We start from the raw sequence: 144,179 nt of genomic DNA on the forward strand, positions 1-144,179 counted from the left end.
TAGACAGTGCGTTCAACCTTTTATCTACAATGTTTTGTGAACCTCACTGGTGTCCATGGATTACATGAAATTTTTCCACCTTTATCCACCTTTGTCATGGTAGGGAGAACACATCAATGTAAGGGTGGGGTCATCTAAGATAACACAAGGGTTAAAGACCCATGACTCATGACCCTTGACTCGAATTTGAGGTATGGGACTTAAAAGCAATGTTCGTATGTTTATTCCTATTACTAAGCTTGTTGTCAGGTCTAAAAATAAAAGCTCCAAGTTTTTGCATTAAACATGTTACAACATTGATGCCGTGTTTTTGGGTTCCCACAAGCTGTTTAACACTTGAGCTATCTTAGATGAACCAATCCTTACTTTGATGTGTTCTCCCTACCATGACAAAGGTGGATAAAGGTGGAAAGATTTCATGTAATCCATGGACACCAGTGAAGATCACAAATCATTGAAGAAAAAAGGTTCAGAGCACTGTCTAGTGGGTCTAGATGACCCAGCTCCCAATGTTAAAGTACCTAGGATTGCACAAGGGTTAAAAATATTTAAGTGACAAATAGTGACAGTGAAATGTTAATTTTAAGTATAAGTTTAAGACTTCAGACTTGACTTTTAAAATCCAAGAAATATCCTTCTGACTCAGCTGAAATGAACCATCCATCCATCCATTTTTAAATTTCTTACTTTTTAAATTTCTTTCTATTGAATGTATTGCGTATTTTGTGGAGCAATACATGAATATGCAAGTTCCCTCGGGATTAATAAAGTACTCCGTCGGTCCGTCCATCTTCCAAACTGGCTGAATCCCTTTTAGGGTCAAGGGGTTGCTGGGGCCTATCCCAGCCTACAGTTGGACAAAGACAGTGCACACCCTGGACAGGTCACCAGTATGCCATAGGGTCTCACAATCACAGACACTCACCTAGGGAAATTTTGAACAGTTAACTTATAAAGTATGTTTCTGGACTGTGGGAGGGAGCCAGAGCGCCAGGAGAAAACCTACACATGCACCAGAAGAACACACAAAAAGGAACCAGCTAGGATTTGAACCAAGCTCTTCTTGTACCAATCACTACCCCACTATGCAGCTGTGAAATTCCTACATAAAAATGCTAAATAGCTAACATTACCCCACCTTCTCTTTTTAGTAGTGGGAATAGGCTCCAGCATCCCTTCACCTTGCACGGGAGTAAACAGATACATGTATAATGACGGATAGACTGTGTCACACAATTATACACAGACTCACATGCACACTTACACCAATTTGAAAACACCAATTAATTAACCGGGGGGGGGGGGCGACGCTTTCTGGCTCCTCTCTCTCTGTGTGGGGTGGGTGGTGCCGGGCCTGGGGTGTCGGCGCCTCCGGGGGTGGGCCCCTGGGCTGGGTGGCCCTGGCCCCTTTGCTGGGGGTGGGCTGGGGGACGGCTGTTTGACCACCGGGGGACAGTCTACCAGCTGTCCCCAACTTACCCCCTTCCTTATATAACCTCATATTAGGGTGAGGGGGTGGGGGGTCTAGCCTGCGATGCGCCTTGGGGGGGGGCTACTTGGGAGTGGCCCCCCTCCTATGGTTGCCGTATGGAGTGGGCCCCCCCTCTTTCGGTTTTATTTGCACCTTAGACATGTAGGGTCCTTGGTAGGGGGGGTGCTTGGACATCACTGCAAGCAAGCAGCAGATGTCCTCCTGGCACCCTACCCGCCAATTTTAACCGCACCTTAGACATTTAGGGCCCCTTGGTGTGGAGGGTGAGGGGACATCACTGTGAGTAATCAGGAGATGTCCCCTTAGTGCCCTACTCGCCAATTTTAACTGCACCCCCCTTAGTACACACACCCCTCCCCCTTCAATATATACATTCAAACATAAACACACACACATGCACACAAACACCCTCTCAAACACCCATACACGCACACACATTTTACAAGGAAGGTGGGACCTGGGTCCATCTGTCCCCTACCCCTTCCCTGGTGGGGGGTGCGGGCCCCTTGGCGATGGCGGCCGTGTCCCTTGGGTGCCGGCTCCCTGGGCCCGGCGGTGCTCTCTCCGCACGGTGGGGGGGTTCATATTACACCTGAGCCGGGGGTGTTCGTGTCCCTGGGGGGTGGGTCCTGGTCCTTGCCCCTGGGCGCTGGGCCCCGCCAAACTTCCAACATGGCCGAGCCTGGTCGGGCCATATTTATAACATCCCTTGTGGGCCGCCCTTTTTTCCCCGGGGTTCCCCCCTCCTGGGCGGGGGCGGCGGGCCCCTGCCTTGCTCCTACCTGGACCAACCGTGGGCCGGGTGGGTGGCTGCCTGGAGTGCGGAGCGGGTCTCCCTTGGGGGGTCCTGGCTCGTACCTGGGGTCGGGGCGGGGGGATGCCCGGAACTCCTGGGTGGTGGTGGGGTGCTCGTCTGGGGCTGTGGGCGTCCCTCTCCGGTGGGGCCCTGCGTTGGTCTCTTCCGGCGCGGCGGGGGGCTGCTTTCCTGGCTGGGCTGGGGCGGCGCTCTCTTTCCCTCTGCGCCTCCCTGCTCTCTGGCTCTGGGGGCCTCGCGGCGGTCCGGCTGGCCCTGGCCTGGGTGGCGGTCTTGGTCGCCCGGGGGGCGGTTGTTCCCTGCCTGTTCCCGTGTGGCGTTGGGGGAATTCCGGCTGCCGCTGCTGCTGCGGCGGGGGTATGGGTGTGGGGGTGGCTGGGCGCTCCTCCTCCTTCTTTTCACATTCCACCATCCATTTTAGAAGAACATAAACACTCACCTGAGCACAGGTGTTAGCTCACCTTTGCACTAATAGTTTGCATGATTGAATGAATGAAAGATTTCACACTAGTTGGTTTAAAGGCATAGGTATGCGTTCGTGAACACTATCTGTTTTGTGTGCATGTTGACATGTGGACATTTTTGCGGCTAGCAGGTGTGTTGATAATATTTGAGTGTGTGTGAACAGGCCCCGCCCTTTTTGTACTACATTTGAACCGTACCGTAACGATAAACAACCAGTAAACCTGTCTGCTCTATGCTGCTTCATGGTCTTACCCCCCTTCCCCTCCTATTATCACCCTCCTACCCCCCCCTCTCTCTAACGTCCCTCTCTCTTCTTCCCCTCTTTCCTTTTCCGTCCGGTCCAACACCAAAGATTTTCAAACATGATTGAAATTAATAAATTTTGGCCTCAATTACAAAAGGGGTTTATTCAGACATACCTTTGGTTTGTCTGAAGATGAATAACCCCTCTTGTTAAAATAAAATATGTCCAACACAAGAGGCCCTCAGCTCTCATCTGTTTGCCTAGCTGTTGGACAGGACAAGTTAAAAAAAAAAAAAAAAAAAAAAAAAAAAATGAAAACACCAATTAACATAAGAAGCCTGTTTTTGGACTGTGGGAGGAAACCAGAACTCCTGGAGAAAAACCGAAAAAACATGGAGAACATGCAAACTCCACACAGAAAGGTCCCTGCTGGGATTTGAACCAGAGCATTCTTGCTGTGGGGGTCTTGGTGGTGGTGCTAACCCCACTGTGCCAGTGATGCAGCCCTCATCATCATTTTAAAATAGTTAGACATCCATCAGTCATCTGCAGGGGATCTGTGTCCAACAACTTTTGTTAACTGTAAAGGCTGTTTATTTGTTTCTCCTGCTACCACAGAAGACAATTTAAAACTGGATCTTCAATTTATGTGTCTTTATGCCTAAAACATCACAGCGTTTGGCAACAGGTGGTGTGGCGGCAGCAGAAGCTCGTAGTCCCATGTTGAGAAGGAAATTTGAGAACATGTGTGATGAAATCTCAGTCATTGAACATCTCCTGCAATCTTTATTAAGCACCCCGTCTGTGTCTTGATCAGCGAATCATAAATTTATAATTCTGTTAATCCGAGCAGTACTTACAATGCTAAATTTTCATGACTTCTGTGCAACAGCTGCCATCCTGCAGTGAAACTTTTATTTAAGCACCAATCAATGTGAGTGAGGGTTCTGGTTTTGTGGAGACGCCATGCTGTTACAGCACACTTAAGTAGTAGCATTTTTAGTGAGGATTGAGGTGGTTATTGATGCATAAATGTCAAGTTGACATTGTGCAGGATCTGGTGAAAACTTTAGTAACCTGACTTTTTTCTAACAGGAGATTTTGGGTAAACATTAAGTGAACCATGTCTTAAAGTTTAAATCAGATTGGACAAATCTTAATCTTGAAAATCATTTTAAGCTTTTTGCACTTCACCAAAGCCTCAGTAGCAATTTTAGGTTAGTTGCCATTACATTGAGTGTCGTTTTGCATTACTTTCTCACAGGAAGGGTCAGAAGTGGCGTACCTTCCTATGGGTACAAACTCCATCTGGATTGCCTTTTTTTGGCCGGCAATCTTGCAAAAATCTAAGTTAACTTTTGCAAAGATTAATATATGTAAATACCTTATGATTACATTTTTTTAGTACCACGAAGCAGTGAAGCACTTAGGATTAATATTTCTTAAAGATATTTGATAATTTTGGTTTGGTGTGACTGCAGGGTACAAACAATGTGGCCCTGTATTTTACACGGCGTTCAACACTCTGTATTTTGTTTAGAAACTGCTCTTCCACAGATTATTGTCATTTTAGTATTTCAGTCAGACAACTCATGCAGTAAAGAAAATATGTTCCATATTTCTTTTAGTTTGGCAGAAGATTTATTCCATATTTCTTTTAGTCTGGCATAAGGCTCCGTTCAGATACATAAAACGAAGATCTCCATAGAAAACTTTGGGTATAAACTACCCTTAACAGAGCTCACAGGTGGAAGCCGGGGAGGAGGGTGGGGCGACGAACACAGGGCTTGCGGAAATGGATGAAGATGATTTGAAGCACACACGTGGAACTTAAGTATGATGCTGAACAGGTGAATAAATTAGGCTGAACTGCCCGCAGGAAGGAGTTACCAGGTAAACGCAATGCTCGAGTTGCCTGCAGAGTTTCAGGTTTTGTTTGTGATCTTTATAAATGTAACTGTGTAAGCACATTGGACAGATGAAAATGCTGCTCTTTCTCTAAAAAGACTTTTTTTTTCTAAACTAGGTGACGAAATCAGAAGTGATGAAGACTCTGATGAGACGCATCATGTACATTATAACCCACTAATGCTGAAGCTGCAAGAAGGAAACCAGCAGCTCCGCCTATCTGTTGAAAATCAGTTTAGGAGGAAGAACCGCTGAGATGCCGCCAAGGTCATTCCTGCACAGGAAGTCCACTCAGATGCTGAGGGACACAAACCAGTAGAGGTAAATGAGCGTCAACGCGGAAGATTTTCCCAATGAAATAGTGGAGAGTGCAACATTCATCTGTGTCCACACAACAGCAATTGCTTTACTGCTTTTCACAGTTAGACTAAATTAATGCACACTTTCTGCATTGAAAGGACGTTTACACTGAGTTTTCGTTTTTTAGTTCATGGTTTATTAGTTTCGTCAGTCATTAGGGGTAAAAATAGAAATAAATGTGTTGCATTAATGAAACTCTCTTTATGCTGGTGTGTTTAATCATCCAGTAGATGCTTGTTTGCAGATTAGCGACAAACCTAAAATTATGTCTATTTCAGTCAGACAACTCATGCAATAAAGAAGATTTATTCCATATTTCTGTTAGTTTGGTATAAGGGTCCGTTTAGATACATAAAACGAAAATCTCCATAGAAAACTTTGGGTATAAAGTACCCTTAACAGAGCTCACAGGTGGAAGCCGTGGTGGAGGGTGGGGCGACGAACGCAGAGCTCGCGGAAAAGGATGAAGAGGGTTTTGACCGCCCATGTGGAACTTAAGTAGGAGGCTGAACAGGTGAATTAATTAGGCTGAACCGCCGGCAGGAAGGAGTAACCAGGTAAACGCAATGCTCGAGCTGCCTGCCTGTAATACTCCCAGGGTCGTTCATTTTTTGTGCTCTTGTCAAATTGACAATTTTACTGAAGACAAAAACTTTTTTTTCACAATATGAATTAAATTCAGGTGTCAAGGGGTTAAGAAATCATCAATACAAGCATCTTTAAGCATTCGAAAGAGCACCTTATCTAAAAGACCTGTTTTCTTATTAATGACGATAATAAAACTGTTTCAAATACGTGTTTTAGATCCTCTAATTCGTTATGGCCTTCCACTCTGATGTTTTCATTTGCCACCCCTCCAAAGGTTTCTGCCCCCCTCCCACCACCCCATATAAAATGTTCTAGCTCCGCCACTGAGTGCATTAGAGGCAAGAAGAGAGGCAGTGGTGTAGATTTTCAGTAGTTTTATTGAAAAATGCCTCTTCTGTTTTCAGAAATAAATAAGAAAATCAAGCCGTGGAATTCACAATCTGCAGTTCAAACAAAAGCACAGCAATACCACTCTTATAGTGTTGCACACAGGTTTTAACTGCATATGAGACTGAGAAGAAAGAGAAGAGTAAATGTAGCAAAAAAAAAAGTACTAAATTACACCATAGACATGCAATTCCACCTTTGGGAAAACTAGCTGGGACAGAATACAGGAAAACTGATAAATATCATGAGTAGAGATACACGATCAAAGCAGTTTTATAATGAATGTGAACCTCCTTAAGATAACAAGACTGAATAGAAAAAGTTACGATCTGATTGAAATAGATAAAAAGAAAAAAGACGTATCAATCCTTTTTTGATGTCCTGACACCAAACCTAAACTGCCCCATGCTACATTTGCTAAGTTTCTCATAAGGAGTGCATTGTTCCACAGATTTAGTCAAACACTTTAGAGGCAAATATGTTGAAGGCAAAGACCAAAAGTAGAAAAGTGTAAATCCCACAGTTTTTTTTTTTATTTTATTTTATGGATTCTTTTTTTCTCTCCCCATTTTCTACATTTTATCCCAACATTTCTTCCCTCCCACTGTGCATCCAAACCATTCACCTACAATTAATAGGAATATTCACATGTGCTTTGAGGCATTTAACAGGTTTTTTCAAACATTGTAAAAACTGTAATTCGTATAGTGTATAATTCCAACAACAAATGGATAAAAAAAGAGGCTTGTCCTATGATGCTAGCGTGTTTGATGTCTTTCTTGGTAGCGACCTCTTGCGGCGTTGGTTTTGCAGCAGCTGGTCTTGCTCGCTGGCTGGGACCACCCTGGTGCCTGCTCAGAGATAGTGTTTGGGCCATTTGAGAGCAAAGTGGCAAAAGTCCCGTCAGACTGTCTCAGCATGAATCAGAAGGGGTTAGCTAATAATTTGCCACTGACTGACACAAAGCATTGACACAGGTATTAGTATACTGCAGGGGTGTGGCCATGGAAACCGCAGTAAGAGGACAAAGATGATTGGATATAACAACTTCCTTTTTAATTTACGTTGAGTACACCTCCTCACCATACCTGCATTAAAATGTATGACAAACTAACACATTTTTGCCTTTAACTAAAATTAGCTTCCATATTGAAGCTTATTTAAAAATGGCACAAATGTTTAATGCAGTTCGTCAATTGACCACTGGGGGCTTTCTGCAATTGAAATCAAATGTTTATCATTTTAACTTTAAAGCTGATCAAACTTGTTCAAATTCTGCATTAAAACAGCTTTTTTTGATGTTTCAGACATGGTTGTTTTTATTTTATTTTTTTAATAATTTGTGAAATCCTGCTACTCAGGCAGAGGGAATATGTACTTCACTTAAGATCTAATACGATTGTTTCTTGTCCAGGTATTCCCAACATGTTAGAAAGTCACTAGTGCACACTGTAGTGTCACCTGGTCCGTCTTCAGACAGTCAAATGTGGATCTGTTGCACATTTATTTAAGTGAATCCATTTTTTTAAACGTATTTAGTTGCATGCATGCAACCTTCTTCAAGTTTAGTTCAAAAAAATCACTCATTCTTTCTTCTAAATGAACAATGTCTGTCTTTCTCATTTGTGTTTTTTTAATCCCATTCTGAGACATAATTTACGACCCAATCAGCTGTCATATCCAGTGAAACATGTTACATCTGGTAATTTAGGGCCTCCAATGGACACACCCCTTGATAGATATGCCAGTACATAGTCATATTCCTTTTTTTTGGCATTGGAAGTTCAGGTATTAGTCTGACAACAAAGTGAGGTGACGTCACCTCGCAAAAATTACCAACACTGTAATTTTTCACAGACACAATCACAAAATACAACAAGAGCACATTTCTGCATGAATGTATAGAGCTCGGCTGCTGGACTGGAGGCTTTTAGTACTTTAAAGCAAGCACATGCAGTTCAGAGGAAAGATGTCACACATGATGCTCTTGCGGTCAGAAGACACACGGTCGAACCAGGATTAGAATTTAAAAAGTGTCGTTTTTGTCAGCATTCATCAAGCAGCAGGTGTTACTTGCACAGCCTGAGCTTCAAAGCTAAAGATATTAATAAGTGCATATAGACTTGATTGACACAACAGGGCACACATTAGTTTATCTACATGTCCTTGGAGACCTGTTGTTGTTGTAGTACCACACTTTTTCTGTTAATCCACCTTGTGTTAGTATTTGTGTGGGCTATTTGTTGTTTGGCTCATCCTCCTTTGCTCGGTCTCTTGCTTCAAGATGCAAACACTGAACACGTCCGTGCTATCACAGCTGCTAATGTTGTGTTGCAGTGGTTGTGAGAAGTTGTTAGTACCAGTTCCCCCTGTTTTGTTGTTGTGTTGGTTTTCAGCACAGTTTGTTAATTGTTTCCTCTGGCAGTTATCCTTTATAACAGCTCTAAAGCATGTGAGCAGTGGTTTCAGTTATAGGCCCTTTTGTTTTTCAGGAAGTCAGTGAAAGCAGCACAGGCGGCATTAAAAGTCTACTATGGTCAACCTGAAACAGCCCAAACAAGATGGGAGTCAGTCAGGTCAAAGCATGACAAAGAATCAATAACTTCTACCATTTTCAGATAAATGAATTTCTGTAGGGTTCATACATGCATTATCACCCCCCTTATGGTTCTGTGCAGACATTTGGGAAATGCATTCATTCCTGTGTCAACCAGAGTCAGATGAGGTCTTTCTGAGGGTTTTGGGGATGGTTACCTACATATAAATATCCTCTGTCTGTTCAATGATCAAGTCATGGTGAAATTAAAGTGTTGACATGTTAAAATGACCTCTATGAGGTCAAATCAGGTCAGGATCAGCTTAAAGTGAACGAAAGACCATATTATTGTAAATTTGAGAGAAGTTTTCATCTCAAAAGTACACATTGTAAACTGAAAGATAATACTGAAAATGTAAAGAAAAAAATTTGAACAATGACATATAAAAGCTTTAAACCCAAAACTGTTACCAATTAAATAAATAGAAAATTGTAACATCTGCTCTTTTTTCTTTTCAACTTTCATTTTTTTGTTTCTCTCCTCAATTTACAGTTTCAATTCAGACTTTTTTGCTTTCACTACTGAGCCTAATTTTATTTTGGGGGGGCTTTGAAACACATTGGACATGATTGACATTGGGGGCTAGAGGTTATGGTAACATCATTTCTGCTTCAAAACAGCGTCTGTGTCATCACTCTTCTCATGTACAGTAGGGATAAAGCTTTCCCAAAGTTTTTTAAGTTCAAATTTGTCATCTGGTTTTTCATTTACTTTAAAATGATCCAAATTCGACCCGATAGACCTCCTCCTGTCTGAAGGTCATTTTTGATGCAGATGTAACTCTTTTTCCACCTGTAGCACAGATTTGCACTAAACTAATTTGAACTTAGTCATGGAGGAAGAGTCGATCACAGCAGCACACGCACATACAGGGACTTCGTCCCTTAGTGCTTTTGCATGCGTCCACTTTTTTTCCGTCTTAAAGTTTTGGCATTTGGCTTAATATTTTTAAACTAATTTAACAATCTGATGAACAACAGATTACAAACAGATACATGAACCACAAGTTAATAATTTTCTAACAAGTGACTATACGACACAAATGTTTCTAATCTTTGCTGACACCAATGCAGCATTTTTAATATATATGTGTATATATATATATATATATATATATATATATATATATATATATATATACATATATATACATATATTTATGCAATTATTAATTATTAACTTCTTCAATTATAATTGTTAACTTTTGGTTCATGTATCTGTTGGTAAAGTTCATAAAACTTGTGGATATCTTTAATTTGACCCTGATTTAACTCAATCAAGCTGATAAACAGTGTCTAAAACTCTGTTCAGGTGCCAACATGTGTTCTGGGTGATCTGATTACACTGAATCTCCTTCAGAAGAGTGTCAGACTTTTCAGCTGTGTTCCCCCCCCCCCACTTTGCAGAAATTGTACATCTTGTAAAAATCAGTATCCAAATTCACAGGATGCGTCAGTTACAGGAAACCTCCTGCTTGTCTTTTAAGTCTGTTGTTGCCACAACAGAAAGCTAAGCAGATGTTAGGTTAAAGATAAACTTCAAATCAGTCCTGAAAGACACCCTTTTAAGGAGTCTTTCTCCAGACGTTCAGTGTTCCATATCTCAGCTCCTTAATTCTGGGGATTTTAAATACCATAACAGAACTGAATTTAAATGTTTTAAAAAAGCAGGGAACTTTTTGTCGTAAAGTGCAAGAAACATGCACTGCATTGATACATTACATGCAGTACCATTTACTAAGTTGAAAACAAAGTCTTTCTCAACAGGCAGATATTTGAAAAAAACTTTGAAAACCTGAGTTTGCAGCATCACTAGTATTCACTGATGCTAAACAAGGATTTTTTGTCTGACTCCAGCGACGACAGAAAACATGCGCTTCCTTAAATGTCTGACTTGTAAGTATGAGTTTATCTCAGAAACAGTTGTGTTCGGAAGCTCTTTTACACACCTATGTAGCCCTGCCCGTTGTAAGGAATGCCAACACACTGAGAGGAGTCGCAGTATCCTGGGGGTCCTGGAGGCCCACGGACCCCAGCATAGCCTGGACGTCCAGGGGGTCCACGGGCTCCAGAAGAGCCTGGAGGTCCTGGAGGTCCCGTCCTGCTCTCTCCTGGGGGACCTGTGAAAGAAAACATGTTAACATTTGCAGTGTATTTTGTGTTTGAGTGAGGGGAAATTATCCTAGATTCATATATAACTTTAGATTTAAGCACATTTGAAATCCTATCCTTCTTTTCTAAAGACTCAAACTGTAAAATGTCCTTTTAAAAATTGATGTTAAAGGTTTATAGTTCGCTTTTATTAACTTTTCTTAAACTATATTCATTTTATTGTTCTTCATTGCTTGATATTTGAGGCAATAAAGGGTTTTCACTTTACTAATGTTTGTTTTTACATCTAATGAAGCTTAGTGATCCTCTTTATGGTTTGCTTTTTCCAGCTACAGAAAACTGCTAAGCCATTTTTCTTTCCTTGTGCAATTTGATGAATTTGTACAAATTTATTATAGAATGGTGCCTGAAGTACCAAAAAAAGGTCCAGACAGTGTTTTATGGTCTTTCAACTGAGATGATAATTATAGCTCTGTTATCATTACAGCTGCAGCTGGAAACATTCGTTTTTTAAAAGTCTTCTTGGTTGCTACTGACGATTTTGGGCATAATATTTGGAACACTGACATAAAAAAAAAGACTCTGAGGGGGGGGGGGGGGGGGGGGGGGGGGGAAGTAGGATTTCGCCTCCTCCGCACACCCTCATCCAACAACTCATTCTGTCTAGACTTGGTAAGAGCCAGCTTGATACTTTTTCTGGCCAACTGTCTTCCTCCTCGCTGTCACCATGTGTTGTGAATGAACCCCCCCCTTGACTGAGTCTTCACTTCCTTTGTTTCCAAAGTGACCTTTTACTTTCTCAGAGATTTGCGTGCATATTGGCTAAGGTTCACACAGCATCCTAATGTTTCAGCCCAAGACACTATAAATTGGTCACCGCAGTGAGAGCCAACACGGATACAGCTGCCAATATAAGAGATTTTAAATGGGATCTGATTGGACAGCTAAATGTTGAAATAACATTTTAAAAGATCTTTGATCCCCATGGATGGAGAGAACCCCTATATTATGTATGGATGTGGTTGTTTTCTCTCATGACAGTAGCAACCATCTGTAAAGACACCAAGTGCTTTCAGAAAAAGTTGAAGAATAAACCTTTTGGCCGATGAAAAAAGATGATGTGATGATCAATAGACCTGCACCATTAGGTGTGGAATAAATAATAAAAAAATTACCTGAGTTAGGCACGTTCATTTTTATGTTTGTCTTTTTTTTTTAAATCACCAAAATGGGATCTTCAGCATTAGAATACAATGATCTTTGAGTTCGTTTCAGATTTTAGACACACCTGGAGGCCCCCTCGATCCTTTCTGACCAACTCCTGAAAGTCCTCGTTCACCCTTCTCCCCAGAAGGTCCTAAAGGTTTGCAGAATGGGAATGATGTCATTGACAGAAACAAACATTTTTTTTCTTTTTTACAATGCATAAAAAATCTTGTTTTCTACCTGAACAACCCAAAGCTTTAAAGTGAGACATGGATCATCAGAGTTTGTTTGTGCTCTCAGTCAATTTCCCAACGTGCAGTAATTTATTAAGATTATATAAATACTTAAAAAATGTGTTTTATGTGTGTTTTTTTATAACATCAGCTTCTTTCTAAACTCAGAGACATGTTAGGATTGTACCTCTCTCTCCTTGCCGACCAGGTAAACCTGGGCTTCCTGGGAACCCGTTTCTTCCTGCTGAGCCTGGTTCTCCAGGGGCTCCTTGCCTTCCAGGAGGTCCAGCAGGCCCTGGGGGTCCTGGGTTGTTGCTGCGGTACGCTCCGTTGGGAATCTGGTTCAGTAACGTGTTGACACGACCCATTTGATCTAAAACAGCAGCGGAGAACATAAAACATCTACTAAAGGACACGTATGTAAATAGCAGGTAGAAGCAAAACGAAGCTGAGAAACATCCAGCTCTTACCACTGACAAGCTGTGAGCAAACTTGTCTGGCGATGGATCTCATCATGTTTTGAGGAGCAAAGTCGCCCTATGTGCAACAGGAAAATGTTAATCTTTGTTTCTGGACGTTTCTGAAAGAATGAGAGCGAACAGTTTCATATAATAAAGACAGTCAAATTTGGCGTTTAGGATTATTTTTTTCCTGCATTTTTTTATTTTAGACTTTCATCTCCTGGTTTGGAAGAAACTATTCTTCTATTCTTTATTGACACTAGCAACTCAACAGCAGCCATTAGCGTCTCATCGTTATGTGTCAGTACACTCAAGGCCACATCAGTGTGATATTTTGATTTATAGATCACAATTGGACATATACATCTTATAGTTCTGTGGCGTTTTGTTTTCCCCTCATAAATTTTAGACCCACTAAGATCATAGTTAGTTATATTTTCAAGTTAGTTAAGTAAGTTATTCAAGTTATATTTTATCGGTTTTGATCTTAAATAAATAATTACATCACTATGCTTTGAACAGCCAGTGGATAATCTTTAAACAAATCATCTGTGGATCAAAATTTGTGTTCAGGATCACTCACTCGCTCCCCTCTATCTCCCTTTTGACCAACGAGACCCTGAAACCAGAAAGAAACACAAAGTTCATAAATATCGCACAGGTCATGTCACCGCGTGGACATGCAAAGCTGCAAAGATGGCAATTACACTTACAGGAGGACCGGTGTCGCCTGGATTTCCAGGGTTTCCTGCTGGGCCTGGTATTCCTGGAGATCCTGGAGGTCCCTGTAATGAAACAAAAAAGGTAATTTCCAAGGATCCATGACTGTTTGATATTTACTGAAATATGAAAATGTTACCCTAAATCAACTAATTTAAAAGCTATGGTGCTTGGTTAAGTCTCTCTCCCTTCCAACTCCTTCATGATTCAGACCATGAAAGCCTTACCATGGGCCCCATGGGTCCTCTGGGTCCAGAAGGTCCTTCCTTTCCTGGGGGACCCTAGAAATACAAAATCAGATCTGAAGACACAGGATTGACGGTGTTCATGTTTAAAAGTCCAGGCTGCCTGGTTGTCATTAAAAGCAGCCTGTCTGCGCTTACCCTGACTCCAGGTGCTCCGACAGGGCCGACAGCACCGGGAGGGCCTTGAGGACCCTGCAAGTTTGAAAGAAAACACCTGAAGTCACCTCATGTGTAGCAGACTTAATTCTTTTTACAATAACAAACTTGAAATGCTTTCTTTAGTGCAGAATTTGCGCACACTGAACAACCAATCCCCCTTTTTTGTGCTCATTTGCACAGAATGTCTGCTCAGTCCTTTTTATTGTCAGTCCTTGTGGTCTTTGAAGCCTTGGCACAAGATTTACAAGGAAAATAATATATTCCAGATCTGTTTTATTGGCCATTACAAACCATGGTCTGCAAGTCATTAAATGCATGTTGCTATAGCATCTGCTTCAACATAGTCACCTGCATGTCCTGTAGTCCACATGGAGCTTTACTCAGCGGGTTTGTTTTCCCAAAATGAAGAGCTGATTAATCAGCCTTGTTATGAATGAGCAGCAGTGTGACACTGCGTGGATCCCGACGTCATGTCGGAGGAAAAACACTATAGTGAGGAGGGAGGTAAAATGTTCCAGGCTGTTAACGGACTGGTGTTTAACTCAAACATTTCCCGGAGATTAGATGAGTAAAATCTCAGTAGGTGGCATCGCTTTACTTTTATTTTTCCAGACAGCCTAACTGCTCTTCAGGAAGTTCTTCAAAAAACTGTTGAAATGACCTAGGGTTGTACTTTATCACTAGGCCAGGGTGAAACTCACTCAGGTTGCCTTGTTAAAGTGTGCAGCTGAGAGGGTCATAACAGCATTATTAGGCCCAAATAAATACATCAATAAAAACAATTTTAATCCACATTTTCTCTTTGTTTTGTGGAAACAATAATACGGTTTTTCCACACAGAAAAAAGGCAGATGTTGCGCACTATGTTAGAGATTAAGTTAGAATATTAAAAAATGGTGCAATTCTTTTTCGTTTTTTTCTGACATTCAGATTCAGCTGAAATGTGTGTTATTTTAGCACCCTCGTTAAAGTAATGTAAAAGTAATAACAAAATAGTTCCCCTAGAAAATCTGCCTTATAATGTAATGTGCCTTAATTCTGGTTCTGCTTACTGACCTCCAATTAATTTTCTGAGGAACATGGCACACAAAAATCGGTCAAAATTTTATAGTTTATCTTGTCATTCACTTTTTGCAAATGAGTTAAATATTCAATTTTAAAAATAAAACCCTTTTATTTTCCTTTAACCAGAGTAAAAGGGCGACATGTGGCTGCAGAGTCTCAGAAAAAGAAGAGGACTTCAAACATTGGATGCTACCATTCATCCTTCTGTCAGGTAATTTAAGTTTAAGTGCTCACCACACACTTAATTCATAAACTATCCAACTATTTGGTAATTAAATAGATAAGGCCGGTGCCATGTTGCGTAACGTTCAACAAACACAGTTCATGAATGTTTCCTTAGTATCTTCTTTTTTTTCCACTGTCTTTGCCATCCAGCTAATGAATCAGCACAAAATGTTTTCTTCCACCCAGACAGCAAAGCTTCTGTAAACAGATAAAATTCTGGCTGCCTGTCATTTCCACCTCTTATTTTACAGATAGACACTTGATTCCAGAGAAAAATATAAACACCACAGAATAATCACAACTCAATATTTCCTTCTGTTCCAGAAGGCACTCAGACTCTTCTTTCTTTTGTGCCAACAGAGTTAAGGTGTCACTCATTTCCTCAAGCTCCTCATATATTAAAAGATGGAAAAAAAGATTTCAACTAGGGGATTTACTATTGGCTGTTATTTGGAGAGTGCTGTTAATCAAAATGACTTATTCTTGGCTTTTTCTGCACAGAAATTTAAAAGAACTATTCAGAGGGTTGAGGCAGAGATAGATTGGGCTCTTTTTTTCTGAATTCTTTTGAGCATGAAAAGCATCTGGTTGATCTGGTGTTGTGGACAGAAGCCAGAATGGTAGTTGTGATTTGGACTATCCTCATTTCCTGCTTTAAATATGAATTTAGGATTTACCTTTTGTCCTGGCATACCGGAATCACCAGGGTCTCCTTTTGGTCCGGGACGCCCCTATAGGTGGAAACATAGCTTAGTTATACACATAACTAAGGGTGGAACGGAGTATAAAAAAAAAAACAACAACAAAAAAGACAAATGATAGTACAATTACATCTCAATAGATATTGGATCAAACAAACAAATAAGTAATTAGATACATGAATTATTGTGCATAATAATAATAATCGGCTCTTCATGCACCAGACTGAGGAGGGGAGTGGAAGAGTCTCTAACATTTGCAGATGATTTAATAACTATTGTTATTATAACTATGTAAAAAAAAAAGATTGAGTAAAGCTTAATAGGGGTGGGATTAGTTCACTTGTTTCCAATCCTTTTCAAGAAATTAATTAAACAGTTTGATAACCTTCACATTTAATGGATTCAAAGTGTCATATATTGTATCTATAAGGATAATATGTTTATTTTTAAATAAAGAGTAATTATAATGGCATCATTTACATGTGATCGAATATACTTGGATGTGCAGCTTTCTTTTATTTTGTCTTTTGTTCTGATCAAATCATGACTAATTATCCCATGTTTGATATATCTATGTATGTATGTGTGTGTGTATATATATATATATATATATATATATATATATATATATATATATATATATATATATATATATATATATATATATATATATATATATATATATATATATATATATATATCTTTTGTCTTCTATTGTGTTTTTGTTTTGAATGCTTGAAATTCAGATGGCTAACACTAAAGTTTTAACACTGAATGTAGTCGCCATTATCATGTTTGTTTGTAATTCCCTTTTTTGGTCACGTGATTAGTTAAGACGTCATTTAGGCGCACCTTTCACCTTTGTAAGTTTTGTTTGTTTGTTTGATACAGAGAGGGTGCACAGGGCCCAGTATTTTTTACTGGACCGCTTCTATACATGATTATGAACTCTGCTTTGATGGATCGTATCATAAGTGTCATCTGTGGCAACGATGAAGCGGAATAAATCACGACACACAAACAAAGTGGATTTCTTGGTCATAGTTTTTTGTGGAGCGCGTCGCAAACAGGACCTGCCGCAGCCTCTGTAGCGGCTCATAAGCCCAGAGCCGCTACACTGAAGTTTTACTATTGATGTCTAAAGGATTTCCTCCTTGATAAGACCCTTATGTGGTCCAGGCTGGTGGGAGGCTGTGGTAGTTATATAACTTTAGACTAGCACGTTCACATTTACAGCAGCAGTAAATGCTTTCTGGTACTTTTACATATCACTTAGCACTTCTTTGCTTGTCCCACTGAAACATTATTCAGAGGACATGGCCCCTTCACTTGCCTATAGTGCTGCCTTTTGTTCTACATGAAGTAAAAGTCAGGCTTTGGAGGTGTGAGTTAAAAATATTCATCCACATATTTATTTTTTCAGGTTGTTGTTCTGATCGCTTTTAAAAAGATGAGAAACTTTGGATTTTTGGAACCAAAGTAAAGTAATGAGAGCAGTTTCAATCTCTTCTCATACTTGTATTAAAACTTAATATACATTTATCAGGTAATAGTAGCAGAAAAAACATTCATTTGCTCAAGCTGTGATTGGTTTGAAAAACCTTTCAGCTCCAGTTCAAGTCAGTGATTAATGGCAGCCAGTAAAAGTAAGCTTTCAGGTCTTTGTGCTGTTATTTTTTTTCTTCCACTCGTACTTGAAAGAATGTGAGTCTCTGCCGGAATCACTCCCCAGTCTGTAAAATTCATCCATGATGAATTGCAAAATAATCCCCACTATGGTGTGTGGGTGTGTGTGTGTGTGTCTGTGTATGTTTACAGACGTACAGCCTCTCCTGGAATTGACATGCCGATGGGTCCTTGAGGCCCAGGCAGACCCATGGGCCCGGGTGGTCCGTTATCTCCCCGAGGACCTGTCGGCCCCTGTGAATCATTGACAGAATGTAAAATAAGGAGTATTTTTAGACATTGGGAGGTTGTTACTAATCTAAACTGTCTTGGCTTCTGCTACTGTAGCAATCTTGGAAAACAGAAAGAAAGGAGATGAGAACAATTTACATTAGGAAGATCAGATGTACCTTTTACAATCAAGTTCTTTAAATGATTATTATCAGGGGAAGATTTCACTGGTCTTTACACAGTAGTAGCAGATTTTAGAATGATAGATGGATAAATAGGCTTTCCTTAAAGCACTTACAGCAGTACCGGGCTCTCCTCTTTCCCCTCGGGGACCTTTGTTGCCAGGGGCGCCCTGAGGAGGGACCGATAGTTATATTAAAACAGGAAAAATGATAAATGTAAATACATATTAAAAAGAAAACATGAAATATATACAGCTAAAATCTCTAATGCCAGGTTTTTGTTTTCATATGAAACAGAAGGGGGGCACCATTTGTTATGGCTGTCATATGCGAGACAGACAGTTCCTTCCAGTAAGTAGCAGTTTTCTGGAAAGTAGGCATCACTGCCACACCACAGCAGAACACTTCAGTGACTGTGAGCATGACTATTGTGGAAATCGACAACTTCTGGACACTGTCTCTTGAACTTCAAAAGTCTAGGCATATCTCCCACCACTACAGACTGTGACGCTGAGACAGTGACTGGAAGACATTTGGCTTGTTAAAGCAGCTTTTCTGAGTTGTGTAATGCACTTTTGTTACCAATGAACAACTTTTCCATTGTGTCATCACTATCAATTGATGAGCTGACGCTTCCCTTCTCTCTCTGGGGTTATTTATACGCTCTGTGCTTCACAAGGTAGAGGTTTGCACAGGGAAGCACATTCACCTCATGAAACCTTTTCACAGGGCTTCATAAAAAACTCTAGCATAGAGAGGGGGGGGGGGGGGTGACTGTGGTACCAAAATGACAGCTGATGGATGAACCCACAGCCTCTCTGTGACCTTCTGACTGCACTGATGTTCTTTAGAGATAAGATGACATACTCCGTTGTTTATGCTTCTAAACTTTCTTCTATGAAGGTCTCAACTTCTAACTGTCCATCAAGACAAATTAACGTCCATACTGCTCAAAAAGAACACCAAGTACACAGTGTTCAGACTTTGCTTCCAGGAATTACTGAGGCCATTTGACTTAAAGGAAAAAACATAAGTATTAGGTATGAATGTTAAAGCCAATAATCCATGAGAGAGAAAATAACAGATTTAGCTTATTGTGCAGGGAAAGTCTATTAATTTTATGGGTTAATTGTGGTTGTGCTTACAGTTGTCGAAGCGATTTTGAGAGTTACACTGCACTCTGTCAAAATGTTTCCTTGGGTCTTATTGTGAATATGCTAACACGGATAACTTGCAGCAGTGTCGGAGTGCGTTTTTTTAAGTGTTACTAAAAAGGTTGGGAGTCAGTGTTGTCACATTAACGTTTGCTTTAGTGGTATCGGTCTGTTTTTTGTGTTACAGACAAGGTTGGGAGTTACAGGTTTTGTAGAGCTAACACTTTCAACATGCAGCGTGTTACAAAAAAGTTCTACAGTTAATGTGAATGCAGGAAAGTCTTGATAACTGATGGACTTTTGTTTTACTTTATGCGGCGTCTTATAGTTTGGTGCACCTCATATACAGCATGATATAAGTTGGAAAATTAATCATTCATTGACTGTTCGCCTTATAATCCAGTGCGCCCTATAGTGTAGAAAATACAGTACTCACATTTTCAATGAGTCTCCTGAAGAAGGAAAGACAATTAACGCTCAAATTAGATGTAGGCTATATAACTCACTACTCCCTTTTGGGGAAACTACATCCGTTGCTGGTCTGACTATTCGGTCAAATTTTAGAACCTTTTGAGGCCCACAAGCCAAAAAGTTTGCCACAAGAGTCATGCCCTAAAATACTGGAGTATCCAATACCCTGGATTTTACTGCAACTCCGACATTACGCTCACAATTTTGTTTTTTAGCAACAAATACGACATCAACCATTTGCCAAAGTAAAACTTGAATACATTTGAACCTTTTACCAAGACTATTTATGAATCCACCGTGTCCCTGTGATGAAAACTGGAATGATTTATAAAAAAGTACATTTAAAGAACTATTTTTTTAAATGTAAATTGTTCAAATGCAATGCATTTTGGTCTATTTTTTTTTGTGAAATTATAGATTCAGACTTTCCAATAGAAAATGGCGAACTCCATAGGGAACTAAGTAGTGAGAGAATTTGGACACGACCATACACAAAAATACTGAAGTGTTGTTGCATTGTATGGACTCTACACATAATATTCACCAAAAATTAGCCAATTTTTACAGTATAAGAAGCATCCGAAGTACAGTTTTGACTTTTCGACTTACCACTGGTCCCTGAGGACCCGGTTCCCCTTTAGCCTCAGAGGTGCAGGTGCAGGCATTGGGAAGGGAAGGACACTTTAGCTCATCCCTCTGCCAAAGAAAGAAGCATAAAGCTTGATCAAGGAAAAGACAGTGTGAACAAATCCAAAGGGTGGATGCTGAAATGGAAATAAAGTCATTTGAGGTAATTGAATCTCCCAAAGTTGTTTGCCACTGGACATTGCATACTGGTACAACTTTATTTGGGAGACAAAGAACAGAGTCCGGACCTGGAATTCCTTCAACTGACATTGACTGGAAACACTCCACCAACAGAGAGAACAATAAGAAACATGTGGACAGACTTACAACATCTACACTTACTTTATTGTGAGAGAAAGACTCCTTTATGCTTCCCTAATGTCTTCTAGCTTTTGTTCTTTTTTTATGTTTGTTTTTTTCCTTTTTTTCTTTTTAAATCGTGAAGAGTAAACTATAATCTGCCATATAGGTCTTTATAAAAAAAAATAAAAAGAAGATTTTAAACCTAAAACCTAAAGTTGAAAGCTGAGAGTTTCAAACCTGAACTTTTGTTGCCAAGTTTTCAAATATCATCTATGGAGCTGTAGTGTGCAGCACGCTTTTTTATTTCAATAACTTATGTGAGGAAAGCCTTGATATGTTTTTTATGCAGGATATGAGATAGTAATCCTCTGGAGCCAAACATTTTTCCACTGTGTTTCTTCATGCGTGCTCCGTGTAGCCTTAATTTGTTCTGCAGATTCTGTTAACAGGAAGTGAAAAACCTTCATACTGAAGCATGCCAGAATCCATGCTACCTTGTGTTTAAATGTTTGAAACTGATAAGCTGTGAGTAGTTTTAACATGATTCTAAGGATTTTTTAATACATAAATTAAAGGTTAATAAAACTTCACTAGTCTTCTATCAATGATCTGGTAATATGAACAGTTGCAGATTTCTAAGTTGGTCAAAAACACTCCCATATAGTTTACATAACAAAGTAAAGGTTTAAAGTCCTACTAACAGAATTTCTGACAAACTCCATCTCCTGCACTTCCTACTGTTGATTCTGTGAGGCACAGCAGAGACAAAGTCACAGATTAAAAACAGCTTTTAAAAAATATAAATGTCTATTAAATAGGACAGAAACTGCAGATAGTGAGTTCTGATTGTCACCTGTGCTTTGCATTATTACACTCTCTTCCTCTCTAACACTCTCTTCCTATCTGGCTCATTTTCAGGTCGAACACAATCTAAACTGTGTGTATTTTCTCTGCTTTGACACTGATTACAAATGCTGACTTTGATCTTCTGCTAGGGCTGAAAGTCGAGGACATACTGACAGAGAAAAACACACATCTGTGTTAGTATAGTTGGAGGATTACTTTTAAATGAAGCTATATGCTGTCAGTGGATATAATGTTTGCATCTTCACCTCATCTGATTTACCGTCTGTAGTTCAAACCCCAGATGAAAGTAATAGGCTTTTGGATCCCTATGAACAGATGAACGCTCATGCAGTATATATTGAAAGCACATTTCTAATCAGAGAAATCAAACTTATCCTGACTTTCTTCATTAGGACTCTTTGAACTCTTTTCAAGCTACAGATACGTTTTCCGTTTGTCATCTGTGCTGCTGTGAGCTGAGATCTACAAATGGTAAAGAGGATTTCGCAGTTTTGCGTTCAGTGGATTATGGAAACTAAGTGCCTCCCTACCATGGATGGGAGGTCACAACATCTGTCCCTGCTGGTCCAGGCTAAGCTGCATACAATGTCGAACATCTGAAGCTGGAACTGTGGAGGAGGGGAAAAGGAAAGCATGAAGACATGTTGGACAAATGTCTGTGATGTACTTCCTACTATTCCCAAAGCACAAACAGGAACCGCAGAAGAATTCAGCCCAGAAGACTGGAGTGGGAGGGAAAACAAAGCAGATGACAACCTCTCTACATGCAGACATAAATGACAAAGCATTGCTGATAACTTCAGTTATTTTAAACCTGCAAAGTCTCCTTGACTGTGTTTAGACTTAAATATTAATGCACAGCAGAGAAAAAAACAGCCACATCCACAAAACAAACAAAAAAAGACCTTAGCTGGCTCTTTAAAATGAACTAAACTTAATTCAAAGAGCATTTCCCATAGATTGGGAACAACATAAGATCTTAGCAAGTGACTCAAATAAAATAAAAATAAAAACATGCAAATCTAACAGGCTTTTATTGAAATGTAAAGCAAATGTTTCGGAAAAAAACTACCAGCTCTTTCCGAAGGAAAAGAAACCTGAAAGATCTGCTGCCCATTCTCATTATAACAATTCTGGAAACTATTACAAACCAAGCTTGAAGTCCAATAGCTGCAATCTCTTGTGTGGGGAAAAGGAACCATTGACCGTATACTTTCTTTGTATGCCTTACCCCACAAAATGAGTTTAAACAAATAATAATGAGTTGAATGAAAATGACGTTTGGGGGGTCATGGTTGACTTACAGTTGAAGATTCTCCCTTGGATCCAATTGTCTTGGACATTTTCCCCAGAACTTGGTAGCCGTCGCTGGACGTGTTCCCAGCAGCCTTGATCGTCTTCTCTGCCACCTCTTGGCAGTCAACGTTGAGTTTCACGCTTGTAGATGAAACCATGATGTGGAGCTGTGCAGAGGAAATTAAACAAGGAAGCACATCTTTAATTTGTACTTTCTCTGTTCTGAGTCCTGGATCTGTTTTCTGTTTTTTAAAGTCTGCGAATTATGAGTTTATGTTAAAAACACTGAAGGTTTGTTTGGAAAAACTGTAGTTCTGTTTGTTTAAACACTGCAAGAATGCAAGTGAGTTAAAACCAGAACAACTTCTTCATTCATTCTGAGGAGTTTAGTTGCAAAGGCCGTACTGCTGCAAAGAGCAGAGCATAACTGGATCCAACTGTGAACTGTATGGAAATTCTTGCTGCATTGCAAACCTGACACATCTGGAAATACTAAAAAATCTCCAGTCAGTTGGGTAGTATTGTTTCTTAGACATGGTGCATAAGATGAAAATCACAGCGGGGATGATCAGAGGATGTGAAAATGGTTGCTTCCCTGAAATCAGGTCAGATGTTTCAGATAATAAAATGATTAATCAAGGAAAAATTAAAGCAAACTTTATTTCCAATTGGAGTCCATGTTTTATTTCTACATAGAGTCAGCAGTTTGAGCTAGAAATGAATAGTAAAATTCTTATTTCCCTTCTAATGATTGGACATCTTTTGCCTCTTAAGAATAAAACTCTTCAAAATACTACACAGTGTATTACTATTGACTACTATTTTCCACATCGCCTTATGTCATGGTTTTGTGGTGAGGCACACAGAAACTGCCACTGCACACACTCCAAGTTTGAGGCCATGTCTCTCCTCCCGACAGCTGCAGCTCACTACATGGTCAGTCAGAAACACAGACAGATGTTTGACAGACCGCAGAGACACGGAAGCGTCCAGAACTCTGCAGGGAGGGAAGATCCACAGTGTTTCCATTCACACTTCTAAACGAATGCTATGCAGGTTTTATGAAGTCAGCAAGAATTTTTCAGACTGCAGTGTGTGGGTCTCACTTGATCTGAGCAACATGGAATCAGATCCTCTTTTTACTGTGAATGTTAATTATTTAGTTACTTCATTATACTCTTAGAAAACTTTAAAAGTCTTAAAAAAAAGTAAAAGGTTGTCAGTAAAACAGCATATTTAGCTTGTAACACCTAAGGTCTTAGGCACATGCACCCATTCTGAGGTTGACCTGCATGGGTGCTGCAGGTTTTTGGGTTGTCTGGGCCCATGTAGGGCCCATGTAGGACCCAGACAACAGACAGGAGCAGCTGCATCTTAAGGGGAGTGCAGGTGTGTCTTCCACTTCCCTTGAGGCTTGTGCGGCCACCTTAGGGGACACCATGAAAATGGAATGCACCATTGTCAAAAGTGTGGTAGGTTTATCGTTAAGTATTTGTATGGCTAATGTAAGTTACACAGACCCATGACGTATGGGAGGTGCTGTCATACGATGCCCTTATGCCACATTCTAGTCGTTAGTAAGCTACAGACCACACATAAATGCTGCATGCATGGGGTGTGTAGGAGATACTAAGGTGTCCATAGGATGGGCATATCATTCCCACACAAACTACACCGATTTCTTCATTTCTAACAGACAGATTGCACACAAGGAGCCAACACTTATCCCTTGAACAGCACTAAAGCGCTCCTTCCACAGTGCACAGGGTCTAAGGAAAAAATGAAAAATCCAAATGGCGCACCTGTGTTTCACCTATTTCACCTTTACTAGCCCCTCAACTTCAGGCACGAGCTTTCATAGTAACTGCCCTTTTTGCCTCGTAATAAAAAGTGCCCCAGTGCCCTCTGTTTTTTTTGTATTAACATCAATACATTCCTATTAGAGATACAAGAAAAACGCTGGTACAAAATCCCCCATTATTCTATCAAACCCATTTTCTTGTATTACGGGTTTTCTGAACTACCGCATCTGTCCTTGCGGCAAGTCCTAATGAGGACAAAAACCGCGGAGAAACCAAAAGTAGATAAATAGCAGATAAAGCAGATGACCTGACAAGGTAGAACTGAAAACCATACACCTTTACTCACTGAAGACAATTAACAGAAATGAAAACAGCTGTGAAGGATCAACATGAACCTGAAGTGACTGATAGGACAGATCATGACCAAAAACACCACTGAAAAGCTGAAATAGTTAATTTATTACCTATTTATTACTGGTAAAATAAGTTAGACTTTCTAAAATCCTTTCTATAGAACCTTAAAATTAAAAGGAGATTGGACCTGTCTCCTCTTAGACAGGACCTGTAGGGCATCTGATGTTCTACCGACAGCCTTTTGCACAGGAGGGTCAAACATGGCCTCAGCATAGATGGAGGGTTTTAACCCTCCCTGGGTTAGCAGGATACAGTTTTGTGTTTATGGATGGATAACAGAAGCTTAAACTGAACCTTTGCCATGCATACCGACATATGCAGAGAATGTACCTCTTCAAACTTCAAACTTCCTGGTTTAAACATCTGATCACAACTTTTCGTGGAGTTTGATCGATCAACTTTCCAATCCTTTAGCCAGAAAAAGTTAAAAGTCCAGGACTAAATTATAAGGGACAGTGTAAATAAAGAAAACGAATGTCTGAAAATGTCCAATGTCCATTTGCTTTGATCTATTTGCTTGGAATTTTTTTTATTTCATCTCACAGAACACATCTGACTGTTTTACTAAATGTTATATAATTGTGTTCTCTGTGACTTGGTTTAAATTAGTGGTAAAAAGTCTGATTTAAGATACTATTTTTTATTCAGACAAGACCTTTGTATTTTTTTGTTTTGATCAAAGAATGTTCCATCTGTAAGAAAAAAAAAAGGGATTTAAAATTCTTTTTTCTAGTTTTTGATGCTTTGAGTTACAGCTCCTGGCAGCACGGTTAATCCCGCACTCTGAGGCAGATGCAGAACCCTCGAATTAGCCGATTATAGAAGCACATCTTCGCTCACGTAAGCTTTGTTGGGTCCCATTGGACCACGGAGACGTTCCAAACGACTTCAGGTATCTACAGGAGAGCTGGCAGATTGATGTCTGCTGTGAAACTTATCTGTGGAAAAATGTTAGCGATCCAGCCAGAGCTGACGCAGCATAAGTGAGTGGAAAAGACTTGTGATGATAAAATCTACTTCATCCAGCTACTGCTGCTAGCTTTTACCTAACAGGAGCTTTTATTCCCATCTAAACTCATGCTACCATCAAGTCTTTATTCATTTTTAAAGAAAATAGAAGTGAGATGAACTGAGGAACTCTGTGAAGGTCTTCAAAAACTATTGAATTTCAATTATTAGTATTAGATTTTGTATTAAATAAGAAGTAATAAGTTCAGAAATGTACACAAGTTTTTAAATATGTAGCTTAATTGTTGCTGTTTTCTTAAGAACTATCCTCCTGCTGTTAAAAGCAACCATCCACCAGCCATAACATGCAGCTGCTTGGTCCATTTATTTTATCAGGAAAAAAAAGGAAAGAAAATCACACATGTTGACATGTGACAAAAGGGATTTGTATGCAAAGCAGCACACGGTATCAGCAAGTATATGTGGGTAGCTGTCAGTGCTATCTGCTAGTGGGTTCTTTGATGAAAGGGGTGTTAAAGTCCTCCTGGATTTTAAAAGTTAGCCTTTAAAGTCCTTCTCTAATCTTCTTTGGATCTATTTTAAAGCATTCCCTGTGTTCTTTTAATTATGTTTTTTGCCATTTTCAGCCAAAGCCAAGAAATCTATGTCAGACATAGTTTCTGCATAGCAGCAGGATTTCAGTAAACCAAGACCAAGCCCACCCCCACTTCCTATCACCAGATCTGTTTACACCCTCTCCCGCTAGCTTATAGCCTCTTCCATCCCCAACCTAGCACCTAACAAAAATGGCAAGCAATATTGGAGCTATTCAGCTTTTGGAGCCAGATACCAGCTCAGATGAGGAAAATGAAGACAGACATGAATCTAGTCATCTGGAAGTGGATGCATCAGATTGTGGCCTGTCGACTGTGGCCGGTCTCATCTACAAGCTTTTTCAAAAGGCTTTTTATTCGTCTGCTCATGATTCACTGTGATTTCAATCAAGAAATACTCAGAAATCCAGTTTGAGCCTAGTTCTCTTCACAAATGTCCTCCATCATGAGAAAAACAGCCCCTCCCAGGAAGAGTCTGTGCTGCCAGCATCACTCTTAGTTTAACACACACATGCCCACCTTCTCTGCAGAGCTTGAAGTGATTGGCAAAAACGCTTTCCTTTTATGTGCACAATTTGTACATCCATCTTTGCAAAAGTTTGTATGTTGTTTGTTTTCATAGGCTAAACGCTCGGGTGCTGACACCCCAAGCTGATTTTAGGTTGACGTCATGAAATGGGCGGCACCCACCATGAGTAAAAGCCAGTGGCTCTGAGATGGAGTCGTCTTACTAATAATAAAGTAATATATTATCATAAATATGGACATAGTTTACTCTGAAAGGGTTAAGAAAAGAAAATAGGCCCTTTAAAAAAAAGTTCTTAGATTTTAACTTATAAATGTTTGGTTTTCAAATAACTTTAAAATTTACCCGATTATGGGGTTCATCAACGGTCAAAATCTGGGATAAACGTGAAGGTTAAAACTAATTTGAAGATGGAAGCATCTCCATCAACACTGATACTCACATGTCCACCTTTTCTCCTGTCTCAACAGCAAAGCCATTTATCTATGGATTAACTGAGGTGTTTTGGACTGCACATGATCAATAAAAAGCAGTTCTTGTGGTGAGGCCTTTTACAACCTGCACATGACCATCTGTGTGAACTGCCATAACCCAAGCTCTGCCGTTGCATGTGAGATGTTTGGTCTCAAATATAAACCACATTTGGAATCTGAGGCATCTGCAGTGCCTGCATGATCTCAGGGATGTCAAAGAAGAACAAAGAACAGCGGTTTCTTTGATGTTTCACACCTCTGACCAAAAAAGTCAGCTACTAAAGGCACGTTTGATGTCTAACTTTGTTCTTTGTCTTCTCTGATTCTAAGCAGTACCACAGATTGGAGGATTGCGTTTGGAACCTTTCCTGTAGGGAAATCCACCTCTAAGCAAAATGATATATTAAGTCTTTGTGAAAACCCTTGACATTCAAAGTTGGCTTACCTTATGGAAGCTTCCATGGAAGATCATCTTCACTCGCTTATCGTCAAATGTGACCTTCTGGATCTCCCCAGTTTCATCTTTGTTGTAGAAGGACACAGTCTGAGCTGAAGCTGAGTGGAGACAAAATAATGAACATGAGTGTCTTTACCTGCAAAAGCACATGGGTCACGTTTAAAAATCATTTAAGATGTTTCTCTAAATCACAGGACATGGTTACTGCCATCAAGATAACATAGATTAAACAGTCCTTTAGTTATCTGCTGTTCATTTCAGATGAAAAGAGACCCACTCCAATGAAAATTGGGTTTTTGATGTTTTTTACTTGTTGTTGTGGCATTTTTCTTATGATTAGGGATATAAAGATATATAAAGAAAATAAGCTTAAAATTGCATTTCTGAGTATTTCTTTATGCTAATTGTGAATCCGGTGCAGAAGAAAAAAATACAGCATCTGTGTGGTGTAGAAAATACACTGTGAGCCACAAGCTCCCCGCTCTAGGCAAATAAGAGGGGAAGGGGGGTGGGGTTGCTCCACACCGCCCACAACTCAGAAGCAAATTTCTAATGAAGTCCTGCCTCTCGCAGAAACTATGTTCTAGGAAACAACACAGACTTTTTAAATTTTTGGCTAAGAACCATAATTAAGAGACCGCTGGGAACACATTGACAATAGATTATAAGATGAATGGAGTGAGACTTTAAGGCCCGGCATTTGAGTGTATACATAATATGTTTTCTGGACTTTAGATATAGAAAGATGAAAAAAAGAAGATGGATGGATGGATGGATGGATGGATGGATGGATGGATGGATGGATGGATGGATGGATGGATGGATGGAATGTAATGCAATATCTTTCTTTTATGGAGCTGTATTAACACATGCATTTTATATATGTATTGTATTTTCTTGACAAAAAATGTAAATCCATTTAAAGAAACATGTTAGTGACTTAAATAGCTAATTTCTATAACTGACAATTGACCACAAAAGTAACTAAAGTAAAAATAAAATAAGACTACATTTTTGTGAATTCACGTTGATTATTTTTTTTCTAATTCTGCATCTTTATCCAAACAGTGAACATTATTTTGTTTGTGGGTGGGTGGGTGGGGGTGGGGGGTATTACTTTTCTTTGTAAAGATGATATTTTACTTTTATTTCCTTTAAAAGTGGAACACTACAGTGGCCTGAATTTTCCAGCTGTGCCCTTGAGCACACAAATTAACAAAAAGACTAGTTAGATGATAAATTAACTGCTGTTGGATGATGTAACTTCAGCATAAAAATGTTTGAAAAGGATCAAAGTCTTGCTGCTTAAACATTAAAACCCAAAACCTTTTTTTATGGAGATTATCTTACAAGGTGTCGCTTTCCAAATAAATTTTTGAAAAGAAACAGCTTCAGAGCTCCGTAACTATATACTCTCATGAATCATCTGGGTTATCAGCTGAAATAAAAACAGCCGTGGGGCCCAGCCGGTTCCTTCCATCCCACTCGGCTAAGGCTCATGAACACACAGCTGCTCTCCATCACACAAGCTGTGGTGGTATTCTTCAAACCAATTAGGTTGTTTTCACAACACACACATCAGAGGATACAGAGAGGGGATATTTACGGTCAATAGTGACGCCGGTCTCAGGCTTGTGATCTTTGGTCGCCACCTGCCAGATGTCAAAAGCCTCTTTTGGTGTGTCAGGCAACAGGCGGAACATGAGGATGATGGTGTAGGAGGGAGGAAGTCCATCAGGATGGATGTCTCTATCAGGGTTGAATAAAACAAAACAGGAACAACCAGTTACATTTATTCAGTTTTGATGCACTTGTGGATTCTTTTGATTATTACATTTTTATTAGATAACTGTAAAACCAAATTATTCTCATTCATTCATTCATTCATTCATTCATTCATTCATTCATCTAAACCTGTTTTGTCCCTTTTGGGGTCACAGGGAGATCTTAATCATGATGCAATTCTATCACTACAGGTTTATAAGGAATGAATACTAGCTTTGCCTTTTTTACATCAAAGACTTAACAAAGAGAGACTTCTGAGCTTCTAAGTTGTGGAAAAGCTATTATCGTGTATATATATATATATATATATATATATATATATATATATATATATATATATATATATATATATATATATATATATAATGTAGCTTTATACTTAACTAGTCATTAACATGCATACATTTATGTGAGAAATATGTAGCAAGTCAACTTTTGATGTGGACATGAGTAAAAGTATTGATAATGTCTGACTTAAAGGCTCAATCAGTCTGGAACATTTAACCACCAAAACAGACAGTGAAACAGCTTTTGAAAATAACCTTAAATGAGTAAACTCCACAGTAAAGCCATTGTTCATGTTTCTTGTGAAACCGCCTTTCTTTGTCTACTGCCTAGTGGTATGAGATCACAAAACTGTTTCCTTTGTGGCTTATTGTCTTGTGTAAGAGTAGATTTGTGGTGTCATACAACATTTTTGGGAGTCAAAAAAAACTCAGAATCTAATCCCTTTTCTATTCTCGACCGTTCTATGTAACTATCTAGAAATGGCATATTGGTTTTGGTTAGTGTTGAGTCTTTGGTAACAGTTGCATGTTGGGATTTGAACTCGCAGGCTCAATGGAGGCTCTCTATACGTAACATTGTCAGAATCCGCTAAAAAAAAGGATGTTTTAATGGCAGATTGCCCTTCGTTGTGACCTGTGCCTCAGTCCGACTTCACAGAGCCTCATAAATCCACCACAACAGTTGGGAAAAAAAGAGCTGCAACAGCTGGTTTCAAAACTTCACGTTCCTGCCGACAATATTTCACAGTGTCAACTTTCACATGTGAGTGACCTTGACTTAGAATGAATGTTCCAAACTGGGCTCTAAATGCAACTTGCAAATCACTATTTAACATTTTGACTGGGATGTTGTCTGGAAGTGTGACTTTAAGTCAAAGTTGGTTTGGCGCCACATGGACCAGCTGAAGACCCACTCTTTAATTTTTGGAACAAACTGTGGATATCAGACGTATTTAAAGTAATGAAATTGATGGTTTGGCTGGATTACGGTTAGAAACCCCCCCAATTTTATACAGCATTACAATAAACTTGTTGTTGCTGGTTGACAGATTTTCACCAAGCAAGGTCAATACAACAATTTAAGGGGTTTTAACTTTAATAAAATAAATTTTTGTCTGAAATGTATACAATGTGAAACCCATAATTTAAGTTTAAACAAATTAAATTGAAAGACTTTTACAAAAACTATTGGTGTTAGTCTGCTTTTAAATTGAGATTTCATTCATTTGGAGCCCAGAATATTTAATTTTCTACTCTAAGCATCTAAAAGAAATAAAGGATTACACTTATTATGCTCATCTAAACATTTTTGCTTCTTTTTAAAGGCTTTTTGGAACTGTATCACCTATGCAGTAGTTTACATAAGCTGCTACAGTCAATGGGTGGTGCTATTTCATACAAAGATATTGTGATCAAAATGTCGTCACATTCTTTACTCACAGCTTTGAAAAAACAATTTCCAGATATGGATAAAAGAATAGATGGATCACTGTTAACATTTTTGAGAACAGATTCCCGATGGAAATTCATTATAGAGTTAAAATACCCGCAGAGTGCAAAATTTAAGTGATAATTTCACATTTTCTGTTCAGTTCAAACAAGTTACTGTAGTTTTCCATTTTGATATCGATAGGTCAATTGGTTTTTCCCAGAAGACACGCCCCCGGTATCCCAGAGCAACAACTGAGCCTCATTTTCCCACAATTTGAATTATGCCGTTCTGTAACTTTTTTCTTTGCAAAGGATGCAGGATCTTACCCCCCCTCCCCACTGCTGGTTTTAGCCAAAAACAACAGTCCTCACATCCACAGGTCCTGTTTGTGACACTCACGTGCTTGGCTGATTCAGGAAGGCATTCTTGTGCAGCCTGTAGGCAGTGTAGCTGTTAAAGGAGCCTGGCTCCATGGAGACACCCTGAGTGTAACTGTAGGTCTTCTCTGTCAGGTTAAAAGCTTCAAGCATTCTGAAGCCTGCAACAGAAAAAGTCAATAAACTGAAGGTCACAATGAGGCTTTATAATGTACAGCCGGGAGTGGATTCAAGTTTCAACACTCACCAGGTGACGAAAATCCATTGAGGAAAATCAGTGGACATGCTGTGGAACAGAAAAAAAAGGGATTTCTACATTTGTTCTGTTTGCCTCATTTGTCTATGTCTGCCCAGCCAGATTAAGTTTAATCTCACATGAACTTGCGGTTTCACAGATAAAGGTTATGAGGTTTTCCTTAATGGTGTCGAAAGCGTCAAAATCATCCACAACAAAGACGTGTCTGTCTGTGGGTTTGCTGCCGATCACTTGCAGCTCATTGAAGTCCACATCAGCGATGCCAACCGCAAAAACACTATAACCTGCAGACAACATTTTCCAAGACATGGTGATGAGGTCATAGTTTTCAAGCCTTTAATGTTAAAAAACACTGGCATTGTAACCATGATGATTTGTGCTGGTGGAGCATTACCTGCTTGCTGCAGTTTAGCAGCATTCTGCTTCACCTCGTCCTGCGAGCGTCCGTCAGTGATCACCACGACCACTTTGGGGACGTTCCTCCTCATTCCATTTTCAATAGAAAAGGCTTTCTCATACGTGTGTTTTAGAGCCATTCCTATTCATAAAAAGAAATTGGTGTAAAAGAGGCGATTTTATGTAACCATCCTACAGTTTAGCTTGTGCGATCAAACCTGTCTTGGTGTTTCCTCCTCTGTAACCAATGAGAGGCAGTGCAGCCATGGCAATGCCTTTATCTCGGTAAGCATTCAGCTTAAACTCTGTTTTTGCACCATCGCTAAATTGCACAAAAGACACCTATGGGTGCAAACAAAGAAAAAAGTAAAAACATTTGTAAATATCAGATAAAATTCTTGATTTAAAATTGAAACAATGCATGACTTATTTTTGTCCTTGCATGTGTGCAATGTGGAAAAACGTGGGGAAAAAATGAAATATTGATAGACTGGCAGAGCTATAAAGTACTCCTAAGAAAGAACTCTACAGACTGACATTTTCTTCTCTACATATACCCTTTTTTTGTCCACAATTTTGCAGTAGACAGCTACTTGGATGCTGTGTCTGTGCATGCTGTCAAAAGCACATCTGTCTGCACAAACCTGCATTCCTGAGGGTCCAACAACATCAAAAGCGGCGATTACAGCGGAAACAAAGTTCACAACTTTGGTAAAACTATCCTCGCCGATACTCCAGGACCCGTCGATGACGAACACCACATCTGCTTTGGCACCTTTACAAACTGAGGTAAAAAAAAACAAAAGCCTTTGAGACACTTTAACAGCCTTAACTGCAACACCACCAGAGGAATTTGCATTAACACACAACATCATTGTCTTTAGGCTTGACTTTAATAACAGTCAGCTGGGAGTGTATAACAAAATGATGTTTTAGGACCCTGCTCCATTTTAAAAGAATGAACATTTGCTCAAAAGATGCTCCTTCAATGGATAAACACGTTTTAAAAGAAAAGAAACCCAGACAAACAAAAGTTTTCATCTAGCTTGATTGCTGTACTTCAACACCTGAGTAGTAAGTGAATACTGTCTTGTATTTTTGGAGCCCGCTGAGCTGGCATTACATTTGACAATCATTGTTTCCTTCTGGCCGCTTTCGTTTAAAGCTGGCTTTCAATTGGAGGTCTCAGAACAGCGCAACAGCATCACTTCCATACTTCTGTTAAAACTAAATCCCAGGAAATGCTTCATTGGCATTTCACTTTTGTTGTTTTTCAAATGTTACAAATACATTTGCTGATATGGTCTCATCGGAGGCTGATTGGTAAAATATCTATACTGAAGTCCAACTGAAATCTTGCTTTGATGAGCATATCCACCTAAAATACCCTGGGAAAACCTGCTAAAATAAGTTTAAACAAAGCAACATAAAGGGATTGACCTCCGGATAGAAATGTTCAATTTTACATGCACACCCACATAGCAAAAACTTAAATTAAATGTTTGGAAAGGGGTGGTTTACCATTAGTGATCTGAAAACCCCCACAGCTCCAGTTTCAATTCATTAGCTGTGAGGATCTGTACCCATTTGTTTATTTTTCTTTGAATACTTTAGGTTTTGTTCCTTTGGGTTGAGGTTTTAACAGACTGACCTGATTTGTCCAAAACTGTTTACTGGTAATCTATTACCCTCAGTATACTTAATTTTTGGTTATTTAATCAGTTGTTTGTCACTGTTCCAGTTCTCCCAGTGGTTTTAAGCTTTAGTCATGTTAGTCCTGGGGTTCTTTCTTTAATTTACATCACATCTTTTGCATTTGTCTCTTCCACTATCTTTCCTGGCAGTAACATTTTATTCAGTACATCATTTCTGACCCTTTAAGATAGTCAACGTTTCATCACTCCAGAGGAAAACAACCCCGACAAGTACCCATAACAGACTTACCTGCCCATGCAGGGGGGATGGTGGGTGGAGCCGTCGGGGTGGGCGGCATAGTTGGAACTGGAGTTGGCTTCACCACTGTGTGGACAGTTGAAATAGTCAACAAATCACTGGTTTTGATTATTCAGATTATTTTGGTTTGTTTTAAACTAAATTGATCTGTGCTTAAAAGCAGATCTTCAGCCTCAAAAAAATTCACTGATTTATTAATTGTTCATTGTTCATGCCAACTTCACTACGCATACAAGATATTTCAAAATAAAACAAGCTATGAGCAACAGGAGTCACACTGAAGAAAGTCATTACTATATACACTCCTATGTTAGGACATCAACACAACATGACAACAACAACAAATGATGATACATAAGCATAGTTCTTTCCAAAATCCTAACCTCTGTCTGAACCTAATTGCTAATTGCATTCCATTACTGTATAGTATCTATCTAATATTTAAAACAAACTTTTCTTTGTAATTAACTGGGTTTTGCATTGTTTTAATGTTATATCCACTGAGTTAAAAAAAAGTAACACCATAAACTGATCTATCTGCCTGTCTTAAGCTACAATCACACCACCCTCAGCAACACATGTTCTTTCAATGTAAAGTCTAGTAAACGCCTGTGTTTTCACGTTTCAGGCTTCCGCGTTTAGAACTCGTTCATACATAGCTTTGCAGGTTTCTACAGCTCTTTCCGGCTCCATGTACAAAATGCGCGGCCATTTAATGTACGTTGAAAAATAAAACAAATCAAACTCAGGGGCTCAGATTTGGTAGTGGGGTATGGATGATATCCCTTTTTAATTTACGGAAGTACTAAGCATTTGAAAATTGATCATGAAGGAGAAATTAATAATTGTGGTTTGCGCCCGGCTGGAATTCTATGACTCTAAGTCTTTCATATATCAGAATGGAGCTGTGAAAAAAAAAGCCTGAAGCAATATTCATGAGATTTACACCACTTTGACATTGCACCAAGACTTTTCCAACTGTTGGGAGACATGCGCTAGTATCAGGTAGCAACAGTCCAGTGGGAACACCATGGACTAAATGAGCATTTAAGAATGCATGTTTTGTGAGAACATAGCTTCAGAGTTGTACATGCATAAGGAATATGGCAACACTCACAGGTCTTCTCATCGGCGCTAACTCCAGGACCTTCCAGATATGGAGTCTGAACGAAAACAGTGGCGGTGTAAAGAGCATCTGGGGACAAACCCTCAAAGCAGTACTGAGGCAAGCCAGCGGGAATGGTCGTCTCCTGTTGACCTTTGCTGAAGGCTGAAAAGGCAAAAAATGTGTATTTAATCATGTGTATACACAGTTAATAATGAAATGGTGTGTAACTTATACAATCGGAAATCATTAACCTAAAGGTAACATAATCACTGCTTACTTTGTTATAGACAAACATAAGTGAAGCAGTACTACTGAACCTTATATGTTCTAGTGTTTTCTTGTTTCATTGCTAAATGAGGAAAGGTGAGTGACACAACGAGTGGGCCGATAGATGAACGTGTTTACTTCTCTGCATGGCTGAGCAGTGATGTATTACTAATAAGGCTCCATGTTTACACAGAGTGCTGCAGTAAGCAAAAGCAAACAAAATCCGTTTCTTGCAGAAACAGCTGCCAGAGATGACGACTGCGACTTTTCACAGAGACAGACTGAGTGACGTTCGGTAACCATCTCCTTTGTCTCCTCGCAGATCATTCCATATTTTCAGAATGAGATCAACAAGCTGCCACTGCAGTCACTTTGTATAAATCACTCTGTAAGGTTGACTCGGGATCAGTGGCTTCCTTTTGGATCAAAAAGAAACTGCAGCAAAATGTTCTCATCACGTCTCTGGTTGTGTTTTTGTTTGATATAAAGAACTGTTGACTTATCGGTTGAATTGTGTGTTTGTTGGACCCTCCACCGAACAGCTCAACCCAGGAAGCATGTTTCATACCAATATTTGTTCTAGCCAAACATCATAACGATCCAAATGGTTAACCCCAAGCACAAAGATGTTCCAATACCACTGCTTCATCTTCTCTGCCTTTTAACTCCTAACCCATGTAGATGTGTAAATAGAAACCAGATGAATCTCCTAGACCGAGACGTAACGGAGAATGACATAGTCTTTAAAAAAAAAAGAACGATAATTACGGCTTTAAGGTCACATGATTTCAGTTGTAGTCTCAATCTGCACATTTTTGTTTAATTAAAAAAAGAATTCTGTGTAAAATCAAAAACATCAGAAGCTCAAAGATGACCTCATTTGTAGAAACGCCTTCACACATCTGCTCAGAGTATTCCTGCATACATTAAAACATTCAAACAAGTCACCCTTAATTAGAGTCAGACAGAGGAGTTGACCACACCAGCTGCAATTATGGTTCGGATGTCTCAAATACAGTACAGTTTACAGTATGAACACAATTAACTGACAAGCTGATATGGTATATAAAATAAAAAAATGTGATGGATTTCCATCAGATGATATTACTGCTGTCAGTAGTAAACATAATCTTAAGAGCAGGTGACCACAGCAGGAGACCTGAAGAAGACATATCAAATCCAATAAATATGCTAATGCTAAAGCATATTAATTTGGAAAACAAAAAGTAAAAACATTTTGGGGATACTTACAGTCCTTGGGGTTGAGTTTGATGCGGTATGACGTCGCTGCGCGGTGTGGTTTCCACCTGATGCAGAATCTGTCGTGGCCGACGTCGTAAGTCTCGATGTTGGTGACGTTCAAATAGACTTTGGGGGAAAAAAACATGAAGAGATTTTTTTTTTCTTTATGACGTAGCTGCAGTTTTACTATAATCCGGGTGAATACTCGAATCGTATTGGCTGCTTGGTGTGGATTAAAAAGTCATAATCTACAGTGATGATGCACACCTAAAGAAGAAGTTCCGGTCACTTAGCTTAAATGTTCTGTTTCACTGCGCTGGCTTCTTTAAAACAAATTTAGCTTCGTCGTCTGGACAAAAACAAGCAGTAAGAGGGGAAATTTCTCTATGAACTGAGGGTTTATTTAACCCATTGTGAGGCTCAGCAAATATATCGCTTTCTTTTGCCGCTACAGTCAAGGTCGGTACCGGAACAAATAGTCCGCTTTTTGTTTTAAAAACAATCAAAACTGAAAAAGTAACAAGAATGAACAACTAAAAACGTATTGAAAATACGGCTGCAGAGCTCCAATATTGCTTGCCATTTTAATGTCACCGCTAATGTTAGGTATGGCTGTAAGCAAGAAGGAGAGAGTGCAAACAGATGGATGACGGGAAATGGGGCAGGCTTACTCCGAGCCGACAGTGCTGCTCACAATTCAGAGGTAAATTTCTAATGAACTCCTGCCACTCTGCAGAAACTATGTCCCTAGAAAACAGTTTTGGTTCAAAGTGGCATAATCATAATTAGAAGAGCACTAGGAACATTTTTACAATAGATCACAATATGATCAGAGTGGGACTTAGAAGAAGCTAAATAATATGAAACCATCATTTAGTACATTTTTAAAATGTACAATTATGGAGCACAGATATTGGTAACTATTTAAACATAAAAAAACATCAAATTAACCAACAGAACACAATGTTAATTTTGAGACTATAATTTTAAAAAGTAAAATTAGATTTTCTTGATAAATCTTGTTATCACTTTCTGGAATACTGTTAAGAAACTCTGTTAGCCCTTTTGTGGCTAAGAAACATTCAAAACAGATCTGCTTTGGATGATGCAGCTTCCTTAAACGTGCTATTTTCTTTTTCTGTCACCAGTTTCCACTATTTTTCCAGTGTGAATCCGCTCTTGCAGCTCTTCGCTTTGTGAAGATGAATTACCTTTCATACAAATGCCTTTTTTGTCAACAATCTATTTTTTTACAAGATGAATAAGAAAATCCAGGTTGATATATTCATATTCCTTATAAGGTTCGACAATAGGGACATCTTTAAACCTAGCATCATTTATTTACCATGTAAAAAAGTGGATATAGTATATAGTTATCATAAAAACATATCTGAAATCCTCTTTTGTGTTCATACCAACTGTTTTTTGTTACTTTTATCAGTTCATTGTCGGTTAACAGATATTTAAATTAATTTTAAAAGAAATAACTTTTCTTTTCACCTCAGTTTTTTCTATTGGGTTCTTTTTAACATCCTTATTATTTAGACTAACAACTATTCTGTTGAAGTTTTCTGCTTTTTTAATTTAGAGACACAACACAATATCCAGCAAATCAAAAAAAGTTGTCATTTTTTGTGTATTTTTCCTGAAGTTATAGTAAAAAATGTTCTGCATAGCTGAAGACCAAGGTCACACAAACACATTAAAGTTGTCATCTGACAGGTAGGAACAGGCACTGAAACAGGCATCAGCTGGAGGCTATGAGGCATGAATGATGTTTGTCTCCTCAGACAGTTTCAGTGTCGTACGTACGTGTTGTTCCTTGTCCAATGAGAGGCACACTCATGCCGGATGGGTACTGAGCCAGCACTTTGACATCGTAGGTAGTTCCAGGCTGCAGGTTGCTCAGAGAGTATGAAGTCACATCGCCCACAAAGATATCAATGGGTTGATCTTTGCCTTAGAAAAAAGAAATAAATCATTTTAAAACTGATATATTGCTATCCCTGGACATGACATTCCAAAAATAAAACAAAAAAACAAAATGCCAACTTGTTCATGCAAAATACTAATTTGTATTTATGAAATACAAATTTGTGTGCGGAGACTGCTAATCTTTCCAAGCGCTATAGTTTGTTCATACATACCGTAATATTAATTTGTCGCTTAAATTAATCATTTGATGGAACCCTTTTTTTTTTTTACTGGCATGTCCAAGGCTCTGTAATTTCCTCTAGAATTTCTTGAATTAAATGATTTATTTCAGTGAAAAAGAACCAGCACTCACCTGCAGGGCTGTAGATGATTCTGTACCCCTGCACAGGAACGGGGACTGGATCCCAGGCCACCCTAAATCGGGTGTACCACTCATCTGACACCCGAAGGTTTCTGGGACTCAACATGCCAACTGCAGAAAAGTTTAATGTTGTCAAACATGTCCCACTTCAACAAAGTGAAACCAGCATTGTATGGAAACATTTAGCACACTCGTGTCCTATGATTCTCTTAAAACTAGCAGTTCATTTCTGTTCAACCAAACTTTTTGTGCAAAGATCACTGAAACTGAGTAAGTTTAAGGTCGTCTCACGTGTTTTTCCATTTCCATTGAGCGACCCTCCCACCCCATCAGCATAGATGGCCTCCACTGTGACGTTGTATGGGGTGTCTGGGAGCAGATTCTGCAGAACTAAACTGTTCCTGATTCCTGGGACCGTTGTCTGGAAATCATCACAAAGACAAAAAAAGAAAAAATGAAAAAAGAAAATCAAAAAATAAAAGTTGTAAAAGCAGAAATTCAATTATATGGTTCAAGATATTTCTTGTACTTTTGACGATTGGGGCTCAGCTCAGTGGCCTTGTGGAAGAGTGTCCACCTTGAGATTGGAGGATTGTGAGTTTAAATCCAGGGCTGAATCCTATCAAAGACTCTAAAAATGGCGCCCAATGCCTCCCTGGTTGATACTTAGCATTAAAGGGTTGGATTGGGGGTTAAACCGCCAAATGGTTCCGCCTTTGTCTGCAGTTCACCGATGACCCCGGGGGATGGGTCAAATGCGGGGAACAAATTTCACACACCTAGATGCCTGACAGCCAATGGGACTTAATGAAAATAATGAATAATTAGGAGTTAGTAAAAAGTTTGTCAGGAAAAGGTGCATCAGCTACAGGGACAAATTCAGTCTGAGTTGATTGAAAATCAAGTCCTGACTTGTCAGCCGCACAAGTGATGGACTGAGGCTGAAGTCGGTCATCGTGAGGCGCCAAACACTGATATTTAGCGCACAGACTGATTGCCTCCATGCCAAAGTGCATTGACGCAGTACTCAGAGCAAAATGAGGTTTCAGAAACCTGACGTTTGGGGTGAAAAATGACTTACAACTTTAAAAACATGAACCTGAGTGTGAAAATAATAAATGATTTAGAGAAGCTGTTTTTGAAGTGTCTGAATTGCTAAGTTTCAAAGATTTCCCACATTTAACGGGAAATAACACAGAAAACAAAAAGAAATAGTGTGTCAGAGCCACATTATTTTTTTTTTATACAAAGTGATTAGCCACCTGTAAGTCTACGTTTGTGTGGAGGAATCATTACATCCACTGCTGTTTGACAACTCAAAGCAAACATACGCTTAACAAATAAGCAGAGTGGAGCTCTGTTGTGTCCATCTTTCATCGTCATTAACCAATAATATATTAACTACATCATTATTCCCTTATTCAAACAGTTTGTTTAACTGAGTGTGTAATTACTCTCAATAGTTTGTCTTGCACGACCTGAATGAGGTAAGGGAATCCCAGGATATGACATCATGTGAGCCGAGCAATTACTTTGAAAAGTTTCTTCACAACTAAATAAGGTCTACCAAACTGTAAAAAAAAAGAAGAAAGTTGAAGTATTGTTTGTCTCTTTTTAGTGTTTTAAAGTAAAAAGTCAGAACTGCAAATATTTAAATAAAAGAAAAAAATCCACTATTGCTCCCTTTTACAACCGGGATTTGCAGCCCTTTTTTCAACAACGACTGACTTGAACATTTTCAAAAGCTGCACTCACAAACTCTGTGATGGGATCCCCGGTCATTGGAGCGTAGGAGATTTTGTATTGTCTCACAGGTCCCTCAGCGTGGTCCCAGCCAATGGTCAGGGTGCTGGTGGTCGCGTCCAGAACACGCATGTTCCTCGGGCCAGCTCGAGGCACTGTCAACAACAGACAAAACTCCTGCCTCAAAATGCAGAACTTTACTTTCTGCTGTTTCCCAGAATAACACACTTTCAAATAGTTAGAAGTATGCTAGTGACAGCACGTGCGACTCTGGCTTACGAGTTTTTCCGTTGCCCTTCACTTTGGACCCTTCTCCATCGGCATACATGGCGGAGACGGTGACTGAGTAGGGAGTATCCGGGATCAGGTTGTCCAAGAAAGCTGTGTTGATGCTTCCAGAAACTTGAATCTATGAAACCCAGAAGTCAGAACTTCATCCCTACATTTTGTCCAAATGCAAACTGACCCTCTGTTAGTGACAACACTCAAATCAGATTATCACTTATCTGTTTAATGAACAGCCTGGCAAGCTAAGTGTGAAATACATCTATTCATTAAGTAACAGCAGTGGAATTGTACCAGGGTTTTGGCTGGTATGTTCAAGTGTTGCATCAGAAAACATAGTTTGCTTTAAAGCAGGCATGTCTTTGTTTAAAAAAGGGGGAAAAATAAATAAATCGGGAAATGTTGGAGTTTTGGCATGTCAGACCATAACAGATGATGTAGTAGCTGAGAAGCCACAACTGAAGGCTTATATACACCCAGCGGCTTGGGGTTTAATCCCACCAGAAAACTAAACTGTAAAGCCCACAGATCGGCCACTGTCTTTGTTATACATCATGACCTTTACTTGTCTGAACATTAATCATTGAGTCATTTCCTGAATGGAGTTCTACTCTCAGGGGATTACACACTTCTTGTTGGTTGAGCCACTGATGCAGCCAAACAGTCCAGTTGTTCTGAATCCTGCATTCATGTTTCACATGATGTTCTTGCAAAAATGCTCAGTTTTGTTTCTCACTTGGATTTACTAAACACTCAAAAACAGTTAAAAATCGCATTAAGAGAGATTAGTTTGAGCCAAAAACACTAAAGTATCTTAATCTGGATTTAAACAAAGATGAGGTGATTCCTCATTTTGGGGTTTGAATGAACAGCTCTAAAACTTAACGAGATTATTTCTTTTACGTCAATATTCAGGGATCTAAAAGTGTCCCATTTCCGGATGCATGAATTAAAAAGCCATTTAAAGGCAAAGGTAAACCAAAACGTTAAGAATTTAACACTTTTGAGCATTTCTGTGTTGTTTTTCTCCTGTCTCTGACTCAACTCTGACTCTGACTTGTGACTCAGGCTACATCATCATGAAAATAGACAGAATATTGTTCTAAACTCCTTTTAGTTAAAACATGCATTCCCGTTAACATAAAAAATGATCTGAGGTGATCCTTTTAACTGGAACAGCATCATTATATTAGTGCTGCTTCACTAAGTTGAGATACTGCTGCTTTTATTTTGAAGTCAGTCACAGACGTGTCCAGCACGCAGCGCTTCCAAACTCAACTCCGAATTTGTGGTGAGGATGAGGAGAACACAGTGTTCCCCAACTCAGATCCAGAAATTTATACTGGTGCATTCTGTCAGGGATAACAGAGACATGCAAAAGTCTGACAAGTTATTATTTCCATATTTCAGCTCATCAGGATAATCACTGCTGTGCAGCCATCTGTGCAACATCAGTACGAGCAGGGTTGTTTGAGACATAAATGAGCCACCTGCTGTTTTCTTGAAATGGACTGACCCTGAGTTTAGTGACTTTGTTGGATGTGAACATTCTGTTATTGGCTGTCATTTAGTTCGTGTCCAACAAAGAAAAATAGTTTCATAAATATGTCTCAAAGTTAGATTTGACTGTTTTTAGAAAAGTCTAAAAAACACGAGTTTTAAGATTGTTTTTTTTTTTTACAAAAGTTGACTTAATATGTTCTTTTTTTTAGACTATTAGAGGGTTTTTAAAGGCATTCTCTTTTACAAATGCTCATAACAATTGTACAGTTTTAATCACGTTTCATCAGCATTACTGCAGAATTATTTATCTTTTGTACAAGCCAGGGGAAGGAGTGGAGTCCTTAGTTTTTGGGGGGGGTTTTTTGGACAGATTTTGGCTCGGTAATGAATGGCATTAAGGGAAATGTTTAAATTGAGTTGAAAGCGTGCTCTTTTTTTCTATTTAGTTAGATTTACAAACAGTAACCATACTTTATAAACACCACATAAGAGGACAACTTGCTATAAATGAGGCTACAAAAATAAACTGACTAAAGCTGGACTTAAACCAACAGTAAAGTTTCAGCTAAAAAATACATTTCCAAAATTACAGGACAACCCAGAAATGGGAGTCACTTGTTGAAAAAGTCTCACGTTTAGTTTTTAATTAAATTGGTTCCATCAGGTTCCATGATGTCTTTGGTCGTTGTTGAATCAGGATTACCAAAAAAAAAAAAAAAAAAGATATTTGGTGTAGCAGTTTGTAAAGACTCATTTAAATAAAAAATCTTGTTTTTGACATGTTGTTAAAGCATTTCTCTGATAATGGACATATAAAAAGACAATTAAGATTGAAATTGTGTTAGTGAATCCAGCTGTACAGCTGGATGGCTTCTATATAATTTTTTCACTGATAATGTTAGGTTGGGGGTGTGAAGGGGTGTGAGATAGCAGGAGAGAGTGTAAACATATGGGTAATGGGAAGTGGGGGCGGGCTTACGCCATGCTCAAAAATCAGAGGATATATTCGTAGTAAATGTGAACGTCTGTAATAAATAGAAGTAATTTAAAAAGTTATCGGCCCAAACAACAAACAGATCTACGATAACCAAAGTCTTTGTAACAAGTACATTTTAAAACTATATGTATTTTTATTCATACAGTCACTTCAGATTAAAATAATACAAAATAGCAGGAGAACTGCACATCCGTGCTAAGTCAGGAATCTCGGGGGAAATGCCCTCCTGCTCTCCAGGCTAATTTTGCAGTTAATGACACTTCATGCTTTAACAGCCTGTGGGGGACTTACTCACCGACTCTGCTGGCCTGACTCCACTCAAAGGGGCATAGGTCACCTTGTACTGCTGAACCTGACCTGAGGCGTGCTCCCAGCGGACGTTCAGGCTGTTGGGTGTGGGGTTGTGCACCTGGATGTTCCTGGGTGGTGTACGGGGCACTGCAAAAGGCCAGACAGATCAAGAGAGAGTGAGGTGTGGAAGGAGCAGCAATATTTCACAGAGATAAGAAGCATCAAAAAGTATGAAACACGTTGGTGCCCAAAACAGCAGCTAAAGCTGATGGATTTACAAACAAGAGTGATTGCATACCTGAAAAAAAAAAACTATTTCCTGGAAAGCGGTGAAGAAAATAGGAGCACAAGTCAAAACAAGGATGAGACTGATGGATCAAATTGTATGATTTTAAACAGATGCTCATAAAAAAAGAGAAATTTCCTTTAAAATGTATAGAAAAAATGATCAAATATGTCACTGCAATGAAGAAAAACACTTTTTAACTAAATGGTACTACTGGTTTAACATAAATGCTTTGCACTGGAAAAGTTGCAGAGAGTTGTTCCTCAGTGTTTATGCAGGCAGAATTAGCATAGCTTTGGGTTTATGCAAAAGCTTTTTACTTCTGTTTTAAAGCAAACCAGATGTGCAATTCCCCTGGTATCTGCAGCTTTGCTCAATAAAAGCAAACTAAAATATATTAGGTAAAAGAAGCCTTCTTCTCCTCTACTGAAATAAACCTTTAGAGTGAAACCTCGACTCTCACACCACACACATTTACAACTATTTTAATTGTCCATCATAAAACTACAAAATCATTTTCTTTTCCTAAGATTATAATTTGTTAAAAAATGTTTTGTATTAAATTGACAGGAATTTCCCCTTTCTTTTAGCTTTATTCATCATGATGTGTTGAATTGTTTTGTGGAGTCCACTGCAAAGGAGAGGATGGCGTGTTTTTTCTTTCTTTATTCGTTATTGCTGTTGCCATAGCACCAGCCTTTAAACACACATTATAGAGGGGAAGCACAGTTTTCCACTCATAGTCATAACCTTTGGAAGCACTATGTGGAGTGGGAAAAAAAAACTAATGAGCAGTTAAATCCAGATAATCGACAAGTGACTCAATAACTGTCCCACACAGTTTTTAAGCGGCATAAACTGAGACTAAAGTTTTCGTTTCTTATTTTCTTCCTCCTGAGGAAAGATTTCTGGGATTTTGTTGTTTATTTGAGGTTGAGAGACAAATGTTTTCCATACAAAGCTGTGAGTGATGTAAAAAAGACCAAAGATGAGCTGAAGGTGTAGATGTGGAATATTTGTTTAACTTTGGATGACACCTAAGTAACAGAAAGTCTTGACTGCCTGCTGTAAAGCTTGTATCCTTTTATGTAATTGCATGGGGCCGGTTCTGTTGCTTTTACTGTCATTTGGGGATTTTTGGAGACCAAACAAACCTTTTGTTTTCTATCGGTGATTGTGGATTAAATCACATTTTTTGAAGGCTGTCTTTTGGGTGCATCTCGCTAATTCAATGCTATTGACTTGAAGAGCAATTTGTGAAGTTTAGAGAACATTAGAAGTTAAGAATGGCATGGCTCTATTTAAGCATGAGGGAATTACAGAGTGAACAGAAGGAAGAAGAGAACCAGGTGTACAAAGAGCAGGAGCATTGTGTTTGAAAAAGTTTCTGGAACTGTCAGCTGAGGTGTGCAGCGTAGGCTGTAAACTGTGGTGATTAATGCACAAATTCCTCAGAGCCATTTCTGAGAAGGGATTACCACAAAGTTAGCTGCAGTGTTTGCTCTTATCTGTGTCTCATATTCCACAGGCTGAACCTGTCATTTATTTAAGCTATTGATGGGTCCAGAGGCTACTGCATCAAAGCGCTGGTTTCAAAACTTTTAAGCAATTATGTTTTCTGATGGGAAAGATCATTACATCCGTAGAACCAATACTGAAGACTTACGGGTCTTTCCTTTGTCCGACTGACGCAGACCGTCTCCCTCGGGGTAAACTGGAACCACCGTCACAGTGTACGGAGTGTCAGACAGCAGGTTCCTGAGGACAGTTTCAGTGGTGCCACCAGACACCTGCTCCTATTAACACAAACGCACATCCAGGACAGTGATTTTAACAAGTCTATACTGGCAAATAAGCAACATGTATCTTAGTGTGTCGGTATGGTAATAAAATAAGTAGATCCTGTGGAAGCATTTCTGTTGCATAATTAAAAATAAAAGTCAATACCAGAAATGATTTTTCATTTTCAAAATGAGATAAAATGAAAAATCCATCGGCCAAACTGCTTTTTCTTTTTCTTCTTCTACATTGCTCAGTTAATTAAAATGATAAAGAAAATTTTATTTTACATTTGTCATTTTCTAAAAGCTCTCTAGTAAAGGTGTAGCAAAGTTTAATTAGAAACATCTAATTTGACCATTAAAATGGATTAACAGAAATACTTTTTCATTTTCACAATGTAGCTATATCAGTTGACTCGAAAATGAAATTAAAAAAAAAATCAATCCTCTAAAATGCTTTTTTCCAAGCAAAATAAACACTGATTTTTTAGGGGTGGATTACAGACACATTTACTCAAGGTAAACAGAAACATAAACAAGAAGAAAAGGAAGCTCAATTGACTGACATAACCTACTGCCGCTACTCAAAGTATCTGTAAGATGTCTGCCTCACCATGTCCTCGGCTCCTCCAGATGCGGGGACGTAAAAGATGCGATACTGCCGAACGTTGCCGTCTGCCGGCTCCCAGCGCACCTTGAGGGAGCTGGTGGTTGGATCTGACACCTTGAGGTTCTTCACTCCACCCAAAGCCTCTGTAAACACCACATAAATATCAGGTTGTTTCCTCAAAAGTAACAGCCTGGATTAGGTCAATTGTGTTAAATTGGTGAAAGTTTAAAGGCAAACATGATAAATTCTTCACAAATTGAAATTTCCATGACAAAAAAACATTTTATTTTAATGTACAAACGTGTGACACAGAAATGTGAAGTCTAAAGTCTACTCTACAGTGCAAACCCACTTGTTTTTCCATTCTCTGACATGCGTTTCCCTTCTGCATCAATGTAAATGGGCATCACTGTAACTTTGTACTCTGTATCCGGGCGGAGTTCCCCGAGCACAGTGTTAGTCGTCATTCCGGAAACTTGAGTCTGTAAATAGCGTCAACAAATAAAAAAAAAAACATCTCTGTTTACAATTTACTTGCTGTTTTATGTCTATAATTCCCAGAACGTTGCTTGAAATCCGAGAAACAAACCGTGGCCTCAGTTCCTCCAGCAGCGGGTACATAGATGATCTGGTACCGCATGACATCCCCCTCAGCCGGCTCCCAGCTTACTTTCAGAGAGCTGATGGTTGGATCAAAAACCCTGAGGTTCTTCACTCCACTCAATGGCTCTGAAGGCGGAGAGAACATTTTAGGGTTTAGCTGTTGTTCATATTAAAACTCAAAGACATCTTTCTATTGAATTTTTACCTTTTGGAAGTGAATAATATTTTTTCTATGATATGCTCTACAACTTCCTTTGCTTGTCCTTTAACTATTTGTATACAAGTTCAATCAACATGCAAATAAACATTTTTTTGGTGACATTGTTGTATTGTCTAATTGCTTGGACAGGACAAAAAGAAGTATAAAAACTGTATGCACTATTGCACATGCTGAAGGAGATGACAATCTCTTTTGTTTTATTATTGTTATTTAACTGTGACTGTGTTAGGTGCAGTGGGATGAGCTGCAATGGAGATACGAGTCCAATAAAATAAAAAAATTCCATCAAATCGATAAATCCTGCAAACGATGGCATGAGAGGGAAAGCTGATGTTTTATGGTTGCGGGGCTTACAGTGAAACAGATGCTTTTTGGAAAACACATTTTCTTAGCAGTCTAACTGTGGGACCAACTCTTAATAGCTGAACAAACATGAGGAGAGGCTGCATTGTTTGTATACATTTTGGCACAAGTAACATTTTTGAGTGTCAAAAGCTGGTTTGATATTTATCCCAGGGATTGCTGCATTAAAGCTGTTTCATCTTTATAATTACTTTTATAAAGAAAGATAACTTTTTATTTGAATTCAGCCAAAGGAGGTCTTCACCAATACTAGCATTATGTTGCTTGAGTTTTGCTTCCTGGATTGATCCAAATCTTTTCGCATCACCAGGATCATCATTTATTGATTGGTATTTTGGATATTTTGATGTTGTATTTCCTCAATTTTACAGGCTTCATGGCTCTTTCTCACATATGGGGTCACTAAATCTTGTATCATTGCAAAGTCTTTGGCGTAAAAACCTTTTTTTGCTGCTATGTAATAGCTTCTATTTTAGTCAAACTGCTACAAACGTTGTCTAAATCCTCAATTTTTCCTTACTTGTCTTCCCCTTTTCAGCTTGCCGTATGCCTTCCACATCTGGATAGACGGGAACCACGGCGACATTGTAGACTGTGTTGGCGTCCAGGTTCTTCAGGATGGTGGTGGTGGTGCCACCTGACACCTCTTGCTGTTCAACAGAAAATAATGCCCTCTGTTGGAACTTATTGTGTGTGGGTTATGGCAGTTTACATTTCTGTCAAAACAGACTGAGTTAACCACAGAGAACTCATTCTACCATTTGCTCTTCTCCTCCTGGTTGAGCAGCATAGAAGACCTTGTAGCTTCGGACATTTCCCACAGCTGGATCCCAGCGAACCGTCAGCGTGCTAATGGTGGGATCAATCACTTTCAAGTTTTTAACTCCACCCAATGGATCTAAGAAGGAGAATCAGGAATGAATTACAGCTCAGAGGATTAAAGTATTTCAAGTTAGACTGCCATGAAAAAAATAAATTAAAACAGAAATTGAAACCAGAAAGTGTCTTATGTAACTAGACTTGAATGTTTGAAGATGTAAGATAAGCATCAATCAAAAACCTTTTTTTTTCAGCATTCTTTTAACTTTAAATGTAGTTTAAGCCATAATACGTCTCAGACAATGTTTTCTTAATTGTGTGTCAATAATTTGCAATTAATTCTGAAAATGATTGCAAATGTGTTTGTGCAACACTTACTTGTCCGTCCGTTCTCAGACAGCATCTTGCCCTCCATCTCAGGGTAGACAGGCACCACAGACACAGTGTACTCCGTGTCTGGCTCCAAGTTCTTCAGAACAGTGTTGGTTACAGTTCCAGAAACCTGATCCTAATTTTAGGGAAGAAAAAAAAAGTCAAAACATAACATGCAACATTCTGTAAATAATTTCCTGCAGTGCAGTACAGGAACAGTAACTGCTCAGGATAGATGAGGCCACTTTGAACCCCGTAATTTAGTCTTTTGAATGCTTCTGTTTCGAAATGGCAGTTGAAATAACTTTTGTTTACTGCCCATTTTTTGTTACACTTGATTTTACAGTGATGCTATTTAATTTTGGATTTATGGAACAAAACAACATTACATTAATCTTGTTTTGTTCCATAAAAAACTGTTCAAACTCTCCTTCTAAAAACAATAATTTTTCTTACAGTTTTTATATTTCATTACTGAACACTAAAACTTTTAAAAACAAACAGATGAGTTGTCATCACCATCTTTGTTTCACTTATAGCCGGATGCTTTACTTTTGTGCTTAAATGACTAAGAACTGTTGTCACAATTAACATTTGCTCATCTTGTATGTGCTTACACTATAAACTTTACATTTTTATGTTAGTAGGGATTTTATCATGATATGCAAGTAAACACTCTTCTGTTTAAAATATTAAAATGTGGCAGATAAATAGCACATGCAGCATGAAATTAATAATAAAATAGAGATCATCCTAACTTTCCCTTAAGGTCTAAAATGTATTTCATATTTTTGAAACCATGATAAAAAAGTTGCTGTCTAAGTGGTATGTTTTTCTATCTTTTCTATGCTAATTCAGAATATTTTAGCCTATTTCTCAGACTAACAATTATTTACAAAAACACTTTGCTTCTAATTAAAGGTTAATCAATATTTATATATGAATATGTATTTTTTTATGTTCAAATATTAGGATTTTAATATGAGAAAGGATAGTTAGATTTTATGAATTACATTTGGAGTACCACAGGGAAGCTTTTTGGGTCCCCTGTACTTTTTTCCTTTTACAATTTGAGATTGTATTTCGATTTCAGTGTTTCTGCAGTTACATAAGCACAGAAAACAATATTTGTTCCTGTTATCTGTTCTGGTTTTATGAATTATAGCATACAGTAGTATGTGTTTGTTCAGAGAAGAGGATTTCTTAAGTGAGCTTTTAAGACATGTCCAACTTGTATACATAAATGGACCACTGTGCTCTAAAGGAAACACATTTGCACGAGTTTGATAAAATGCAAACACAAATTCTACTTGTGCAAACTGCACAAGAAAGAGAAATACATCAGCTTTTACTGCATGAATCAAGAAAAAATACAACAACTTTTGTTTTATCGGGATTTGGTCCCAATGTGACAAAGAATAGGATCAAACAGTTACTGCAATTATAAAATAATAGTTTTGGCTGAAAATCAAAAATTGCAATGTGTTCCTGACTATTAGATTTTAAATTAAGAACATCTTGTTTTGAAAATATAACACATATGGATACTTTGGTAAATGTGTTGGAATGAAATCTTACCACGTCGCTTTCTCCTCCAGCAGTTGGAACCCATATCACTACATACTCCCGCACATTTCCCTCAGGGGGGTCCCAGCGGACGTTTAAAGTGCTGGTGGTGGGATCTGTAACCTGTAGATTCCTCACGGAGCCAAGCGGCTCTAAACAGACACACACACACACAAATGAGAGATCTGTTATCCCATCTGAACTATAGGTTATTCAGCAACTGTTTGTATAAAAGCTGTATCATGCTTTTTACAAGTCTGAAAAACTACTTATCCACATTGCAAAATACAAAAAGTGATGCTTTTTACGAAACTATCATCTTCTAGTTACTCACTTGTCTTGCCAATGTCAGATGAGCTTGGTCCATCTCCCTCTGCATACATAGGGACCACAGTGATGCGGTAGCGAGTGTCAGGAAGGAGTTTCTCAAGGACAGTTGTGGTTGTGCTCTCAGACACTTGTTCCTGTAAAAGACAATGAGTTAATGAGTTAAACAGTCATCCTAAAAGCTAAAAGCTGGAAGTTGTTATGGAATGCCCTGAAAAAATGTAGGTTTGTTGACAAAATCCAAGGAATCTCTTTAAAGATTCTCTGTCATCTAGATCATGTCATCACAGGAGTCTGTTCTCTATATTTTGGAGGTTATAGTTTGAAAATACTCAAGCTACCAGTGAACATCTCTGATAGGAAGTTATTTTATTTAGTCAGAAAAAAAAGCTATAAGGTCATTTGCAGAAGTACATAATTAGATCCAATACAACATGGTTTTTGAACAACCAACAAAGTAGGTAGGGATGAATTACATTTTTCTTGACAGACATAAGGCAAAATGGTTATGTCATTGTTGGTGTAAATGTTCAAACAGAAACCTAGTTTTTCCTTTGATTCTTTACACAAACGCCCACAAGTTAACCTGCTTCGAGCCTTCGGCAACGGAAAGGGGAAGGGGGGGTGGGGTTGCTCTGCACCAACAGTCCCGCCCACAACTCAGAGGCGAAGTTTTAAAGAACTACTGGTACTTCTGCTCTGCAGAATCTATGTCCTAGAACACAACACAGTTATTAAAATCTTACCAAAAAACGGCGCAATCATAATAAAAAGACCAATGGGAATGGCTGTCCTGTCGTCCGGAGACATTTAGACATCGTCCAATCAGAGCTTTAGCCGGCCGACGATTTGGCAGCCTCCGCCCTGTGGCCACCCAGCTCTTACCCGATTTTGTAAAGGCGCCATTCCTGCCTGACTGACTGCTGCCATCTGCATTCATGACTACGCAAACATCAAGGATAGGGAGCTAATCTTGAAGATTCTACCAATGGCTCCCCATTGTGCGATGGGACTTGTATATTTGACCGTAGCATAAATCATTCAAGACATATTAGTCAACTCATTTCATTTCATAATCAGGAGGATAAAAAAAAACATCAAAACTAACAAAAAGCTAAACTATTTCATATATTTAAAGTTAACTGTAGTTAAAGGTCATTAACTTACTAACAGCTTTACTGAACATAGATAACAGAAGTTTAGCGTCCAGTTTGATATAATAAACCAGAATTCAGCTAAAGTTGTGAAACCTCTTTGAATATCCTTCCAAGCATGCTTTTGATTTTTCAACAGTGTTTAAAGCTGGTTTGATTCCCCTGTCGTGCATTCCTTGCTGATCCAAACATAAGCAGATGGTGCTAAACACAGGACCCAGGACTCAGCAGGGTAGTGTTCAAATGTGATCCCAGAGTCTACAAACAAAGCAGGGATGCAGAGTTGAATGCAAATAGGAGGAAGGAGTGGATCATATCAAAGGGTCACAGTCTGATCTGTTTTGAGTTAACCTAGAGGCTGGTTCAGAGGAAAAAAAATCTAGTTTTTAAGGTTGCATGTCTCTAGTCAGCTGCCAGATCACAAACTTGTAACTTAATGCAACTTTAATTTTCCTCAAAATCCCTGTTTTAACTTTAAGTAGCATTTGAATGAAGGTAGTTTCAAATCCATGCAATTACTGACTTTGGCCTGAAACCCTATTATAGCTGCTGCATTGGAAGAGGATGCTCTCACCACGATCTCTAGTCCTCCATCTACAGGAACGTAGATAATTTTGTACCCCTGAACGTTCCCACCAGCAGGATTCCAGTTCACTGTGAGAGTGGTGATGGTCGGCTTGGTCACTGTCATGCCGCTGACGCCACTCAAAGGCACTGCCGTGAATAATAAACAGTAAAATCATGAATTGTCAAATTTAGTTTCAGATTAAAACGTAAAAATGAAGGAACGAGTGAAACTCACAGGTCTTTCCATTCTCCGACTGGCGTTTTCCTTCACGGGCAGGATACGAAGGCACCACAGACACTGTGTATTGGGTGTCTGACATCAGGTTCCTGAGAACGATGGAGGTGATGCCTGCAGGAACTTGTTCCTTTTGAACAGGAAGAAGAAAGAGGTCTTCAATGTAAACTCACTTGCCTTTATTAAAAACACACCCTGCATTTTTGGTGTTTTTAGCAAGTTCTTGTAGCATTTTTTCTGATGACGGAGGACAAGAAATGTAAGCAGGAAATTGCATTTATCCATGTCAACAGTCCACCTACAACTCAAAAATGAAATTCTAATGAACTCCTGCTGCTCTGCAGAAACAATGTCCTAGATTTTTTTTTTTTTGGGATAAAAGCATAATTAAAAGACCACTGGGAATGGTTTGAAAATAGATCAAAAGATGATCGGAATGGGACTTTAATAACATGCAGGCAATACAGAAAATGTCTTCATCATACCATCTGCTCTGTCCCGCCAGCAGTGGGCACATAGAAAACCTTGTAGAAGCGGACAGCTCCATCAGCCGGTTCCCAGTTGACGTTCAGGGATGTCATAGTGGGGTCTGTCACCCTTAAATTCTTAACTCCTCCCAGAGGCCCTACAAAGGCAGACATTTAAGGTGCTATTGAATTATGGGAAAAGCAACAAAAAATAAAATTCCTAAGACAGAAAGACACCCAAGAAATAGAGGTTCCACTCTGACACAGACTTTAGATCTTCTGCTTTTACATGTTTCTTCTATTTCTATCATGGGTTTTGCTTTTCTTGGTTATTTTTGTTCATAGAAGAAGCCAAATGAGATTACGAGGCTTAAAAATTCAGAGCTGTTTGTTACTAATGGTGGTGCCTGTTTTTTGCTCGTTTTCCAGCTGCCAATCTCTCCTGTGGTCTGTATGATTTACCTGATGCAGTAAATCATGCACGGATAGCTGAACAATAAACGTGGTGCTGAATCTTGAAGGAACCAAATACAGAAAAGTGAGTTCCATCAAGGGAATTCTTACTTGTTTTTCCATTTTCAGTCATAACCTTTCCATCTCCTTCGGGGTAAACTGGCACCAACGAGACAGTGTAGAGGGTGTCAGGCTGCAGCCCTCGCAGGATGGTGGTGATGGTGCCTGCTGACACTGTTTCCTGAATTTAAAAACACCCTAATTAGTTTCCTTTTGACATTAAATTGAGGGGGAAACATGCATAAAGCTGTCAAAGAATTCATAAAGAGCTTGAGATGACATGGAAACTTCGGATAAAGCAGATAGATGACTTCTGCATTTTAGATGTGACTCCCTGAGATGCCACCTGACAGGAAGTGGGTTAGGGTCCTACCAGTCCTACCATGCTCTCGGCTCCTCCAGCAGCAGGAACATAAACGACTTTGTACTCCTTTACTCGTCCTTCAGCGGGCTCCCAGCGCACGTTCAGAGTAGTTATGGTTGGATTCAACACCTGCAGGTTCCTCACTCCGCCTAGAGGCTCTGGAGGAGTGCCAAAACAGGGAAATAGTTAGCAGAATTGAGAAGGAATAAATCTTCTATTATTACTTCCACTTGTTGAATCCTTGCAACATTTACAGCTGTGAATCTCAGTGTAGAACTAATAGTTTCTTTTGGAAAATTACCAAAATTCCTATCATTGCAGCAGCAGATAGCCAACTTCACAAGCTGTCCTGACTACAGCATGGTATAAACGGTATTTTAGGTGTCATCTTACTAGTTTTTCCTTCTCCAGAGATATCTTTTTTGACTCCAGAGGGATAGACAGCAGACACAGTGACGGAGTACGGTGTATCAGGCTGCAGCTTCTGCAGGACCACTGTCGTCTTCTTAGCTCCAACCTCCAGCTGTTTACACACAAGAGTAAGCAGATGTTGACTTCTTACTGACATGAAAATGACTGCCACAAACAATAATTCATACAAAAATGTGAATAGGAAGTTTACCTGCTTTATGAAAATGGGAAATTGTGGATCACCTTCAAGAATTTTTAAACTAAATCTGAATTGTTCATTAGTATCCATTTAAGTGAAGTCAAGACATTTTATACCAATTTCTATTTTTTTCATTTTTTTTATTTCTGTATTTTAAGTAATACACATGTAATTGTCATTTTTCATATAAGTTAACACGAACGTTGAGTTTGTACATTACTATGTTTTTTAACATTTAACCACAAAGTTTTGAAACAGAACATTTTTTAAATATTATGTTGTTTCACTGGAACAGAAAAAAAAAGTGTCAATCAACAGCTTACTAAAATAATGTGTCTAAATTTCAGATTCTTCCCGTATATGTGTGTATGTATCTACTCCAGAAATGCAAATTCCAAGACTAAAATTGTAAACGTTTCAGGTTTAATTTCATACCTTTATGTGATCATTAAAAACACAAAAAATGAATAAAGGCCCCTGAATCTGGGCATTATTTGCTAATGAGAAAATGTTGCCCAAAAGTCAAACACCTAAACACCACATCTGATCCATGTCAGATTTTAACAACATGCCTGCGGACAAATGACAAAATCCCAGATGCTTGAAATTGTCTGGTGAAATAAATCAGCTAAGGTAGAGAGGATGTGCGATCAAAGCAGGCAAAGTCCCCCTGCTGACATGTTTCACCAAGAAGTGTATGACGGTAAAACTGCCAAATCTTCTCAGACACAGAAATTTTTCTGGTGCCTCTAGGTATTTTCTAGTGCTTAGCATTTGTGTGATCACGAAGAAGGAATTTAATCCATGTGGGCCAAACAGAAGCCAATGAGCAGCAGGACGTCATTGTAAACACAAAGAGAGGGGCTTCCAGAAACACGCTCAAACCTTAATTTTTGTATAAAATATTGATATGTATAAAAATGATCTTTGGAACGCCCTTTATGATTTAGAATGAATGCTTTAATTCAGTTTCATAGCAAGAAATCCCACATGTTGCCTCCACATTCTGCCAAATAGTGGTGCAGACTTTAAGGTGTGCAACAAGGTATTTTCTGACCAGGATTGCCCTTTTTCTGTTGCTGACGACAACACAAACCGTTTTAAAATATAGAAACTCACAGTCTGAGGCTCGCCGCCAGCGATGGGCCTGTATGTGACCTGGTAGTTCTTGACAGGGCCAGGGGCTAGATCCCATTTGACTGTCAGTGTGGTAGTAGTGGCGTTAAAAATCCTCAAGTTTCGAGGAGGCCCTGCCGCCACTGGAAGCACAAAGATACAACTAGTAAGATGACCATTAAACAGAGAGAGGACATGAAAAACAACATGAAGAGAGGAAGGATGATGATGATGATGGCACTGATGCTCAAACAGTCCAGTGGGTCATGGAGCTGCAAGGATGACCTTTAGATTGGAAGCAGCAGAGTAATGAAGTTAAAGACCCACTCCGATCATCTTTTGATGTGTTGTTCTTCTAAGAAGTTTCTGCAGAGCAGCAGGAGTTCATTAAAAATGTGCTTCTGAGTTGTGGGCGGGACCTATGGCGCAAAGCCACCCCACCCCCCTTTCCCTACCTGTTGCTGAGAGCTCTCTGTTTAAGCAGGGCAGGGAGCTTTTGGCCAGCCCACTGTAGTTTCTACATCAATCTATTTTTAAAATGCTTTTTTTCATCTGCTCCTGATTCATGATTGGAATAAAGAAATACAATGCAGAATCAATTCAGTCCTCATTAGAAAAATGCCACAAGAACATGTTAAAAACTCCCAAAACACCATTTTGATCAGAGTGGGTCTTTAAAAATAGAAGGAGCAAAGAAGTCAGTGAAGATGATCTCAGTTCAGAGAGGTTTATAACCATTTAGGTTGATCAAGCGTGGATTAACACAAAAAAAATCAATAATAGTTTTTTAAAAAAAAGGTTAATGGAAATGACAAACTTGCTTTGCTGAGTGGGTTCACTGACTTCCAGCTCCCTAATTGCTTAACCAAGCAACAACATGCAACAACATTTACATGATGATGACTCGTGGGAATAAAATGATGTTACACAATGAGATGAATGTGACAACACAAATGAACGCAGCTGTGAAGAGGTCAAACACAAATGAACAAAAACACAACACACTGGAAAGTCACTGCTTGATGTTCACACCCCATCTTAGGTGGCAACTTCTATAAGCTCTAGTGTGATTTATGGGTAATGATAAGGTGTCTTAAGGCAACTAGAGGCTAAAGAAGAAATCTCCTTAAACTATCCCTGATATTTCTGGTGGTGTGAACACAGTGAAACACTCATTTTCATGCGATGAAGACAGAGAGAGTGATTCTAACAACATGATGTGGTCCGTGTTACCATTCCACACACAATCATGATTAACACAATGAAAAGGAGCCAGTCCTTCTCATGTCACATACCATCTGGAGCCTTCAACACTAGAAGGAAACGTCAAGAGAACAACAGTTATTGTACCGCGAAATGACAGCTGAATAATGACTTGATGCTGTTTGGGAAGACAAAGAGACCACCAAGGTCACAGCGGCAAGCTTACATGTACGCTCCGTCCCGATCAAGTCCTCGCTCTCCGACTCATCTGGATAGATGGCTGTGACAGTGACCATGTATTCGGTGTCGGGGTCCAAGTTTTCAGGAACAAAGGTGAGCATGTCATTGGCCAGAATTTCCTGATGGTTCATGAAAACAAAACAAATGGGTGAGTCTGATTCCAAAACAATATGAAAAGAGCATTCACTGCAAAAATGTCAAATTCACAAAAAAGACAGGGTTTTACTTAAAAGCTGGTTTCAAACGGTTTTAAATGGCTAAAAACGGCATAATTATAATTAAAAGGCCACTGGGAAAGCTTTAAAAATGGATCAGAAGATGATCGGAGTTAGACTATAATAAATTTACAGTTTCTCTAAACACCATCACACACAAAAATGCAGGAATACTTGTGAAAAAAAATGTATGAACGCACCAAAAAGCATTTTGACAAAACCTCACTTACGTTATCTCAAGACTAAACTGAAGTGATTAAACAATGTATGTTGATAAGCTATCCTGATCTATGTACGGTATTTGACCTACATATACAAAGTCGTTCTCCCCTTTCTTGGTCCATCCGATGCGGTATAGGGCCACGTCCGGGGCCCCGTGTTCCCAAGTGGCTCTGAACGAGGTCTGCGTCACCTCAGAAAACCTCAGGTTCTTTGGAGCTGGAACAACATCTAGTCAAGGAAAAAAAAAAACTGAATAATGATAAAAACATACTACAGACAACAGATAGAGAAAGGTGACAGATTATGTATAAATACTAGATGAGAATTAAGAGCCAATTTGGTCAAATTAGACTCAAAGACGATTACGTTTATTATGTTAAAGACTTTGATAAAATAGTCCCATAAAATAATGAAATATTACTTATTGAAAATTATTCAAATGTATTATCCTGGATCAGTGGCGGTTTTAGATATGGGCGATATGGGCGGTCGCCCCGGGCGGCACTTCATAGGGGGCGGCATTTGCCGTGCCTGATGCGTGCCTTATTCATATGCGTTACTCATATTGTGCTACGACATTCAAAGAGGAAGCTTGCAGCTTTTAATTTGAAATTGCTTCAACTGCCGACACTTAACACTTTTACATTGACACATCAGACTGTTAAGAATGTCTTCATTCTCTTTGCTCTTCACAGTTATGGTGCAAAAAAAAAAAAAATAAATAAAAAGATGAAATAACTCAGAGTGAAAAAACGTAAAACAGGCACATGAAAAGGAATTGGGCAGAACAAACACCCGTGCTCAACTCAATTTCGACAAAAGCAGGCAATGGGGATTATTTCCCACAATACTTTGCTCTGACACGGCAGACCCGACACGCACGTGACCACCGCCCTCTGCTGCAAGACGCTTGCGGCCACACCTCTTTGCTGTAGTCTTTGGAACATTAGTCAAAAAACTCGAGAGGGGGGCGCAACTCGCCGGTGGCTGGCTGAATTACACTAACAGGCGTGAGGGGAGTCTTTTTCTATCTGACAATCAACTCTGGGCCGCAGCTGCGCCTCCCGTCATAGAGACGGAGCCGCGTGTGTCAGAGGGAAGGGGAGGGGGAGGGGGGATGAGCGCAGACCATTTTTTATGGATTGAGGTTTTTTGGAGGATTTCTGCTGTTGGTGTTGCACAAATTTAGGGAAATGCCAAATATTTTTGGAGTAACCCCACTGACGAGTTCTATGATTTAGTCTTTAATGTTTTATAAGACCTAAACATATTAATCACAATAAGTTTTTTTTTTTAGATCTAATCCCTCTGATATGTTTCACAAAGACACACACAGGGCGTCACACATTAAGAAATTATTGTTAAAAATGAAGCAGGAGTCCGGCTCTAAAAAAAATGCTCTAAAAAATGATAAAAGAGCAAAAAAAATGGAATTATTTGATTTGTAATTTCTTATTAATATTTCCAGGCTTTCTTTGTTTTGTTCTGCAGCATGTTCATATTTGTATAATTTTGACAGAATATATTTCTATGGGGAGCAACATATTATTTAAGGTTTAACTTGTGTTCCTGTTTTTATTCATATTTATGTTCAAAAAGTTCAGTTTAAAAGGTTTAAAAGTTTAGCTTTAGTGTGTTCATTAAATGTTTATCTTCTTCGGCCCAAAACCTTAAGCGTGTTTTTAACTTAGGCCCCCTGTGTGACTTAGTTTGACCCCCCTGTAATATGAGTCTAGAACATTCATGCATTTTTTTTGTGTAAAATAGCTAAATAGAAGATAGGGAACACAACAGGATGTTGTCAAATTTTGTATGTGTGTGTGTGGGGGGGGGGGGGGGGGGGGGGGGGCGCCTGTGGGGTTACTCGCCCAGGGAGTAAGTCAGTGTAGAACCGCCACTGTCCTGGATACTATTTATTTCTATTTGGAGACTTCTAGGCATCACCTAGGCATCACATTAAAATAAAATTGGAACACCTGAAAAAATGTTTTTTGATTTGTTCTTTCATAAAAATTACATATATATGTATAAAGGATAATTTAAAAAAAAGCATGAACCCACCTGTTATGGCACTTCCAAGCATCGGGGCTCCAGTCCCAGCGTCATATACAGGAACAACAGCAACATCATACTCGGTCTGCGAAATGAGGCTGGACAAATCCAAGGTTGTGATATCCCCATTGACTTCCACCTGCAAATCAGACCTATATTTAGTGGGACTATCATGTGAAAAGTGAAGGGAAAAAGCAGGAGGTAGATGGGGTTAAAATCTCCTATAGAATATTTAAAAAATGTATTTTTAATGATTTTAGTTTTGTTTAACCATAAAAATGCAAAGAAAGTGGAGAAAATCCAATCAAGTTTATTTTTTTGGTTTATTACAGATTTTTTTAATTCATCAACAAAGCATAATGTGGTTTGGGAAAGAATTTTGAGTTTAACTTTTAAAAACAAAAAAACAAAACAAAAAAAAAAAAAAGCTGACTTAAAACACATAAAACAAACCAACCCTTCAGAAAATGTCTGGAAAAAACAAATAAATCACAGGAAAACTTTCATGTTGTAGCAATAATGATTGTTTTTTCTTCTTGTCAGGTTTCCCATTCCAGGGGAAAAGTGGTCGGGCAGCAGCTGTTAAAAAAAACTCTAAGGACGTAAATCTACTGTGAGCTCTTCTTAAATAAACAAAAACACCTTTTAGAAAAATCCTTAAAAGTAGTAAAATGTCATTTATCAGAAATTTCTGCTAATTAAAACCAAAAAGCTTTCCCTTAAACTGACATTTAAGTAAACACAAAACCAAAAAATATATAATAGCAGTTAATCTGAAAAAGTCCAGCCAGCGTGGGCTGAGGGCCTCTGTCGGAGCTCCTCTTCCAGCAAACTGATTTAATGCTGAAGGAGGAGCTAACAGAGAGAAGCTGCTGGAACGCAGTCTTCTTCTTCTGGCACAAAAAAACCCCATCTTTTAAAAAAAAAAAAAAAGTACACCGACGGTTTTCATTAAGACTCTTAAAAATATATCTAGCAGAAAACATAAGCATTTTTGGGAAAGTATTTTGGACACTTGAATCCATATTTTTTAATTCTGCTCCCAAATTCTCTGTCAGGTTCAGACGATCGTCCATGACAGCTACCCTGGATTCTGATGCCTACATATGCAGCAAAAGTTTCGAATCGTTTTTTTTTTACTGGAAGCCCATGTACTATTGGCTTCCTGTTAAACAATCTTCCAACTGTGAATTCCAGTTTACACATGCAGAAATATTTGATGCAAAACTGCTTTATTATTTTACTATTTAGTACTGGTGTGTATGTACACCAATGGAAAATAAACACAACGATTTTCTGAAGGAATTCTACCATAAGTATTAATAATTTTGATGCTTTTTATGCTTTTTTTGTGAATAAATGTACCTTAGGACAAAAAAAACCTGAATCTGACTGAGTTGAACTGATTGTGCCTTAAACAAATCCAATTAGGAAACTTTTGCCCACCACCTGGATATTTTAGTTTTCCATTTGGGAGAGAAGTGGAATCATGGTGCAGAACCGCTGGTGTGCTAGAGTCATGCTCTGAAATCTGGTGAAACGGTACTGAAAGAAACAACAACAAAAAAACAGCAGCTGTACCTCCTTCATGTCTCCTTCATCTGGCTTGTAGGATATGATATATTTGAGAACAGCTCCAGGAGCAGCGTCCCAGTTGAGCCGCATGGTGCTGTGAGTCACATCTGTGATTCTCAACACTCCAGCAGAAGGCATCGGCACTGAGAAGGCAGAAAGAAAGGAAGCTTTATTGGTAAAAAGGATGACCAATGCAAACACTACTTGTACTGCAAAATCCGTATATTTCAAGTACTGATTGTATTAAGTAACTTCTATTTGACAGTTACTTAATAATCAGTTGCCTTGAATTTACCTGTCTTTCTGCTAAATTATCAATTATAACTTACACCTAACCTTTTTCATGCTGGACAAAATTGCTTTACAATCACAACAGCAAGAGTAACAAAGTACTCAAGAGTCCTGATTACTAATCTAAACCATTAACAAATAAGAATATGACTTTATTAAAACTCTCATTCTACGTTCAAACTGGATGCGCATTCTTGAAAGCGCTAAACATGTGTTCTTGAAGCCGTGTTTGGCCCATGGTGTTCACGGCAAGCAGGGAGGGGCCTCTTCATCTTCTTGCTCTTTTTTCTACTGTTTACTAACGCATGTCCTCCACCTACAGTTGGAAAAAGCTTGGTGCGAAATGTCAAATGGTGCAAATCTTTTTCTTTCACTGCTCTATTCTGATCTGAAAGACTTGGTGTCTTATAATTCCAGCAAGACACAAATTGCAGTATTGAATTTCTCCTTAATGATCAATTTTCAAAATGTTGTCACTTCCTTAAATCAAAATCATCACTCCCGATTCCAAATCCCTAATTGGTCAAAGTTTGACCTGGTTTAACCTGCAACGCATGATCAATGGCCGCACATTTTGTTTGTAGAGTCCAAGAATGGTTGTGGAAACTTGGGTAAATGTTTTGAATGCAGAAGCCTGAAACGAGTGTCTACGGCGCGTTGACGTAGTCTTTTCATTGGAGCTTAAACACAGGCGTTACCAAAGGCGATCGGAATGTAACTTCACATCTGAATAAAATCATTTTACTTTAACCTGTCAACTTGAGATGAGACTAAGGATTTGGCACAAGTCCTTCTGTTTGCTGTTTGTTTCAGCTAAATGGTTTAAATGAGTAAAGGACAGGGACACAACAAAGAAGCTCATGGTTATTGCTAAATAAAAAGTGTTTGCTTATGTTTTAATATACATTTAGACTACCATTAATATACCATTTTTTCTTTCCCTAAACCAGTTTACAATGAAGTCTTCATGCTTCATTTGTTTTGTCCTCCACACAGTAGCAGCATAGCATCACATACATGTGACTCCTGGTCCATCCAGAGGGTCACTGACAGCTTCACCATGCAGGGCAAAGATTTTGATGGCGTATTCAGTGTTGGGGATCAACTGCAGCAGCTGCGTGTTGGTCACACCTCCTGCAACACGAACCTTAAGAGGAACAGATAAAGCAGGGGAATCAATGTGTTTATATCAAACCATTTAATAAAACAGAGGACATATTTGTTTGGCTGCTTGCAAGTCCAAATGAACGTTTAATTTTTTCACATACACTATGCCACAGGACTAACGTGTAACAGATGTACGGTTGGAAGGTTGACGGTCCACCTCCTAGATTGCATCTCTTAGCTCTGGCTATGAGCAATCCAATCATGTCTACACAAAGCAATTCTCAACAGCAATTTTCCAAATTTGTGTCAAAGGCTCATGACTTTCATTTGGCTGTTTGAATGTGAGACTTTTCTGATGGCTACAGGAAGGAAGTTTTTTTCTTCTTCCTGTGTTAAACTGGATGCACTGGAACAAAAATGAGCTCAGTAATGAAGTTTAGATGATTCTGATTTGACTAAGTCCCAACAATCAGACTGAATTTACGTTAAAACCCAAGACCCAATGTCTAATGTAGGCACTTGTCTAGTAATCATCTATATTGGTCTGTGTTAGCGTGTTGAGATACACCAATTGGATCTTTTTGTGCTTATTTGTGAAAACAGACATTTTATACAAGTTCTTTTTAATTGTTTTGACTCTTTTGCTGCGTATCTTTCAAGCTCAAACCTATAGACTCCTCAATAATGTCTTCCTTACAATATTAGACATGCAGCGTTAGTACCACATAAGTGTTCAGCTAGATCCATGCAGCATCTGTTCAGTTCATATAATCCTGATGACTTCACAGTGTAATTCTTCCCATTACACTGTGAGTTGAACTGTTTTTTTGTAAGGCTGGAAGGAGCCAGACTGCTGAAGTCTCCTTCCTGCTCATCCTCTGGAATGGATTCCTCATCTGGAAGCAGTAAGCTCATGCAACAAAAGCACAAAATAAAAGTGCACTGTGGAGCACAAATGTTTATATGTGAGAGTGGCTTGTTTGGGTGTGTGATTGCTCTTAAAAAATGGATAAATATCCCATCCCATCATGAATACTTGAGTTCATAATACCAGATTTTTGTAAAACAAACTCAATCAGAATGAAACTCTCTTTTCATTGTCTCTCTGCAGCTGTGTAGCTGTGACCTTTTGACACCATTCTGCTTCCTGTCTTCTGCTCATTTGTCACACTCAGTCTAGATCAGGGGTCTCAAACTTATTTCAAGCTACAGAATAAACATAATGTGGATGGCCTGTACGAGGTTGTCTTATTTTTATACTGTTGTTTTTTTAAAAAAGATATTTTAGCCTCTGCAGTTTCCCTTAACTTATAAGGGTAAAGTTTATCGTCATCCATCCACCCATTCTTTTAAATCGCTACATCCTTTTCAGGGTCACAGGGACGCCGAAGTCTATTTCAGCTACTGTTGGGTGAAGGCAGGGTACACCCTGGACAGGTCGCCAGCCTGTCATAGGGCGAGTTCATCTTCATCCTCTGTAAATTATCCGGAGCTGCTTTAAACTTTATTTGTACTCTAGATTTCGTGTAAAAACCATTCAAATGTGATGTAGATTTTTCCTTAACTAATAACTGTTGAAGTGAAAGATAAAAAACCAGACGCCGACTTTGTCTGACTTTTAAGGTACAACAGATAAATAAAAATAAAAACTCTCCCTAAAACTGGTATTTTCTAAATATAATAATGAAAGTGAATCCATCTGGGAACAGCTGTCACAATAAATCTCTATATCAAGAAAAGGTTTTTGTCTGTCAGATGCAGCTTTCTTTTATTTTAAACTCAAAGGCTCTTCTTCTGTTTCCCCTCTGGCTCTTTTCTGCCAAAGAAAACTTTCCAAATACGTTTGCTTTTGGTTAACTTTGCTAATTTGGGGGTTTCCATTAAGTGGTCGAGAGAGTAGCAGGTGGATTTTTGACATGTGACCGAGCGACTTGACATGCATCACTCAGTCAGATATGATGAAGAGAATCCAATAGTTTAGAAAAAAAAAACTTCCTTCAGAATCAGACTATTAATTAAACAGAAAAAGTGTAGGTTGTGTATTTTTTTTCTTCTATCTGTGGGCCGGTACCGCTCCACGTCCTGGGAGTTGAGGACCCCTGGTTTACTTACCTCTTGCTCCAGTTGAGGCTCAGTGCCGTTTATGGACTTGTACCGCAACATGTAGCCTGTGGCGCCAGCCACACTGTCCCATCTCACCCTCATGCTGCTCATGGTCTCATCAAAAACGTTCATGAATTTCACAGATGGAAGTGGCACTGAGGGGCAAAAGCAGAGAGAACTGTCACTTTTTACCATAAGCTAATAGCTGAGTGCTTTCTGAAAGCTCAAATGCTCAGCAGGTCTGTTCATTTCTGCCAAAAGATTTGTCACAAAACAGTAAATGTATCTACAAAGTAGATTTTATTATCTATATCGCAACAACAGATCTTTATATACTTCAATGATCTCACGAGAAATATATTTGCCAGAATTTTCTCATAAATGAACATTTTTTTATAGATCTTTGTAAAACTATTGCCCTTTTTAAAGCTATTTTTATTGAAGTAAACAGCTTTTTTTGTTCATCAGTAATTTAAAGCAGCTTTAAAATGCAAAAAGAAAAGAAAATCGGAAAAATTATTAAAATCGTATTTTATTTATTAATATAAATATGTATTTTCTGTATTCTAAAGCCAGTATAATTTGTATTTATATTAATTTAGGAAACCTGGCAGCTTATTGGTGTATCTGAAGTGAATCAGCAACAACAACAACTACTCTATCTTTTTATTTCAGTCTCAAATAGCTATTAAGGAAAATTCGGCCACACATTTGACGGCAAATAAAGTCAACCTTTGAGGACAAATTAGCAAATAAAAGCCCTCAAAGCCCCACATTTAACACATTGTTAAATCCTATTGGTTTATGGAAGAGATATACAAAGACCACAGCCCAAATAAACACACTTTTAACTGTAGTCTTTTCGGCTCCTTACAATTCTTCCTTTGTCCACTTTGAAAATAAACATTCACTCAAAGCATTGCATCATGGGGCGTTGTAAAAGGCTGTCTGCCTCAAACGAAGAATAAACAGTGATGACTGGCTCAATATAGTAAAGGCAGATGAAGATGTTCAAATGATGTATGTGATGGAGGAAAATGAGCAAAGCTGTGGAGATGTGCGTCTCATGAAACCAATCAAAAGGCTTCCCACGACAGTAAAGCGACACAGATGGATGATGTTGCCTTCCTAATGTTACTTCAAAGTCTTGAGCCACTGAGGCTGACATCAGAAAGTACAAAACTTATATATAATGGCAAAAAAAGGAAACAGTTCTTAAGATAAATCAATAGAAACTCACATGTGGTCTCGGTGCCCTTCAGAGGCTCGCTGTTAATCCCCCCAGACACAGTGTAGACGAACACCAGGTACTTCGTCAGTGGGGTCAGATTTTCAAGCACCACGGTGGTAACTGATCCACTGACAGTCAGCTGGAGCAATAAAGACATTAGTGTCACTTTGTGCACAGGTTTTAAACCTGAATAGACTATAGTGCTGTGGCCACTACAAGAGTGGAACTTGTCTTTTTTTCTCTCTCTGTAAAGTCTATTTAGTGTACTTGGCAAAAGGTAGTGTGGTAATATCCCTTTAGATTTAGATTTGGTTTGGATGAGTTTATTTTGGACATAATTGTCATGTCTGTTGCTGATGTAGAGATTTCCAAGCTAAAACTGTTTTTTTTTTTTTTGTTTGTTTTCTCCGTTGACAAAAATGTGTTTTCAGTAGGTCATTTCAGAATGACTTATATACTGGTAGTCACTTTATGAATTCAGATAACTTCAAATAAAAATATGATAAAACAAAGCTTTAAAAGTGGAACAACAGAAAAGAATTCACAGAAATTTGAAACATTCCTTTTCTGATTGCACCAACACTTCTTTATTTGCATTGAAGAACCATAAATAAATAATGTGTTTGGCACTGAAATGATGCAGCTGTTTTCTGTTGTATGAAAATATATAAAGCCTATTATTCCATTGAAGAATTTAAGATCATACGATCTTTCTTTTTATGAAAAAAAACGTCTCTTCCACCCACTTTCATTTTAAATTAACACAATTATTGGCAACTTATTTGTTTTATAGAAACATTTAACAGCAAAAAAAATTTTCAGGAAATCTGAAAATAAAATGGATCATTAAAAACTTTCAAAAATAACTTTGAAAACGTATCTTGATCCCCTGATGTTAATTCACACTAATAAATATGTATATATCTAAGTATTTAACTCCAGAGTTAACAGTATGGACTGTAAATGAAAAGCACTGAAAGCAGAGTCACCAGAAAAAACCATCAGACAATCCTTGTCACCAAAGATCTGAAGTCATACTTTTTTCTCTAAATCCGTGACAGTTTAGATCCAAAAAAACTGAAACCTTTAGAAAGGTCTGTCAATTTGAACACTTCTTGATTTTTTCTCCTCATTTTAAAAGTTATAAAGCTTTTTAAAAAAAATAAAAGGGCCTTTTTCTACCCTGAGCATGAACAAATTCCATCCCTTCAGTGTATCGGAGCGATCTGGTTGGATGCTGGTTGGCTGAAATTCAAGATTGCAGTCCAACTTTGATGGTCCTAAATCACAGCACATTAAACTAAATAGCTTTTGTATGGATCCCATGTATCTTGTTCTGTCATATTTATGCAGTCCACACACTGTATGAAGGGCGTGCCATCCGGACCCTGCCATGAACTAAATGGATCCAGTTTCAGAAGGGCTGGAAAATGATCATAGAAACCCCAACTAAAAAGCGCTAATGCAAGTACAAAGATGGAGGAAACACTTTTTTTTGTAGCATTTTTTCAGATGAGGCATTTCTAAATGCAAACTAAGTCCAACTTCACTGAAGGTATGAGCAGCTCTTGGCTAAACCTTAGTCATCTGAAAACAGACCTCAGGGATGAATATTGTGAAGTCTACAGGCGGAATAACTATCTGTCACAAACAGCTGTGGTGGTTTTACAGCCAACTTGCCATCCCATTGGTAATAGGTAAATGAAAAATTCTCTGATTTGGGCAAGAAGGAGATAGCAGGTTGTCTGCCAGTAGGGCTAAACTTAATCTTCAAAACAAACTTGAAATGGACATAACCTACGAATTGATGCAAGAATCTGTAACCATGTAGGAATTCAGAATTCTCAATTTCCATTTACTGTTAAACTGAGAAATGTTTAGAATTTGGCATAACTAAAGCTAATGGATTGTTACGCCCCCTTCTGTGTCTAGGGGTACCTAGGGGGGCATAACATAAAAGTAAATTGTTTTGGCTTCTAAATTGACTGTAACACAAACATCAAGAGAATGTCTTCATTCAAAAGAATATCAAATTTATAATAAATTTATAAATAAATAAACAACCACCAACAAGAACTAAAAGTGAAGCAAAAAGGCTCAAGGGTGAACCCTGAAGTTAGATGCTCCTTTTTCTTCACCTTTACATTTGGGACAATTAACCCTTATTAGTACAGAAATTGGTTTTGACAGCTTTATTAAATTTGTTGGTTTTTGAGGGCTTACTTTTTTGCATTTTGGGTCATTTTCTTATTTTATTCGTCTTTGTGTTATGCCCCACACCCCTAGACCTAGGATGCATAACATAATTGGGGGCTCGTCCGGGATTGGAAGATGAGTGACTGGTGCTGGTGCTCAGGCTTGGAGGGAGGAAGATTTTACATTAAATACCTGGCATCTCCACGGCCCCATGGGGAAAGAGGTCTTTGGCTGGAGTTTCTGTCTGTCCTTCCCCCCATTGATAAAACTTAAGTGTTTGTGTGAGGCCTCTTGGCTGTGTAAACTCCTTTGTGAAGCTTAGCTTCTTGGTGTAACTTGATTTTTGTTGTGTTTGTAGAGCAGTAGGGGTGAACTGCCATTTTGTTTGACTGTTTTCTCCTGTTTTGATTGAGGTTCAGGGAGACAGGTCAGACTCTGTCATTTATTTTTACTTTGGTTTCTGGAAGGTCAGGTAGAGCATTTGACATTTGAGTTAGTTCTGTTTTGTTTATTATTTTGGCCTGGGTTCACCCTGAAGTTAGATGCTCCTTTTTCTTTCCTTTTGTCACCTTTACATTTGGGACAATAAACTCTTATTTGTTAACCAAATAAGGGCCACTACCTGTGAAGTTGGTGCTGTAAGCACATTGCCAGCATTTTGAAGGACAAAAAAACTGTTAACCAAACTTGTGTTGAATTTTGTGCGGTGCAACACATTGTTAACCAATGCCCTGAAGTTTCAGAGCTTCTGTTCTAAATTTATAGTAAAGCACAACTGGATAATGTACAGCAAACTAATACATTAAGTTGAAACAGCAGCTTGCCTCTTCTGAGGGTCCTCCAGATGCCAATGTGTAGACTATGCGATACTGTTCCACTGGGCCATCAGCAGCTGTCCAAGTGGCCCGGAAGGAGCGATGGGTCACCTCGGATGTAACCAAATTGGTGGGTGGCTTCAGTTCAGGTTCAGGTTCAGAGTCTGAAAAGAAACAAGAATGAGAGCATGCGACATGAATTTCATGAGAGCTAATGCCCCCTGTCCTATCTGACACAGTATAGTCACATCTTGAGACTGAAAAGTTTCACCTATACTTTTTGTTTCTCACCTGAACCCTTGACGCTGTTACACAAGTTATCCGAAAGTTCGTCAACAATATCCATCATGAATTTAAAGTCATTGACGTTGTACATGTGGATCTCATCTGGCTCAGAGGCGATGGACCTCAACTCGTTCTCATCAGCGTTCTTCACACCTGTTAGGAGGAGGTACGGTCAAATGAGTCCACAGAAACAGAGACTTAACCCCCAGCCTTTATGTTACCACTTACCAATGGCATAGAGCTCAATCCCACTGTCTTTCAGTCTCTGTGAGTTCACAATGATGTCATCCTGAGACTTTCCGTCAGTGATAAGCACACCAATTTTGCGTGCGTCTTCACGCATCCCCACTTCAGGCTTGAAGTTGCTTTCAAGGATAAAGTTCAGAGCCATTCCTGTTCAAAACACGTTTTTTTTTTTTACGTTGGGCGTAAACTTTTGACAAATCAAAATAAAGAATGTGAACTCTAAGAAAGTACATTCAGATAACCGAAAAAAGAAAATGTGACACAGTCAATATCAAAAACAAGGCGTCTAAATAAAACTAGCTCCTTTTTACCACATTGCAAATCTGCTGGTATGTATGGGGGCCTGTATTATCCCCTTCAATAATACTTTCTGTTGCTTAACTGATTACCAGAGTTAGCATAGATTATGTTTTGAAAAATATTGGACTGCTCATGGGAAATATGTTGCCAGATAACCTGTCATTGTGTTTCCGCCTTTGTAAGGAAGTTTGTCCACAGCTTCCAGCAAAGCCTTTCTGGTAGGATGAGTATTAAGGTGCCATTCTGTCCTCGGGTCTCCGCTGTATTGAGCCAAACCTGCAAAAAACCACAAATACATTTTTAATCAAACATACACAGGTAATATAGCGGTTACTGACTTCATCAGCAAAGACAAAGGCTGAATAAAAAAATGTAAACCATTTTTCTACAGTGTATGAATAAAAAGACTAATTTAGGCTTATTTAAAGCATTGGAATAATATATTATTTCCTGCTTACCAATCTGCACTCTTTCTGGTCCAATATCAAAAACACCGACCATGCGACCGATGAAATTGCGAACGGTTTTGAAGTTGAGTCGGCCAATACTCCAGGAGCCATCAACAAGCAGCACGATGTCAGCTTTTGCTGTGGTCCTGCACTGAGGCTCTGCAAGGAGAAGAAGCAGGAAACAGGAGTTATCAGGGAAGGTTGCACTACAAACAATCAACATAAATGTCAATTTTACTTTGAATGTTTGTGAAAAAGGAGTGAAAAAGGAAACTAAAGGAGAGCATCATGGGAAATATCAACATAAAAAGAAACTGAAAAAATTATTATCACAAGATGTTTATACAGTGAAGTAATTTTTACAGCATTATCCAACTCAAATGATTCACATTCATAAAGTGTTGTGTAATAGCTGTCAGTTCTGTATTAATTGCTCTCTTTAGGCGTGTTTTTTCCCCTCCTCCAGCAGAATAAGTCATTTGGACAACAATTTGCAGCCGTGAATCTGCCTCCCCGTTGCCTCCTTCAGCAGTCGGAGTCTGAAACAGTGAGCAAAACTCTTGTTCCCCAAAGGCATTGCACATTCTTTCTCCAGCCATCTGCAGGGTTGAAAAGTCTCTGCTTGCCTTCCTCCTTAGGAAGACACAACCACTGGACAGCCAGTGACAAGGAGCAGGAAACCTGCGTGTGCAATTACAAAAAAGTTAGGAAACATTTAATTTCCACTACTTGCATGAAGAAACTTCTGTGCTTCAGCAAAGGGCTCATATTCAGTCTCCCCTGGTGAACAACATTCTCAAGCAGCTGTCCAAAATTCAATAACAAAATTTGACTTTCTTAACAAAAACTATTTAGCCCGCCTTTAATATGGAGCAGCCGAGTTGTGCATGGATCCAGGATCTAAGTAGGATCAAAAAATGATCAGGATCTGTCTGACTGCAGGATATAAATCAGTGAAATCTTGCAAAAACTTGTTCTTTTTATGCCTTAAGGCAAGCAGCTGTTGGAGCCTCAAACTCTGATGGTGAACCATCTTTTATTTTGAATTAAAAAAAAGCAATAAAAAGTTAAAAAAAAAAGATAAATAACTCAAGCGTTGTATCAATGCAACTTAAATGCAGAGTTTCTCAGTTTGATCTGTACAGATAAATACCTAATCAGTAAAGGAATTAATGGTAATTTTCAATTTTAACTAGACATTTAAATGCACCCTACACAGGTTTATCTGGTCTTGCAATTATTTTTTTTAAATACTCCTTTTGGCATAGGATATGATGTTTATTAAAAACAATGCCGATTCCTCTAATTTTCGATGGACACTATGCTTTATACAGTATCCACTTGACAAAAGGTGAGACTCACTCGTTAAAAAGAGAATCCTCTATACAGCCGTAAGTCCCAGAAAAGTACAGAAGCACACCAGTAACAGAATTCAAGGAATCCTAGGGATTATGCTTTCTGGGGCAAATGGCTTGTTAGAGTCTCCTGCGGTAGACAGATTCTTTGTGATGAGTCAGGCTAAGATCTGTTCAAATGCCCTAAATGGAAACATTAATATCTAGGGCCGCTACATTGCCTGGAATATCACCAGGCCCCCACTTTGGGACACAGAGTCGTTTAGTTGGGGCTGACATGTCTGTCCCAGGTGGTCTTGCCACAGTGCTCGGCCAGGCTCAACCCAAACAGACTGGTGGGGCTAGCTCTCCGCACATCAACCAATCCCTAGAAGGACCACAGGGAGCTGGTGCTGTGCGAGTTAAGCAGCTGTCAAGGGGAGGTGTACGTAAAGTACAGAGTGCCCAGTCTTCTCGAAGTCTCTAGGAAATGGGATAATTTGCTTCAGTTTAGATCACCCTTGTTCTACTGCAAATACTTTAATGCCCACATGGGCAAGTACAGAGTGATTGGGATCAGGAGAAATGGCTTCCCTGATCTGGATCCAATCGGTGCTCTGTTGCTGGACTTCTGTGACAGTCACAATTAGTCCATATATATACAACAACAACAACAACCTAGGCAAGATATTAAGGTCTTACATTTTAACTGTGCAGTTGACTTGAGACCATATGTCTTTAACACTCTAGTGAAGAGAAGGGTGGAGCTTTCAACTGATTACCATCTTGTGAGTTGTACTCACTGGTGGAAAAGGAAACCAGATAGTCTCAGCAGGTACAAAGGCACATGAGAGTCTGTTGGAAATGTCTGGCACAGCCCACTGTCAATTGGATCTTCAACTTCCATGGCAGTCCAGGTTGGTGCTCCCTTTTTTTAAGAAGGGGAACCAAGAGTGTGCTCAAACCAGATGAGGACTGTATTACTCAGTTTCTTTAAGAAAGTCTACTCCAGGGTTAAAGAAATAGTCAAACCGTCATGTTTGATTGTGTCCATTGCAGTGTCGTGTGGTGCTCTGAAGATAAGAGGACTGGGGTCATCTGCTAGGGGATCGTTCAGTCTCTGTAAAACCAGAGCTGGCGTTTGGTTTGTATTCCCAGCACTAATTTGAAACTGTTCCCAGTGAATATTGTACTACAGCAGGGAAGTGCCCTTTTTACCTATTCCGAAGATCATTTCTAGGAACAGAATTTGTAAGTGCAGCATGGGCCGAAATGATTGTAGTTTAGGAACTCAGGATTTCATTTTTGTTTTTTGCCAATCATATTTTTCTGCTGGCTGATCAAATCAGGTTCTTAACAGGTTTTTCTTATCTTGATAGGTGGAGAACTCCTGCCCAAATAGGAGCAGTTCAAGTATGTTGAGGTCTATGGATGGATGGACCATGAGACTGATAGAGGGATAGACCCAACAACTGCATTGTAGTGAAGAAGAAACAAAAGGCACGCTCTGATGCTCCCACCTACACTTTTGGTCACAAGCCTTGGGTCATGCCCAGAAGGATAAGATATTGGATACAAGCAGCGGAAATAGTTTCCTCTGCAAAGTGGCTTGATGCTCTGGAAAGTGGCCGGATTCTCTGATTCTGATGGGATGAAGAGCTTGGTCAACCTGGGAGGAGCACAGAGTAGAGCTGCTACTCTTCCACATAAAGAGTAGCTGAGTGAGGTGGCTCTGACATCTTTTTCAGGTGCCTCCTGGATAATTCCCTGGAGAGGTATTCTAGGCATATTCCAGAAGGCCACATAAAAGACCCAGGATGCACTGGAGAGACTGTTTTTTCGGCTGGCCTGGGAGCACCTTGGGGTTTCCCTGCATAATTTGAGGCCGTTTCTGTAGTGAGTGAGGTCTGGCTTACTCAACTTAGGCTGCTACCCCTGTAACAGGGCTCCGGATAAGTGCTGATTAACTTTAAAAAAATTTAAAATGCAATAGATTTTTAATTTGGTACAAAGCTGGTTTTCTCTCCAATCTGACTGTCAAGCCCAAGTTCAACATAATTTGCAGATAAACTCTAATTTAGGCAATATAAACCTTTCTTAAAGTCTAACTTTAGGGGTTTTCCAAGCAGGAAGTAAGAGCTATATTTCAGAAAATCTACATCTTGAAGTAAAACTTTACTAAAACATATTAGCTTGTTTGTTTTCTGGTGGTCACTATGTCTGGTCCCCATTACAGCAGGAAACCCTGCCCAGGGTCGGGGTCTCCTTAGGGTCTAGTGAATAGCACAACTTTTTCCTAGCATCATATATCCCCAAGACAAATAAACTTCAGGATAATTAAAATGGTCTCTGATCGGAAACACTGAGAAAATGAATAAGTGTGGAAGAGTTTCGCTTTTACCTCATTTTCAGATGTGTTTAAGAGATTCTCAGTTTCCCACTGAGTGGTAAGATTCTTTTTTTTTTTAGGTGACTTTTTATTATTTTAATGGGTGTCTGATCTTACATCGGCTGTTATGCCAGACAATGAATATTTTTTTCTTCTGCAGTTGTAAATGAGATAACAGGCAAATAAGAAACATGAAACAGACAGTTTAGTGTAATACTGAGACACTTCAGCAAGAAAGTACGATGTAATCTGACTGATCGTTTACTGCATTGATCCATGTTAGAAAATGTCTGGTCTGCAGGCCTTCATTTTGAGGCGGCTGATGGAAAACAATGTGTGGAGCCATGAAGTTTGCAGCTTTTACCAGAAGGATCAAGAGGAGGAGTTTCAGGATCGTCACTGAGAGTAGTTTTTTCCTCTCCCGCAAGAGGCATGCTCACCCCTCCATCAAACATCCCAAATATGGCAACTGAGTACTTTGTTCCTGCCCTGGAAAAAATAAAATTGAAAAAACTGTCATTCTCTTTTAGTAAAATAAAAAGAAAGTTAAAAACTAGAAAATTTAAAGCATCAAAAAAAGTCCGAATTTTCTGAAAAATTGTCTTTCAGCAGTTAAAAAAATTACAATTTGAAAAAATCTGTTTAAAAAAGTTCCTGTTATAAAAAGTTATTATTTAAACATTATTAGAACAAAATCTACAGAATTCATAGGATTCCCTAAGAGCAAATATTTAAACAAAGTGCTGAGAAAGTTAGTTATTCAGAGTTCAAACCACCAACTCTTATGTGCACCAAATAAGTGTAAGAATATACTTAACATAACACAAAAACAATGGTCAACAAAATCATCAATATCATTAATAATTCATATAAAAAATGTAGCCTTAAATTATTTATTACTTCCTGAGAAAATGAAAAACCTCACCTTAGTTCCTCAAGAACGACTGTATTATCATATGGACCAACCATGAGCTCCCCCAGATCAACTTCATTCTCTTTAGGGTGAAAGGTGACTTTGTACCCTCTAACATCCCCAGGAGCCGGATCCCAAGAGACTCTGAAGCTGGTCTTGGTTGGCTCAGAGGTTTGTAGGTTTCTGGGAGGCTTGTAGGGTGAAACTGAAAAAGGACAAATGAAAACAAGGATGTCAGAATGTATTTGTTCAGAATGAACAGCTCACGAACAGAAATGCTCAACTGCACTGCAAACAAACCAGTTTTTCATGAGTTCACAATTCAGTTCTTTTTTTTTTATATGGTGTCAAGAAATCCAGCTTTAAGTTGTGTTTTTAGGCCTTCAAACTTATTTGAACCATGTGTTTAATTTCTATAATCCAGGATGTGATCACTGCCACTTCTGCAGCAGACAAGCATGTGTGGAGTGTATTACAGTTATTAAAATCAGACTGATGAAACAAAGTATGAAACCAAATATAACTTGAAACGCTTTAAAAGATCTATTAAATATGACACCAAGTCTCTAAGTCTTTTGCAACTAGGGTGTAACTTTACAAAAAGAGAAGGAAAAAACTCGGCTAATATTAATTTTAACACATCCTCTGGACTTTTGAGAAAACTCCACTATAAATCAAGTTTAGGTACTCGGGGCAAACAAGATATGTTCTCCATTTTTTACGTCATTTTGTTTTCATCGTTTATTTATTAGCACTGGATAATCAAAAAGGTTCCGACAAAAGCACAGGCAATATTTGGGAAGTGGCTAACCTAATTATTTAGGTATGTGATTCACCACAGCGAGCAAAAGGCTTCAGCAAATGGCAAACAAAGCAAAAGTGGCAAAAGGGAGTTGAGCAAGCTAATAAAATATCATTAATAATATCATTATAAATATCCTTTCATAAACTGCAAGATGAAAAAGTCTTAGGTAAAAAACAAAAGGGGAAAAAAACTATGGTGTTGTGTAACAAAATAAAATTGGAAATGGTCACTATGATGTTTTTTTGGTTTGTTTATATGTTCAAACATTTACAGCAAAGTTTTACTTTTTAGAGTTGTTAGCACTCAAATGTTGTGATATCAAATTTAAAATGATTTCAATATGTTTATATATTTAAAAACACTGAAACGGACCGGGGTCCTGTCCAGGGTGTACCCCATCTATGCCTATCAGTACCTGGGATAGGCTCCAGCAACCGCTTAACCCCAGAAGGGGTCCAGTGGGTTTAAAAGATGGTTGGATGGAAGAATTTGTCTAATTTTACCTACTTCCTAGTTTCTTTGAAAATCCAAATCTTAGTAGAAAATGTGATGAATATTGAAAAGATAAGCAAATACTGATGTTAAAAAAAATAATGCAATGATGCTAAATTCTCTGAGGACAGTTTTAGGTGTGCAGGCTGACATGAAGAGGTTTTTGAGATGTGTTGTCTCTCTGTGGGTTGAATTATGCACCAACGTACGTGTCGTTCCTACTCCTTGCCTTGCTTTTCCTTCCCCGCGCTTGTAGATGGGAAGAACCGTGATGTCATAGGTGGTCATTGGCTGCAGGCGCTTCAAGGTGGAGGACGTGACTTTCCCCGGTATCTTCAACACTACCTCTTTGCCCCCACTGACAGGAATATACTTCAGCCGGTAGTTGACCACGCTGCCAGGCGCTGGGGTCCATGTGACCTTCATGGTGCGCTCAGTCTGATCTGAGACTGCCAATTGTTTAGAGGCAAGAGAAGCTGAAAACAAAGAATGCATTTATGAAGGAGGTGTGGAGTAATGCCATCAGAGTCCTGCCAAAAACTTCACTTCAACTCTGAAGAAATGGTAAACACATTTTCCAGTCACTCCAACAGAACCAAAGAGTAAAAACATCAAGCCATCGTTCCTGTGACTTTTAAAAGGGTTAAAAAGATGTTGGGAGATGTGTTTTGTTTCTTAAAGTAGGAATCTATTAGAAAAAAAAATCTTCATTCAAAGTAGAAACTATAAACCTTTGCCGACTGTGAGCCACTCAAGTAATTTTTTTACAAACTTTTTTTTGACTGTGAATGCTGACTGTTATTATGCAAGATAAGCGGTTTGATTTTTTGGCACGTGCTCTGGTAGTAAGCTGCTCTGGAATCAAAACACATTGTCTTGCAACACTTAAACTAAGAATGATGGGAAAGAAAAGAGAAGCTGAAGACTTTAAGTAGACAAAAGCGAATCAGGGGAGCTTGAATGTAGTTTTTGTGTGTCCTTTGACAATGCTTTATGGGGTTTTTTCCTTAACTATCCAACTAGGCACAGACTGAATGTGCAACAAAGGATCAATCCTCCTTGTTTCTCTTCCTCCCTGCTGTCATTTGATCTGCTTTTTTCTAGGGGGAAAATATAGCAAAACTTTTGAGTCTGATGTTAAGGTGGTTAACTTTGTTTTGTACAATTAGTGAAGCCCTTTGAGACAATTGTGTTGTAATTCAGGGTTGTATTGGGAGAACTATGGGTAGAGGGAGGAATCTGGGGCCTCATTTATAAAACTTTGCGTAGGATTTGCGTCAGAAGTGGCGTACGGATGAAACATAGGACGTGCGTACGCACAGAAATATTCGGATTTATAAAACCGTGCACACGCACATCATACGCATCTTTCTCTTAATAAATCACAACCGTTTCTAAATGCAGCGCAGCATTTGCGGCTACATGACACGCCCATAGTTGCCCATAAATAGTCCGTGAAACGCCCACAAATTAATATTCATGGCTTGCTAAATCTTGGCAAACACAGAGAGGAAATCAAAAAAACGTAACTTCACTCAATGTGAAGTAGAAGTTATCGTTGGCGAGGTGGAAAAGAGGAGAAAAGTGTTGTTTGGAGGGCACAGTGTGGGCATTACTAATGTCAAAATGGCACGTGAGCGGCAAACGGTGGCACACGCCGTAAATGCTGCAGCCTCACAACCTGGGACCGTGGCCGAAATGAAAAAGAAATAAAAGAAATGATCGGACATCAAAGTCGAGGCAAAAAAACGTCTAGTGCTGCATCGGCAGAGTGTGTCCGCCACGTGGGGGGGGGGGGGGGGGGGGGGCGGAGCTGACCCCTCTTGATGAGAAACTGACCGCTATTATTGGGGAATCCCTATTAAGTCCCCCTTATCGGCGTCCTCCTCCGCCTCAGTCACCTGACTGACGCACCGGGTGACACAGGTAAGAGAAATAATTAAACTGAATGCAGTCAAGTCACATGTATGCAGGCTACACAATTACAGATTATTAATATAGAACAATTTTATTTTAGTTGCTGGGTGTTCCAGCGGGGCCAGTGGTTACGATGCTGCAGCTGAGCAGCCGTCTGGACCCAGCGTCTCCATGACACGCTGCTCTCAACTCTCCAGCAGTGGACGTGTCCTCACCGATGCAGTCCTTGAAATGCAGTCATTAGTTCAATCAGAGAGGTGGCCAAGGAGTTGGGCGAAATCAAGACTGCCCTGACTGAAATAAACTGCACGATGAGGGAATTCTTAAATAAATAATATTTTCCACGCCTTGTGTTGTTCTTTACAAGCGACGCATCACTTCCAAACGCTGGCGCACAGCAGCAGCAAATGGCTCAAATGCGTGGGGATGGGGTTCAGGGTCGGGGCCGACACAGCAATCGGCGCCAGGGGGTAGAGGCACGTTTTTAAGCTGGGCCACATTGTGTAGCACAGCACATGCCAGCACGATTTGGCACACACTGTCACTTTCACGTGTTTCTTCCATCTGCCGACGGTGTCACCGTTTCTCATTTCACCCGTTTTTGTGCGTACGCCTGGGTCAGAGCTTGCGTGAAGGACCGCACATTTTCCCGTCAAGTTTGCTTTTTATAAATCTCAACTATTGCGTAGAGAGTGGCGTACGCCTTCTTTTGTGCGTACGCAACGTTTATAAATGAGGCCCCTGGTGAGGGAGGGGTGGCAACTGTTTGTGATTGTCCTGTGTTTTTTTGTTTCAAAAAATTTTCATATTTTATTACCTTTTATATACAGCTTTGTGTGTTGTCAATTGATATGAAATACACTATACAAATAAATAAAGTTTGAGTTTAATATTGGGCTATATAAATAAAAGTGAAATGAATTCAAATGAAAATACTTAGCAAGGGCTAACACTTTGGTTTTTCCTAAATCTCCTAAACAAGACTTGAGATCCCAGATGAATGGAATACCTGTATGTTCTTCCGTCAAGTTCACATCATTGACTGTATTATGAGAACTGGACTGAGTGAACCCCTCCCCCTCGCGTTCCAAACAGGAAGTACCCGCTGATCCAAAAAAAGTCAAAATCCCATAGATTTAGATATTTATTTCTCTGTAGAAGTCTATAGAGAAATAAACATCTATAATAATCATCCTTGCTCTGATACCTTTAACATTTTCTTACCAATCCTTTTTTTTCCATGGAAAAAATCTGTAGCGCTATTCAAGTTATAAATCAACCAATCAGATGCCTTGATAAAAGTACCAGTATGTGGTACATCTAATGTTAAAAGGGTTTGATTGACAGATTCTCCCAGGCCAGCTTTCAGTGGAAGGGGTTTGGTCTTCTAAGAAGCTCACTCCTGATTGGAAAGAGTGGTTGCCATAGAAATGTTGACTCAGACAGACTCGGACCAATCACTGCTTACTGACAATTTAAAGTAAAGTAAGCCATTTACTATGGCTAACGTCACACTCACTCGGTCCAGTTCTCTTATGCAGTCAATGTTTGACAATTTTGGAAGAAATTTTTCCTATCAAACTGGAAATTCTCAAACCATCAAGTTTGATTCGTAAAAACAACAAGCAGCACTGTTTTTTGCATCTTTTTCCACTTATTCCGTTTCTTACCTTCCGTGGTTTCCAGTCCAGTGAGTGGGTCGCTATCTACATAACCATATAAAGCAACCACTGACACTTGGTAACGTGTCTCTGGAGTCAAACCATCCAGAACAGTGTCAGTCACATCTCCTGCAACCATCTTTTCTCCAGACTCCTCAGAAAACATGGACTTCCAGAAAACCTTATACATCTTCACGACACCAGGCGCTGCCGTCCAGGACACTGAAAAGGCGCTGTCTGTTACATCACTGGTGACTAAGTTCTTTGGAGGACCAGCCTCTGAAAAGAAGATAAAACAAAATATATATGTATTAAAGACAAGCTACTCATCAAGTACGAGTAACTAAAGCAGGTTGCACGTTATCCGTTTTTCCAGGGCTTGGTAGTTCCGAACCAAGTTAGACCACACATTTAGATTTTAAAAAGCTTGTTATTTAAAAGCAGTTAGCTCATTTCACTCCACACTCGTTTTGCTTTTTATTCATTTCTTTTTCCGTTTTTTTTTTCTGCTTTTCCAGGAACTTTTGAAAATCCTTAATATTAAGCTTGACAAATTTTCCATCATCAGTTAAAACTGTTTATATCCTAGAGCAACATCCTTTTGGGCTGATTTGACAACCAGGATGTGCTGGTTTATTTCAACAATCTTCCGAGGGAATATTAAACAGAGGGGTTTTAAATGTCAGAACAAACTTAAAGATTTACAGTGTGATAAAACTTCTCTTTCGGCTTTTGCCATCAGGGGTCGCCACAGCGAAACAACCTCTCTTTCGAGGATGAGTCGCATGGTTGACTTGGCATTGTTTTACGCCGGATGCCCTTCCTGACGCAACCCTCTCAATTTATCCGGGCTTGGGACCGGCACAGTAGCAGAGAAGGGAATAGGGAGCAGCCCGGATTTTAGTCTGACCTCAACATGCTTCACAAATAAAACTACAACCTGCTGGATTTGCAACAAGTACGAGTTTTCCTTTTTTATCGCTCATAAATGGAAACTTCCTGTCCTCAAACGAGGCCTTAGTTAGGATCAACATGAGCTTTGACAGCTTTTAATGTATAGTAAGTCTTTTTGGCAGTAAAAAGAGCCAGAGCACGGGTTTGAAAGTGGGCACAGAAATATAAAAGGGAGTTTTTCACTGAAACCCAGCCAATGAGAAGCCTCCTGCCAACTATAGACGTATAGCTTCACATTCTAATGGGACAGTGACACATCCTACTGTGTCAAATAAACATCATGATGCATCTAGTAACCAAAACAAGTAGCAGGACTAAATGACTGAAATGGGACTGAATGTTAGGAAACCTTACTTTAAAGAAGAAAAAAATTAGGGAAATGTACGGAGCCCCTAAACACGATTGGACATGATGCAAACATGGACAGCAGCAGAAATGAGTCAGACTTCCCTCCTAACCTTCCAGTTTTGCTCTCAGCAGGCCCAAATTCCTGCCCAATCTTGCAGTTTCTCATTTACCTCAAAGAATATCATTCCTTCTGGCCATGTCCACTGCTGGTTTTAAACGTTCACTCTGACAAATCAGACTTTGTTTGAACCCATCCCTTGAATTTTTACACAATTATGTGGCAATATTTTAAAAATAGCACTGAAAGTTAGCATTTATAACAGACTTTCAATTCTGCACCTATTTTTCTGCTTCATAAAAACTTTTCTTGAGTCATAAAATTTAAGAACCTATGACTTTTTTCTTCTGCTGCAAAGAAATCAGCCAAATGAAACACTTTGCTCTTTATCCAGATTTGGTTTCCTTCCAGGTATAAGTCTCAGCAATAACACTAAAACTTATACATAAAAAAGGGCAAAAATCACACCATTGTGAAGGGATTAGCAACTCACAGCTGCTTGTAAACGGCAGAAATGAGATCAAGCTGGAGTCTATTCAACAATCATGTTAGAGCACATGTCAGCTTAGGCAAATCACAATGCTCTTTTAAGTTGGATACTAACCAAATCCTAATGAAATAACATGTCTGTCTCTTCAAATACAAAAACTCAACACCATTTCCAGATGTGTGCCCTTAAAGATTAGATACGGGGGTAGTAGCATCATATGGGAAGTTTTGAACAGTGAAAAAACTAAAGATGAAGGAAAAGGTTTGAGCCACCCAAAGGTAAAAGTGGTCAAATCCATTGGCTTGTTCAATGCTTTTCTATTCAACATATGAACAACCTAAAACAGAAGAAAAAAGGTTTCAGGCTAAGATGTCTGAATGTTGTATATGTGGATCTAAACCAGAGTGGGAATATGTAGGAAAAATTGATGATTGTGACTCTAAGTTGAACCTACATAGAGTGGTGACTTTGAAGCAATTCTCTCCCTAAAAAATTGGAATGGTAATTTTTCTTTCACCATGGTGCGGAAATTGAAAGCCTTGCCAAGGCGACTAGAAAAGTAGTAAATTTCAGACCTGAACACTCACTCAAACAATTTGTACTTGAGAACATACCAGAAAAAGACACTTCTACGACCAATTAAAGCACAAAAAAGCAAAAAAACAACCAACCATAAAACACTCAAAATGCTCCATAAAAAGAACTACTAGATTTTATATAATGATAAGATAATTGCTTCAGTATGTCAGAGTCATATTGTAGCCAGATAATCATCTGTTGTGCCCTTGACTGCAAAAAACTGGATGAAAAGTTGTCTGACTGTGTGTCCAAAAACCTCTGACTAAGACACTCCACTCCAAGTTGTTCCAGTGGAGATGCACAGAAGGAAACTATTTATACTGAGCAGCTACTACAATGGGAATTACTGGAACAGGTTCTTAAAATGAACCGTGTTCCAATATCTCCACTCGGGAAAAAAATCAGATAAAATATGTTTTTTTTTAAATCCTGCGGTCTCTTTCACTGCCCGACTTTATTGTCTTCCATTGATTATTGTTTCTTCTTTGTTTATGCTTGTTTCTCCTGCAGAAGGTTTGTTTTACTGAATGGATACAGGATTAACATTTCCCAGATTCAGCTCAAGTCCAAACAAGATTGTATTTTCCTAATAGAAAAAAATTAGTTAAAGAGTGAATTCATTGCTATCCACCCCGTCATTATGACTCAAAACTAGAGCACAAAAACCTCCGCAACTTAAAGAGAAAAAGCCTTATGGTGAAGTAAAATCAAGCTACAGTAAACAACCTTATTAGAACATTTCAGCAAGACTTATTGTAAGAATAAAAAAAACAAACAAATCAAATCCAGCTGTGGTTTGGCTGGAAGTTTTAAATAATAGAAAGCTGAAATTAGTTATCTGTCATTATAAACCATATTAAAAGAGAAATATAATGGAAGTTAGGATCTTTGCTTGTATAGTGTGCGCTGCTATGAATGTCCTCAAAAAGCCCTAAATTCCCTCCCAAAAAGAAACCACTAGACTCAAAAAAAAAAGTCACACTTTTATCTGTGTCTAAAAAGTTTTCAACTCAGGGGAAAGTTTCTGCATTTTCCTGTCCTCCTTCACTGTTTATCACCTTTTGGAACATCTTGACCCACTTCCATCGGAGAACTTTCCATGCTTCTTGCTAGTTTTCATTCCTCAGACAGATCTGACAGAAAACTCGATGAGTAGCAGGTCGTGCTCACACAGCAGGGTTAAAAGTTCACTTTAAAGCAGGTTCCAACGTGTGTGAACTTCTGGACCTCCCAGGCAATCTCAGGGAAATAGCAAATAAGGGCTTGCCCTTGAGAATGTCAAAATACAGTCTGAGTCATTTTGTGTGTTCCTTATAAGAAACAGGCATTAGAAACCCATAGATGATGCTATTCAAGCATGAAATCACAATTTTCTTTTTTGTTGTTGTTAATTTTATTTTGTTAGCTTAGTTTGTTTGGTTGACAAACGTGTATAACTGCATCACACAGGTGCAGCACATTTTAGGATTGATTCTAAAAATATTAGACCATTTCAATTGCTCAGAAAGTGGATTCAATTCTGCTTGAAGTAGATGAACTTTAAAAGTGTGGAAGGAAACTCTGGATATTCTAATCAATGTGCTTTGACCTGACTAAACTCTCCATCTTTTGCTCCTTTTAAATGTTTTACAAGTCTTTTTGTATTTGACCTTCTGTGCAGCATATTAAGGACCAACTTGTAAAGTTGCCTGAGCTGGATGACTTCAGAATGTGATTCCATTGACACCTTTGGTGTGAAGAGACTGAAAATGACAATGAAAAACTCACCTTGTTTTGTGGTACCGTCAGTCTGAAGTGGCATCCCAGCGCCTGACTGATACATAGGAGTTACTGTGACACGGTAGGTGGTTCGAGGCTGAAGCGATTGCAACACAATTGTTGTCTCAGAGCCAGAAGTGGTTGTCTCCATCTCTGAACTCTCAAACCCAACTGGCTTGTACGTTAGCCTGTAGCGAACGATGGCCCCGGGAGCTCTTTGCCACGTCACCCTGAAGCTGTTTGTTGTCTCTTCAGACACTCTGAGGCTGCGAACAGAACCTTGCTCTAAAAGACAAACGGGAGTTTGATTTTCTAATTGAATCATTCCATTAATTTGATAAATGCATTGAAATGTTGACATTTTTGTCAGGAGTTTGCAGCAAATAATTGACTTCTCTTTTCTGCGACTATGTTAATATTCATATGCAATATATGGTAGACATGTATTACGTTTGTAGCCATACCTGCTTGTAAGACAATAAAAACAGCTCTGTACACTTTGTCCCAGGTTAAGACATATCTACATTTTGTTACATACATATCAATATTTTGTGACATACCTTCTAAAGTTGTCTCATAACCAGTCACTGGCAGGCTTTCCCCCTTTTCGTACTGAGCTATGACATTGACTTCATAGCGGGTGAGAGGGGTGAGGTTGGGAAGCAGGGCAGTCTGGGTGTCCCCGGAGACAGACATTGACACATAATGTCCATCGTCGTCACTTTCTGGTTTGAATCGCAGCAAAAAGGAATCAACGTTGGCGGCATCGATCTGCCAGGAGGCTCTGAAGCTTTTTGGACCAACTTCTGAGAAAGACAAATCCTTCGGCTGGATCAGATCTAGAGAATGTAAAAAAAAAAAAAGGCCAGTTAGTTTTGAGGAGGATTAATTGAGTTTGGTTCAGTTAACAGTTTATTAAGATCTGTGGACACAATGGTAAATTATGGGTAGGCCTACTTATATCGCACTTTTCTATCTTGATTAAGGTCCAACGTGCTTTACAGTCAAAGACCTGTAACCACCAGGAGCATTGTGGAGTTCAGTGTCTTGACCAAGGACACTAGTTCTGCCATAGAACAATTAGGTCATGATTATCACTTCAATTTGACATCTGAGAGGGTCCAGATAACAATTCTAAGGCTGTTTTCAAAAGGGCACTCTGGGGATGTGTTGATACCACTGACTGTTTAAGAGAACTGGAATGATCCAGTGTGATGTCACCCATAGAAAATGACTAACTTCCAGTTCCAATGAAAAGAAGTCAATTTAGTCGCCATTTTTTGCGATACGGACATCACCAAGTTGGGAACAGAAATTGTCAGTAAGCTTTGATTCATCCAAGTCGGTATAAGTCATAATTTTAATGTCAACCACTCTGGCCAACCAGGAGTGAGCTTTTTGGAAGTTCACACCCCTACCACTTGAAAGCGAAGGAAAGGAAATTACCAGCCAATAAACTTTACGAAAAAGTAACTTGTCATTTCAACCAGAAAATGTTATGTTTGTAAATCATACGTGAATGAATCATGTCAATTGGACATAAAAATAATCAATTTAGCAGTTACTAATTTCAATCATTTTGATCCAACATGATACCATTAAATTGGATTACATTAGTAATCCCAAGGAATTATGGGATACCATTTTCTTTGTCTATCTAGGCAGATTGGAGTTTAAGTGTGAGTTTTTGTCCATGGGTTTTGCTTTCTAGCTGTTTTACTCTGTTTTAACTAGTAATTTAAACTGTTATGTTTATTTTTTTCCTGCACCATGAGTTAGAGTTTAGTAAAGGATGATGGCCAACCCCCTTGTGCAGTATATTACTAATGTCCCAATACTAAAGACAGAGTTCAAGGCACATGAGTTCCTGCCTTGTAATGCAAAACATTGCAGGGTAATTCATGTCTTTGATATGGAAATTACATAGTCAAAGTCAAAGTCAGGTTTATTTGTCAATTTCTTCACATGTGCTTGACATACAAAGGAATCGAAATTTCATTTCCCACTGTCCCGTGCGTAGACATAAACAACAGTAAAGTTCAGATGCACTACAAAGAAACAGGCCTAATCTCTAAGTAATGATAAATAATAAAATGTGAAAACAATAAATACGTGAAAACAAGGTGCAGGTTGTTTAAAGCAACGTGAGCCAACTGTGTGCATTTACAGGTAGTGTACTGGGAGGTACACTAGTTGTAGGTAAGGTAGTTGGCAGGAATAAATGTTATTTACATGTGCAGTTGCATATGCAGAGGTAGTTTTTGTCTCAGTTCAGTGTCAAGTGTTTGTCCTTCAAACACTTGGTGGAGGAGGGGTGTTTGTCCTATTCCGGTGGTCCTGCTGGCTGGCGCTGTGAGTGGGGAGGGGAGTGAGTTCAGCAGTCTCACAGCCTGATGGCTAAAGGTGTTGGTGAGTCTGGTAGTGCGGGAGCGGAGGCTCCTATACCTCTTTCCAGAGGGCAGGGGGCTGAACAGACTGTGTGCAGGGTGGCTTGCTTCATTTACGATTGTGATGGCTTTACAGGTGAGCCGGGTGGTTTATATGTCTTGCAGGGAGGGGAGTGATACACCAAATATTTTCTCAGCTGTTCTCACTGTGCGTTGTAGAGCTTTCCTGTTTTTGTCTGTGCAGCTCCCACCCCACACAGTGATGCTGCTTGAAAGGATGCTCTCGATGGTTCTCCTGTAGAATGTTGTCAAGATGGGTGGTGGAGCACTTGCCCGCTTGAGTTTGCGCAGGCAGTAGAGGCGCTGCTGTTCTTTCTTGGCCAGTGATTCAGTGTTGGTTGTCCAGGAGAGGTCCTCGCTGATGTGCACCCCCAGGAACTTGGTGCTGCTCACCCTCTCCACTGCAGCACCTTCGATGGTGAGTGGGGGGTGTTGGGTGTGACCTCTCTGGAAGTTGACAACAATCTCTTTGGTCTTGCCAACGTTAAGCGAGAGGTTGTCTTTGCACCACATGGTCAGGAGCTCCACCTCTTTTCTGTAGTGGGTCTCATCGTTCTTGGTGATGAGACCCATTAGTGTTGTGTCGTCCGCAAACTTCACAAGGTGGTTGGAGCTATAGGTTGGTGTGCAGTCGTGTGTCAGCAGGGTGAACAGCAGGGGACTGAGCACACAGCCTTGAGGGGCCCCTGTGCTCAGGGTGATGCTGTTGGAGATGTTGTCAACAAGAACTGCTTGAGGCCTCTGGCTGAGGAAATCCAACAGCCAGTTGCAGAAGGAGGTGCTGATGCCCAGTCTGTCCAGTTTGCAGATGAGTTGTTGTGGTAATATGGTATTAAATGCTGAACTGAAGTCTCACATATGAGTCTTTCTTGTCCAAGTGAGTGAGAACTGGGTGGAGGGCAGAGCAGATTGCATCTTCTGTGGATCGTTTTGCTCTATATGCAAACTAGTATGGGTCCAGGGTGGGGGGCAGGTTAGATTTGATGTGTGACATGACTAGTCGTTCGAAGCACTTCATGATAATGGTGTCAGTGCCACAGGACGGTAGTCATTGAAGAAGGATGGGGATGATTTCTTTGGCAAGGCACTTTTACAAATCCCAATAGTTGAACTTTAGAAAAGTGTGTCAATTTCAGTTGTTTAAACAAAATTAAAGAAAAAATAACAAAAAGTTAAGTTAGATCAACACATTATATTGAGTTGGGTAGACATACATCTTAATTCAATTACGTGTTACCAATTGAAGTGATTCATTTAAATTGGATCAACTTTTTTCTTTTTAGAGTGAGCAACAATATTAAGTTAAAGTTGGGTCCAACTGTAGTATTTAAATTGAATAAACTTAAATTCATTAGGTTGAACCTAAATACATTAAGTTGACCCAACCTAGGTACATTCAGTCGGACCAATATGATTCATTTTTGTTCAAGTAAAGCCATCTTATAAGGTGAAAATCCTTTCCATAATTTTTTTATGTTCATTCAATGTGAAAGTTATTTGAGTGCGGGGCTCGAGAGAATCTGTCAATCAAACGCATTGAACGTTCAACACGAGACAACTTACTTTTATTGAGGCATCTTATTGGTTAGTTTTTAACTTTAATAACTTAAAATACAGAAAAAAATATTGTGAAAAAAATTAGAATTAAAAAGAACATGTTTAGGGGAAAACAAGGTATCAGAGTAAGAATGGCAATTCTGACAAACAGAATGACTGAGTAATGGCTGTTAATTTCTCTATAGAAGTCTATGGGATTATGAATTCTTGGGTCACTAAATCCAGTTCTCAAATACAGTCAATGGTTAATACACACTCTAAATTGCAAGAGATTTTGGTTGGTGCCCACTGGCCTTTTTTTTCTCGTATCCCATGAAGTCATTCTCCATCCAACCCAGACCTCAGTGAATTGTAACCACTGAGGCCAATTCATCTTGCAACTATTTACTTTTAGGGACAACATTAACATTGCATATTTAAAGTGGGCATTTATGATTAAAGTAAAACCGTCCGTCATCTGTATCTTTTAGGTGAAAAGCATGAAGTGGTTCTATTCATCTTTCTTTTTTAAACCAGCTGCAATGAAATACCCCAACATGAGAGCAGTTCTGTTGGGTGGAAGCTATGACTATGCTGCACATTATGGTTCTTGCAAACTTCTCATGCCGGACATAAGGTCAGCATTATGTAAGAATGACATAACCTGCATCTAAAGTGTCCTCAAGTTGCATTTAACCCTGCCAGCAGTCAATGTAACCATTATGTCTTGCTTTGTTCACTAAGGAAACCAAACCACCAGATGTTGGAGGATTTCTGAGGATTTCGTTACAAAGAGCACATTTTTTAGTCACATAGTGTTTATAAATACACGATCAGCAAACAGACTGGACTATGCCCGTTGCTAATACAGAGTCTGCGGGCTCGCCAGCTAGATTTAAGCAAATACTTTTCCCCAACCAGTTTTTGACCCATTTCTACAACTTCCACATGCAGGAACTCTCCCCGGCCTCGAAAGATCTAAAGGTGGACATGTGTTTTACACATTTGGGCAGAATGAAGGGTTTAGATGAGAAAAAAGGCATGCGTGGAACAGAGACATCAAAGTAATTGTGTGCATATGGATCAGAGCTGGTGTAGTCTTTTTTTATGATGAAAAGATGACAGTTGCTGAAATGTCACATCCATGTTTTGTTTCAATAACTAAAAATGTTCCAAATGATATGAATTTAATAAATGAAAGCATTCATTTTATAATCAGCGAGCCGAGCCATGGCTGATTGAAACCACCTCTGTAGTTGGGAAACTTTGAAAAACTGACGACATGCAAAGTTTGGGGATAAAATGAAAGATGACAATTACATCAAGAATCTTTCAACTGACACGCACAAATAGTGAGGTAGGAAATCCACCTTTTTTTTTTAAATATAATAGATATTCTACCATTTTTCTTCATTTCTGGATTTCTGGGGATTGTGTTTAAAAGTGAAACAAATCAGCTTGGTAAGATGTTTTTACTTTGCATCATTCTATGAGGAGTTTAAGATAAACAGACATGTTGGTTTTGATCAGGGGTCTGCAACCTGAGACTCTGGAGCCACATGTAGCTTGTTTATATCTCCATTGTGGCTCTCTGGTTAAAGAAAATAAAATGTTCAGGGGATAAATTGATTGATTTAGTATATTAGATTTATGAATTTATGGCTAAGATTCTCTAATAACAGTAAGATTAACTTTAAGTTTATCAGCCGCTGTTAATATTACATGAAATCAAAGGCCTTGTGTTCCCTCCAGAAAGCACATTTCCAAAACTAAGCAAAATATTGGTAAAAAGTTTGATTTTCTTTAAGCTCTGTTTAGTATTAGGATAAGTGCAAAACAATGTTCAGTTGCTGTCCAGATGGGAGAAGAGAAAAATATGCAATTGTTTTAAATTTTTTTGTTTTGGAACTTAAACCAATGAAGTCATATTTCTGTTCAGGTTAACATTAGGGAGTAGGAAAAAGGAGGTACAGCCTTCCAAAAGAACAAAAGAAAATGCCTTTGTTGATATGCATTCACATTTTTTCATGGAACTACAACAGTGTCCTTATTTTTAAAGAAACTATTGTCAAAAGTAAAAACCAGTGGTATAATTAGAATAAAATGTTGTCTTCTATTTATATTTCACTGTTTTTATTCATGCCATAAAGCAAAGGCTCAATTATATTAGAGAAAACACCATAAATACAAGGAATCTTGAACTTTTTCAAAGGGTTAAAAAAGACTTTGTGGCTCCTAAGTTTTTTGTTAAGGACAAACCAGCCTGAATGGCTCCTTTAGTGTTGAAGGTGACAGACTCTGCATATAAAGACTCATTTGGGCTTAAATCAGTTTGGAACCTTTAATTAATTTCTCTGCCTAATTACAGTTGAAGGCTATGAGAAAAACTAAAACAGACTGTAATGAGATCACACTTTTTATTCAGAACTAAAAATGAAATGCAATAAAGTGAACAAAAATGGTGTATAGTTTCAAAAGAAAACGGAATAATTTAATCTCTATCACTTCTTTAATCAAACCAGAATGCAAACATTGTGTTGTCTACTTTAGAAATATCTCAATGGGTGTAGGTGAAATAATATGAATTGGTCATCAAAGCCAGGAAACAAAATGGCTGGTTAGTAGCTGGTTTAGAATTCCTGCACACATAATTTTTGGAATGAGATGCCAAATTGAGATCATCCAAAATACTTTTTTAAAAATAATCCCTGATGAGGCAGAAGTGAATATAAAAATAATATTGTATGAATTTGAAATAGACATGATTTGGAAATAAAATATGAAGCCAGAAACAGCGACTAAATGAATAATATAGTCTTTTTTTTTTTTTTTTTACTTCTAATATTTTTTGTTGTTGCACTTGATGTAATGAGCTCAGCTATTTCCCAACAAAATCACTTAACTCTTTCTAACACAGTGGAGTTTGACTTACTTTGCTGGTTGATGATGCGATGCTCCGCCTCAATCCTCAGGCATATGGACTGCGCCAGCTGTTTGGAAATTCTCTGGAAGGAATCAAAGTCTTCCACAGTGTACACGTGGCTCTCTGCGGGTGAGTTGGCAATGGCCTCGAGCTCGGATCGTACTGCGTCTTTAATCCCCACAGCAAAGACCTCCACATCAGCGTTCCTCAGTTTAGCAGCCGCATCTTTGAAGGCGTCGGAAGACTTCCCGTCCGTGATGAGGATAGTCACACGAGGTACATTTTCACGTGCACCCCTGCTGCTCTGGAAGATCTTCTGCCTCACGTAAGTCATGGCTTTGCCAGTGTTAGTGGAGCCACCACGATATGGAAAAGTCCTTACAGCCTTTAGCACCGACTCCAAGTCTTTGTGGGTGTTCAAGAAGAACTCAGTGTGAGGGTCTCTGCTGTACTGGACCAAACTGATCTGAACTTTTCCTGGTCCAACATCAAAAGTGCTCACCAATGTCTCAAGGAAAGCTCTTACTTTGACAAAGTTTGCAGGACCAATGCTGTAGGATCCATCAACCAAGAACACAACATCTGCCATCACATCTGCACCAAGAGAACATTCTGAATGGGGGGGAAGCAGAAAAGCAAAGTTATGATATTTGGATGATGAATGCTTCAGGCTGCAATAAAAAGAAAGTTTATTGACATGTGAAGATGGATTGCAAATGCTTCCCAAAATAATGATAATTGATTCATTTAAATATATTTCAATCACCAGGAACATCTACGGTTTGAATCCATATCTTTAAAAATCGAATGTGTGGTGTCTCCTCACCCATTGAGACCTGAACAGGCAGCGTCTTCTGCATGACACTTATTGGTTCGCTGGGTGTTAGCCCCTTAAAAGCAAACAAATTCACTTGGTACTCCGTATCTGGAGAAAGGTCTTTGACCACCACAGAGGTCTGCGTTGCTCCAATATAGGCATCCTGCTGTTTGCCACCAGCTATCATGGGAATCATCTGGACCCTGTATCCAGAAACATCACTTATGGAGGCATCCCAGGTCATTCGCATGGATTTAGATGCTACCTCCACCACTTGGAGGTTATAGGCAGGTTCAACAACTGTAATAAATCCATAAATTAACCAATTTATGTCACAGTAAATCAAATTACCTTATTTAAAAAATTAAAAGACTTCTTAAATCATTTCCTCACCTTCATCTCCACTGATGATCACATTAAGTTGATTATCCACCGCGGAACAAATCTGGGTAATCAAATCCCTCTGCAAAGTCGGAATCATGTCAAAGTTAGCCACACTAAAGACATGATTGCTGTGAGGAGCAGAGGCCAGTAGCTTCATTTCTGCTTCATCCGCTTGATGAATACCTGAAATGTGAAAAGAAAAACTCAGGTCAAAGTGTTTTTTAAAGTGTTTGCTTCTTTGTGTAGTGGAAGCCCTGGAAACCCAGCTGTGGTTGCAATTATCAACCAAATCTGTGTTCAGAATTTTGAGGCATAGTATTACATTTAGAGCCATTGTGTAAATTCCAGATTTCTGTTTCGCCAAGAGCCTGTAAATACTGGATGAAATTACCAATAAACCAGTTAGAGTTTTTTCTCTCCCCTTTAGCTAATCAGAATTAGTTTTTTTTCCTTTAGTGTCCGGAAAATTTGGCAAAAATGATGTTAAACATTGAAGCAGAAACACGTTTTAAAGCATTTAGTGCAGCCAGAGTGGTTGTCTTAAATGAAGCTGTGTATGGGACAAAGATGGTCTGCATAAAAAAGGAGATTATTTAAAACACATGTTTTATTCCTATAATAATGATAAGTGACAACGTTTAAAGATATTTTTATAAGTTAAATGGATTATAAACACATGATCATGAACTTGGATGAATTGAGATGGACAACTGAAACCACCCAAAGTGAACTCAAACCAAGATGAATTAAATGTTATTTAAGGTCAAAAACATAGTAATGTGATCAACATAAAACAACAAAAATATCTATTAAGACTGAAACTGTCTCTCACAAAAGCTGATCATCCAATGATGATTTCATGAAAACATTTGTCTGCTTTACTGATTACTGCTTGTGTAAATCACCAACATGCGACTGTTCATGTTTGCAATCTATTTATGGCTTAAAAAACACCAGACTTCAGTTTTTTTTGTCACAATCCAAATATAAATAGGACTGGTGGGTTGGCTCCAGCAGCCCTGTGACCCCAAATGGGATTCAGTGAGTTCTGAAGATGGGTGGATGGATGAGACTCATCTGTTGAGGGTCCTGGGTTTTCTTCTGTTGTTGCAAACTGACATCAAAACATCCTCTGCTACTTTTCACACTTACACCCCAACCGCACTGTTCTCACGAGCAGTTTGTGATGATTATGTCTCTTTTAAATCTGCCTTTAAAATACGTTTTTTTTTTATCAATACCTTCCTTAAAAATATACAATGAATCCACATTGACCAAGTATTAGCATGAACTAAATCTCTTGTCTCTGAAAGACGGTAACAACAACCTACAAAAGTCTGTTCTCCTAATGGAAAGTCTGACAGAAACCTACTGTAAACAGTCGGAGAGCTTGTCAACACTTGCTTGTAATGTAATTGATGCAAAAAACTTTCCCTTGTTACTGCATTGCGTCATTACAGGTAGATTCTTTTTTGTTTTGCAGTCTTTCAAATCTTCAACTACAAGTGGAAAATGTGTGATGTGGATTGCCGGCGTACCAAGAACAAAGGTTTCCACCCCCATGCTCTTGATCTGCTTGGTATAGCTGTCCACTGGATCCTCAGATTTGCCATCTGTAATGATCACAAGCACTTTGGGGAAATCTTTTCTTGCGCCGGCTGCCTCAGTGAACGTGTTTTCCAGAAGATAGTTGAGGGCGTTGCCTAGATCGACAAAAAAGATAATTTATATATCCAAAGAGTTCCAGTGAAAAATGACAGTTAAAATATTTTACATTGACCCCTATCTTGTAGTTTGTTAAAAAAAAAAGACATATTTTCTATATTGATGATTCTGTTAAAATAAAAAATACAAGATTTATATGTCACTTTGCAACAAAACCTAGATATACATAAAAAGTAACACGAAAAAGCATTTTTTTCCCCGATTACTATCCCCCCTAAGTGCTTGCAGCAGGAAAGAATTGAACACAATGACCTCATTTCAAACATCTCTGAGCAGCAATTAAAAATTTAGGACAATTTAGATGGTGGTTAACAGAATTTAATGAGGGAAGTCTTCAGAAATGATCATTGTAATTGGTGTCTATTCATGTCCATTAGATTAGTGTCCAAACTATTTACAGTCGATCTTTTTATCCAGCAGGCGTAACTGGATAAGAAGCTGTTAAGACTCAACACAAAGCAGCATTAGCTCATTTCATCTCTGATGAAACCCTGAGGAGCTGCTGCTGAATTCCGGTAGGTAGGAAAATGAACTGGTTTACTGACAGTGTACCCAAACAAAGCGTAACAAGACGTGTGTTGTAACCATTTGGCAACTTTCTTTGGAATGAAAGAGGGTTTGTCTTTTCATTTTTTCCTAAAAACACACTTTATTCATGAGGAAAATGCTTCAGATTCTTATTTTGTGCTTTCTGTTAATACTTTTAAATCTTTTTGTCATGAAAAAAAGGTCAACAACACAGTAAAATCAATAAAACAAATGGTTGAAATTTGTGATGAAACTGTAAAAAAGCTCTTTACCTGTCTTGGTGTTGCCTCCTTTCAAGGACAGTGAGCTGACAGCCTTAAGGAGTGCTGATCGGGTGGTGTGCTGATTGAGGTTAAATTCAGTCCGGGCATCGTTGCTGTACTGGACCACTGCCACGCGTGTTCTGTCCGCATTGATCTGAAAGGCTTCGACTGCGGCTGAGATGAAGCTGCGAATATGTTGGAAGTTTGGCCGGCCCACACTCCAAGAGCCGTCCACCAGAAATACCACATCAGCGACTGCACTGGCAAGGCATTCTGGGAGAAGAACAAGCAGCTTAAGCAATAGTGGACCAAGATACACTTGTTACACGTTATTCCTATTTTAGGTAAATAATCCCTTAGAAAAGAAGATCCTGATTTAAAATATATTTAAGGGTTCCACATTTCAGCATCAAAGCAACTGAAATGACATTTTCCTTTTCCTCTCTGCTATACTTCAACCTGGCTTTCACAAAGACTGTCAAAAAAAACAAACGCTGAACTGAAATTGATCTAGATTGGAAAATGTTTTTCCCTCTTTTTCCTTTTGTTTTTTGTAAACAAATAAAACTGTAGAAGAAACCAGATAAATCTGTGTTTTCTTCTCCTGCACCAGTGTTGGGGCAGTTATGGTTACTATAAAGGAAAAAAAGTATTTTATGTGTTGTGGATTATAAACAAAAACACTGAGTTAAAAAAAACTGATGGTTTGCTTTATTAAAATTGGATTTTAGGTTACAGTAGAGAAGCAAAAGTAACAAACTTTCCTCTTCGATCTTGTGTGGGGAACATATCAGCCTGACTTTCTTCCCATGAATTCATCAGAACAAAGCGTCTCAGTGTGAGAAGAACAATAGCCAGAGCTGCAGCAGCAGCAGTGTTATTAGAAAACTGCTCAGCAATTATTCCCACTTCTCTAAAGTTGAGCCTCTGCTTGAACAGCAGCATCAAGCCCCACCTTGAGCTAATAACCCAAACCAGTGATTTAATACATCAGAGAGTCATTTGCTCTCAGCACAGGGAAGTGTTGTGCTTTGACAGCCTCCCTTTTAATATGCAGTTTTTAAGAGTTGTAATACTTACTGACTGAATCAGAAGGGTTTGGCTTCGAAATGCCTTCTCTCGATCTACCACTTGACTCAACTGAAAGACCAACAAATATGACAGACCATACATTAAAAAAAACAGTTGTTTTAATGTTTTTTCAAACAAATTCCTTGGAAAAAACAATTGTCTTCATAAATGTAACAAAAACGTTGGTGAAATAGAAAACTGAAAGACTGATAACTCAAAGACCCATTCCAATATAAATGGTGTTTTGGGTGTTGTTAACGTGTTCTTATGACATGTTTCTCATGATGGAGGACACATGTCGAGAAAATTAAGCATAAAATTGCATTTCTGAGTATTTCGTAATTTAAATTGTGAATCAGAAGCAGCCGGAAAAATGGTGTTTAAAAAAGATCTTATTTGTAATATAGAAATACACTGGATGGACTACAAGCTCTCTGTTCCACTTGTAGACAAATTATCCATGTACGCCTTTGCTTTTTTGGTTGTGGTTGAGAGGGGCTTTAAGCTAGGAGAGCACTTAAACAAACAACTTTGTTTTGAGTGATGGGAAGTGGGGGCGGGCTTAGTCCGCTTCCAACAGTCCCATCCACATCTCAGAGGCAAATTTCTAATGAACTCCAACCGCACAGCAGAAACTGTTAGAAAATGACTCGATTTTTTTTTTATTTTGACTTAAAACTGCATAATCATAATTAAAAGATCAGTGAAAACCCTTTTAGTTCAGAAGATGATCAAGAGAGTGGGTCTTCAATTTTCTTTTTTTTTTTTAGAAGCTCAGTAAGTGGGTTCCATTCATCTTTTTCCATTTTATCGCTTTCGGGGTCACAGGGCTGCCGGAGCCTATCCCGGCCACTTATGGGCGAAGGCGGGGGACACCCTGAACAGGTTGCCAGTCTGTCGCAGGGTCACAATCACACACCCATTCACACTCACATTCACACCTATGGACAATTTAGAGTTGCCAATTAACGCAATCAAAGCATGTTTTTGGACGGTGGGAGGAAGCCGAAATCCCCGGAGAGAACCCACGCATGCACAGGGAGAACATGCAAACTCCACACAGGAAGGTCCCCCACTGATGTTCTGGTTCAGGTCCTCCAGCCGTGACTTGAACCAGGGGCATTCTTGCTGTGAGGCAAGCGCGCTAACCACTGTGCAACCGTGCAGCCACTTAGTGGGTTCCTGTACTATGAATTTCTTTATATTGCAGATGTATTTCTGTAATTTCTTCATCACAGTCATACATTTTCTTCGACCTCCTGGCAAAAGTGATCAAGCATTCACAAAGGACACTGACTTACGTGTGATCTGGCCGGAGATGGGAAGACTTTCCTCTGATCCAGCATATGCAACTATAGTAACAACATAATCCACATCTGGACTCAGGTCAGAGATGGAGGTGCTAGTCGCAGATGCTGGCAGAGAGACTTCTTTTATGGGTTCATCTACAAAAAAAAAGAAAAAAAATGCACAAAGTCAGAGGGAATCCATCAGGAAACGATTACATTACTTCATTTCTCCCCAAAATTAAAAACAGAGTTGCAGGAAAGCCTGATTCCAACTGTTGACCTGGGGACTGGAATAGCTGCATAAACACTTTAAAGGTATGACTCATTTAAATAAAAACTTTCCGCCTTTAAGCAAAACACATTGTTTTTAACCCTTTAGTGCAGTCAAATGAGCCAAAACTCTTCATCAACGAATTCAAGAAGTCAGTGGCTCAACATTTCAAAAAGAATAAATGAAAACGGACTCATGAAATGAATGAAAATAGACAGCCAGTCACTTTTACTGCAGAGATGACAGCACGGTTTTCAGATCATGTTCACATTTGGCCATTCCTTTGAGTCATGGAACTTTCAGCTAATTTTGCCATCCATGCATTTTGGTTAAAGTTTATAAAACTCTTTCCATTAAAGGTTAAGGTTTTTTAATGTAGAGCTGTGAAAATTTCAGAAAAAACTCAATTTTGGATGGTTGTCCTAACTACAAAGACTCTTCAACAGATTCCTCTGAACCTTTTAAGAACATTTCATATGGTAACTATTGGGATTTATAGTCCCTGTAACAAGTCACTAAAAATCCTTATTTTACCCTTTTTGAACAGACTTCTCCATCCATTAAGAGTAAGCTAAGTTATTTCCTATCATGTCCCAATCATTTATATTAAAATGTGCCACCAGGCATGAAATCACATTTCAAACAAGCTTACTGGTATATTAATTATTGAGACTAAAACTTTGACTGTTTGAACAATTATCTCAACAACAATTATCGTTTAAATGAATTAATATAATGTTCGTTCAGTGCCAGATCTCAAAACCCTTTTCTATAATCTGTTGTCAATTTGAAAATACTGAAATGTAAAGTTTTAAGGCAATTCTGTGTTCACATCTGTCATAGATATAAATGGCAAATTAGAAGTGTTTTTGTGTTGTTTGGATTTTTTTCATGCCAGTTTCACAATTCTTAACTAATTGAATACAAAATGAACATATTGTGCATTATTGCGTTGTAACATTTTTATGATGGCCTCTACTTCTTTGCAGCATAGAAAGTTGTTCATTATAAAAGCAAAAGTGTGCTAATGGCGGTTTGTGTGGCTAATGTTCAATGCTTGTTATCCCTTCACTTAGAAAAGTTCCATTTTTTTTAAATTTTTTTTTTAACTTGTCCTGTCCAACAGCTAGGCAGGCAGATGAGAGCTGAGGGCCTCTTGTGTTGGACATATTTTATTTTAACAAGAGGGGTTATTAATCTTCAAAAAAAAAAAAAAAAAAAAAGTTCCATATTTTGTGACATCATAATTGGTCCTGATAAATATCAAGAGCAGAGCATGTTGGCAGATCTTTAATTGTAGTTTAAAAACTGTAGGTTTCAAAATGGAGCCTTCCCCATTGAATGTCTGTGCTCAAATAAAAAAAAAAGCATTTTAAAAAGATGAGAAGCTTGATAGACATGAGCGCATACATCGCAGTGCTAATCATTGGTAATTTACCTCACCAACATTTGTGAATTGTGAAGGTTTTTTTTTTTTCCTGCCTCCTAGGCCAAACATCTTTCTGCAAAAATCCACACATGTAATTGTGGGTAATGTTGCAGCTTGCCAGGCAGATTGATTTACTCAGAACACTTGTAATGTTACGGCCTCAGCAAGATACGACTTGCATTGTTTTTGGCACCCACCTGTGTTTGAAGTCATTTGTATTCTGTAGCCTTGAATCCTTGACTGCGGCCTTCTCCACAACATTTGTACTGTATTCTCATTTAAAATCTTAAAACTCAAATCACTTGGAGGGTCAACTGCGAAGAGGAAGCATCAGCACAGTTATTTTTTTGATTCACAAGGGATAGAAGTATTGTGATAGTCAGCATTAAGGTTTTCCCAGCAATTCACAAAACTGGAGCGAGTAGTTCATGCAACAATTAGGGAGTAAGGAAAGACACTTTGGACAAAAAAAAATGAAGACAACAATTGAGACAACAACACGTCAACAACAAAAGTGTGACAAAACACAGTTAAGGACATTTAAACGGGGGGGTATGACATGTTGGCATATTTGGATCCAACCAGGAGAAGAAAGTAAAAACTGAATTTCACCAACAACCAAATGAGATTGATTCTGAACATTTTCACTTGTGTTCTTTTTAAACTGAACATTCCCAAGTTTTGCAGCAGCCTTGAATCCATCAAAAAGTGACCACTTTGCCTGTTTTTTAAAATTTCTTAAATGATTATATCACAGAGAATGCAAGCAATGACGCAGTCCCACAGTTTTTCGCAATCACATAAAACAATTCCATCGTTTTTATTGTGATCCAACCCGCTCGTTTATAGAATAAAAATCATCCCCTCCTGGCAAAAAAACAACGTGATTTGAAGCGGTTTGTCCATGACCTCAATCCAACTCAGGCGGACGGATTGAATAAATCTAAATTAGAATGTCCATTGCAAACCTCATAAAAGAATACACAACATCAGGGTAGACGTGTGCATATCTTTTCTCCTTTCCAAACATTCTCCACCACAGATTCTTAATCTATTTTGTCAGCAAGATTTTTAAAAAAAGTAGTATTGAAATATGCAAGTCCAGGTAAAAATAGTTCAAGAAGCAGAGGTTTTCACCATTTAAGTGTTGGTTAAACATGGAAAATCATGCGTTGTGTACATGTAAAGTTGTTTGAAACAACTTGAAGCAACTGACAAAAGTTTCTTCATGTACACATTATTTGAAAATATTTTAGAATGATATTCTTCAGGTTGGGGTTGCAAAACTTGAAGGCTGTCTAAAACCCTAGCTGGCTACAAAACAAAGTCAAATCTAAGATACTTCGGCCCTCACTTTGATGACACCAGGTTAGATTGTGCTTGAGATGAGAAAGTTCCACTGCTGATCCTGTTTTCAATGAGCGTGAAGATAAAAAAGTAAGGCATTCGTTTTGGGGAGTTTGCAGATCGAATAAATTGGCATTCTTACTTCTGACAAAAAGCGGACATTTGTAAAGCAGAAAGTCGAATAACTATGAACCGCTATCGAAGGCGCGCATTAAGGACCAACAGAAACTGAAGGTCTGGTTTATTAAGAAGAAAGACCGGCAGAGCTCTGAGGCAAAGTTCATCAGGAATTTAAAAATTCTCCTCAGTAAACATTTGTGGATGATTCTAGATTATTGTGACATTTCGTAACATTAAGACAGATGTATAGAATGGCCTACAACAGAAATCAACGTCTATTGAGTTTAAGATCCTTCACTTAAAGCTATCAGTGAACTTTGCCTGAAGCAGCTATCAAGGTGACAGCTGATAACGTCTTTTACTTGAAGACACGTAAAAACAAAACGACTCACATTTTTCTTTCCACTAGCTAGAGTTTGAAGAGCAACTAAACCACCAACCAGGTAGCTATGAAAGTGAAGAGTATCACTGTAAAATATTGCCGTGAAGCCAAGACTCAGAGTCCACAGACCTGATCAGGGCTTGACGAAGAGGATTACAGGACATCAAAAATGGGAGGAACTACCAACCTGATAAATAGTTTCATGAGTTGTAGGCTGCTGCTTCTGTTTCCAAGCTGGTGTAAAGCATCCAAAAAAAATACAAGAAAACCTCCATTTCTCACTTCAAACACGCAGAGAACCCCATCCTGCATTTTAGAGCTTGTCTTTAAAGCTTCATCCCGGGTTTTTTCCTTCTTTCATCTCCCCCTCTAATGTCCCTTTAAAACTCTGTCTTTTTCTTTTCCTTTGAGCTTTGGCCCCACTATGTCAAACCACTCCAAGCTTTACAATATATATGGCCCCATTACTGTGCCATGGAAAGTGGAGAGGCAGAAAGTAGAGACATAGAAGTTGAGAATCACAGGTGGTCAGAAACTCCTAAAAGAGAGCAGAGAACCCTTCTTTGACTGCACTTTCCACTTAAATCCATAGCTGCAGAGGAGCCTGTCTTCGCCACTTCAAAGCCTAAACCTCTGGAAAAAAAGTATAACTCATATTTTGTCTGTTCATTCTGTCAGGATAAAAGATGGAGGAAGGAAAGTTGGGCGCCTTCCTACCTTCTTCAGCGCCATCTCCCCCCCCCCCCCCCCCTCCGTTAAAGAAATGCAGTTTATAACAAGGCAAAGAAGTTGAACAAGAGCGCCTTCTGGTGTGAAAGAAGTTCAAACTACATCTTTTGTAAATGACAATGGAGACATTAACAAAAAGCTAATAAAATAGCCATTTTTACATTTATTTCATTCTTGATGTTTACATAAATGAAAATTTAAAAATGGAAACTTTTTGTTTTTCATAAAATAAATGAATTAGCTACAGTTATGACCTTTAACTTGTCCCCCAAAATCATATATTTTCAGTAAACTTTGAAGACATTTAAGAACTTTTTTCTATTTTAAGAAAAATAACAGAAAAAACAACAACTAAATAATCATTTGTATATTCTCTTACATCATTTTCTGAGCAAAATTTTCATATCTCAAAAATCTGACAGTCATATTTGGAAGGAAATATACATTGATTAAAAAATTAAACCAAAAGCACACATTGTTTCTTTCATAATGTGATATTTTTATTGAGACTTGAATGAAACAAGACATTGCAGGACAGAAAAAGAGCAGGGATGTTGAGCTGAAGGTCAAATATGTTGCTTCAAAGGGAAGAAGAGGAGGATGGGGAGCGACTTTACCTTGTTCCTGCGCTTGGGTGGACAGCAGCAGTGTCAGGAAGGCAGCTGCTGCCAGAGAGAGCCCACACTTCATCTTCAGCTCTTCTGATTCAGAGGCATATGTATAATAGCTATTGGCAGAGAGAAAGACGTTTAAGCAAAACTTGAAGGCTACCAGAAAAAAAAAATAACAGAGCTCAAATATTTTACTAAATTCCCCCTGAATATTGATAAATGTGAACCTCAAAAAAGTTAACATCCCATTTGCCAGAGTAATAAAAAAAAATTCAGTTTAACAGGTAAAGTCTGTTTTCTTAATGTTAATATTCTCTTTGTTGCACTCTCTAAAAAATATTCAGCAAAATTTTATCCTCATAATCGCTCCTAATGGAGACTTTGCGCATTATTAAAGTGGCGCGTAATTACGCAGCGCTGCGCTACGAAATACGTTTGCGCGTTTCTTGAATAGATAGATCTAACCATAAATACAGTCTAAGAAGTCATATTTAGTCGACAACATTATTCTATCAGAATTTTTTCACACAAACGGCTAGGGAAGCAAAGAGAAAACTTGGCACTGACCTATGAAGAAATTCCTTTTACTTTAGTTGGGGGAAAGGGGAAAAGGGTAAATTACCAAATGCGGAAAATGACACAAAAAAAGGGGGATCAAATATGTTTCTTTGCAAAAGTCTGAGGGAAAAAAAAAAAGAGATGTTCCGGGGATGAGGTAGGGAGCTCCGCGCGTGTTAGGTCTCCAGACTCCTCAGCCAGTCTCCAACCAAGTGGGAAGATTCTCCTCACAAACCGCTACTTAACAGGGGGCTGTTCCCAGTTCCTATGCAGACGAGCCAGCCCCCCAAGGAAAACTGAGGCTGCGAGACATACGGAGACGGGAACTCACACTCTCGGAAACTTTAACATACTTTTCTGCATTCCTTTCCGATGATGGACCTTCTGAGCGTCTGTCTCATAACGCGCAGCGCAAAACTGCCTTAGAGAAGCTGCGAATCAGTGGAAGGTCACTGCCAGAGACCTTTAACCTCTTCTTCCTTTCATGGATTAATGGGAAAATATCGCAACGTGATGAAATCTTCACAAGCTTGATCCATTTACGCGCGATGAACGTCAGCTCTGCAAAAGAGACTGCGCTGCAGTAGAAGCCCTAAACGTAGACCCAGGAGCAACAAATCATGTTTTAACACACAGCTGTGGAAAAACCGTTTCTATAACTATTATCTATTAAATAGCATAATGTCACAGAATGAACACAAATGTGTAGCGTTAATACTAATCCAAACTCGGTTAATATAAAACCTTTATAATAGAAAACACCAATTGTAAAATGTTTTAACTTCATAGAAATGTAGGGTTTCAACACAGAGTTTTTTTCAATCACATGTCTGGGTTGACTGTCATTTATAAGTTTTGAAAGATTTAAGAAATCATTAGACCAGTCAAAGTTACATTCTGTTTTAGCAAATAGAACTCCCTGGGTCTCTGATGTATTTCTTTGCAAGTTGTGCCACCTAGTGGTGAGAACTCGTTTTTTTGGTTTCCGTTTTTTTCACTTATGAAAATTTGCATCATCCACACAGAAAAAGATAAGTGGAATTGCTTTTTGTCCTCATATGGGAATCTTAAGGGGCTTTTTTTTTTTATTAAAGCAATGCCTAATGGGCAGAATTATAAAGCAATATAGAAGTAGAGTTAAAAAAATATCTCCAAGATTTGCTGGAACCAATAATGCCCAGTGAAGATCTTCCATTACTTTATTCTTGTGCAGGGTCACAGGGTTTGCTGGAGCCTATCCTTACTGTATTAGGGAAACAGCAATGTTTTATTCTGAACAGTTTGCAAGCCCATCAAAGACATCAAGTCACAGAACTCTGAATAATAACTCAACACCTATAGAAATAAAGTTAATAAACAAATTTAAAGTCAACTTCTTATTTTATTGGACTAATTTAAAAGCAAACAAAGAAAAACTCCAAAAAATGTAAGAGGCACACTATATTTAGCCATCTTACAAACTATTATTCTCTTTTGGGGTCACAGGGTTGCTGGAACCTCTCCTCGACTGTTAAGCAAAGGTTGGGGTACACCCTTGACAGGTCACAAGTTTGCTGCAGGGTCACACCAAGAGACAATTTAGAGTTATCGGCGTGTCTTTGGACTGTGTGAGGAAGCTGGAGTGCTGCGTGAAAATCCAAGCATGCATGAGGAGAACATGCAAACTCCACACAGACAGGGATACAAACGAGGGCCTTCTCACTGCGAGGGGAGAAGGTCAACCGCTACACCGCTATGCCGATCTCCATAAATACAAATTAATATGCATTTTATTTACTTTTTTTAAATTGGAGAATTTAAAAAGAACTATGATACAGAATGCTCAGTTTGCAAAACAGATTGCTTAATTATTTTTGTGAGTTTACTGTGTCGTATGGGATTGCATGGGTGTAACTGAAATCAAATCACCATTTGAATGTTTTTGTCTCAAATAAGCAAAGTCAGATCAGTCGTGATAGATTCCACTGTTTAGGAAATCTTCCACTAAAACCTGACAGCAATTATTTTTCAACGTTCTAAGTAGTAAGCATTGCCATAAATTTATATTAAAAACCTTCTTTCTCAGAAACAGGATTCAGTTCTCAATTATTGAACTAAAAAGAAGGCAAAAGGCTTTTATAGTTAAGTCTCACTTTGAGTCCCAGAACTCTTGAGAGGATCTTAATAGAAACATTGTCTTAATTGAGTTGCAGTGTCCTAATGAATAACAGTAAACTGCATCCTCTAGTGCTTGTTTGTTGCTCTAAAAATATTCTAATAATATTCAGACAAGATGTCCTTTGAGCGCCGAGTTGCTGAGGTGGACACCAACATGTAGCTGAGAGTGAAGGTGACATTTGCTCGTGAGAGAAGTTCAGCCTCCTTCAATCTGATCATTTCAAAAACATTAAAAATATATATTTATGTCTATCATGATTGTACTTAAGAATTGGATGTCACTCACTTCTGATAGTGATCTACTGCAGACATCAGCAGTTTTGTTTCTCCAGAGTTTGAATTCAGGAAGGTCCTTTTCTCCACAGCAACTGTCATGATTCTCCAAGCGGGAGGAACCCAGATGCTGGAACCCAGAGAGCGAGACTGGCAGTAACAGGTGAGAAGAGGTTTATTTTAATTCCTGGGAGAATTGAGGCGTAGACGTTGGTCCAGAGGCAGCTGTGGCTAGCGGCGAAGCTGGAGGTACAAACGCGGTCAGCGTGGATGACGAGGTCCGGTGGGTTGCCGTGAATGGATCCGAGGTTCCAACTGACGTCACTCGTGACAAGGGTTTCCTGGAGCAGGAGATCAGGGTTAGTTTCAAAGTGAGGGTTAAGACAGTAGCGAGACTTAACATGACCAGACTAGTCACCATAGAGGTTAACGAACTGGCGTTGAACTGAGGCGTTGGGTATCCTTTTAAGCAGCAGGTAGATGAGATGAGTGGTGTCAGCTGGAGGTGATTAGAAGGAGCTCGGCTGGCAGTGTTGGAGGGGGAGGAGTCTGACAAGCACCATGACAGCAACGGTTCTTTCAAAAGTTAAGTCTACACACTAGACAGGAAATCACTCCTAACAAGGTCTGGCTCATACAAAGTGTGACAGCGGATTACTGGAGTCTTACTTACATCTAGAAATGGAGGGAACAACAACAACACAAAAATACACACAAGACAAATTGAAACCTTGTTTAACACGTTTTTATAACCTGGAACAATTTTATAGATACAAGTTTAATACCAAGTTGATTTTATTAATATGTACGTCTTTAAATAAATTTTTTTGTAATAACATACGTGGTGTTCTGTTTCTCCAGTTCCTTCAGTGTTTCCCTGTTGGCTTTCTCCGGCAGCATTTCTCAAACGTATGACTGACAGGTTGTTACACTCTCAGGATGGGACTCAGCGACCGCTCGCAGAGAAGCAGATTGTTGGTCCTTGAACAGAATTGTGTCAAGCTGTTCAAATTTTCTGCTTACTCTCCCCCAACACTGATCAATAATCCTGATTAAATCCTTTATTGACACAGTTTGAAGCCCCTTCGCCTCTTTGCGCTCCGGCGGAGGATTATATGGATACTTTGAGGACATGAAAGGATGGCAGTCCTTTTTGTTCCCCTCCGAGCTCACCCTGTGTTTGCGGAGCTGTCATAGAATATCATCAATAAACTGGGGAGGCTTTGGAACAATTTATCCAGCAGGGGGGAGTAGAGTGAAAGAAAAATCATAAAGGTGGAGTGAAGGAAGCAGCAACCAAAGGAATAACCGATAAACATAACAAAAATCAAAATACATTCGATTTTTCTTTCCCTCTGATGTTGAACTTTGGTACATTTGTTTGTTTGAATCATATGACAGTAAAACAGTGGATGTGATCGTATATTTTAAAAGCAGCTTAGGGAAATAAAAGAACAGGTGTGGGCATGAGGCAGCAGAGTGACACAGCTTTTTTTGTTTGTTCCTACTGATGGATAAAAACTGCTCTTCACAGAGCAGCAGGCATATCTCTAGAGTACAGTGTGCGGACAGCATATAATCAAAGTCCTCCTCTGTGAATTCCCACTCCTGCTGCATTAACATTCCTCACAGTGACAGCGTTCCCTGATGGAGTCATACTTCTTCTACCCTCGATTAAAGATCTGATACTTACCTGTCATCGAAGGTGACGGAGCGTCTGCCGTCGCCTTTAGGAAGATGTGTCCATTGGCCTGAAAACTGACAAGGGTCACCGGCTTTCAATTAAAAGTTACAAAACAATAAAAAAAAAAAAAAGGTGCTTCCAAAAAACATCAGAGGGCGTTTATGTCATGTAAATAATGAGCACCGTGTGTCGCATGCTCCCATCTCCACCCACATGCATACCTGTGGGAAAACCTTGCTATGTAGGTGATCACAGCAACGTGTCAAAGTGAAACAACCCACTTCTAAAACTGATTACTTAACAGAAATTGCTTGATTTAGAATGAAAGACATTGACTTTAAGTTGCTTGGCTTTGTCTTTGAGTGATCAAAAAGAGATTCATATGCCTTTTCAAGAGAAAAAAACGTTGTTTTGCCAAATAGGAACATCCAGTGAAGCCGTTAGAAATTAGAAAATGAGAGCAAAAAGCACCATGATAGTCTAATCCCTCCATGAAGATTTTCCATTAATTTTGTAAAATGCATTGATGAGGTTTTGAACATTAAAGATTTCCTGCTCTTTTTACAGGATTCCACATTTTAAATGCTCCTCTGACCCCTGTGATGGGCTGGTGACCTGACCAGACTTTACCGCACTTGTCACTCAGTGACAGCTGGGTTGGACTGCTGCCCCCTTCATGACCTTAAGCAAGATTAAAAGCTTAAGACAATCAACGTATGCAACTTCCCACAGACATTATGTCTTAGTCACAACTGCCCCTATGGGTGGATACTGGCTGTATGCGGGCCAAAATTTGGCAAACCTGACCAGGTAGATCACCCGCACAAAATTTTGAGATTGATGCATGTTCATGCATTTCTTTTCTATGGGCATGCTGTGATAAGTGCACGCTACTTACATGCCTGTTGTACACTTCGTTCTTGCAGCCTGACTGTTAGAAATAAGGAAATTGGAAAATCGGAGCTAAGTTTGTGTGGACATCCATAGGGGTCCTACGGTCACTTATGTATCAAGTACACACCCTGTGAGTGCAGCAATTGTACGTGGTTGGTACAGAGCCAGTATGTCAACATTGCTTGTATGTCATAAGTGCTTGTAACTCACAAACACTTTATGATACATTAACTACACGTACGTTTGGTAAGTTACATTTTCATGACGTCCCTTGAGGCAACTGTACAAGCCACAAAGGAACTGCAAGGCACACCTGTGCTCCCCTAAAACTTTGCAGTACTGGTCTAGGACCCTCTATGACCCCACACAACCCAAACCTGTACCGGTCAACCCCCAGGTTCATGTGACTAAGGCGTTAGACAAAGTACCTGCAAAAAAATTGGGTCATCGAAAACAAATCAAATTTTTTTTAACTGTTATCTATGCAAAGGTTGCTATTTTCTTCCAATTTCCCATATTTGATTAGGAAACTTAGTAACATTGCCCATATTTCAAACTTGCACCACTTTTAAAATCCTTATATATTTTTCCCAACACTGAAAAACTGGATGGCTTTTTCTAAAAAATGTCAAAATCATCTCCAAGTCTCTTCTCCTTAAGGTTGGTGTCCAAAGCGATGGATAGCAGAGCACCAACTAGAGACAAACATGTTATTAACTTACTTAATATGTTTCCTTTTGACATTTTTGTGAAAGCAGCCAGACAGAACTTTTAGCTAAAAACTTCTTTATGGAGAACAACATTTTGTTGTTGCAGCATAAATAACCACTTGAAGTTGTTCACTGCAATTATCCAACACAAAGAGACCTTCTATCCAATTGAAAAACGTTCAATTAGAGTCAAATGTGAATTTCAGACTTTATAGGCCTAACTTTATAACACAGGGAGAATAGATGAATGCATCAATGATTTTTGTGACCAGCGCCAAGGCTGTAGCACAAAAATATCAATTTTCTGATGAAGAGCTTAATGAATGCCTAATAGAGTTGTTATTGCCAGAAGAGCGTTCCCAGGAATGACCATTACAGTAAACCCAAGGGGTATTATGAAGCTGCTGTGCTTACAGAAGGGTGAAAGCATGACGCTCTATTGGCAGACAACAAACAGCTACAGCAATTTACTCTGTCACTTACGGAATAAATCCGTGCTGTGCATCAATGACGGGCATGCCAAAACTTTGGGTTTACATCACAGGCCACATGAATGACGACCACTAAGGGATGAATAATCAGCACGATGCTTTAGACGTGGTGTAAAACGGGAACAGATTGTAAAATTAACTGCAATGCAGCCAAGTTCAAAGACGAAGAGAAAAAAATCCTAACAAATGCATTCATAAATGAACACAGTGCAATGAATCAAATAGCAAAGCCTTAGATGAGATAGAAGCAAATAACTGCATGAAACTTCAGCTTTCAGCTTTCTTTAACCTTGGCATCAAAACTGACACAGGAGCAACTGATGAGAGCACATGATGAGATTTCTTTGTGTTTTCTACACTAAAACTTGGCATTTCCTTAAGACAAGAGAACACAAACATTCTGGTGGTAAATATTTAGAATGATCAGTAGTTTCCTTAAAGATGGTGAAGTGTTTACCCAAAGCAAAAGTATCTAATCCAGGACACAAAAACCTACGCAAAGACCAGACCAAGCTAACACACCTAAAAACGTAAGGGATTATCTAAATAAACTTTTAAACATAATGCTATGAAAATTCTCCTATTTACAAAGTGTAAAATTTACTTTCTTTTTTTCTTTTTGGTGCAAACATGGCACTCTTTACTGTACGAGCACTCATTTATCATGACAACAGATCACTTAGCACCAATCACAGTATTCTCCCCTGAATTCTGCATCATGTCTGCAGTGCATTCTAGCAAGAAACACAAGGTTGTTACAATGAGGTTGCCAGAGCGCCAACAGGGATTTGGCCAATTCATTTGCAATCGCTTATCAGAGTTACGTTGAATAATTGTTTAAAAAAAAAGTTTAAAAAATGGTTGTCTAATGGAGTGTTTTTCAACCTTTTTGAGCTACGGCACACTTTAACCTTTGTCAAAAATCCCCCGGCACACCAGCATCCCAAAAAAAAAAAAAAAAAGGGGAGAAACTCAGTCTGTATTGATCTAAAGCCCCTCCACAATCTCAAATCCTTTTTTGTGATAATTGTGGCAGAAAAAGCTGGAAGTTGCAGCTGTTTTTTCCAAAAGATGTAATAAAAGTTAAGTCAAAAGATTTAAAAACTGTTTGATGTGTGTTCGTTGTGGTTTCAAGATGTTTAACAAGGAATACTCATTGTGCGCTGAGACGCTGTCACTTTAACCCAATGCATCATGGGAGATGTAGTGAAAACAGCTGCATAATGCAGACAGACTTGTGTCTCTGAGCTTCATTGTTTTGTTCACTTGTTCCACGGTCTGACACCAGATTCTGTAGAAAGCTACACAGCTAAAGACGAGCTTTAGCTGGTATTTTTGATGGAACTGAGCGACTTTATGAGCTAAATCGGAACAAGGAAGAGAAGATTTTAACCAATTCTGATTGGTCAGACTGATGACGTGTGATTAAGACTCCAAAAATGATTGGTGGAGACAGTTAAAGGGACGGGACTTTTCCTAAAACAGCTAAAGCTACGGCTAAATGGCGGTAGCGTCATTCTTATCCAAATGTCGTTAATAGAATCAAATAAACACAAAGAAAAAAGTATTTTACGATCTTTCATATTCCTAACTACTCAGTGTTTAATCTGGGCCTGTTTGGATGAGCAAAGAGCTGATATCCTGGAGATGGTTAATGTTTTTGGATCAGTTAATGAGGGGAATTTCCCACGGCACACCTTCATTGGTGTTTATAGTAAAATACAGTAAAGCTTTTTTTACAGCATTTTACTGCTGACATTGCTGTAAGATACTGCCCAGTGTACATAAATCTGTTACAGTGCAGCTGTCCCAAAGAACCGAATCCTGTGATAGCATGACCAGGATGACTGAGAACCATCACAGACTCATTAATCAACGAGTCTTTCAGCATCTTGACCTACCAACGGTCGCAACAGTATTGAGAAGAAGAGGCTGACTTGGCCACCTTCACTGAAACCAGCTGAACCCGGATCAGCGATTCGAGTCTGTGCCGCTCTGATCTGTGATGGGGACGTGCTATGTTTTGCTGAGCGGGTCTGAGGTCACAGCCACTCATGCATCATGGCAGCATTTTGAGCAGCTACTGGGGATTCAAACTGTCCTCAAGGACACCTTAGCAGGGAGGGCACCACAGAGTGCTCATGCACACTAATGACAACTTGTCTTTTGTCTGCTCTGGAATTCACTGTCTCTTTAGCTCCACTGGTGACATGGCTGGAGGACGGTACATGGCTAGCACGTGCAGAGATCTCAAGCTACTCGTTTATAACATGCAGACACCTCAAAGGACCATTTGCACTAGGTTAACTCAACTTTCTGCAGTTTCACTGAACAGCTTGACGGAATATTGCCAATTCATGAAGCCAAAACTTCTTCAACTGTAGACGACTCTTCACCACCTCCGCCCACATGTTGATGTTTGCGTCATCATTTCTTCTCCGGTCATCAGTGTAGATTTCCTGCCAGCGATGAGTCTCGCACAGTGACCACACCGAGGAAGAGGTCTGACGATGAGGCACGAGGGGTAAATCTGTCAGTGTGTCAAAAACCATGGCTTCAGTTTAACTGAGAGGGAGAAGATGTCACGCAAAGACCAAGAAACTGACCCACTTGTGTGCAATCAATTTAAAGACTCACTCCGATGAAAGTCTATTTTTTTGTCGTTTTTTTTACCCTTTTCTTGTGTCATTTTTCTGATTGAGGACAGAAAATTCGACTTAAAATTGCATTTCTGTTTTTTGTTTAAATCCTTATGAATCAAGAGCAAACAAAAAATGCCATTTGAAAAAAGAGCATATTTGTGACACCGGAAGTACACTGGGCTACAAGCTACCTGCTCCTGATGAACTACTGCCACTCTGCAGAAACTATGTCCAAGAAATGTTTTGTCTTTTTATTTAAGCTCAAAACAGCACAACTATAACTAAAAGACCACTGGAAACGCTTTTAAAATAGCTCAAAAGGTGATCGGAGTGGGACTGACATTCAACAAGGCACAAAAATTATCCTAACAAACAAGATGATCAGAAAGAACCCCCACAGAAGCCTGACCTAAAGTAATAAGGAAGTAAAAATGGACAAACCCCTGATCCTGATGGAAAAAGCATCTCTAAAGCCACATTATCCAGGTTTCACCATCCGAGCACGTCCACTGCAGCATAAACCTGTACTGCAGCCATTCATCAGAAGGCAAATTATCAGTGGCACATTACGGCTATACTGATAATCAAAGCTTGCTGTTGTTTTAATGAAGGAACTAATGGACAGCCCTGTAGCAAAATCAGCCACACCAATAAGACATCTTTGCTTACTGTGTAATAAAAATAAATGGTCCACAGCTCTGTAAAAGGCCTATGTGGCCAAAGGACCTTAGCTTTAAACCTTACCTATCACTGTGATGACCAACAATGGTGTGGCTTACATGCAATATTTGTATTTACATGTTGTCTTTTAAAAAAATAAAATAAACTTTAATTAAAGTTGTGTTACTAAAAAGGATAAAAAAAAACTTGTTATTTGATGTCTTGTTTTGTTTTAGCACTTTTTCACATAATTAAATCATATCACTAAAGGCTCCACTAAAGTATTGATATTGCAATAAAGCATATTCGAAAAAGAAAAAAAATAGTTCTATTCAAATATTGTATATCTGTTAAAGCTTTAGAAATCTTCATTAAAGTGTGGCTGCCTCTTAATCCAGATTTCCACAACCTTCATCTTCAATTCGCTGCGACCTTTACATTTGGTTAATTCTGTAATCATAAGTGCAACCTGCTAATCATCTGGCCAATCAAATCAATTACTGGCCCGTCTCTCAGTGGAGAAATGTGTGGATCAGCAATTCTGAAGGGAGAAGATCAAGTGAAACTGGAGGAAAAAAGCAGTTCCAGCTCCCAGACATTCACTGCTCTCAGTAGGACTATGCAGTGTGGAGCTCCACACATTGAGCTCTTATTAATGTGGTTTTCTTCCTGCTCCTTCTGTTCTAAATGACTGCAGCAGGGTTGTATACACCCTGACTAACGCTTGGCATGTTTTATGTGACCAGAGAAGCTAGGCAAAACCAAAATTTAGTTTGGCACAGTGGAACACTTTGACAAAAAAAATGACAACTCGAAGCCCCCCCCCAAAAAAAAAACCTGGGAGGTGCAGATTGCAGCCTCCTGTTTGTCAGCAGCTTAGTTCTCCTTGTATGTCTTCGATTTTTCCAACTTTTTTTGTCCAAGCATTTGTTAGCACATTTTACCAAACTTTCTGAGAACGAACAAGGCTAAAAACGTTGAACCAGTGCTAAAAGAAATCTTCAAAAATGTTGAGTTGTTTTGATTTCTGAGATAAGCTGCTAGCCCTCTATCTTTTATTTTAGCTTTTCGTTACAACAGGATTTCATGAAAGTTGGATCCAAGCAACATTTGGATAATAGGGCTTAATGAGAGAGCCTATAAAGCATCGCTAAGGCGTTCACTGGAGTTCTGTGACGATGACGCAATCCCCCCCCATTGCCTGCGGCTGCCAATCCCACGCATGATGAGACAGACTCTCTTCTCCGCAGAGTCACATTGGCCATCAGCGCACGTAGCAGCGGTCCATTTCTATTCTTTAAAGCGCTCCCCGTCAATACTTTGCTCTCAACAGGATATGAAAGATGAGGAGATGGCAGACAGGGAGGGCAGAAACCCAAAGCCGACACAATAGGAGCGATGGCAATCAGCACAGCCAGGACACATCAGCCTCTGGTAATTCAAGATGCACAAGGGAACTTATTTAGCTGCACTTATTGCGTATACCAAATGAACAGCAGGGAAGGGAAGCAGTGCCGGTGATGGTGCTACTCAGCTTCTGGGGTAGACGGGGAGAAAATGACAGCCTACATCGTTAGGAAACCAACGCAGCCCACACTGAGCGCTGCAGCTGCCACATCGCATGCCAGTGCTACTCAGGAAGCACTCTGCGCCCTGGACTGGAGATGTAAACTTGCAGAAAAATAGATAACACTCTTTGAATCATATTTATAGTTAGTACTTTGCTTTATACATTGTATAGCTAAAAAATGTGGCGTCATTGTGGAAGCGGTTTTTGCCAACATTCAGTAAGAAGTTTCTCAAATCAATTTAACAGCATGAACTTAACTTCAATGAATTTATAACTTTTAGAAAATCTGTAAATGCTTTAGATTTGATTCTCGTTTTGGGTTTTTGCAAACCATCTTATCCTTGGAAAGCTATTTTAGTTTTCCATGTCAGGTTGAAAGCAGGGCTTTTTACTGTCAATAATACCTTAAAAGTGGCAAAGTCTTTGGATCATTTTCTAAAAAACAAAAAACTACTTCAGTATTTCCCTTTCAGTCTACTACAGTAACAAGGAGGAAGGGTGTGAAGTAGAACACGCACATCAGTTTTTATTGAATATTTGCTCCATGTTATCCTTTAAAATGCATTGATTGAGCGATGCTTCAAGTATTCATCATGAGACTTTTCTTGACAAACTTAAATACGTTTTTTTGTTCCTATCTAAACAGAGAAAGCTTTTTTTAGTGTCTAAAAAGCTTTATCGGGTGCTAAAGAGATGAACTGATGCAACAATTCACTTTCCCAATGATTTGTTTCAAACCTAATTATTTAGGTTTTGTTTTGCTTCGTTATATGACTTGTGTGAGAACAAAAAAGCAACAAACTGGTAACGTTAATAAGCAGGTATTAGTGAAGAAAAAGCTTTTATTTAGCGTATGGTAAGTCTGGTGTAATGTAAATGGTTGGTGTATTTCAATAATATACGGTTTGGTTTTAAAACGAGAACTACAGCACCTTTAGTAACTAATGACACATATTTAAATAACACAAAGTTTCAGCTTTAATCCTAAAGTTTTATAAGCCTTATTTCCTCTCCGGGGGTGCTGCTCTCCAAAAACTGATTCAGTCTATTTCCCATGATGCCTCTCTCCCACCTTTGTTCTACTTTTAAAGTTATCCCATCTTCTACGTTTGACTGTTGTTGTTGATGTTGTCAGGCCAACCAGTTGTATCCGGGAGCAAACAATGTGATGACGGAGTTGCCGGGCAACAACAGCACCATTACAAGAAACTGGTTGGAAACGGTCCCTGATCCAGACCTGACGTGAGACAGCTTGAGAGGGTTTCCTGTGATGCTCCCACAAAGGGGGACGATAAAGAAAAGTGAACAATCCGGCTGCAGGATGCCCTAAAAATTGGCAGAATTTTGAAATAAAAGACAAATGTGAATATAAGTAGATATTTTTCCTCTCAATAGAACAGATTTTCATCTTTTTATGAATCTGAAGGAGAATAAATCTTATTATTTATTTCTCTTCTGTTAGGAAACACATTTGAATTTTTTTATAACAGTACAAGCTTTAAAACATTTAAGCCATTTTTTTATGGAAATAAATCAATTTTAGTCTTTGTTGCCAAACAAAAACATACAGATGTAGCTGTAAACTTATTTACAAAGTTTTATAACTCAGCTGTAGGACACATGAGTTTTGAAAGCGACCAGCAGCACATCCATCCACATTTGGTTGTTCTTATTAGTGTTCTTGGCGAAAGGATAGTTGACACAGTACCAAATCAAAACAGTGCGCTCATGTTAATGAAGCAACATGGCAGCCGGAGCAACAGCGCGACTCACTGATGTGTTTTTAATGGCTTCTGGACAGCAAGGGAGCTCTGTGGCACCGAGGGACCGCCAATCTGAAACAAGCTTTGGGCACATTCACTTGCTGCTGGCTCAAGTCTTGGTGGATTTATTTTTGGCCACATATCAGGTTTAAATACCGATATCCTGGTATTAGGAGAATACTTTCACTTGTCTGTTGATCTTGAAATGTCACTCGAGATCTTTTTCAAGTGTGAAGAAGTCCTTTATCCTGTACACGTAGATAGAAAACAAAGGAAATTCGTCTGACAGAAGAAAGACACGCTGTTCCAACTGACCCAAGAGGCTTGTCAGATTGGACCCAGCCTCCACCCGCCGTCCTTCTGCCCTGGACCTCTGCAGAAGATTCTCCACCATCCAGAAGAGCTGACACGAGTTCAGGTAACTGTCCAGAGGAAAGTTGTCAGGCTCTGAGCATTCCTGCACCTACGATGCAAAAACATTTCAGATGATTTACTTACTGCTTACCAAGTCAGAAAAAAAGAACTTCTATGTCCAAAAAAGATCCAATTTCATCTCAGAGAGGACCAATGCACCACTAATCCCACAGGTATTTTTTATAAATAAGAGCTTACACAGCCTTTTTTGCAGTTCATTTTTATAAATGTACTTTTGAATAAAAGAACCCTAAAATCCAAAGCAATTTCTAAAGAACAAAATTTTAATTCCGTACACATTTTCTAGAAATCCTTTTTATGCTAAAGTTTTGTTTACTTGCGCCACAAAAAATTCATTTGAAAAACTTTTCATCTTTTTTTTTAAGCTGCTTATGATTTTCTAATGTTGCATGTATTTATTTCAGAAATGTAACTTATCCCTTATTGAGTATTCATTTCTCAAGGCACATTTGTGTATTTGGGGCAAAATCTTTTAAACTCCACTTCTGTTCCTGCAGAATCTCTCTTTTGTGGCATTCTAATGGGACATTATATGGGGCATCTGCGGTAAAGAGGTAGAGGGGTAAACCCCTGGAGGATCGCCGGTTCAGTTCCTGTCTGGCCTGCCCATGTGTTGAAGGAAAAAACACTGAACCCCACATTCCTTCAGGAGGTTGAAGTCAGTGTTCGGCAGGGAAGCTGCCATCAGTGTGTGAATGTAAAGGACTGTGACTGTAAAGCTCTTTGGTCATTATTTAAGGTAGAGAAGCGCCTATAAGTGAACACTATTAGCTATTTTCTTAAAAACGAAATGCAATAAACTGTGTGCTTGTAGTTGGTTTCCCTTTTGATCAATTAAAAGTTCATCCTGAGTTTTCAGTTAACTGAATTTGTCTACTGATTACTGAAGTGGTATTGTGCATCAGATATTGCGATAAATGCAGCAACACATACGTCCTACACTTACCAAAAGTGACGACAACACAAAAAACAGCATGAATGCTTTCACAAAATGCACCAACACTGCACTCAATAAAGTAAGTGTTAATTATTCAAATAAACAAAACTGCCGCACTTATCCTGCCTTTTTCTGTGTTTAGAAGTGTGAATGTGTGTTTGAATTGTGACATGTCTAAATGTATGTGTGTGTGTGTGTGTGTGTGTGTGTGTGGCCTAGATGTTATGAGGAAAAACAAGCACCAGATGGTTATCAGGTATTTTCTCCAGGCTGCAGCCTTCTGAGAGCTGACAGGATGTGACAACACCACCTCTTTAACCCCTTACAAACACACATATGCACCACATCCACCCATCAGGAATGGGCCTTTTGGCAAAGATGACATGATTTTTTTTCCTCCTCTTACATAAATCCTCAGATACTTGAAAAGTGACTGTATAAGCACATTTTTGAAGACACAGTTCAGTTTACGCTCCACTAAAGTGAAATGTCTTCACTGTGTTCTTTGATTTGTGCACTTATAGGAGTCCTACTATCTTAGTAGGTGCTGTAATTTCCTGCCTTTAAAGTGTGTAAAGGTATTCAGGCTTTAAGCTGGCAGTCGTTTTGCACAGTAGTGAGCACACCCAGGCAGTCATCCTTAAATATGGAGGCAAACGAACCTATTAAGTGATGGATTTTTTCATGTGAATATTCCTACTAATGCGTAATACACAAGTTGTGGTAAAGAGGCCTGGATCCCAACACCTGTAACAGCGTCACAGACCTCTGAGATCAGTTTGAAAACATTAGGAGTGCCACTGTCAGTAGGGGTCATGGCCCTGGTCTAACATACAATAGGAGTCTAAAAATAAATGCATCAGGAAGCAACTTTAGAGAGTTCCAGTCAGTCATATAGTTGCACAGAAACATCATTGGTGAAAAAGCCTAATGATCCTCAGAGACCTTTCACATTTCTTTTTTCTCGGTGTGATCGATCATCTTTTACAAAAGGTGGTAGAGGAAAGTAAGCTGCTTTCATTCATTGGTTGAATGCTGTAAAGCATTCAACCCTTTGTTTTCCTGTTTCTCTTTATTTATTTTTATAGTATCTTCCGCCGTTTTTTGGCGTTTAACTCCTTCTACAATTTTTAACCGATTTTTACCATTCAACTTTTAAAATGTTCAGCTCTTTCAGCTCATTCCTGCTATGACTTTTGGTTTTTCAAATCCTTTTACTTTTTAAGATATTCCATGTTTTCCGGGAATTTTTGCTCCATTGAAATACATGGAGAATTTTTCGTTCAGAAGTTCACAGTTAAACTCCTTCTACAATTTTTCACCTATTTTAACCGTTCGACTATGAAAATGTTCAGCTCTTTCATCTTATTCTAGCTATGACATTTTGGTCCTTCAAATCTTTGAACTTTTCCAGATATTCCCGGATATTCCCAGATTTTCCAATCTTTTTGCTCCATTGGCCACACCTTTGCTTCTTTAAACAATTGTAACTTTAACATTCTTTTGGCTAGAGACACCGTTCAAATATTGAAATGTTCACAAGGTTTAGGACTTCAACATAAGGTTCAAAATTATTATGGGATGGCAACACCACCTACAGTTTGGCGGCCATTTTGTGCCAAAATGTGAGGCAATTTTAAACTTCTTCAAACTTTCACCTATTTTTACCATTCTACTATTACAATGTTCAACCCTTTCATCTTATTCCTTTCAGCTATGACTTTTGATCCTTCAAATCTTTGAACTTTTCCAGATATTCCCGGATATTCCCAGATTTTCCAATGTTTTTGCTCCATTGGCCACACCTTTGCTTCTTTAAACAATTGTAACTTTAACATTCTTTTGGCTAGAGACACCGTTCAAATATTGAAATGTTCACAAGGTTTTGGAATTCAACATAAAGTTCAAAATTATTATGGGATGGCAACACCACCTACAGTTTGGCGGCCATTTTGTGCCAAAATGTGAGGCAATTTTAAACTTCTTCAAACTTTCACGTATTTTAATCCTTCTACTAATACAATGTTCAACCCTTTCAGCTTATTCCTTTCAGCTACGACTTTTAGTCTTTCAAATCTTTGAACTTTTCAAGATATTCCAAGATTTTCCAGGATTTTCCAAGATTTTTGCTTCATTTAAATACATGGAGAATCCTTGAAAACCTTTGTTGCTTTCAAGCATTATAACTTTAACAAGCTTTCAGCTAGAGGCACCGTTCAAACATTGAAATGCTCACAAAGCTTTGGACTTCAACATACGTTTTGAAATTATTATGGGATGGCAACACAACCTACTGTTTGGTGGGCATTTTTTGACAAAATCTGAAGCAAATGTTGCAATAAACTTCATCCATGGCTGGAACTGAACATATTGAAATTCACTGGATCTGGACATATAAGGAATGTGGGCGTGGTTAGCAAACAAACTTCGTTGCTAAGGACGTCCAAAGGTTTACTTTTTCCGATTTGTCCGAAACTGACGTCGATTTGTTCGTCATCCCCAGGCGACCGAAACATAAAATGGTTGCTATGGAGATAAAATCAATAGGAAAGCCGCCATTTTGGAAAAAGTGGATTTTCTGTCAACTTAGAACATGTAGCTTTTAACAATATGATACTCTCAAACAAAGTGTTTTTTTGAGTCAGTTGATGATGCTGATTCCAATGCTAGTACTTTTAACCATTTTAGCAACATCTTCAAATTTTCAACAGTCCAGTCATTTTTGTATCAACTTAAGCTTTCATGCTTAACTCCTTCTACATTTTTTGACCTATTTTAGCCATTCTACTATTACAATGTTCAACTTTTTCAACTTTTTCCTGCTATGATTTTTTTTAAATCTTTTAACTTTTAAAGATATTCCGGGATTTCCCAGGATTTTTGCTTCATTAAAATACATAGGAAATCTTTTTTTTTAACTTCTTTCACAGTTTTTTACCTACTTTAACCATTCTACTTTTAAAATGTTGAGCTCTTTCAGCTCTTTTCAGCCATTTCTTCAGCAAATTCAGCTTTCATTCAGCATTATAGCATTCAACCCTGCATTTTCTTCTGGAAATGCAGCTCCTTCTAGTTTTCATTACATTCATTCAGAACCACATTTTAAATAGGCATTCCACAGGATTCTGTGCTTGGTTTCACACTTATCACCTTTTACATGCTTTGATAAAGGAAACGTGTTAGACAACACTGTTTGACAAATGACCATCATGACTTTAAGCTGTATTTAAACTTAAGCCTGCTTCTGATTTGCCTTCATGTCATCATTTTTCATGTATGTTTACACAGTAATGCAAATACTTACCTTCAAAACAGATGGGAAATAGACTGACAAAGAAAAAGAGATGTGGATAGCATACGTTGACCTGCTGCTAAAATGACAAATTAAAAGATGTAAGGTAATAGAAAAGATAGACCAAAATAGGATAATAAAAAGAAAGACTAAAAGGCATTTTTTCCAGAACAACCCTTCGTCCTTGAGTTGTTCTGGACTTATCGGACCAAAGTACGTTCATCTGGAACGGAGAACCCGGCTCCTTCCTGAGCGAAACGATGGCTGGACCTTCCTACGATGTTTATACTTGCGTATAATTGTCTGAACAGATGAACATGGCACCTCCATGCATCTGGAAATTGCACCCAAGGATGAACAAGACTTGGGCAAATCCACAGTTTTCTTCCTAATAACTTAACTGATATGTATTGATTTTTTTCCATGATGTTTTACAAACAAGCAAGTGTGTTTCAAATGTGCCTAAAATATGTCTACAGGTGTGTTTCTAATAAACTCAAGTGCTGTCAATAGACATATCAAGGGCTTCCAAAGAGATGACATCATCATCTTGGGTTTCCCAAACTGTTCAAAGGCATAGTGATCTTAGCATATGTCAACTTTTTGACTTTGATAAAAGTAATAAAAACGTGTTTAAAAAAACAAAAACAAAAATTATGTTCATTGTAATTGAGCTAAAATTACATGTTTGACAGTGAAAAAAAAGCATCTGTGTGTTTTCATATAGTGAATATAAACGCTTGTTTTCAACTGTAATTAACAAAGAAAATAATTATCTAGGCAGACCAGAATTACAATTTCTGCGTATAGTTAGCGCCAACATGGAATGAATAGTTAAAAACATTAAGAAAATTAAAAAATATAGTTTTTATTTTAGCTAGCTGGATATTTTCCTTAAATTTTAAACTGCTATTCGTGGCGCATAATTTCCTTTAGACGTGAAAATTATTATAGTGCAGAGCCAGAGAACGATGATGTTTCTTTTAAAGTAACATTATCTCCGTTGGTAAAAATGGTTTGTAACCAATTGGATTGTCTGTGGTATCCACCTTTGTTTTTCCCCAAAAACATTGAATTTCTTCTGTGTAGCAGTATGATCAAGTTATTACCAAAACACAAAAACAGAATGATTACTCTTCTCTGGGAGAGCCTCACAGATCTACAGTAGACTTCAAACGAATGAAACCTAACTTTTTACCTTAAATGAATCCCCTGCATAAAGAATATTTGATTAAAATAGAAAATTATCTGACATCTGGACTGCATAGGTAAAAACAGAAAACAAAAATCCAACAGTAAATCTGCATGAGTCTCAGCCCGGGCTGTTGTAAGAATCAGACGGCTAACAGCAGGAAAGACGATTGTTTGTTGGCTTGTTAGCCCTCCTCCGGGAACCAGCTGGCTGCCGGCAGACATGACAGGATTTCAGAGAGGCTTTTAATAACTGTGACCAACTACTCCCTTCGTTCAGACCGAACACATAAGGTCAAAGCTGACTTTATCTTCAACATCGCTGATCTCACTGAGTGACCCCACGACCATGTCAAAGAAAAGGCCATCTAACAATCAGCCTTTCAAAGCATTCTGGGTTCTGTCTCTGAAAATTTCCCTCTGGAAACAAACATTTCGGGTATTCTTGGGGCAAAGTTGCTCTTCATGGTCCTTGCAAAACAATAATGAGTACACGGCTCTTCATTCGTTTTTAAAAAGCAATCACATTTACATGTCAACTTCTATTTCAGCAGCCACGAAAAAAAAAGCAGCTTTCTAACGAAATTACACAAATTACCGTAAGATAATGGAAAATGTCCATTTTCTCTGAAAAGATTTGCATGTTGTTTTTATAAGAGGGACAAAAACAATAAAAAGAATAACTTTGGATTATTGTGACTTTAAAAAAAGAAGATTGTTTGACTCACTTTAAAAATAAATAAATAAATAATTTATCTCACTATTAGATCCTGATTTTTTTTAAATAACTTAAGTGCTTACACTTGCAATACCTATAAAGTTTTATTAAAAACAGATAAAACAAAATCACAAAATAAGCAATGATTTTCCAAAATAAGGAAGTTGGGGTTTTATTCACACTTTTTGTAAACATCTAGAAAAAATCTAGATAGGTAATCTTTAGTCAATTAGAACCAAAACTATTAAAAAAAAGTATTTTCTTAAATTGGGATTTATAATAGTATTCAAACCGGTTTGCTTGCAAACAAAATATGTGCTAGAATGTGTGCCTTAAATCCTGAAAAAGCTTTTCCTTTTTATGCTACTGTGAAACTTTGAAAGTGCCAGACATTATATGACTCTCCTAAATGCTGTCAGCTTGTTTTCAAGCTTTTAGAATCGTGTAAAATTCACTGGAACACAAAAGAACTACAGAGACAAGGCGATGTGACAGTGTGAAACTCTAAAGCACAAACGTCAAGGGAAATAGTAGAAAAAAGTGAAAAATGGATCCACGGATGATGTAAAACATTGAGGAAAAAGACTATCCCAGAGAGACAGTGGGAAATTAGAGGGAGGATGGGCATCAGGTGCAAAACAGCAAATTGAGAGTGGGGTGGTAATGTAGGCAGAGTTAAGGCCAAGCTTACAAATAGCATATAATGAAGCTATGTGCAGCTCAAACTCTGAAGGGCAGTAATTTACCCGTCAAGGACAGAGATGGATTTGTCACTGGAGTAGAAAAGAAAGCCGCCAGAGTGAGAACCTCCAACCTACTCTCAACAACAATGCACCATCCGTATGCAGAGGATTAGATTGTGCAGACGTTGACCTAAGCGAGCAAACACTATACAAAGCTAAATAAAAGTTATTTTGTCTTAGATAAAGCATAACTGAACAAAAGCAAATTTGTCCTGCTACAGAAAGAAGTGGATATTTGTCTGCAATATTAACTTAATTATCACAGGAATGGATGTGAATTTGATTAGCTTTCCAGTGTATGATGCAGGTTGTAGATATGGTTGTTGTTAAAGTGGCTTATATAAAAAATAGGAATAATCTTTAAAAGTTTTACTCATTTTTAGAGCCGAATAAGGAAAACTTTTTACAATAAAGTTTGGTTAGAGCTTGGTTATATAAGAATGTTTTCAGCTGGTTTGGTTTGCTTCCAAACATGTTATTCTCAACTTCTGATTGAAGGATCGCAGGTTTGGTTCCGCCTCTGCACGCCAATGTGTCAAAGTGTCCTTGGGCAAGAAACTCAATCCCACGTTGCTCCTGGTTGAGCTTGGCACCATCATGTATAGCAGTAGAGTCGCCATCGGTTTGTGAATGCTCGTGTTCATGGGTGATTGGGACTGTGACTGTAAAGTGCTATGGGCTTTAATCAAGGTAGAAAAGCTCTATTGAAGTATGTGCCATTTACTATTTACCTAAGGCTTTTCACTTGGAGAAAATATTGCCTGAGGAACAACAAGAAAACCAGCTAGTTCCACCAATCCTCTGATTAACTTCTAACATGCCTTTACCTCCTTCCTGCTCCTCATTTGAGTCCTAAGTCTTGCCACTTCATTTTTGCTCTGTGGGCAGTTTTTTTCCCTCATAAGACACAGTGCTTATGTCAAGCACCCTCTATACTTCTGTACTTTGGTTCAAATTGAAGTCGACAAAAGGCCCTCGATTTCTAAAGAGACCGTGGTTCACTTGTTTAATCCACTTTGAACTTTTATGGCCTCTGCTTTGACCACTGAATTCTCAGATTGTCCACATCAGTCAGGACTTTGTTAGACTTGCTATCTAAGAAATTGAAGCATATACATGATCCCTTGTAGGTCTGTCCTGAAATGAAGTTGAGAGTAGTGTTCTTTAGGTGTTCATGCATCACGAAAACAACTACCTCAAGATCGCCTACAGCTGACAAGAACTTACAGGCATTGATTTTCTTCCTTTTTTTCTGCTTCTGTCCGGCAAAAGCGTCCTTCAACGGTGCGTTATTTGTTCCCCCAAAGCGTCTCCTTCTAGGAGGTCTGCTGACAATCCACTGATCCAACTGATAGAAAATCAATCCAATCTCATCCAAGTCTATTCTTTTGGAGCTTGTCTCTTGACATCTTGACAGCCTGAGGAGGGGTGGAAACACAAAGCTTTGTCTACTACACAGACAAAAACAAAAAAAGGAGTAGTGCATCCTATTGTTTTGGTCCTTCCAATCAGCAACAAGTTAGTTCTACAGGGGAATATTTTTCTTTTTGTTAAACGACGTCATGTGGCTGTAGAAATAACAGACAAGGAGGAAGTTCTGTCTATTTTATGACAGAAGGTGGTTGATTTGTATGCCTAGTGAAAGAAAACCAATATTTTAGTGGTGATTTACTTGGAAAGTCTTGAGCACAAATTTGACCACCCACAAAGACAATTCCACCATAATCTAACAGCTCAGTCTTCTGTCCTCTTTTACTATCAGATAAAGTTTAATTTAGAAAAGGACAGAATGTTAAAATCATCTTTGACCTGTCTAAAATTTTTGCGCAATTTACAAAATTGATATAAAATATAAGTTCAACTAATTTGAATAGGATCCATTATTTTAGTGCAATTTTGATTGCTTTATTTCGTTTTACAGCGCTTTGTGTTCTGCGCTCTGATTGGCTGTAGGCCGCAATCAATTAATCTCACCTGTACAGAACAAAATGTGTTCAAGTTACCAAGTTTATATAAATCTTCGGTCGCTAAATGTACTGTGTGTTTGAAAGTTACCAAAGTTAAACTTTTTAATTCTAATATACTGGATTTATTTTTCTACAAAGATTTGAACTTTGAGAGTTTAAACAAGAGCAAAATGGTTTAAAATGTTCATGTCTTTCAGAGAAAAATGTCTAAAATGTGAAGTGAGGGCTCTTACAGCCTTTAAACATCTAAAATTATCGTAAAAAAAATAAAGCTGTAGTAGAAAAATGTAGTAGAAAAAACAAATGTGCTTCCTAGTCAAGTTCAGGATTTTTTTGGCCTCATCCAGCATAACGTTTTCCAACTTTAAAGGGTAACACAAGCCTCATGACATCACGGTCTCCACTGGATAGACTTAACAGATGTGTCCAATCAAGCGAGGTTTGTATCATTTGTTTCAAGTTAGGCAATTACAGTTTATCCCAAAACATTCCTGTTCATACTGACAGAAGCTCACGCCTGCGTGTTTAGGCCGTGACTTCACAGCAGTGGAACATTCACCTGCTGAGCTCGGTTATTGTACACAACAGAAGGTAGAAGGTTAGGCTTTTTTTAGTTTTATCTTGGATTTAAGGCATCTGCCAAAACAAGTAGTAAATAAGTGTGTTTAATTTTGTTTTGTTTTTTATAAATCTTCTTTTGTTTTAGTAGCTCCAAAGACTCAACAACACAGATTTTTTCCAACGTGTTGATTTTTACTCAAATGTGTAGATGTCTCAATCAAAAACCTAGGATTATTGCTGATTATCTGATAAATTTGTCAATTTGCCAATTAAAATGATTTTACAACATTTGTACACATAATTTATTTAAAAGATATTGTGCTAACATTTATAGATAATTACTTGTTTCTGTAAATTTGCAAAGCATTTTGGACTGTAATGTGAAAAATCTGCACAATATTTAGTACAAAGTGAAGCCATTTTTGCCCCTATTGGCATTTATAGAGTATATTTATTTTTTTTATCAAAGACACCTTCTGTTTTTTGATGGTGCTGTTGTGCAAGTTTGCCTCATATACAAGTTTAATGTCAAAAAGGACAAATTAATCATGTCACCTTGGATGAGCCCAATAAGATTGAAATGATTGGTAATATTTTAACAGAAAAGCATAATGTCAGGGTCAAAAGCTCAGGTTTTCATTTTAAATTCATTGCCTGTTTAGATCCACATCCTCTTTTTCATGCTTGAGTCATGAGGTTGTGTAGTTTTCTGTCTTTTGCTATGTTTTTGATGAGAAACCAGATTGTGAATCCAGATTGACAACAGCTCAGCCAACAGGTAAATTACAGAATCTGTAAAAACAGCTATTCAGTATAATTTCAGATCATTCATTCAATCACATGCTTTGAAAGTGAGATTTAATATAAGGTCATTAAATTCAAAGGAAGCAAACTAACTCAACAACTTCACACAGACTAGGCTCAATATTCCATCTCAGAATACTACGCAGTCAAACTTTGAATCTAATTTTTCAATGTACAGATGCCATCTGAGGTCCTCCGGCGCAATTTGATGAGTCAGTCCTGCAGCAGAACAATTTGAATGTCGCGTCCTGATTTGGGCGTCAGATTTCTTAACCCCCTTAACCAGCTTGACTGTCCTGGCTAGTGATGGGCGAAGCCGGGATTCACCTTCGATAGGTCGCCAGTCTGTCACTGGGGCTACACCGGCCCCTGCTGTGGCTCTCTGTCTGCTGGCCAGCCAGCCGCCCAGGGTCCGGCAGAGCTGGGATACAGCTTCCTTCTGTAGAGTTGATGTAAAGTTGCTACAGCTAACAGTCAAGATCCCTGCATGTCAGCCACCGGTTCTAGGACCACAGACAACCATCAACTGCAAGCGACAAGCTGATTGAACATGTTGGATTCTGAGCTAACCGTTCTGCCCCAGCTGTTCCTTGGACTTGTTTATGGGGAGACTATCAACAAGGACGCAGTCTGGTGCTAACTCTTTCATAGATGTGATGTCGTTGGAGCTTCCGCCTAGAGGCGATTCCATTTCCTTTCTGCTGGTAACAAGGAACCAGGAGCTATGCAAGTAACCAGACATACACAGAAAATAAAGCAGAGAACTTTGTGCTATAAACAGTGGCAAATATATGTTTATGAATGCCTCCAATGAAGAGTCACTTACAGATATTGTTGAAACTTGGGTCTCTGAATTAAAGCACTGATTCTTTTAAAAGAACGAAGAAAAACTTGTAGATCACCAGGAGTAATCATGGGGGGAAAAGTCATCTGTATACTAGAATTTCATGCTTCTCAACATACGTTTTTGTTGTGGTAAGCCCCGGTGTGCTAAGATTTATTTACAGACAGCAGGCCAGTGAATGGATGTCTGGACTACCACTCAAGTAACAATCAAAGGTGCCAGGAGGCGCCTGGAAGAAGCTAAAAGCTGGGTTGCAGCTTTTTTTATTAAGTAACAGCCTGATGATAAAATCAACAATTATTCTTGTTTGAGAAAAAGTCTAAAAGATTAAAAAGCAAATTTTAACAAAAAAATTGTATTTATTTATTTGATTTGAAATGGTTTCTTTCAAGCAATCAAATAAGGATAATACAATACAATCATCAGTTATACATTCATACAATGACATATCAAACTTAGGATAATTAGACATAAAATTTAAAATTGCTTGAAAGGGAGTGGAAGGAAGCGAATTTTTATAATCCCACCGCTGTTCTACTGTAACCATTTTAAAACATGATTTATCATTATCCAGTTCCTAACTTTTTATCAAGACAGAATTAAGGTTAAGGATTATTAATTAATCCTTAGGTATCAATAAAGCACATGACAAAGATGAATTACTTAAATTATTATGTAAAAAATAACTATATCAGAAATCAACATAGCAAATGCAGATCAGTTATCCAAAATATATGCAGATTATGTTACTTAACAAAATCATATATATGCCCACATGCGTCCGTACCGTAACCCGGAACCGGAACTGATGCTTCATCAACATGAAAATGTAAAAGAACAAAGCTGATATAGGATCAGAGAGAAAACAACAAAAAAGGACAAAAGCTGGGAAAGGAGTGAAAGACAGAAGTCGCACTGCAGCAACAAGTGTGGGGAAAGCCGCTCGAGGGTTTACCTGGGCGGCCTGCCAGAGCCGATCAGCCAGAGTGATGATCTCTGAAAGAATGTGACGGATGAGAAAGGACTGTGATAAGCTGCTGCTCCCCAGCACCATCAGGTACTCCATCAGCCTCTCTGCATCCTGCAGCTGAGAAGTTGAAAATAAGATTTAACTGGTAGGATTCCTTCAAATCCCTCCTTCTAAACTCTGTTAGCTGAATCTCATTTAGAAATCAAGCTTCACATTGTGATTGATCATACTTGAGCAAAATATTAGTTAAAGATTCACTGGTTGCGAAAAAAACCAAGGAAAAAGTGCATATATTCAATATTCAGAGCATGTAGTGTGTAGGAGAAACCAAACAGGTTCGTGCTTTAATAACTTTTCCAGCCAAAAGCTGCCAAATAAAGGGACATTTTGTAGAATTATTACAGAACAAAAAGTGCTCGGGAGCGCTCTTCTGTTGGGGTTGAAACGGATGAGCCGAGCAGGATTCAATATACTAGAGTGCAATAAAAAGTTTTTCTATTTCTTTCAATAGACCTGTGGATGACACGGTTGTGATGAAGCAGCTGTGAATCTACACGAGACTATCCAGGCATTCAAATGCTCCCTGATGTAAAAGGTTATTACATGAAATACGCCCACAGCTGAACACCGCAAGAGACTGACATTTGACTGATGCCGCTTGAGATTCTGTATTTGAAATCTAATCGTCCGGGCTCTTCATCGTGTCCAATCTTTTTTGTCAGAGAACATAACAACTCCTTCAGGTGTGTTTGAGCCGGAAAGAAGAGCATCCTTGTGGATTGTGAGCGCCTCTGAAGGCAGCACTTGCGCTGGGTAAATTGCAGCTATTTGTGTTATTGCTCCTCAGGATGGGAAGGCACCCAGACTCCGAGCACTTCCCAGACACTTCAGAGAAGATTTCCATTCAGTCTTATCTCTTGTTTGACTACATTTCTTATGTTTTCAGGAAAAAGGGTAAGAAATACTTCACATACATTTTCCGGTTTCATTCCAGCTTCAAAACATAGAGCCAGGTGACTTAAGCTGGGACAGAAATAACACATTAAAGTAAAGAAACTGAAAAGTATTTATCCAATAACACATTTTTGATAAACTAGGGATTAAGACACTTTTCTTTTGCTTGAAACTACTTCAGTTTTATAAGGCAATATCAAACTTTAGTGCTAAGACTTATTTTACGCCTTAGTCACAACTGCCTTATCGAAGGAAATGGGATGTCTGCAGGCAAAAAATAGGCGTACCTATTGGGGCCACACTGCTTAGTCAGCCCGTAGAAGCTGAGACGTAGTACGTATGGATTGTTAATTTTTTTTTATCTCTCCCCCAAATTCTGTGGATTGCGCAAGGAGCCCTTGAGTGCTGTTAAACATGATGAAATTAGACAGAGTGCAGTTTGTGTTGGCATCTCATGTGCGTTCCATGACCACAAAGGTATCACATGCGCATCACGTATGTGCGGTATTCTTAAGGTCTAGTACTGATCTAGTAAGGGGCTAGTACCTTAACAAAGACTAGTGTGGCGTAAGAGAACCCTAAGACAGCATCACACATATGTCATGAGTGTGCACAACTTACATTAGTCTTATAGATACAGGACACTAGGCCTGCACAATATACCGCAAATTTATCGTTATCGCAATATCCAGCTCTGCAATATGCATATCGCAAAAGACGGCGAATATCGCAATAAATCGCAAACCCAAAATGTGTTAAAACAATCTTCTAGCAGCTTGAAGCATTTAACGAATCAAATAAATCCCTTTATGCTTTGACCAATCAGATGGACGCCTTCCCATTGTTGACCAATCAGATGGAGGCCTATTATGTTAACCCTGGTCCTGAAGAGCCTCAACCCTGCCTGTTTTCCAGCTCTCCTTAACCAGCTTGCTGTTGATTGGCTGACTCAAGTGATTTCACATCCTGATTGACTGAACACACCTGATTTTGGTTATCATTATCGAGCAGTCTAGGGAGAATTGGAAAACAGACAGGGTTGAGGCTCTTGAGGACCAGGGTTAGCCACCCTGACGTTTGTCCCCCATGTCGATGAGGGTCATTTGGAGTATAATTTTTAAACTTTTGCAATGAAATGGGAATGATGTTTTTGTTTATTTTTCTATTTGTTTATTTACCGCAAATTTATCGTTATCGCAATATTGATCACTAATATCGCATATCGCAAGTTTTCCTCATATCGTGCAGCCCTACAGGACACTCATACTACACACACATTAATCAGATAAAAAGTTACGAAATGGATAATGATGAATCATGTAATGAAAATGGTATGGTCGAACAGGAGTGGGATTATTTAAATTCGCTCACCTCCACTCCCTTTCAAGCTATCTTTCATTTAATGTCTAATTATCTTAAATTTGATACGTCTTTAAATGAATGTATCACTGCTGATTGTATTGTTTTGTGAATGATTCTCGTTTTGATTGCCTAAAATAAACCTTTTCAAATCAAATCAAATCAAAAAAATCATACGAGAATCAAGGGAACTGCAAGAAGCACCTGCGCTTATGTATAAAGTGTTTTCAAATCACATTTAACTGTCCATTTTGAGGAGAATGATCCAAACCCAGTTTTCCCGCTTTAGGATTAACATCTCCAGTGGCTGCTCGCTAAGAAACCCATCAGATTCTTTCTCAAATGTCTTGTGGCACTACACAGGCTGAGCCATTTCCTGGCACTTTTATGGATTTTGCATAATTTTTGAAATGTCACAGAAGATGAACTTTTAGGTGTGAGCAAAGGTGACTCTTCTTTTTTTTTTCTCCCTTCTCCAAAGACCAGGTGACTCTGCAAGAAAGGATGCTGTCTGTTTTCCCCGGCGAGCCACAAGAACTACAGCATTAACCTCCAATATGACGTGAAATTTAAAAGTAGCTTATAGCTAAGACTCACAAACCTGAAATATGACCTGTGAATGCAAGTAAAACAAGACAAACCTCCTGTGTTTCAAGAACACTTTGTATTCCAGACAACCTCGCCCAACCAAGATTATTGAATCACTTTTGAGCTGAGTATTTAATAGATAAGTCTGGTGTCAAAATGTTTTAGAATGGTGTCCAAGTGTGCGGTTTCCCTTCGCTAGCAGTCTGATCGTGTCAGTAGCCGCCTCCAGTATCATAATTACCCCCTGCCTTCATTTCTGACCCCTCCAGCATATCTGAACGGTCTGGAATAATCAGTTTGACCGCTACAGTCATCGAGTGCCTCATTGAAAGTCCGAAATATGAAGACTTCATTATCTGCTATTCTCAAAATGATCTGCAAAAGTCCTTACTAAGGTAGCTTAACAAAAAGTTCCTTCAGGAAGAGTTGATGGAAGGTTATCATCAAGTACTTTGAAAAAGTTGAGTGGGGTGCAGAACATCCAGGTCAGAGAACTGGTAGTTATTAACAGCCACAGTGAACTGCTTAAGGTCTGACTTAGACTGTTGTAGAAGAAAAGAAAAAACGCTAAACTAAACCAAACTAAAGAAAATTTGTGTTTGAAAAGAAATAATGAAAGCTTACGGGACACATTTTGAAAAAAACTTACATTTTTAAAGCAGTTTTCATACACTTTTGAAGGGCTTTTCATGTTCTGTTTTTTGCCATTTTCTTGGACACCCATTCTATGTTTTTTAATGGTTTTCATAGAGGTTGTTAGACTTAATTTCATGATAAAGTCTGTTTATGTGAAAGTCTGATTAATGCCCTCTGAGGTGCATGTGTGTTTCCAAAAAAAGGCACAGAAATACTTGTGACAGTACTTTATATATTGTAAGAGTTAGTAAAGATAATACGTCTAAATTGGCTGCTGGAGAAGTAGGTGTTGATCCTCATCTTCAATGAACAATTTTTTAACTCTTCTTGCTCACTTTTTTATTGTTCTGGGAAAAGAAAACTTGTTTCTAGCTGTCGTAACTTTATGGCTTTATGAAGCAGGCCCACAGAATTGCACATATTTTGAGAGGCAGGGTTAAATGATGTTGGACTGCATATATTCCAGTATAGACAGTTTTTATAATGTAGATTATATGTCAGGCCGGGAATCACAGCAAAAGCACAAAAACAATTCAATGTAGATTTACAAGTATATAGTTTGATGACATCAAATTAATTTTTTTTAATGTTTATGTTCCAAGCCATTTTTTTTTATTATTAATTCTTATACAAAAACTATTTTAATGCAGCTTTGTGGCTAAAATAATTACATAAAATGACTTAAAGGAGAATGTAATCATGGTTTGAAAAATTCATTTTGATTTTCAAAGAAAGATTGATTCAATATTGACTATGATTTTTTTTTTTAAACCAGATTGACTATTAGTACTAATATCACAGCAGCTGATAAGCTGTTTGGAATGAAAGTCCTTTCAAAGACCTACAATGTGATATTTCTCGGCAGGTTCCTTAAAATTGCTCTGCAAAGGTCCTCCCCATCCGTTGCCATTTTAGACCGCAGTTCATCCATGTTACAAAAGGCCATCCTTAATAGAAAAAGGCAGAGACCCCAATTTTTCCAGGCAATGCGGCGTCTGAATAGCAAAATACAAGACAGCCACAAGGTGTTGCTTTTAAAGAAACAGCCGCCGCTAAGGTCAGTCACCCATCTCACCCATAGCTGAGCTATCGCAATTTAAAAGCCATTTCTATTCTCATATAAGCCTACATTTAATTCAGAGAAACACTCACTTCCATTCGTAGAGTTCTAGTCCACATATATTTGGAAAAAAAACAAAAAGCCAAATCAATGAAGCAGTGGCCCGCCTGTGGTGTAGCCCACCGCTTTCCCAAATTTAGCAGAGACTGATCATCAATCAATTAAAACGGGAGAATAAAAGAGATGAATTGAAGTTTTTTTGTTGTTGTTTTTTTGCATTACGGATTAAATGTATCAAACAATAATGGAAATCTTCGGCTGACTAGTAGAGGAACGTTTCTTGATATTTTTTGGATGAGATAATGAAAGTCGATTGAGTATATTCCAACTCTATCATGGACTTAATGTCATGTTGTTTTATCACTGTCAGGCTAATGTATGATAGTATTATTTAAAAGTGAATTATTTAATGTTTTATAGGGCCTATATCATGCAAAAATCAACATTTTGAACTTTTAAGTGTATCAGAACGTTCATTCCTCACTATCAACAATCCATTCACGCATTTCTGAGTATTCGTCAAAAAACCTGTGCCCTGAGCACCAGCCCCTCCAATCCAACAAAAACGAGCACGTTCCCACATCGTTGGGTAGATTAGTGGGGAACCGCCCCTTCCAGGAAGAGTCTGCGCTGCCAGAACCGCCCCAAGAGTAACACACACACTTTCTCTGTGGAGCTGGCGGTGATCAGCAATATGGCTCCACAATATGCGCATCCATCTTTGCAAAAGTTCCGATGTCGTTAGAATTCGTAGGTGAAACGCAGACACACTGCCAAGGCCGACATGATGACGTCATGAAATGGGCGGCACCCACGAGGAGTGAAAGGCGGTACCTCAGAGATCAAGTCGTCTTATTTCTAGTAAGAAAATGAACTGTGAAAATAACTCATACTTCATAACAAAATCGCTCTTTAGTGTGCCAAAAGTAATATAGTATCATATACATGGACATAGTTTACTCTAAAAGGCCTAACAAAAGCCCTGAAACCTAGCTTATTTCATAGCTTATTTCCAAATTCACTCACTACTCCTTAACCCTAAAGACTATTCTGTTGTGCAGAACTATCTAGTACCCTTGATTTTAATGCAATTCGGACACATGCTCAATAGAAGTCCAAATTTTGTTAAGACTAACATTTTATTAAGACTATTTCTGAATCCACTCTGTCCTGGTGATGAAAATTTGGATGCTTGAGAAAACATACATTTACACACATTTGTCAATTGTCAAACGGTTTAAACAAAATGCATTGTGGTCTACAGTATATTCCCCAACCCAGTGAGCATCGATGTAAGCCATTTTTTTTTGGAGAGACCCCTGGCAGCGCCAGGGTACTTGATTTTGGAATTGAAAATTCAGACAACCCAACAAAATGGCAAACATCCTTTGTAGTGTATTAATGTAGTACATTTGGACATCGCCGAAGTGTATGATTCACAATGATTTCAGTGTCGCATAAAGAATTATTTTAAATGAAAGAACTGGACTAAATCAAAGTTTCTTCAACCCGAAATGTAAAAAGTAAAAAGAAACTATTCTAAAAAGTTCATCCAAAGTGTTTTGTTATTTTAAATAAAACAGTTCTTTTTTATATCTGTTTAATCCTTTTTGTCTCCTTTTTTAACAGTTTCTATGGACACCAATGCTATTTAAAATGTATCAAAGTCTCAACATGTCAAATGTTTTTCTCTCCCAAATGTCCTCCCTTTATTAACACACTAAAGGATAGCTTTTAAATATTTGATATCTTTTGTCTTTTTGATGAAAAGTCAATCGGGGTGTGTCTTAATTATACTGCCCTAACAGTGGAGATCATTTTCTAGCACAGGTGGTCATTATAGCTACCGTGAAAACTAAATATTTCATGCATGCGAACACGGCACCCTCATGAATCCCATTACTCACTCTGCTGGGCTGTTTGCTGTGAAGCAGCATCTGAGTCAGCTCCCTCAGTGGCTCCTCCATGCGACTTAGGAGCTCCACAGATGGCATCCTTTGTGAACAGAAAAGGTCCAACGCTTGGGCTGCCACCTGGCAGGCCTGCAACACAAGGTCAGTGGGTCCCACGGTGGCGGGGGGTCTGCAGGCTGCCACCACGGAGTCCAGAAGCTGACACATGGTGTCGGCAAACACCGAGCACATCTCCCCGTCATGGCCGAACCACAGAGCCTCCTGACCTCGGCTGTTGCCTTTTAGCTGTTGCAGACCACACAGCGACCTGAGGAACCGCAGATGCGAGTCGTTTGTTTGGCAGAAGGGAAGCAGCTGAGGGGTAGGAATGTTGAGTTTGGGGTCCTGCGTGAGGGGTTCAAAGCTGATGCGGTTTGGTTGAAGATCTGCACCGCCCACGGCACTTCCTGGACTAAACAGATCCTGCGACGTGTCGTCCACTCTGCTGGCATCTACAAAATTTACGGACAAAATGTGATTTGAGGGCTGGAACGTTTTTTGGCAGACTCACAATTGCGAAGACACACAACTAAAAAGTTGTGAGATAAAAAGGAACAAGTGATTCGTGTGTAATCATGTTTCGGGAAATCATTTCTTCATCCATTACAATTATAAGCGATCCACATAAAGGCAAAATGATATGCAGCTGTTTGATACACACACCACGCCGGCTAGGTGTTTGCGCTAATCTGTTATCACAAGGGCCGAAATAAAAAACATTTACTTGCACACAAATGAGAGCTGATGTGAAGCCAGCCGAATGCTCTAAATCGCCTGACTGGCAGGCGTGATGAATGTTTTGCCACTGGTAGAGAGGATTTAGCTTCTCAAAGAGATGAGGAAGCGCTAAGAGAAAACATGGAAAACAATCCCAAACAACAGCCCTTCGTTCTGTTTGGACAAATCTGTACAAAGACAACATTAATGAAAGAATTGGACAGCATAAGGTCCTGGAATTCAAATGACAAACTACCGCTCTCTGACTGCATTAATCCCTTTAATGCGAAAAACTCTGAAACCCCCCCCAGAAAATCCAAAGACTAAAAAATGAGATAAGACCCAGATAGCGACACTTGCTGGTTAAGATGAAGCAGGTGTAAAATTGTGTTGACATTCTAATATGATTGCACAATGACCGATGTGTCAGGCATAACCATCATTTCATGCTTTAGTCAGTGTGCAGCAAAACGGCTTGCTTTTAAGCTAAATGAATAAAAAAAAGCAAGACAGGTTGTTTTTCATGTCGCATATTTTATCGTCTGTAAAGCAAAAGCCTCAATGGAACAAAAAATCTTCACTTTCAAGATGCTGCTTGGCTCCTAATAACACTATATGGCGCTGAAAGGACACACACACTCACACACATACACGAAATCAAGAAATCATTCATGCTTTCAGACAAGCCCATAATGAATAGCAATAATCATGTAGTTATGCAATTTAATCCAAAATGCTTGGTTATTATCTCTACAGTGACTTTCTGCGATATAGAGACATTTAAAGACACAGTTCTCACAATGAACCTCAAAAGAGTCAGAGAACATTATATCCCTTCATTCGATTGGTGTTCTACTAATAAAGCTACATGAATGACAGGAAAAATACACTTCCTTCCCTAAAGGGGATTTATTCTGATTTATACTTTAACAAGTTTAGTGTTCCAAATTATCATGCAAGTGTTCATGTGTCAAGTAGATAAAATTCTTTGTTTTTCAATTAAACTCATCAATGATTTTGTGTCTCGGGGCTCTTTGGCTCAATTACTTCAATCTCATACACCTGTGATAATTAGTTAGCCAGGTGAGTTTAATTAAAGGAAAAAAAACTACTAAAGAAGGACATTCCCCATTATTAAGCAGACCAACATTTTCAAGTAATATGGGAAAGAAAAATAACTTCTCTATGCTGCTGAAAAGCATGAAACAGTTAAAGGCCTTGGACAAGGTAGGAAAACCTTGGATATTTCACAAAATATTTAAGCGTGATCATTGTACTATTAAGAGATTTGTGGCTGATTCAGAGCACACACGGGTTTGTACCGATGAAGGCAGAATGAGGAAAGTTTCTCCCAGACAAATTTATCGGATTAAGAGAGAAGCTGCTAAGATACCATTACAAAGCAGTAAGCACAGAGCTGAAGCTGCTGGTGTTTCTTGAGTTCCACCAACATAAAGGTGTAGGATCCTCCAGAGGCTTGCAGTTCTACGTGAACCATCAATTTGGCCACCCCCTAAACAACACTCACGGCTGCAGTGGGCCCACACGTTTATGAAAGGTCATTCTAGCCCAGTGGTCCCCAACCACCGGGCCGGTACCGTACCGTGGGAAATTTTGGCACCGGGACGCACAGAAAGAAAAAATAATTTCCATTTTATTGGGTTGTTTTTTTCTCGAAAAAAACGTTTTATTTTGAAAAGTGACCAGATTCTCTCTGTTACATCCATCACACTTACCATAGCAACCAGAGTGTGTCGCATTGGGTTGGGGTAGAAACGATGTTGCTCATGTGATGTTCTGTTGTTGGTGTGACGTTACGAGGACACCGCTAATAAAGTTGCACATGATTACACAGTGGATTTACGTTAATTATTATTATTGTTATTATTATTACTAAAGAGAAAATACCACCCACGGTAAACAGTAAATGTGTCTTGCGTTGCACCTCAACCCCACCCCCCACCGGTCCGCGGTAAACCTGTCTTGCGTTGTACCGGTCCGCGGTGACAAAAAGGTTGGGGACCACTGTTCTAGCAAGTCCAGATGGATGGAGTAGTGAGTGGTTTGTGGATGGCCACCATGTCCCAACGAGGCTGCGACGTCAGCAAAGAGGGGGCGGAGTCATGGTTTGGACTGGAATCATGGGGAGAGACCCCTTTAGGGTCCCTGAAGGTGTGAAAATAACCTCTGAAAAGTATGTGGAGTTTCTGACTAGCCGTTTTCTTCTGTGGTAAAAACAGGAGAACTTTCCCTAAAGAAAAAAATCACCTTCGTGAATGACAATGCACAAGGAATACCTCTACATCATTGGCTGCTATGGGCAGAAAAGGAAATAAACTGATGGTGTGGCCCCCATCCTCCCCTGACCTCAATCAACCCTATTGAGAAACTTTTGAGCATCCTCAGGCAAAAGATTTCTGAGGGTGGGAGGTATTTCACATCCAAACAGCAGCTCTGGGAGGCTAATTTGACATCCTGCAGAAAAATTCAAGCAGAGACTCTCCAAAAAGAAAAATCACAATTCTAATGGATGCAAGAATCATGAAGCTGCTAAAAAATGATGGGTCCTATGTTCAAATGTACCTTGACCTATTTAGATGTTTTTAAATGGAATAGCTTTTGATTTCAAACCCCCTAATGCAGCAAATTCAACAAATGACATTTTCAGTTCTTTAAAATCTATGAAAGGTTTTGGAACTCTGCTGTGCAAAATATTGTGTAGCAGTGCATTTGCCTGATTTTATTTAAAGAAATCCTGTTATTTTTAGGAGTTTTGTTCAATAATATTTAATATATACTCTAATGGTTAGTGACTTGAAAGTATGCTGACTTTCATTTGCATTTAGTGTTTAGAAAAATCATAGGAAAATATAATTTGCATAATAATGTGGTCGCGCAGTAAATCTAAGAGATAACAGGACGGCAAAAATGTGGCAACTTTTATAAAAAATGTTTTTGTTTTATTAGACATCCAAATCATTTTTTTTGACAAACACAAAAATGTACATCTTTTTTCAGCACTATAAAAAAGTGCTACTGTTTACATTGGCAATCATTTTGTAAAAAATTAATGGTTTTGACTTTTCCAATAACGGTCAAATACGTGACACTAACAGTTTCTCAAGATTACATTTAAGCAAATTTTAATTCTGATTCGACACAAAAAAGGCTCTGGTGTGATGATGGCCGCATCCCGCGGTGATGACTCATCACTGCACGCTTTTTTTTTTTAATTGAAAGTTTTGCATACGGTGCGTGATTGGAACTATAATAAACACATTAAACACATTCTTCTTTGCTGATAGTTTACTTTTTCTGCTAGTCCTGTGTTCAGACTTCAAGGGCTTCTGGGGGAAACCTTTTATTACTGTTCTCCTTCACTCCCTGCGCCGCGTCTCTCACTCCCTCTTGCGCTGCACATGCTCCCTCTACACCAGGGGTGGGCAATTCCAGGCCTCGAGGGCCGGTGTGTCTGCATGATTTCCAGATAGTCTTGCCCTACTCGTGGCTGATTACCTGGTTCAGGTGTGTCCAGCCAATCAGAACATGCCAGAGCAGGGTATGCTGGAAAACATGCAGGAATGCGGCCCTCAGTGCCCACCTCTGCTCTACACACACACGTGCGCGGTTTCAGAAGCACACACACATTCTCACTGATTCTACAACAGAAGTTTCCGTCTCACGAGGAAATACGACAAATTTACTGCATTCTAATTATTCATTTCCATCGTATTCATTTCAATTACAAGCTGCGTGACACGGCTGCCCGCCGGAGAATTTTGTGTTGGGGGGGTTTATTACTGTTCTCCTTCACTCTGTAACACCAAACATGAACGCGCACTGTTAGATTTCGATGAATATCCCTACATGTTTTGTTTGGGAACTATTTTGTGCAGCGCAAAGTTACGTGTCTGTATAAACAAAGGTGGAGCCTCCTGCCCCGCTTTCTTCATGGGTGTCAGGCTTCATGGCTACCGGAAAGGTGACAAAGTGTCTGCAGTCTGTTTATTACTGGGTAATATATAATATTCTGAGAAGATGTCTGTACCAGTGAGCACAGGTGAAACCTCGCATGCAGCTGGAGAGCGGTCGACTGCAGAAGAATCAACACGCATCCCCAAAACACGTGTGTGCGCACCTTCCTCGTACACACGCAGCGCGCTGACACACAAACATAGTCATTCTACAACACCTTTATAGTTAGTTTATCAGTTAGATATGTAGTAGGTAGTTGTTACTGTTATTTTTTTTTTTTTTTTTTTAACTTGTCCTGTCCAACAGCTGGGCAGACAGATGAGAGCTGAGGGCCTCTTGTGTTGGACATATTTTACTCTAACAAGAGGTGTTATTCATCTTCAGACAAACCAAAGGTATGTCTGGATAAACCCCTTTTGTAATTGAGGCCAAACTTTATTAATTTCAATCATGTCTGAAAATCTTTGGTGTTGGACCGGACGGAAAAGGAAAGAGGGGAAGAAGAGAGAGGGACGATAGAGAGAGGGGGGGTAGGGGGTGATAATAGGAGGGGAAGGGGGATAAGACCATGAAGCAGCATAAAGCAACAAGTTTACTGGTTGTTAATCATTATGGTAAGGTTCAAATGTAGTACAATAAGGGCGGAGCCTGTCCACACACACACACTCAAATGTTATAAACACACCTGCTAGCTGCAAAAAATGTCCACCTGTCGATATGTATACAAAACAGATAGTGTTCACACGCATACTTATGCCTTAAAACCAACTAGTGTGAAATATTTCAGTCATTCAGTGATGCAAACTGTTAGTGCAAAGGTGAGCTAACACCTGTGCTCAGGTGAGTGTTTATGTTCTTCTAAAATGGATGGTGGAACGTGGAAAGAAGGAGGGAGAGTGCCCAGCCATCCCCACCCCAAGACCCCCACCGCAGCAGCAGCGGCAGCCGGAATCCCCCCAACGCCACACGGGAACCGGCAGGGAACAACCGCCGCCCGGGCGACCAAGCCCGCCACCCAGGCCAGGGCCAGCAGGACCGCCGCAAGGCCCCCAGAGCCAGAGAGCAGGGAGGCACGGAGGGAGAGAGAGCGCCGCCCCAGCCCAACCAGGAGAGCAGCCCCCCCGCCGCGCCGGGAGAACCCAACGCAGGGCCCCACCGGAGAAGGACGCCCACAGCCCCAGACGAGCACCCCACCACCACCCAGGAGTTCCGGGCATCCCCCCGCCCCAACCCCAGGTACGAGCCAGGACCCCCCAAGGGAGACCCGCTCCGCACTCCAGGCAGCCATCCGCCCTGCCCACGGTTGGTCCAGGGAGGAGCGAGGCAGGGGCCCGCCGCCCCCGCCCAAGAGGGGGGAACCCCGGGGAAAAAAGAGGGCCCACATGGGGTGTTGTAAATATGGCCCGACCAGGCTCGGCCACAGTTGGAAATTTGGCGGGGCCCAGCGCTCAGGAGCAAGGACCAGAACCCACCCCCCAGGGACACGAACACTCCCGGCTCAGATGTAATGTGAACCCCCCCGCCGCGCGGAGAGAGCACCGCCGGGCCCAGGAAGCCGGCACCCCGGGGACACGGCCGCCGTCGCAAAGGGGCCCGTACCCCCCACCAGGGAAGAGGCAGGGGACAGATGGTCCTAGGTCCCACCTTCCTTGCAAAATGTGTGTGCGTGTATGTGTGTTTGAGAGGGTGTGTGTGTGCATGTGTGTGTGTTTATGTTGGAATGTATATATTGAGGGGGGAGGGGTGTGTGTGCTAAGGGGGGTGCAGTTAAAATTGGCGGGTAGGGCACTGAGGGGACATCTCCTGATTACTCACAGTGACGTCCCCTCACCCTCCCCACCAAGGGACCCTAAATGTCTAAGGTGTGGTTAAAATTGGCGGGTAGGGTGCTAGGAGGACATCCGCTGCTTGCTGGCAGTGATGTCCAAGCACCCCCCCTACCAAGGGCCCTACATGTCTAAGGTGCAAATAAAACCGAAAGAGGAGAGAGAGGAGCCAGAAAGCGTTGCCCCCCCCCCCGGAGCAAGCCCAGGCCCCCACCCCCAAACGCCGGCCCTAGAAGAGCTCTGGTCAGGCCTCGACGGGACCGAGGCAGCCGACCGGCCGGGGAAACCACCGATGGCCTCAGCGGAGACCCCGACCCGTCAACCCCCCCTGCCCCGTACCAATAGTGCCCCCCCCCTCCCCCAGAATGCCCCCCCACAAGGCAGGGCCGACAAGACCCCCCACCCCACCCACCCACCCCCCCCCCCCCCAGACCCCGTAGCCAAAGCGGATGACACCCAGAGCGACCAGGGGCCCCAAGAGGGTTGTCCCGTTACTGTTATTTGTTAATAAAGAATACTGCGTTGTAATTGTGGTCATTTGCGACGCAGCTGCCGGGGGATTTTGTGTTTGGCGGGGGGGGGTGGCGTGCCCAGCCCCAGACTCCTGTCCAGACGCTGCTCCACAGACAGACTGAGGAAATCTGTTGTACCTTGAGCGAAAGTAAAGTACAACTCCTTAACTTAGCATCAAAAGTTGAAGATTTATTTTTGACATTTTAATCCAGTTATTGCAGTAGATTTTAATTTCTGAATATTTTGTGGATTGATGATATTTATGGCTTTATTCTTTTTATTGTTTGTTTTATTGTTTTATTGAATGCAAGCAGCTCGCCCCTTTTTCATTTCCTTTGGGATCAATAAAGCTTCTTCTTCTTCTTCTTCTTCACAAATTTAAGATCATTTTTAAAGACACAAATGGTTTCCTTGGTGCAGAGGTAGAGCAGTCAACCTCTGGTCAGAAGATTCCAGGTTCTATTCCCATCCTATTCCGATTTGATACAAGGCACTGAACCCCACATTGTTCCGGGTGCTTATAGATTGGTGCCAGTGTTCGGCAGTGGTGCTGTGTGTATGATTGGGTGACTGGGACTGTGACTGTAAAGCGCTTTAGACCTTCAAGAAAGGTAGTAATATATGAGTATACACCATCCACACAGGCTTTTTTTATTTTTGACTAAAAACGGCATCATCATATTTAAAAGATCACTTGGAACACTTTTAAAAAACCTGGATGCTCCTTCATGCCTGCAGTAGTAGAGATGCTGCATAAACCACTGTGTAGATGAAATAGTTGAGGCATTGTCAAGAAATCAAACTTTTCTGCTAAACAGTTACTTTTTATTAAAGCGCAGAGTTAGTTTCAGATTTTTTAGAAAAAAGAACTGCATTGACGAATGAAACAAGGCTCATTGGAAGATTTAACAGCTTTCTCCACCAGGAGAACCCTGACATACACACCTCATCTACCTCATCAGCACTAACTGCACCTTCACCACTCCTCCAGGAACTAAACTACAGTCCCTTTATTTTTTTCTCATTTTTACAGTCACGTTATTTTTTTCTACTATTTATAGCCTCTACTATTTATAGTTTGTTTATTTGTTTTATTGTGTATTTTGTAGTTGTGTCCCCGTTTGGACTAGAGTTGAAGAGAAACGGAATTTCATTTTCTATGTATGTGGAAACATTGTAGAGATTGACAATAAAGTTACTTTGACTTGACTTTGACCAAAGGCAGTGTTTTCTCCCAAAACATCCTGACAAATCATTAAATGAGAATCTTTTTCACAGGTAAAGACAAATTCCTAAAAAAAATACACATTTCCTTTTATGTGCTTTTGTCAAAAGCTTTCAGTGAAACAACACAGCTGCAAACCAATGTTTATGCATCTCTGTTTATAGGTGTCCTTTTTTTTAAGAGGGTGGGTTGAGCGACTCATTTCCACTTCATCCCTGTTTATGCGCCTCTGTTATTATGATGGGGTTTCATGCTATTCTTTTCAGAAATCCAGTAAATGCAGCCTTATGTGAAGTTGGGTTCAGAATAAGATGAAGAGGCTGTGTAATTCCACTCTGAGTATGTGATGTAAGAGCACCTTCCACATCTGAACAGCTTACTAAATGACTCAGACTCATGCAGGACCCAGCCAGTAGCATTGTGTAATGTTGGGAGTTTGGAATTTTGTTCTTCTTTAACACCTAAATGTGGATTTTTCTTTATCATGTAAACCTGAAAGCCCCTTTGAAGCTAATATTTACATGTACGCATCATATTATTTGCAGAGTTTTGTGTCATTTCTTTGTCTACATTCTCACCTGTAATGCTCAGCCTACCGATCAAATAGAAGAATGGGTTGAGCTCGCTACAGAACAACACTCCTGGGCATTAAGTAATCGTCAGTGATAACATCAGGACAGTGCAGTGTCTTAACTCCTCTTCAGACCCCTGTCACATTGCACTTGCCTTTGAGATATCCTCCTTCTCACTAAAGGCATCAGCAAAGGCACACTTTTCTGCTTGTATATCTTTGTTACTGTTTGCACTTTTGAGGAAACAAATGGTTTATTCATTACAGTCTGGAATATCAAGGTTAAATCGCATTTCTTTGGGTTTAGATCTATTCACCAATTCTATTTGACAAAATAATAGGATGCAATTTGATGTAAACTAAAAAGTGCCATTTTAGGAATACCCCAGGGATCAATTTGTGGCCCTGTGTTTTTAACGATCCACTCCAGTCATCTTTTTAACAGTTTTTAAAGTGTTCCTGGTGGTCTTTTAATTATGATTATGCCATTTTTAACCAAAATACAAAAACCTATGTTGTGTTGCAGGGCATAGTTTCTGTGGAGCGGCAGTAGTTCATTAGAAATTCACCTAAGAGT

The 144,179-nt window shown here is 39.1% G+C and overlaps 2 protein-coding genes across 6 annotated transcripts in view; both read right to left on the reverse strand.

Moving 5' to 3' along the window:
- Nucleotides 1–6,230: 6,230 nt before the first annotated feature.
- LOC101172377 (collagen alpha-1(XII) chain) lies at nucleotides 6,231–103,054 on the reverse strand. Of its 4 annotated transcripts, none has more exons than XM_023952714.1 (77): nucleotides 102,870–103,054; nucleotides 102,309–102,418; nucleotides 99,311–99,427; nucleotides 97,426–97,569; nucleotides 96,134–96,193; nucleotides 95,063–95,326; nucleotides 94,076–94,240; nucleotides 92,547–92,720; nucleotides 92,163–92,453; nucleotides 91,346–91,948; nucleotides 84,991–85,269; nucleotides 84,440–84,715; nucleotides 80,253–80,522; nucleotides 76,875–77,141; nucleotides 75,381–75,573; nucleotides 74,820–74,944; nucleotides 70,742–70,891; nucleotides 70,440–70,559; nucleotides 69,966–70,130; nucleotides 69,744–69,890; nucleotides 69,462–69,616; nucleotides 66,451–66,580; nucleotides 65,220–65,365; nucleotides 63,018–63,147; nucleotides 61,716–61,852; nucleotides 60,144–60,273; nucleotides 58,171–58,310; nucleotides 57,632–57,764; nucleotides 57,498–57,515; nucleotides 56,206–56,345; nucleotides 54,870–54,999; nucleotides 54,495–54,634; nucleotides 54,164–54,293; nucleotides 53,618–53,757; nucleotides 53,133–53,262; nucleotides 52,905–53,044; nucleotides 51,184–51,313; nucleotides 50,862–51,001; nucleotides 49,290–49,419; nucleotides 48,851–48,990; nucleotides 48,613–48,742; nucleotides 47,496–47,635; nucleotides 47,259–47,388; nucleotides 46,910–47,049; nucleotides 46,182–46,311; nucleotides 44,234–44,376; nucleotides 41,433–41,562; nucleotides 41,166–41,308; nucleotides 39,702–39,831; nucleotides 39,402–39,521; nucleotides 38,927–39,073; nucleotides 37,124–37,240; nucleotides 35,615–35,767; nucleotides 34,489–34,563; nucleotides 33,189–33,328; nucleotides 32,763–32,886; nucleotides 32,543–32,686; nucleotides 32,268–32,432; nucleotides 32,140–32,178; nucleotides 31,915–32,053; nucleotides 29,618–29,760; nucleotides 28,000–28,109; nucleotides 22,786–22,944; nucleotides 22,012–22,089; nucleotides 20,294–20,380; nucleotides 18,176–18,229; nucleotides 17,806–17,901; nucleotides 15,958–16,011; nucleotides 13,970–14,023; nucleotides 13,814–13,867; nucleotides 13,580–13,651; nucleotides 13,450–13,485; nucleotides 12,876–12,942; nucleotides 12,593–12,778; nucleotides 12,255–12,323; nucleotides 10,804–10,974; nucleotides 6,231–7,109 (listed from the first exon to the last, which is right to left on the reverse strand). In XM_023952714.1, exons 2-77 carry the CDS (start codon nucleotides 102,379–102,381, stop codon nucleotides 7,009–7,011), a joined length of 10,662 nt encoding a protein of 3,553 aa, XP_023808482.1. In that variant the 5' UTR covers nucleotides 102,382–102,418; nucleotides 102,870–103,054; the 3' UTR covers nucleotides 6,231–7,008. The 4 variants fall into 4 exon arrangements, with proteins under 4 accessions (XP_023808482.1, XP_023808483.1, XP_023808485.1 ...); XM_023952716.1 differs by having other exon boundaries at nucleotides 6,937–8,800; XM_023952715.1 differs by lacking the exon at nucleotides 57,498–57,515.
- A 12,357-nt stretch (nucleotides 103,055–115,411) lies between these two features.
- Nucleotides 115,412–144,179, reverse strand: part of mei4 (meiotic double-stranded break formation protein 4) — a 30,384-nt gene continuing 1,616 nt past the window's right edge. The window contains exons 3-5 of one of the 2 annotated variants that reach the window (XM_011491908.3): nucleotides 134,731–135,227; nucleotides 128,152–128,283; nucleotides 115,412–116,167 (exon numbers count right to left, since the gene is read on the reverse strand). In XM_011491908.3, the coding sequence (XP_011490210.1) occupies nucleotides 115,913–116,167; nucleotides 128,152–128,283; nucleotides 134,731–135,227 (884 nt within the window). In that variant the 3' untranslated portion in view covers nucleotides 115,412–115,912. The remainder of the gene's footprint in view (nucleotides 116,168–128,151; nucleotides 128,284–134,730; nucleotides 135,228–144,179) is intronic. The other variant, XM_023953260.1, reaches the window with a different exon arrangement.

Source organism: Oryzias latipes, chromosome 24 (assembly GCF_002234675.1).
Source record: "Oryzias latipes chromosome 24, ASM223467v1".
In the NCBI taxonomy this organism is placed as follows: domain Eukaryota; kingdom Metazoa; phylum Chordata; class Actinopteri; order Beloniformes; family Adrianichthyidae; genus Oryzias; species Oryzias latipes.

Coding starts and splice junctions, on each gene's coding strand:
- LOC101172377 (XM_023952714.1), bottom strand. CDS start 102,381: ATGAAGTGTGGGCTCTCTCTGGCAGCAGCTGCCTTCCTGACACTGCTG. Junction 49,420..50,861: donor CTGGAGGAGAAAGCGACGTG/GTAAGATTTCAT, acceptor CCCTAAAATTAG/GATCAGGTTTCTGGAACTGT. Junction 44,377..46,181: donor GTCGGACAAAGGAAAGACCC/GTAAGTCTTCAG, acceptor GGCCTTTTGCAG/TGCCCCGTACACCACCCAGG.